Below are 144,179 nucleotides of genomic sequence, written 5' to 3' on the forward strand. Positions count from 1 at the left end.
CCGGAGCTGCGCCGCCGCCACTGGATCCGGGGCAGGCCGCCTGGGGAGCAGCGCCGCTGCCGTCGGACCCAGGGCAGGCCGCCGGAGGAGCAGCAGCGCCGCCACCGCCACTGGATCCCGGGCAGGCCGCCTGGGGAGCAGCGCCGCCACTACTGGACCCGGGGCTCGCCACCGGAGGGGCAGCAGTGCCGCCGCCACTGGAGCAGTGGCAGGCCCCCAGAACTGTTTTGCTGCTGCTACCGGACCCGTGGCCGTCCGCCGGAGCTGCGACAGCGCCGCCGCTACTGGACCCGGGGCCCGCCACCGGAGCTGCAACGTCGCCGCCATTGGCTTCGAGGTAGGCCCCCTGAACTCTTTTGTTGTGTTGATGGGCCGCCTGAGACTGTTTTGTGGCGTTTTTTCTTTTTGTTGCTCCGCTGCGGGATGCGCAGTCGGACTCTGGGACTGTGACCTTGGGGGGGGAGGGGGGGTTGTTTTCTTTGGTGGTTTTTTTGCTTGTTTTGGTTCTGGCCATCCGTCCTGGACCTCCCGCCGCCCGCCCTGGGTTGGTTGTGCTGTTTTGTTTCGTGTTTTTGGTTCGTCGGGTGCCGACCCTTAGAAGGGGGGTACTGTCAGGGTCCTGTGACTGGGCGACCCAGGACCCCTGGGCAGTCATGGACCTGTGTTATTATTATGTATTTTTGGTGTCGTTTCCCCTTTTCTGTGCATGTACATATGTGTGTGTCTTTCTGTGCTGTGTTAGTCTGTGTCCCACTCATATGTTTAGGCGAGGTATGGGTGTGTATGTCTGCGGGTGTGCCTGGAGGATGGAGCTCGGCCACCTGCAGGCCTGAGGGGTGTGGCCCTGCGGAGGGACTGGCCACACCCGAAGCCACACACCTGCTGCTGATCAGGCCTCGTCGGGGGAGCTAATTAGGAGAGAGTTGGAGCTCCCACCGACGCGGGATCATTTCCTTGAGACTCCACGTTAGTCGTCCCGTTGAATTGAGTTAGTGTGTGTAAGTGTATACCTGCCATTACTGAGTGTCCTGACGGCTGCGTCTATTGTTTCCCGCAGGAGGAGCGTGGAAGGCACGAAGAGCAGCGAGCACCGGGGGGTGCTGACACGGGAGCAGAGAGCACTAGGAGGACACGACACGGGAGTCTGGGAAAACACGGGGATTTATTGTTGCTTTTTTTCCACACTGTAAATAAATACACTGTTTGTACATCGAGCACCGCACCTGGGTCCTCCTTCCCCACTCCTTCCACGGTTTGCCATGCCATACTGTGACAAAAACAGAGCAATGTCTGAGCGTATACCAGGCCAGAAAAAGTACCGCTTAATGCAAGCATTGGTCACTGTTAGAGTTTGTATTGTTGATTGTCATTTATGCTTAGAAATATTTAACCATATATGCTAAGAGGTGTATAATCAATTGTGTAGTGATAAGTTGTGTGATCTTTAACAGGCTACAGTGGCTTGGTGTGCATTCCTGGAATGCACACCTGCATCTTGGGGGCATGGGAAAAGTTTGCATCTTGCCTTATAGTTTTATGGTAGGATTACCGTAGCTACGTTTGTTCTAGTCTAAGTGCTTTTCTGTTTAGATGAACTGCTGGACTTCCTCACCGGGGGGGTCTAGTCTACCCTCTTCCTGACCAAGGATGTTATATGACCCTTTGATCAGCAGTACCACACACACACACACACACACACACACACACACACACACACACACACATCCACCACACACACACAGGCAAGGTACTCTTTGTGTGTATGTAGACGTCACATGTTAGTGAACTTATGCATATTCATGTAACCTCAATAAAAGGGCAGTGGTACGGGAGGACGGACGAGAGCAACTGGGGTCAAGCGAAGGGACGGCGCTTTGTCCGGTTCTCTCCCGTGCACGAGTAACATGAAGAACTTGCCTACTTCGTGTCTTGCTTTGCGGTGTAATTATATTGTCTTCAACGTTCCAGCGAATAGGTTTATGCTACAAACCTAACATTAATTGGTCCTTCGATGCCGGATCCCTGGGATCGCATTCACCGAGGGGGGGAGAGGCACGCTGAAAGACTGACGTCAGCCAGGAAGTTCCTGTGGATTCGCTGTCTGTCCTTCTCCTCGATGAATGGCGATCGGCGGGATTCAGGCTGATATTACACGCTAAGCAACGCCAAGTAAGTTTAAAGAGGCCGACTCTATAACCGTGTCGTTGTGCAGTCTCCGCCATTTTGTGAGGAGTTGAGAAGTTCGCTGCTTTGTGGAGCAAAACCCGGGTTCCTTGCTACTGTGTGCAGCAAGAGGTTCCTTACCGCTTAGTGGGGTAAAATTACGTCTTCACCGCTCAGTGGGGTGTTGTCCGTGGCCGCTCAGTGGGGCTAAAATTCGCCGTCTAAATGGGGCGATGTACAATGCCGCTCAGTGGGGTTTTTTTGTACAGAAGCATTAAGTCGCAGAGCTGCGCAGTTCGAACTTTTTTGGTTCTCTGCCGCTTTGTGGGGTGTTGAGAGGTTCCGCGGGGTCCAGATTGTGCTGGACAGTAGGCCTATTTTGTGTTATTGTCATTTTCGTCGTCGTCTCGTTGTTGTTGTTGTGTGTGAGTGTGTGCGGAGCAGAACGCGTGGTGTGTGACGTCAGCAGTTGTTGTTGTTATTATCGGTTTCTAAGCAACCAAGAGTGAGTTAGAGGGAGAAAGACGTTTGTGCTGGACTTTGCTCCTGGCAGCACAAAGTATTTATGTATAAAAGAGAGAGAGCGAAGGCTCCACAGCTGCGTGGGTGCACGCGAATGCGGTCGCGCGGGTTTCACGCGGACCTGAGCCGTGCGGTTAATCGCAGGCTTATAAATGGATGTTACGGCTGTGACCGTAATTGTGTGTGGATTTGAGTGTCTAGGTGCTCCTCCGGGATTGACGATTTGGCGTTGGTAATGTGTTGTTTTTGCGTGACTGTTATGTGTTTCCTACTTTACTTTGAAAGTCTGTGTCATCTTAGTGTGTTCAGTTTACATTTTCCCTGTCTCGTCAGTTCTGATTTGCCCCAGCTGTGTTTCCCTCCTGTTGTCCATTCCCTGATTGTTCCCTCCATGTATTTAAGCCCTGTGTGTCAGTTGTCATGGTCGCGATCTTTTTCCCCCCCCGTTGTAAATAGTTTGGCGCCTTGCGTTGTAAATAAATATCATTTTGCTTTAAAGAAAATAGTGGTCGTTTTGGGATGATTTTTGTGGAAACCCGTATTAGTTTTTTCTCGTGTGTTTTTTTTACCTTATTTTTATTTTCCTTATTTTTATTTTCCTTATCTTTGTTTTTCTACGTTGCACCCCGGTTGCCTAGGCCGGGGTGTAACATATGGGGGCTCGTCCGGGATCGTAAAAAAAAAAAAAAAAAAAAAAACTAAAGCTCTCCACCAAAATCCCAAAACGAAAGTATCGACAAATCTATTTACAGCTATTTACAACAGACTATTTATTTACAACAAACACACCAAACTATTTACAACACGGGGGAGATCGCGACTATGACATACTGAAACACAAGGCTTAAATACATAGAAGGAGCAATCAGGGAATGGACCACAGGAGGGAAACACAGCTGGGGCAAATTAGAACTGACGAGACAGGGAAAACGTAAACTGAACACACTAAGATAACACACTTTCAAAGTAAAGCAGGAAATACATAACAGTCACGCAAAAACAAAACACTGACACACCGAAACGTAACATTTCCCCCTACCCAAAAATCAAACATGTAACCCCAAGTGAAATGTTTGATCAAAAGCGGACGAAGGCTGGTGGAGGCTGGAGCGGTCCCACGGACCCTCCAGCAGACGACGAAGGCTGGAGCGGTCCCCCGGACCCTCCAGCGAAGACGGATGAAGTCTGGAGCGGTCCCACGGACCCTCCAGCGAAGGCAGACGAAGGCTGGAGCGGTGCCTCGGACCCTCCAGCGAAGACAAACGAAGACTGAAGCGGTGCCTCGGACCCTCCAGCGAAGGCTGACGAAGGCTGGAGCGGTCCCACTGACCCTCCAGCAGACGACGAAGGCTGGAGCGGTCCCTCGGACCCTCCAGTGAAGACAAACGAAGGCTGACGAAGGCTGGAGCGGTCCCACTGACCCTCCAGCAGACGAAGGCCGGAGCGGTCCCTCGGACTCTCCAGCGAAGGCAGATGAAGGCTGGGGCGGTCCCTCGGACCCCCCAGCGAAGGCAAATGAAGGCTGAAGCGGTCCCACGGACCCTCCAGCGGAGGCAGATGAAACTGATGGAGGCTGGAGCGGTCCCCCTGACCCTCCAGCAGACGACGAAGGCTGGAGTGGTCCCACGGACCCTCCAGCGAAGGCGGATGAAGGCTGGAGCGGTCCCCGGGCCCTCCAGCGAAGACAGACGGAGGCTGAAGTGGACCTCCCTCGGACCCTCCAGCAACGGCGGACGGCTGAAGCGGCCCTCGGACCCTCCAGCGAAGACAGACGGCCGAAGCAGTCCCTCCCTCGGACCCTCCAGCGATCGGACGAGCCCCCATATGTTACACCCCGGCCTAGGCAACCGGGGTGCAACGTAGAAAAACAAAGATAAGAAAAAAGACACACGAGAAAAAAAACTAAAGCTCTCCACCAAAATCCCAAAACGAAAGTATCGACAAATCTATTTACAGCTATTTACAACAGACTATTTATTTACAACAAACACACCAAACTATTTACAACACGGGGGAGATCGCGACTATGACATACTGAAACACAAGGCTTAAATACATAGAAGGAGCAATCAGGGAATGGACCACAGGAGGGAAACACAGCTGGGGCAAATTAGAACTGACGAGACAGGGAAAACGTAAACTGAACACACTAAGATAACACACTTTCAAAGTAAAGCAGGAAATACATAACAGTCACGCAAAAACAAAACACTGACACACCGAAACGTAACAATGGAAGAGATTCAAATGTTAGAAGTTTTCAGAAAACACACCAGCCTTGAAGAGCCCACCAGCCCACATCAGCAGCTGTGCTCTGGTGGGTGGCTTTCCCCCCACCCCTTCCTGACACAAAATGTTAACAGCCTGTGTGCCAAACCATAGACGTAATTGAGGTGGATAGTTGTTAAAAGTAATCTACATTAAGCTTAGGGTTGCTTAAATTCAGTACAATGACATGTGAGGTGAAGTGATATAGGTAAATATTTAAACTAATGAAGTGCATATGAGGCACTTGACCTGTGTGAAAGACTGTCGTCTTATTATGAGCCATTGTTGAGATATACAGCACGCCTGTAAAAAAACAACTAAAATGCTGAACCCTGTATGAAACATCTAAAAATACATGATGGAGAAGCTGTGTTGAATATGAAAGTGTAAGACTTTGCCACTGTGGGCAGAGCATGCAACTACTGTGTGATGTCGCGTTGCAGTTCTTTTTTTTTTTTCTTTTTTCTGAGCTGATGAGCAAGCTACACATTATCAGATCGAGAGCTGTCTGAGAACTACTCAAAGAGAGGAAAACAGAGCTATGATAACTATGATAACTGGAGTGTGCGGCGTCTCCATGAGCAGTTTTCCTGCACCTTGACTCGTGTGTGTGTGTAGCATCAGCATCATGTTTTTGTTTATTTGTTTTGTTGGCTTGAAAATAATTAAATAAACGTGTGATCATATTTATGGATCACCATGGCACATATCTCCAGCCATATGGTTTATTTATGCAGATGAAAAAGTGAGTGTGACTGTGTCTGACATCACAATGTTTTTGTGCACTGTGCAAAAGTAATTGCCTCTGACTGTGAGTGAGAGCAGTGATTTTGCAGACCACCAGCTATTGTGAAGAAAAAAAAAAAAAAGAGTGAAAAAGAGACAAATTACATTGTAGACGAAGAAAAATAATCATAGGAAAAAGGTTTTGTGTTGATCAGCCGAAAAACAACTACAATGTCATTTTCTGCTTTTAAGAAAGGATTGTTCACACAAACACAGACAGAGAGAGATGTGTGATGATTAAGCAGTGATGATAATAATGAAAGTCTCTCAGTCTGTCGTTTACAGGTGGGGGACGGACCTGGATCAATCCTACACGGGTAGCAGTCGTAAGAAAATTATAGGTTGAAATCATTAGAAAAATTAGAAACACTCAGCCAGAATTTTTGGCTGAATTGTTTTGCAGCTTCCCGTCCTCATCCTGAACAAGCAAGCTCCAAGGAAACGAATCTCTCCCTGAAGACACCGAGTGCAGTTTCAGAAGCACGAGCATGAACATTTAACAGTGGACAGGAGTCCAAGAGACAATCTGAGCAGAGAGGTCCAGCAGCGCTGTGGGCAAACGGCATCAGAAAGAGAAGAACCACCATCTAGATTGGATGGATGGAGATGCGTTTCCAGCCAGCTGCAACCTCACTGTGTGTGAAGGACTTTTGAGAAGACTGTCTGAGTTTGACATTTGCCATGTTTGGAGTGAGATGGCAATGAAAGAGACACGGGACAAAGCTGGAAAAAAAGCTGACTGCCATTGGACTGAAAAGTGGGAGAGAAGGAGAGGAGCAGAAGAGGGCTGAGGCTGCTGTTTTAGTGTGGGCAATCAAATTAGGTTAAGGAATTCGGGGAGACAAGCGACTGCCTGGAAGTGGAGGATTGACATAGTGTCCAGACCACCACAAAAGGGGGAAGAGGACAAGCACTGAGGTATGCAAGTGTACTGTTAGAAAATGGAAAGGTGACACCACACATGCAGCTAATATCCACCAGAGATAACACAAGACCATACACAAAGTGTTACACATTAAAAGAGGGTATTTGTAGAAGGGGTTAACAACACACAGTGTGGTTGCCGATGGTAACCTGTTTCAGAAGAAAGGGGGAAGGTACATGAAAGGATACATAAAAACAGAACATATATTAACCCTACTAACAATTCCAAACACAAAATAGCTTATGAAGATTAGACAACATTTTAAGTGTGTGAGTCTGTTTATTATTTTGTCCAAGTCACCTCGTGTGATGTAAAGACCAGTGAAACTCATAGCACATTGCATGCTCTGCTGGATATACAGCTCCACACACATGCAATGAAAATTAGCTTGTTATCTTTCATCAGTGTAAAATAGTGTCAATTTAGCAGACACTTGTTATCAAATACTGAATTTATCCTAAAAAAAAAAATTGACTCTCCAAGTTGCAGGACAACAATTTAACTTTTGTGGGAAAAAAAAAATCCTGGTTTGATAAATCAGTGACCAGGCAATAAATTTAGTGTTAAAATGGTAAATTGGGAGAAGCTTCCTGCTTGATTAATGCAGCACAAGTAATTTACTGTATGAGGGAAATTGTCTTTTGTGATAATATTTTGAACATGCTTTCCTGTTGTCCTGTCAACTTAGTGGGTTAATAGCTGATATGCAAATTAGTTGATTGGTTTTAGATTAATGAAAGGTGACTGAATTCTAGCATGAGTGAATGAGATGCCGAAACACTGAGTTTCCCGTTTTGATGTGCGAGTGAATTCTGTATCTAGATACACAACTCTGAATACGTCAGAACAAACTTCTTTTGTGAAGTGCATGACAGCATGTCACATGTTTTATGATGAAGGGAAAAAGGAAAATTGAATAAAATAGATCTGTGATTTAGATTAGTGAAGAGCACAGACCTGGTGATTAAACTCATAGCTAATATGACATTAGGGTTAGACTGTTGTGTGTTGTGCAGCTGATGGTTGGTTTGGAGTGAATTTAGCTGATGATTTTTCTTTTGTTGTGAAGTCGAGCCTGCCGATTAGTATGATGGTATGATGAACCATGCTAATGGTATGATTTACCCTCCTGAGATGAGGAGCTTGTGTCATGACTTAACAAGGCCTTTTTATTTTGATACTTTTACAGTGCACTGAGAGTTTTGTTTGATAATCTCTGTTATTTTCCATTTTTATCTTTTGAACAGGCACTGATTTTGTTGTTTATTTCTTTTCTTTAAGCAGATCTGCACGTCGGGAATTGAAAGTGCTATACGACCGATCGAGAAAGCCACTCATTTGGGACAATTATTAAATGAAAGTCCCTGTCCAAAAAAGGATTCAGCGATGTAATCCGATCTAAAGTTCTTCTTTTTTTCTTTTTGAAATGACGTCATTTTGCTGAGAGTGGAAACTAAATGCGACGACAGGTTCCGCCATCAGCAAAGAAAGAAACAAAGAAAGAATGAATGAATGTAAGAGAGTGATATTATACCCCTTTCGTCAAAAAAAGTGACAGGTTACTTCCGGAGCTCATTAATTATTCATGAGCTCCGGAAGTCCGGAAGTAATTAAATTATTCATGAGCTCCGGAAATCCGGAAGTAATTAAATTATTCATGAGCTCCGGAAGTAGGAAGTAATTAAGTAATAAAAATATGATATTCATAAAAATATGATATTCATAAAAATATGATATTCATAAAAATATAATTGATTATTTAGAAAGTTTCTTATATATCAAAATAGCAATCTTTTATTTCTTTAAGCAATTAAATTTTTATTTTTATTTTTTTTATGCTCAAAAAATGCCATCTGGTGGCGGGTCAGTGTGTGTGCGCGCGCCCGCGCGCGCCCGAGGCTGTGTGTCTGGGCGCGCGGGGGCGCGCCCGTGTCTCCGGACCGTGCTCTCTCAGGCTCCGTGCTCATGTGTTTAAAAATTTATTAAACCATATTAAAATTGTTTAGTTAAACTTGTGCTTTTGTAACGTTCAGTATGGCCACAAACACATGCTGCATGCCTTGGGGGAAAACTTTATTTAGATTTATATGCATTTGTAGATTTAGAATAAAACTCATACTCAGAAAAAACTCGCGATCCCCTAACCCTAACCCTCCTTAGATACATAAGCAGGGAAAACTCCTTAAAAAAAACCTCCGCGATTTCTCCAAAACCCTACAATAACTTGTTAGGGTACCCCCTCTATTCCCAAAACCTTATATTCGATAACAGGGAAAATCCTGAAAAAATCCTTAGTCTTTTTTCTCAAATTCAGCGCCCCGCGGCTCCCTTCATGCTCAGCCAAACAAAGCCAAAACTCCTTTTAAAAATTTCTCCGCGATTTCTCCAAAGCCCCTAGAATAACTTGTTAGCTACCCCTCTATTCCCAAAAACCTTATATTCGATAACAGGGAAAATCCTTATTCTTTTTTCCTTCAAAAACTTCCCTCTTACTAGCAAGCTCTAAAATTCAACCCACACTCTAAGTTCTACCTCGCTCTTAATCTCCGATCCACAACTTCTTGCAGAGCACAATTTTTTCCTGCTTGTTCGCCCCCCGCTCAGACCCCGAATGCGCTGCTTACCTCGTTTGAAAATTCCCCCCTTAGACCAACTCCGCCTCACTGCGCCCCGCTGCCAATCACATAACCCTTGCACCGCTCCCTTCGCACCCCGGTTAGCCAATCCACTCCAGGCTCGATTTACCTTCTCAGCCATAGGTTAATTCACTTACTGGCATTCAGGATAAATAATCAAACATTTCAGCTTAAATTTAACTGTTTTTTTTTCTCTCTCAGAAAAAACAAGCAAGTTTTCTCTTTTTTCTCAAAGAAGCATGGCCGTGAGACCTACCAACCTAACGGTGCTTTCTCAAACTCCTGTAAACTGCTACAGAGCTTCCGCCACGGCGTCTGAACTCAGAAGACTACATCTCTGCAGAGTGCAGCCAACAGCAGCGGCCAACCGTTTGGAGCAAAGATTCAGCCTCAACAATGGCAGGTTTTGGGGTTATGCCTTAAGCCTACCACAGAGTGAAATCTTTTTCTATCAGCTCAAAGCCGGTGAAAGTTTTGGACCGCTAACACCGCGAATCGCTTTTACTAGCTCTGACTGGGCGGTTATTACACTCATTACCACCCCTGAAATAGAGAGAAGCGTGCGGGAAACCAGCTCTCAGCAACCGCGAACCAGAGACCAGCAAACACAGACGCATCGGGTTTTCAAAGAGGAATACTCGTTCCCTCCATTCACCCAAGAACACAAACGACTCCGGAATGAAAACACGGTGACCAAAACCGTCACATACAGCCAGTGGGAGACCAAGAGCACTCCATTTTGCAGATGGGTATGTAGAGTTAGTCGACAAACATGCGAGCAAGCTTGCACAGATGATTTTGTGATCGACCTTACAAACTCCCAGTCCGGGGTTTTCAGCACATTGCTTCGGATTCCGACTCAGCCTGATCCCTGCGAAACACCAGCTCTGCGTGGATTTTGACCGCGAGTGACCGGATGTTGTTTCCGGCCTGAGGTTGCCTGAAATGCCGTGAGGCTCGTTTGAAAGATTGCGCCCGAGACCAACTCCGCCTCCAAGGCATGCCTACCTTTAGCTGCCACCAGTGAGATATCAGAGCCGGGCTCCACATATCCAATCAGGAGCACGAGCAAGACAGCTTTTGCAGACTCTCCAGAAATATACAAGTCCTTACCAACTGCTCTGCAACCCAGTGTTTCTGGTCCCCTCACTAACATCGCTTTTTGAGATATTTTTTATGAACCACCAAAAAAGCAATTTTACCCCACAGACTGGGTCTGAGGGCAGCAGCGGGGACAAATGATTGTAATGAAGCGACGGACATTTCATGGCTGGTCTTGCATAATCGTGAGTTATTATGTCATATGGTGAGTACATAGTTTTGCAAGAGGCATACAAGCACTGTGGAAAAAGTAATCATAAAACTGTTTTTGTGAACACCCTACGTTATGCTTTAAAAAATGTGATACATGTAATGTGATCATCAAAGAACATGATTTAAAAAAAAAAAAACTTTTATTCTTATGCTTTTAAAGTATGTCAGATTATCTTAAAACACTTATTTGTATGTTATAATGTTTTTCTTACACCATGTGTAATTTTTATAGACACCTTATTCATTGTATCAATGTGTAATTATGTATCTTTTGATAAATAAATAAAATATTTAATCTTGTATTTGTGTACTTTCTGGTGATTCAATAAAAAATTTGTCACATATCGCTCTGATAAACACAGATGGCTGAAAGAAATGTTTGATGGAACAAAGGAAACAAGTGTCTTGCTGCTAAACTTTTAAGTCACCATGGTTTAAATGAGAAAGTCTGTATGTAAAACATGAAAAACTCCATATCAGTGATATCTACAAAGGTGTACTCATTTCTTTGTAATGGTACTTTACTGTTCCAATGAAACAAAAAGAAAATCTCATTTTTAAAGTACATTTTTCGGCCATCCTGACCTATTTTCAGGGGCAAGAATGTTGATGTTAGACTGTGTTTTAAATCAGGTTGTGATCTTAAACTAACTATCACAGCACTGATTTCAGTTGTAATCTCAATTAGAATCCCAATTTGGCTTTTCTCCAGTCAGTGTTATGGTGAAATTTAACTTGTTCTTTTGTGTAATTGCACATGGCCTAGCAAAGGACCCCTTAGTAAGCTGTACAGCATAAGTTTTCAATTCACTTTTGTCAGAAAACTTCACAGTATGAGAAGTTACAGCACAGTTTCTCCAAACGTGTGGTTCTTTTTCAGCCAGCGTGCTTTTAGAGCATCTACATTAGCTCATGTAGTAAAAGTACAATCAGTAAGTGTACTTTAACATTTGAGATTCCGAGTCACTCTTGCTTAGATCATGTGAACTATATCATGAACCTTTTTTTGTATAATGCATTAAACGTGTTCAAATCAGTTTAGTTAAAATAAATTGAAAATAATCTAGAGACAAGCAACTCCTTTTTAGCTTCTGTTATGTATTTACCTCTCACACCTTAATCTAGATGTTAGTGTTCTCAGAGTTAACATGTCTCATGTTGCCATGTTGTATTTCTAATACCCAGCCTCAGTGTTCGCCCTGTTGACCCTCAAATCCAAATACCAATGATCTAGATATTCACAACATTCATAAGGAGATTCTTAAGGTTTTAAGTTTTGTTGTTTTTATGTTTTACAAAAAAAAAACTTCACATTTTTTATATTTTTAAACGAAAGTGACATGCAAGGATATTTTTCTTTAGTGATGTTGCTTCAGCAATCTCAAATACTAATTATTCTGGGAATTTTTATGGTCAAACTATGTGATTTTCCAAATGTGTGTGTGTGGAGTAAAATGACCTTGTTCTTATGATGTTGTCACCGTGAATCATTTAGGATTAACAACACAAATTGTATCGATAGCAGAAACAGTCTTATAACTTATAATTCTCACACGTTACCGCTAGTTTTACAAACGCAGTCTTCTTCAGCTCTGTTTATGTAGCGTTTATGAAACTGATTTTCCATAGTACAAGTAGAATTTAATTTTTCTTTGCTCTCCAGTATAAATGCAATAATTTGCAGGCTTTTTACTGAAACTCTCACAATGCAACACTCAATGCTCAGAGCTTCATATATCAACAGCTCTGAAAATATCTTCTTTTTTAAAGTAATGTAGGACAGGATCTCTCACTCTCTGTGTCTCAAAAAAACCCAACTAAACTGGCAATCACCACTAAACAAATGAAAGTAGTTTATGGCTTTTTTATCAGCTGCATTTCTTTCATTTATGTATTGATCCCATTGTTTATTGGTAATGCTTTTAGGTCACTGTTTTAGCATGTCTGCCTCACACTCCATTTAAACAGTTTAACAGATAGTGGGGTCTGGTAAGGAAGTTGGGGGGAAGCAGACAACTCCACAGGAAGAGTCTTTTTGTCTTTTCTCCACTGTAAAAGATAGCAAGGCAGTGTGAAACTTTCTTTGCGGGAAAGACAAAACTGAGAGCCATGCTAGGCTCAGTGAGAGACTCTGCTCACCCTCTGCCCCAGCGATGGCAGTCCCTCACCAAGCTCGATTTCTGTTCTTTGTCTTGATTAAAGAATGTTAGCTACCGCTCATCGCTTGTCTGCAGGCTTTATTAAATGGAAAACTTCCACAACAACCTCTAAACAGTGGTTTATGGCTTTTTGTCACCTGCAACACCATGTAACACTTGGATGTTAGATTCTTTTACCAGTCAGTGTTGTTAGCCCCAACCCCCAGGCTCCGGCTGTCTGAGCTCTAACCCTGGCTGCCAAATGTCCCCCTGAGGCCTTTGTGCCTTTTACCACCAGACTAAGTTTGTAGTCCTTTCTACTAATATTATTTTATTTTTTTATTATAGCACAAGGTTCAGTTAGGTTACTACTTTGACTTCCTCAATTTGAGCACATTTCTGACCCGATACTTTATCAAGCTTTTACTCGAGTGTTTTTGACACTAGCAGCTGTACTTCTACTTAAGTGAAAATTGCCTGCAATTTTGCCACCTCAGTTGCCACTTTTCTGGAGTTTGTACACTTTTTATATTGAAACGTTCAACGTTTTACGTGTTATCCTTGATCACAGTTCTAAACAAGTTAACTTTCTTCACTTCAAAGTAACCCAAAAAAAGAAACTATATGTCCAGTTCTCTTTACTTCAAACCTGGTTTAAGGCTATGCTGTTGTTGTGATATGGCCATACAAATAATATTAAGTTTAATTAATCTTAAAAAAAAAATGGCTGCTTCATGGCTACCTGTTCAGAGAATTTGCAGACTTTTATGGAAACTGTCACAATGTAACACTCTCACTGTCAAAACATGGTTGATCCATGTTTCTATGAACACTGATTAATATATCAACAGCTCTGAAAATCCTTTTTTTTAAAGTAAAGCAGAACAGGATCTCTGTATCTCTAAAAATCCCAACAAAACTGGCAATCACCTCTAAACAAATGGAAGTAGTTTATGGATCTTTATCACCTGCAACACCATGTAACACCTAGATGTTAGACTCTTTTACCATCACATTTGCAAGGGTTTATGTGTTATCCTTGATCACAGTTCTAAATAAGTTAACTTTGCTTGACATAAAAGTAGCCCAAAGAAGACAAATATATGTCCAGTTCTTTTTTACTCCAAACCTACTGATCGGAAAACATTATGTGATGCTGGAAGTTTTCATCCTATCCATCTGCAAAACAAGTTTACCTGTAAGCCAACACATTAGACGTAAGCAAATTTGTGAAATTCCTGAACAATGTGCTTTGTGGAGTAGCAGTAGTACTAGAACTAGTACTAGTAGTCCTAGTATTCTGCAGCAACCAGGCTTCAAGAGTGATCACTCTTCTGGCTTTCAAATGGTGAAAACATGTCACAGTCTTAACCGCAAATCAGAAATGTTGGTAAATTTAAAAAGGAATTTAAACGTCAGCTTTGACATAGACACAGACTTTATTAATGCCACACTCAGGAAATTCACATGTTACACATGATTTAGCTCACCTGCTAAATCCCCAGAGCAATAACCCCATCAGCATCATTAGCCTGAGTGTTGATCCTCCAGGTGAGTGAGTGGAGTTGTGTGTGTGTGTGTGTGTGTGTGTGTGTGTGTGTGTGTGTGTGTGTGTGTGTGAGTGATCAGAGGTGAAGCTGCTTTCTGCAAAGTCTCATCAACAACATCTTTAGAAACAAACATCAACAACCAGGAAGAGTCTAAAAGCACTAAATATGAAACAGACCATTTACCATACCCAACACTGAGCTCCTGCACAGTCAGATGGAGTGAAACATAATGTCCCAGTGGTGTTCTGTTGGATTTAGCAGGTGAGCGTTGTTGCCAGTCAAAACCTTTTTGGAAACTCTTTACAAGAATCAATGTAATTATTTGTTTTACTTGAATCAAATGTATTGGTTTATATACCTGAAATAAAACTTTTTTGGAAACCCTGTACATGAAGTAAAAGGTTTTTGATCTTGTAAGTTCTGGCTTTAATATTTTCAGCTGATAAAGTGAACTTCATACAAACTCTGTGTTAGAAAAAGGGGATAGTTTACTACATGCTATAAAAACACAATCCTTAATCTTTTTTTTTGCAACTTTATCTTTCTGTTCTGGTTTTTAGAGTGATTGTTTTATTGACTCGTACTTTGGGAATCACCCTGTTGTGAGAAAAGGATAAGCTGGGAGAGAATATAGAATTATACAAGCAGAGTGTTTTAGCTGTATCCGTAGATCTAAGACATAAACCTGTTGTTAAAAAAGAATAGTTAACTGAAGTGCAGATTTAATTTTAAATTATTTCACGAACTGTCCAGGAATTACAGAGAGCTTTATACTGATATGGTAAAATTCTCTGAGTGTATTGGTTGTATATGACAAGTATTTGTAAATCATTAGTAGTTACTCTTGCATAGGTGTTTTGCTTGTTTTAAATTTGTGCACTATTTATTTTTATTTTTTGTATTTTGTAATGAATCTCTAATTCACTTTTTCTTGTTGGCCTTGTTGTGTGTACCTCACAAGTCAAATTATACATTGTGATGGAGCAGTCACAATACACCCGCACGAGACACAGTTTGATTTTTCTAACACAGAGTTTGTATGAAGTTCACTTTATCAGCTGAAAATATTAAAGCCAGAACTTACAAGATCAAAAACCTTTTACTTCATGTACAGGGTTTCCAAAAAAGTTTTATTTCAGGTATATAAACCATTACATTTGATTCAAGTAAAACAAATAATTACATTGATTCTTGTAAAGTTTTTCCAAGAAAGTTTTATTTGATGTAACGGGTTTCCAAAATTATTTAATTTGATGTAATGAAACCAATAGATTTGAATGGGGTAAAACAAATAACTCGGTTGATTCTTGCAATGCTTTTCCAAGAAAATTTTATTTGATGTAACGGGTTTCCAAAAAAAAGTTTTATTTCAGGTATATAAACCAATACATTTGATTCAAGTAAAACAAATAATTACATTGATTCTTGTAAAGAGTTTCCAAAAAGGTTTTGACTGGCAACAACGCTCACCTGCTAAATCCAACAGAACACCACTGGGACATTATGTTTCACTCCATCTGACTGTGCAGGAGCTCAGTGTTGGGTATGGTAAATGGTCTGTTTCATATTTAGTGCTTTTAGACTCTTCCTGGTTGTTGATGTTTGTTTCTAAAGATGTTGTTGATGAGACTTTGCAGAAAGCAGCTTCACCTCTGATCACTCACACACACACACACACACACACACACACACACACACACACAACTCCACTCACTCACCTGGAGGATCAACACTCAGGCTAATGATGCTGATGGGGTTATTGCTCTGGGGATTTAGCAGGTGAGCTAAATCATGTGTAACATGTGAATTTCCTGAGTGTGGCATTAATAAAGTCTGTGTCTATGTCAAAGCTGACGTTTAAATTCCTTTTTAAATTTACCAACATTTCTGATTTGCGGTTAAGACTGTGACATGTTTTCACCATTTGAAAGCCAGAAGAGTGATCACTCTTGAAGCCTGGTTGCTGCAGAATACTAGGACTACTAGTACTAGTTCTAGTACTACTGCTACTCCACAAAGCACATTGTTCAGGAATTTCACAAATTTGCTTACGTCTAATGTGTTGGCTTACAGGTAAACTTGTTTTGCAGATGGATAGGATGAAAACTTCCAGCATCACATAATGTTTTCCGATCAGTAGGTTTGGAGTAAAAAAGAACTGGACATATATTTGTCTTCTTTGGGCTACTTTTATGTCAAGCAAAGTTAACTTATTTAGAACTGTGATCAAGGATAACACATAAACCCTTGCAAATGTGATGGTAAAAGAGTCTAACATCTAGGTGTTACATGGTGTTGCAGGTGATAAAGATCCATAAACTACTTCCATTTGTTTAGAGGTGATTGCCAGTTTAGTTGGGTTTTTTTTTGAGACACAGAGAGTGAGAGATCCTGTCCTACATTACTTTAAAAAAAGAAGATATTTTCAGAGCTGTTGATATATGAAGCTCTGAGCATTGAGTGTTGCATTGTGAGAGTTTCAGTAAAAAGCCTGCAAATTATTGCATTTATACTGGAGAGCAAAGAAAAATTAAATTCTACTTGTACTATGGAAAATCAGTTTCATAAAAGCTACATAAACAGAGCTGAAGAAGACTGCGTTTGTAAAACTAGCGGTAACGTGTGAGAATTATAAGTTATAAGACTGTTTCTGCTATCGATACAATTTGTGTTGTTAATCCTAAATGATTCACGGTGACAACATCATAAGAACAAGGTCATTTTACTCCACACACACACAATTAGTATTTGAGATTGCTGAAGCAACATCACTAAAGAAAAATATCCTTGCATGTCACTTTCGTTTAAAAATATAAAAAATGTGAAGTTTTTTTTTTGTAAAACATAAAAACAACAAAACTTAAGACCTTAAGAATCTCCTTATGAATGTTGTGAATATCTAGATCATTGGTGTTTGGATTTGAGGGTCAACAGGGCGAACACTGAGGCTGGGTATTAGAAATACAACATGGCAACATGAGACATGTTAACTCTGAGAACACTAACATCTAGATTAAGGTGTGAGAGGTAAATACATAACAGAAGCTAAAAAGGAGTTGCTTGTCTCTAGATTATTTTCAATTTATTTTAACTAAACTGATTTGAACACGTTTAATGCATTATACAAAAAAAAGGTTCATGATATAGTTCACATGATCTAAGCAAGAGTGACTCGGAATCTCAAATGTTAAAGTACACTTACTGATTGTACTTTTACTACATGAGCTAATGTAGATGCTCTAAAAGCACGCTGGCTGAAAAAGAACCACACGTTTGGAGAAACTGTGCTGTAACTTCTCATACTGTGAAGTTTTCTGACAAAAGTGAATTGAAAACTTATGCTGTACAGTTTACTAAGGGGTCCTTTGCTGGGCCATGTGCAATTACACAAAAGAACAAGTTAAATTTCACCATAACACTGACTGGAGAAAAGCCAAATTGGGATTCTAATTGAGATTACAACTGAAATCAGTGCTGTGATAGTTAGTTTAAGATCACAACCTGATTTAAAACACAGTCTAACATCAACATTCTTGCCCCTGAAAATAGGTCAGGATGGCCGAAAAATGTACTTTAAAAATGAGATTTTCTTTTTGTTTCATTGGAACAGTAAAGTACCATTACAAAGAAATGAGTACACCTTTGTAGATATCACTGATATGGAGTTTTTCATGTTTTACATACAGACTTTCTCATTTAAACCATGGTGACTTAAAAGTTTAGCAGCAAGACACTTGTTTCCTTTGTTCCATCAAACATTTCTTTCAGCCATCTGTGTTTATCAGAGCGATATGTGACTAATTTATTATTGAATCACCAGAAAGTACACAAATACAAGATTAAATATTTTATTTATTTATCAAAGATACATAATTACACATTGATACAATGAATAAGGTGTCTATAAAAATTACACATGGTGTAAGAAAAACATTATAACATACAAATAAGTGTTTTAAGATAATCTGACATACTTTAAAAGCATAAGAATAAAAGTTTTTTTTTTTTTAAATCATGTTCTTTGATGATCACATTACATGTATCACATTTTTTAAAGCATAACGTAGGGTGTTCACAAAAACAGTTTTATGATTACTTTTTCCACAGTGCTTGTATGCCTCTTGCAAAACTATGTACTTATCACCATATGACATAATAACTCACGATTATGCAAGACCAGCCATGAAATGTCCGTCGCTTCATTACAATCATTTGTCCCCGCTGCTGCCCTCAGACCCAGTCTGTGGGGTAAAATTGCTTTTTTGGTGGTTCATAAAAAATATCTCAAAAAGCGATGTTAGTGAGGGGACCAGAAACACTGGGTTGCAGAGCAGTTGGTAAGGACTTGTATATTTCTGGAGAGTCTGCAAAAGCTGTCTTGCTCGTGCTCCTGATTGGATATGTGGAGCCCGGCTCTGATATCTCACTGGTGGCAGCTAAAGGTAGGCATGCCTTGGAGGCGGAGTTGGTCTCGGGCGCAATCTTTCAAACGAGCCTCACGGCATTTCAGGCAACCTCAGGCCGGAAACAACATCCGGTCACTCGCGGTCAAAATCCACGCAGAGCTGGTGTTTCGCAGGGATCAGGTTAACACATCTGGGTCTAAAAATATAAAGAAAAACAAAAAGAGTTTTAAAACACGCAAACTAGCAAAATATCAAAGGAGCATAACATAACAATAACAAGATGATATGAGATACCCGATGAGGCCATGATAGGTGATGTAGACATGTAATGTATAAACTTTTACGGGAGTTAAAAGTGGAGCGTATATATATTTTAAAGTGTATTGTACGTGGGATAGGCTCCAGCGCACCGCGCGAGCCTGAGAAAAGGATAAGTGGAGGCGAATGGATGGATGGATGGTGTATTGTACGTTACAAACCATTGTGATATTTATTTATTTTTTTAAATGAAAGGATTGACAGAATGGTAAAAAGGAAAATGCAAAAATGTAGTTAGAGAGGAAGATTAACACTTACCGAGTGATATGCACATAGGGCACGCGAAGGTAGTTGCTGTTGAAATCGGCCGCTCCCTAAGCGAACTCGCAAGCAGTCTGAGCGGCGCCAGTTGTTGATACGTCTGAAGTCAGATGTCTTCTGGGGGTTCGAAGATAGTCTTAACCTCAGCGGGAGATCGTAAAATCAGACCTGGAGCCGATTAGCTAACCGGGGTGCCAAGGGAGCCGTGCGATTTGTTATGTGATTGGCAGGGGGGCGAAGTGAGGGGGAGTTGGTCTCTGGGGGGAATTTTCAAACGAGGTAAGCAGCGCATTCGGGGTCTGAGCGCGGAGCGAACAAGCAGGACAAATTGTGCTCTGGAAGCTGTTGCGGGTCGGTGCGATTAAGAGCGAGGTAGAACTTAGAGTGTGGGTTGAATTTTAGAGCTTGCTAGTAAGAGGGAAGTTTTTGAAGGAAAAAAGAATAAGGATTTTCCCTGTTATCGAATATAAGGTTTTTGGGAATAGAGGGGTAGCTAACAAGTTATTCTAGGGGTTTTGGAGAAATCGCGGAGAAATTTTTAAAAGGAGTTTTGGCTTTGTTTGGCTGAGCATGAAGGGAGCCGCGGGGCGCTGAATTTGAGAAAAAAGACTAAGGATTTTTTCAGGATTTTCCCTGTTATCGAATATAAGGTTTTGGGAATAGAGGGGGTACCCTAACAAGTTATTGTAGGGTTTTGGAGAAATCGCGGAGGGTTTTTTTAAGGAGTTTTCCCTGCTTATGTATCTAAGGAGGGTTAGGGGATCGCGAGTTTTTTCTGAGTATGAGTTTTATTCTAAATCTACAAATGCATATAAATCTAAATAAAGTTTTCCCCCAAGGCATGCAGCATGTGTTTGTGGCCATACTGAACGTTACAAAAGCACAAGTTTAACTAAACAATTTTAATATGGTTTAATACATTTTTAAACACATGAGCACGGAGCCCGAGAGAGCACGGTCCGGAGACACGGGCGCGCCCCCGCGCGCCCAGACACACAGCCTCGGGCGCGCGCGGGCGCGCGCACACACTGACCCGCCACCAGATGGCGTTTTTTGAGCATAAAAAAAATAAAAATAAAAATTTAATTGCTTAAAGAAATAAAAGAATGCTATTTTGATATATAAGAAACTTTCTAAATAATCAATTATATTTTTATGAATATCATATTTTTATGAATATCATATTTTTATTACTTAATTACTTCCGGACTTCCGGAGCTCATGAATAATTTAATTACTTCCGGACTTCTGGAGCTCATGAATAATTAATGAGCTCCGGAAGTAACCTGTCACTTTTTTTGACGAAAGGGGTATAATATCACTCTCTAATGTATGAATGGAAATAAAGAACGAACTGACTGACTGGTGAAAGAAACTGTGAGAAATTGTATACATCTGCGCAGCGCTAACATTTGCATTTTCTTTTCTACAGCATTACAGTTCTTCATGTGGTTTGATCACATGATTTATACCAGGACAACTGGTTGATGTTTTTCCTACTACAGGATTTTTGGGTTTATGTGTGAGGAAAACTGTGTTTACAGGTTATGAGTGGTGATGCTGTTACATTGTGTTTTTGGGAAAATGTGACGTTACTTTGATGATATGAATAACATATTTTCCACAGCAATGGATGGTTGATTTTTATGGTGTTTTTATGGCACCTCTGGAACCTGTTGACCTGTGTCTGACCTCCGTCTGACCACAGTCAATGTGTATTACTAATGTTTGTTTCTCTGAGGATGCTGTGGAAGATTCAGCTGAAACGGACAAGTGACATGAGTAAAACAAATAAGAGATTACGGTGTTTATGGAAAAGTTTAATATGGGCTCTTAGCTGGCCACTTTGAACCCATAATAAATATATGAGTGGAGTGACTTTGCTTAGGAGAAGTCACCGATTACATTAATGTTAACTGAGCACATGGGATGATCCATGTTTGAGGCGAATTATGGTAATAATAGTGATTTAATGATTTGAGAAAACTTGCACATGACACTTGTCTTGCCCGTGCTGAATGCTTATTACTCGTTTGATATAATTGTTTATACGTGTGAAGTTTGATTTTATTCTGATTTGAGGTACTCTGCTACCTCACCTTCAGCAGTGGCATATATGTCCTCATTCTCTTCAAAGGAGAAGAACTCATCCTCTTTGCTAGAACCCGGGTGCTGTGTTGCGTTGGTGGCACTGGTACCTGGTTGTAGCGGATCTTGCTCAGGGAGAAGTTTTAAACACTCTACAAGCAGACGTGCCTTTGCGAGGTCCTTCTGCGCCTGGTCATGTAACCAACGAAGCTTAAATTCTGGTAGGGTCCCAGCAGCCAGCAAAGCATCTTCACTTCCAAGGACATGTGCAAACCTTCTTTTGACTGCCTGTAATAATGACACAGTAAAAGTGCAAAAAACATTTTTGCATGAGAAAGTATGCATTGTTTCAACATTGAATTAATTAAACATTAACAGCATGCTGCAGTTTTATATAGAATGTATTTTAATTTGTAAATAGTGTATTTTACTATGTTGTATTTATTTTATTTATTTATTGGGGTTAAGTATCTGTAACTGTAACAGCATTCACTTGCATGTGACACAACAGCACAGCAAAATATAAAAAGCAATTGAGTAATACATGTCATTAAAGATAAACACAAATGAAAATATCATCTCTTACCTGGACAACTGCATCTGGTAGCCCAACAAGAATTTGCAGACCATTTTTTTATAGCCAGAGTCTTGGTCATCAGTGATTCCAGTGTGGGTAGGAGTGTGCCATAAAAACAACGGTGTTCTCCTTGAAGAATGTCCAGTGCCACAGTAAGTGGTTTCATGACTGCACAGTACTCTCTGATACACTGATGCTCCCTCTCATTGAAACATTTCAACTGTAGTGTGGATGACTATTGTGTTCAGCTCCACCAAAGGTATCTTTGAAATTCTCTCCAGAGCATAATAGAACGAGTTCCACCTTGTTGTGCAAGGTACTTGTAGCTTCTTTGCAATAATGTCTTCCACAATCTCCCACTGTGGAACGACTGGCCTTGTTCCACAGCCCTGCACATTTTGTGGTGGCACTTCTGTAGATGGTTTTTGTTGCAGCTTCAGACAATAGCCACTTCTCCACATCAGTGCAAGAGATAAGATTCATTGTGTACGATGCACATCTCTGATGTGGCGGTAAAGAAATTGAATCATCAGCATCATCAGCACCATTCTGCAGCACATCCCCAATGGAAACAAAAGTCACCTCATCCTCCTCATATTCAGAGTCATCCGACTCAGGTGGTGGCTGGCACACTTTAAAAGCCTTGACAAAATTGGAGCCATGATCCGTTACAGTTGATGTGATTTTAAATGATATGCCCTGAGATGAGTTAATGTTGTCCAGCTCAGGTGCAATACTGTCATACGTATGTCGACCCATAAATGGCCTGCATGCCAGCGCTGCTTTCTCACATTTCACGTTTTGTGTATTTATCCAATGCGCGGTTACACCAAGAAAACTTTTATTATGCACAGTCCAAATGTATGCTGTTGTGGCGATATATTCTACCATGTCAAGTGTATTTTTGAGCTCTGACTCCATGTTGGCATATTCTTGGTCTAGGTAACTTGAAAATGTCTTTCTGGATGGTGCCTTCCCAGCTCTCCCTTGCACAGGTGTATGACTAATCTGTCTTAGTCTAAGTGCCTTTTTTACATATAGATGAACTGTTGGATTTTCCAGACCAGCAGGTTAAGGGAAGTCGTTTATGGGGTCACACTCTAACACACACACACACACACACACACACACACACACACACACACACACACACACACACACACACGTACACCTCCACATTCCAATGTAAGGAACAAATGCTCACTGAAGCATATAAATAAAGACCAGGGCAGTCTTCAGTGCGAGTCTCAGTTCTGGAGGCTGCCCTTGCTAGCAAGAAGTTCTGTGTGTTTCTCTTCTCTGAGTCTCTACTGAAGAAGTGTTTTAGAGTATATCTCTTAACATTATTTTGTCCTTCGTAGCCAGAGCAGAATATATCAGAACTGTTATCTGTGACTCTGTTCCAGGATCCAGCACTGATTCCTGACACCGTGGGGAGCCAGCACCGAAGCCTGTGCACAGCCCTCTTAGACGAGGAGAGAGCCCCAGGACGTGAATTCGGTTCTGGGCCGATGGCCTGGTCCAGGGAGCTGGAATTCAGTCTGATGATCCGAACCACCAGTGACATGTCGGAGAGTGAGAAACACTATTTTGGTATATAAAACGGCCGCAAAGGTTTAAAGAAACGTGATAAATTAGGTTGGGTTCGCCGATAGGAGCTGAATTACACTTAAGTTTTAGAGGTAGCTGAAATTACTTCGTGATAAATTAAAATATGTTTAGGCAAATGAAAACACGTTGAGACAGAGAAATTAAAATAGGTTGGGTTCGCCGGAAGGAGCTGAATTAGACTTAGGTTTTAGAGGTAGCCGAAATTACTTCGTGACAAATTAGCGCGCAAACGTCTATGTGTGTGTGTGTCTGGAAGTAAGTTGATTTTACAGCACAATACGCTGCTGAACTACTTCCATTTTTGTTGTGTTTGCTGAGGCTCACGTGCTGGTGACAAAGGAGAACGGTTGAGTTTCATCTCATAAAACTGATACCGCTTCACTGTTAGGGTGAAGTTGAAGGCCGTATCAGTAAACCACTCTGAAGTCAAGCATGCCAGCGACGGCCCAGCAAAATCTTTGAAAATGGGGAATAAACAAGTAAAATTAACACCTGATGAGAAATGTTTAGAAAAACAGCAAGCCAGAGCAGGACTAATCCAAAAGAAAGAGAGAGGAATGCATAGTGGAAGAGCAAGAGGTAGAGGCAGAGCTACACACACACCAAACAGTGGCTTTAGCACTACATGCTGGAAGTGTGGAAAAGAGGGACATTTTGTACGTGACTGTAAGAAACAAAGAAGACAGTAACTCAGAATAGGATAGCAGCTCAGGTGAAGAGAGCAGTTCAGACTAGGAAGAACATACCGTAATTGTCGGGCTATAAGCCACTACTTTTTGCACAAGCTTTGAACCCTGTGGGTTTTAGTCAGGTGCGGCTTTTCTATGGATTGTCCATGAGCGGATTTGTTTTGTTTGTTCCGCTGTTGTACGGCACTACGTTGCCTGGCGGAAGGATCGGGGTTCAAGAGTGGTATGTTGGTCACATGTCCATCCGCCAGGCAACGTAGTGCCGTACGAAGTAGCCCGAAAAACGAATTTCAAAGTAGCGCTACGCGTTCAGCTGGAGGCATGGATGATGAGCGGCGATAAACTTGCGAAAAGCAAGTTATGCCCAACTCCACCATTGGATTCTGACAGCGTGGAAAAGTGTGAAAACATCCACGATCACCAACGGATTTCGAAGGGCTGGACTGCTGCATGATGGAGAGGAGGACACCGCCACGACCATTCTGAGGGTGTTCGACTCTGACTCTGACAACGAGGATTTGTTTGGTTTTGAAAGTGACAACGAAGGAGAGAAGCGGAGAGTGGATGACGAAGCCATCCTGAGCCTGTTCGTTTCCGACACTGGAGAAGAGGACTTTGGTGGTTTTATTGCGCAGGAAGAAGAGAAAGATGGTGAATGACTGACTTTTCTTCTTGTTAAAGCTGTGTCACTGCACCTGAGCCTAAAAGGTAGGCCGAATCAATTGTTCTGGTGTGCTGTAGGTTATTGTTATATACTACATTTGTTACTCATTTATGAAGCACAGTTCATGTTTTGTACTTGTAATTACCGGTACTTGTACATATACCTAAAAAGTTATGCAAATATGTACCCATAACTTGTTTTTCAAAATATTAATAAAAGTGATGTGCCTCCAAACAGCCATCTCTTTCCTGACAATTCCCTTTGTGCATATTCTCTTACATATGATAAGTCAACATTGAAACACCTGCGGCTTTTAGTCAGGTGCGGCTAATGTAGCCTATGTACAAAACAGGATTTTCCCCTGATTTTAGCTTGTGCGGCTAATATTTGGGTGCGCTCTGTAGTCCGGGAAATACGGTAATAATCCCTCACCAAGTGAAAATTAGAGATCAAAGTAGTTTAAAGTAGTTTAAAAAGGGTTGGAAACAGACCCGACTGAATAGATATAAATACAAGAGGAATAAAGTAAAATAAACAAAAGGCTAAATTACAACTTAATTTTAATGTATTCAAACTAATAATAGCAAGGATAACAACCTATAAACTGGTATTAATAATGAAACATAGTTGGGATTAAGATCATGCCCAGAATAGAATGAATGAAAGCATATAATTCACACAAACACATATTAAATGAAATAGAGAGATGCATAAGGTATGCATAAGGTTGTGTCATTGTTCAGCCAAGGAAAGTGTGTGAAAAGGAAAATGTTTCCAGCTTGAGAAAGGGTGAAACTGCAGATCACACACAGCCCTTGGTGGATACAAAGTAAAATATAAATAACATATTGTAATATACCATTGCTGTTATATAAAAAATAATAGCATTAATGATGAAATAATATTAATATGAAGAGGCACCTCAGTCAGTTATGATGTGAGGTGGATAATTGTTGAAAGTAACCTGCATTAAGCTTAGGGTTGCTCAAATTAAGTACATATGAGATGGAGTGAAATAGGTAAATATTTTAACTAATTATGTGTATAGAGGCACTTGACCTGTTTGAAAAACTGTCATCCTAATATGAGCCATTGTTGAGATATAGAGCACACCTATGAAAACAACTAATATGCTGAACCCTGTATGAAACAGCTGAAAACTACATGATGGAGAAGCTGAATTGAATATGAAAGTGCAAGTCTTTGCCACTGTGTGGGGAAAAGCACGCAACCACTGTGAGGTTGCATTGCGGTCTCTTCTGAGCTGATGAGCAAGCTACACATTATTAGATGGAGATCTGGCTGAGCGCTCATAAAAGAGAGGGAAACGAAACTATGCTCCACACAAGATCTCATCCCGTGGGGTCAAAATGATCATGAGAACGGTGAGCAAAGATCCCAGAACCACACGGGGGGACCTGGTGAATGACCTGCAGAGAGCTGGGACCAAAGTAACAAAGGTCACCATCAGTAACACACTACAACGGCAGGGAATCAAATCCCGCAGTGCCAGACGTGTTCCGCTGCTGAAGCCAGTGCATGTCCAGGCCCGTCTGAAGTTTGCCAGAGAGCACATGGATGATACAGCAGAGGATTGGGAGAATGTCATGTGGTCAGATGAAACCAAAGTAGAACTTTTTGGTATAAACTCAACTCGTCGTGTTTGGAGGAAGAAGAATACTGAGTTGCATCCCAAGAACACCATACCTACTGTGAAGCATGGGGGTGGAAACATCATGCTATGGGGCTGTTTTTCTGCCAAGGGGACAGGACGACTGATCCGTGTTAAGGACAGAATGAATGGGGCCATGTATCGTGAGATTTTGAGCCAAAACCTCCTTCCATCAGTGAGAACTTTGAAGATGAAACGAGGCTGGGTCTTCCAACATGACAATGATCCAAAACACACCGCCCGGGCAACAAAGGAGTGGCTCCGTAAGAAGCATTTGAAAGTCCTGGAGTGGCCTAGCCAGTCTCCAGACCTCAACCCCATAGAAAATCTGTGGCGGGAGTTGAAAGTCCGTGTTGCTTGGCAACAGCCCCAAAACATCACTGCTCTCGAGAAGATCTGCATGGAGGAATGGGCCAAAATACCAGCTACTGTGTGTGCAAACCTGGTAAAGACCTATAGTAAACGTTTGACCTCTGTTATTGCCAACAAAGGTTATGTTACAAAGTATTGAGTTGTATTTTTGTTATTGACCAAATACTTATTTTCCACCCTGATTTACGAATAAATTCTTTACAAATCCTACCATGTGAATTCATGGATTTTTTTTTCACATTCTGTCTCTCACAGTTGAAGTGTACCTCTGGTGCAAATTACTGACCTCTGTCATCATTTTAAGTGGGGGAACTTGCACAATTGGTGGCTGACTAAATGCTTTTTTGCCCCACTGTATGTTGATGATGAAATTACACTGTTTTGTTGAGAGAATGTTGGAGAAAATGTGAATGTTACAGGGGAGAAATTAATACAATTTGAGACATACTGTGATGAGGCCCCTCTGGAACCTGGATGGCCACCACCTGACAACCAGGATGAACCGTGTGTTTGGCTAATGTTGTTTTTCTTTAAGAGTGCTTGTAAAGGATTCAGCACAGACAGACAAGTGACAATTGAACAGATGTGTAGTGTTTATGGAATAGTTTAATATGGAGCTCATTAGCTGGCCACTTTTGAGCTCATAGTGATTGATGAGTTGAGTGACTTTGCTTAAGAGAAGTCACCGATTACATTGATGTTGACTGAGTACATGTCTGAGGCAAATTATGGAAATAATTGTAGTTTACTGATTTGAGAAAACCTGCACATGACACTTGTCTTGTTAGTGCTGAATACTTATTACTCTTATGATACAATTGTTTATAAGTGTGAAGTTTGATTTCACGTCCAGGGCCCTGTTTCAGGAAGCCGGTTTAGTGGAAAAACTGAGTAAGTATACCCTGAGTTAACGAAAACTCTGGGTTTTCGGTTTCACAAAGCGAGTTCAGCTGCAGCCTGAGTGAGTCACTATGACGACACACGCCGTGAAGGTAACCTGCCCCCTAGCAGGTTTACCACAACTAACCCTGACTGTCTCCGCCCCTTTGTCGGAAACCTGACAGTAGGAAGTCTCAGACATGGCGTGTCCCTTCCTTGAAGAGCCGGTAGATATCGAAGCCCAAATTCTCCGCAGAGCTCTCCGCCGGGAGAGAGTGATTCGAGCGCGTCTGGACATTTTACCTGATGATTTCCTGTGCGAACGTTACCGTTTCTCAGCACAATCTATAATTTATTTGAATAACATCCTCAGGCCATATATTACGCATATGACACATCGCGGACATGCTCTCAGTTCTGTACATATTATTTGTATTGCACTTCGGTTTTTTGCAAACGGGAGCTTTCTGTATAATATTGGTTACGCTGAGCACGTTTCCAAGGCTACCGTCTGTCGGGCAGTCAGGAATGTTACAGTTGCACTGAAACGTCTCCTGTACTCGTGTGTGGTGTTCCCCGGTCATAGACCCACAAGATTCATCAAAGAGGGATGCCACAAAATTGCAGGTATCAGGATGAACAAAACTTAATTTATGATGTGGTGATACTTGAACTACTACTTAAATTTTACATTTATTTTCAGGGTTCCCAGGCGTGATTGGCTGTATAGATGGTACTCACATTCCAATTATTGCTCCTTCAGTAAATGAAGGAGACTATGTGAACAGGAAGTCTTTCCACAGCATTAATGTACAGGTACATAGTTCCCTGTAGCATTTCAAACTAACAAATTATTTCATCATAGTAATGGATGCTAATTTGTGTTCTCTGCACTGTGAAGATCATATATGATGCTGCCAACATTATCACAAATGTGGAAGCCAAGTGGCCAGGCTCTGTCCATGACTCACAAATATTCCGTGAATGTACACTGAGCACAAAATTTGGACATGGTGAGTTGAAAATACTTTAAAATATATAAAGACCAATTGCTTCAGGGACATTTGAACTGAAGTGTATCCTTCTGTCTTAGGAGAGTTCACTGGCTACTTGCTTGGTGATAGGGGGTATCCATGTTTACCCTATTTGCTTACCCCTTACTCTGACCCTGAACCGGGCCCACAGCAGCGATATAATCTGGCTAATTGCAGGACAAGAGCCAGAGTTGAAATGACTATCGGAATGCTTAAGGCCCGGTTCCAGTGCCTGCAAAGACTCAGGGTCACCCCAGAAAGGGCATGTGACATTATTGTGGCATGTGTGATTCTTCACAACATTGCCACAATTAGAGGAGAACACTGTCCTTCTGAACCAAACATCAGCAGTGATCCAAACCATGAACATCCTGACCCTCCCACGGACATACAAGATGGAAGAGCAGTCAGAGACACCATATGTCACAATCATTTCTTTTGACCCATCACCTCAACATGTTGAAAGAAGAATAAACAGATTTGTTGTTCAACTGGCTTTATTGGTCGCCTGTATTTCCTGTACACAAAGTATTAAAAGATGTAAACCTCATAAAGTGTCTCTGTTGCTTCCTCCTCTGTAACAGCTGTCAATGTTTCTTCATTATTTTCCTGTAGTAAAGAAATAAACAACATTGCTGTTCTACTGTAAACTCATATAATCTGTGGAGTATTACTCACAACTGCATGTTGGTCTGGCTCAACAGGAGGCTGCACCAGATGCAGTACACCATCAACTGATAGAATATGAGGTTTATACAGGTCACTTATAACTTACAAGGGACCAAATGGCAATTAACAAACATACCAAGCACCTTACACTTCATTTTCATTATGCTCTCAAAGACAACCAAGACTGAGGGAAGGCAAAATCAGTAGGAAAATAACTTCACTACAAAATAATCCATTATGGTAAAGAGTTTATCAAATGAATGAGTAGCACTGCGAAGGTGACTGTGAAGAAAGGATGTATGCACATCATGTATTATTTTGAATTTACCCCCTATGTAGGCACTTGTGTCTTGCGGGGTTATTGACTCAGAGGATGTCCCCGCAGAGATGCCTTCGGCCACAGGGCGCCCACTGTTTTGGCTGAGGGCCAACTGCTCAGCCTCTGTGAGTGGTGGTGGTGGAGGACCCCCACCTGTTTTTCGGGCCTCCGCTTTTTTTCTGTTGGCTATAACGGGTCACATTTGAGCATACAGAGTAAGCAAATATGTACTTGTAATGTGCTCAGATAATTTCAATAAGTGCTTACAGACAGAAAATTAATGTAGCCTCTAACTGCAATTGATTTACATCGGACAAACAGACCAAGCACTATGGCTCATAATACAATTACACCTTACCTGTTTGGACTATATTTTTATATTTCATTTTTACTTGCTGCCAGGAACGTTTGGGGCCTGTTGGGTTGCACCTGCGCTCACATCACGTCACAAAATAAAATGTATAAAATAACAAATAAAATAACATATGATAAAATAACGTGTTAAATGGGTGGAAATCCCTAGATCAATGTTTAAATTAACACTCACGCATTGACTCTGTCGGCTATGTTTTGCCATGCATGCTCACTTTCTTTTGCAGCTGTCGCTGTGTTACTTTTTTCCGCGGAATTTGCATGTTATCGGCATATGCTGCCATCAGAATTTCGGCCTCAAGCGCTGTAAAATACATTGACCGCGCCTTCTTTCCCTCCGTCTCCATGGTGACTCGCTTAATCTGTGCTCCGCTTATCAGGGCTTTATGTATCCTTGTCCGCGCGCTTCACTTGGGGTTAAAGCAACTCCGCCTTGATTGAACTAATTGTTATCAGCCTTTCTGAAACGGAATATTCCGAGTTGGACAGTTCGGGGTTACTCAACCGTGAGTGTCGTTTTTCACTCTGAGTTTTCCAAACCGGCTTCCTGAAACAGGGCCCAGATCTTGTTTTACAGGCCATGATGGTGTGTATGCAGGCTCCTGGCAGAGCCAGTTTTTAAGCAAATTTAATATGCAAAACACACTAACATCTTTTATTGCAGGATTATAGGTCCAGGGTGGTGCTGCTCCAGAGGAGAAGATGCCCTGATGTTGCCTGGGACATGGTCTAGCTAACCTTTTTCTTTAAGACAGGAATCTGGTTTTGATGAGTTGACTCATGGGAGTCCATGTGTCAAGAGGAGGGGTCCAGGATTAACATGAAACAATGAATTTGTCACGGTCCTGGGTCTCCTGACCCAGCGTTTTTAGTTCTTTGTGATTTTTGTATTATTGTACTTGTGTGTGTGATTTATTCTATGGCTTCTAGTTTTGATCCCTTGCCCTTCATGTCTCCCTGTGTGCCCCTCTGTGTATCTGTGAGCCCTCGTCTCTCCTTATGTTTTATTCCATGCTTCCCCTGCCCATTATGTCTAAGTTCTCCCCGTGCTCTCTCTTCCCCCTGTGTGCCCTCTATGTATTTATGAGCCCTCGCCCCCTTTCGTGTTTATTCCGTGTCTCCCCTGCCTGTTACGTTGGTGTTCTACTCGTGCTCTCTCTCCTCCTGTACTTCCTGTTTCACCTCTCCCGTCGGTGTTCAGTTCACCCCGCCCTGTCTCGTTATGATTATCAGTGTCACCTGTGTTCCCCGTGTGTTCCCACTTCCCTCGTTAACCCTCTGTGTATTTCTGTCTGCGTCTCCCTCTGTTCAGTGTGACGTCGTCCCTCATGTTGTGTGGATCTCCCTGTGTCTCTCTGCGTATGTTGGTTTACTTTTCCCAGTTTAGTTTTGTATTTCCTATGTTCTGCCATTCCAGCATTAAAGCTGTGATTTTGAGTTCATCCCCGTGTCTGTGAGTTTTGCGTTTGGGTCCTCCTCCTGCCTGCCACACAGCGAGTCATGACAGAATTAACATTAAATTATGTTTTATATGATTTTTGCAGCGATTTGTGTGATTAACAGTTCATTTATGGGTATTAAACCTATGCAAGTGGTGCATCCATGTTCAGATGAGGCTTTGATGGCCTATAAGTGAAGTTCACTGAACAAAAGAATGTGGTTTGCTGATTGTTGAAATGCTCTCCAAATAGAAGTTTTTCCCCCTAGCAAGGAAATACAGGTGCAGCAGTAATCTCCTGAGAAATCTTCAGAGGCCCAGTGAGAAGCAAGAACCATTCCAGGCATAGCTGACAGCCCAGGCAGTGGTTGAGGTCAAAGGTCGAGCGGTTTGGGGCCCATCATGAGATCAGATTTTGGAGCCACAGCAAGGACCACGAAGCTGCGTTAGAATGAGAGCAGAGGCCAACAGAGGAGATTCTCTTCTTTGGCAACTCCCAGGGATCAATAGCTGTGTCCCAATTCAGGGTCTGCACGCTTGAAGTACGCGCACTACGCGTACTACGTACGGTGCGTACTATAAGTACGAGAAGTGCGGAAGTGAGAGGCTTGTGAAATAGGACGGTATACGCTTTGTCGTGCTGTTCAGGTTGCCTAGCAACCATGATACTAACCGCGAGACACGTTACATACAGCTTTGTTTGACAGAAATGAAGGAGAAAAATGTTTTGTTGGTCATTCATTTTTGTCATGACATCACTTTGATTAGTTGAGTATCTGAGGCTGAGACCACAGGACTGTAAAACATGATAGTTGGGCTTCACTTCTGTGCTGAACAGTCATTTAAGATTAGTTAGTAAATAACAATTAGTTAATGTTGTTCATGAGACCAAAGTCATCTCACTGTGGCAATGTAAATATAATATGGCCAATATTATAGTATTGTCAGATTATTATGATATATATATATATATATATATATATATATATATATACATATATATATATATATATATATATATATATATACACACACACACACACACACACACACACACACACGCACACACACACACACACATATATATATCACTGACTTTCAGCTTGTTGTGTTTGTGGATATATGACTGACTTTAATTATTAAACATTCGCACATAAATAAGTGACGTCATATTCAGTACTTTTGACAGTTCACTCTTCGGCCGCTCCATCTTATTAGGGAAATTCCATATACATAAATGTAAATTTCAAAACTCAACCCCATCATTTAATTTGTTTTTGATTGTAATTGAATATTACTTAAACTCTCTTAAATTAACTTCCAATAAAAAACGTTTATCATTGATTGAAATTCATTCAGAAATGTTTAACGAATGAGCTGTCACAACTTTCAAGTACAAAGTTGTTATGAAGTCTGTCACATTCCCCCCCCTTTTTTTTCTTTTTTTCTTTTCTATCCTTTATTTATTTATCCTTCTTATTTCATTGTACTGTATGTTGTTACTCTTATTTGCCTTGTATGTCTGCTATACAAACTGAACTGGAATGACTGACTGTTCGCTTTATAAGTTCAATAAAGTTTGGAAAAAAAAAACCTCTTTGGCCGCTCCCTTCTGCCGTCGTCGCGTGGCGGTGACGTAACCGCACTTGGAATGCGTACTTCAAGCGTGCAGACCCTGAATTGGGACAGAGCCATAGTAGGTAAGAACCTGGTTAAAAAAAACAAAGATTAGGTACAAACCAAACCAACTTTTTACAACAATGTGAATGTACTATTGCTGTGTACATTTATTACTATTACTGAAGGTCCGCGACTCCGAACTGTAGTAAAGGGACCTCTGACTAATACGGGGGGGTCCCTGTCGGCTCGTAGCCGAAAAATAGCTTTACTTTGTTGTGTGGGTCAACTTTTCTTGCGAGAGACAGAGAGAGGCGTTGAAAGACTGCTCCAACGGAACTTATTGTTTTCGGAGGAAAACACGAACACAGCGTACAGTCGAGTCTTAATAGCTTACTTACAACTGGGCTCGTCAGGCACTCTTCTTGGCTGAAGTGGTTATTATTATATTTACATGCTTCCAGCTCCCGTTTTTTTTTTTTTTTTTTTTTTTAAGTGACATCAGAAACAGCAGCATGTGACATCACGTGATGGCGGAGCTTCAGTTCATCCTTTGTCATCTTTTTTTTTTTTTTTTTTTTTTAATAGGACAGGGGGAAAGAATGAAAGAAAGAGGGGGAGAGAAAGAAAGAAAACCAAAGGGGAGAAGAGACGGTGAGAAGGGGGGGAAGAGAGAAAAAAAAACAAACAACAAAAGAAACAAACTTCTGGGTCACCTGTATGGAGAAAAAAAAAACAAACAAACAGAGGAGACAGCAAACAACAAAGAGCAACATAATAATAGAAAGAAAAAAAAGCACCATCACAAACTACCTACACTGTAAAAAAAAAAACGTTGCTAAAACTTAAAAACTCAAGGCAACCGACTGCATTTACGTTTTTAGGTTCTGATGGATAACTTATAATTTCAAGTTTAGGAGATAAGTTGCTTTAGCTAATGTTTTTGTGTTGACAAAATTAATAATTGTCCTTTTTCTCAACTCATATTTTATTGTTTTTGCAACGTATTTCCTAAAGTTTACACAAGGTATTAGTTTTAGTTTCGGCAACGTATTTCCTAAAGTTTACACAAGGTATTAGTTTTAGTTTCGGCAACGTATTTCCTAAAGTTTACACAAGGTATTAGTTTTAGTTTCGGCAACGTATTTCCTAAAGTTTACACAAGGTATTAGTTTTAGTTTCGGCAACGTATTTCCTAAAGTTTACACAACATATTTTTTTTTGTTTTGCCAATCAATTTCCTAAAGTTTAGAAAAAGTATCTTTCATAGTTTTCATGAGGTGCTCCCTGTTGTACCAATGAATGTTTACACAGTTGATTTTCAAATAACTTTGTGTTCAAACACAACTGCACCACTGACAATGTTGACTTTTGAGATCAGCCATTTTTAACATACTGACAACATTCAGCCACAAATAAAGTCCTTCCAAAAACACAAAAAAAGTCAAATTTTTGTAACAAATGTTACTCATCCAATTTTAAAGGTGGTGTTGTCAGACAGAATATCAAACCTATCTTGATAGATAGTCACTAACAAACGGATTCAAAACATCAGATGGCAGGATGTGAACAACTTCTATCTGGTTTCCATACAGCAAACAACTTTCAAACAAATTTTTCCACCACTTGTCTTTTAATAGTAATCAACACTCCAATTTCCTGTGAAGTTCAGTATCGCGCCACATTTGTTATAAAACTAGTACAAATGTACCTAAAACCAGATTATAAAAATTGTTTAAAACAGCTCAAGTTAGAATAAAACCTTTCAACATTTTATAATAACATGTTATACATGAAATCTGCAATCAGTCATGCAAGCCACATTAAGTAAAGTTAGAACAGAAGACATTGATTCAGAACTTTCTGCACCTTACAGTTTTCTTAAAGACAGAAATGAACTTTTTTCAGAGCAACTTGCCACGAAACCCAAAAACTGTAAATCAAAACAAATTGCCATTCTGTTTTACACAAGTTGTATTTGAGTTGAACATGTTGTAAAATAGGTTAGACTTTGGTTAAGAGCTTGGTTTTGAAGCTTCTTATCCTCTGGGAACAGGTAGATGTCAACTCCATAAAAATGTGTTGCACAGCTTCAAATGTGTACTTGAGTTCTTTGGGAAACTCCATGTTGAGCCCATAAAGTAGGCCAAACAAGTAGGCAAAGGCAGTGGGAAGGTCTGGCAGATCATCAAGAATAATGTCCTCTTCCAAAACAATGGCAGTGTTGACCACTGTGGACTGCGAGTTGGGTCCCACGTAGTCCTCCAGAACAGTGAGGATGCCCACCGTAACACCTCGGGTTGCCCTCTCAACTGGATCTGTATCCTATGCAAAATAAAAAACAACAGTACATATAAGTCTCTGAAAACCAAAACTGAAGATTGAGTAGATTTGCATACTCACCAGACATGTTAAGAAGAGTTTGGTCTCGTCGTCGCGAACAAATATCGGTAACCCTTCCAAACTGATGGTTCGTCGATGCTGGACTATGTTTGAGACCTAAAACAAGGAAATCAAATAAGACTCAGTCTCATTTATAAACCTACCATTTTGTTTTTAAAACACATTAAGTGTTGTTGCTCAAAATACAGCCTTAAGAAATAAGATGTTGAAATGAGTTATTACAGATAATTGGTCATGTTTTTGTCAGATTTTTTTTATTTATTTATTTTTTAAGTAATTTTGATGTGCAACAAATGTAGCACACTTATTACAACATTTATAACAAAAAGTGCCATGAGTGGGATGAGAGTTGAACTGTCTGTCATTACCTGCAATCTGCCAAACACAGCGCTGCTTGTTAGCTTATAATCCCATTCAGGACACACTTTTTGAAAACTAACAATTTTTACATCAATTTAGTAAATATTTAATAAAGTATCTTTCGTTACAGTGGGAACTTCAGGTTCCTCATAAACCAGACACAAATACATTTTTATATATTACCTGTTCATCAAACTTCTGCAACAGGGAATCCATGTCATTGCGGAAAGCAGCTTTTCTAATTCGATACAGCTTAATCAGCCGAAGTGAGTAAGTGTCGAGGGCAGTCAAGAAGGTCCCCATGAGATCCTTGGTGGTAATGCGTGAGAATTCCGCACAAATCTACAAAGCAACAAAAAAAATATAGAAGAAAACTTTTAAAGGTACATTATATAAAAATCACATTGTTTTCAAATTTGGTTAAAAGAGCTTAATTTCAAAACATTTAGTCTCGGTTGATCTATTGGTCAGGCCTTGATTGGATTTTTTTTTTTCCTTTAGTGGTAGTGGTGGTACAAATTATAACTGACGTATTAAAAAAAACAAAAAAAAAAACCCCAAGAAAAATCTGATCGGCAGATCTTACAGTAAGTCTATAGAATACCTAATCAAATGTTGATAAGACAAAATAATGGTTTCAATTGTTACAGGATTCATTGCAGAAAAGAAATAAATCAATAAATTGTATTTTAAATTCATTGAAAAAATTCCATTAATTTTATAGTTATGTAGTAATGAAGTAAGAATAACATCCTGTGGTCAAATTTGTATACTTTCATAACACGTAAGTGACTTTCTCAATCCTGTTCTGTGAGTTTCATGGCTGTTGCCTGCTAAGGGTCAGCACCAAAAGATTCTAGATGCCCAGTGAAGACAAGTCATTGCGGCGACCGTGGTTCAGGGGGTTGGGAAGCTCATCTGTAACCGGAAGGATGCTGGTTCTATCCCCAGCTCTCTCTGTCCTGGTCGTTGTGTCCTTGGGCAAGACCCTTTACCCTACCGCTTACTGGTGTTGGCCAGAGGCGCGATATGGCAGCGTCACTTCTGTCAGTCTACCCCAGGGCAGCTGTGGCTACAACTGTGGTTTCCCTGCACCGATGTGTGAATGTGAGAGTGAGTGAGTAGTGGAATTGTAAAGCGCTTTGGGTGCCCAGAGAAGAGCGAAATAAAAGCAATCCGTTATTATACACAGCAAGTTGACAAGTAAATAGATTTCACTTCAATAGTTGTTGGTAATACCAAAATTAGCTTCATATTTTTAGAGCCAAGTATTTTTTTTATATTTTACCACTAGCATTGTTAGCTCATCGCGAGCCTTCAACCTTTTCTACAAGATATTGGAGTGATACAAACAGATGCTTTTAAAGGTCCTATATCATGTAAAATCAACTTTTTGGAGCTTTTAAACACATTTTAATGTTATTTCCTTAGATTAAAAACCCTCCAGAGTGGTTTTTGGCTTAATTCAGGCATTTCTTAGTTGTCTCAGTGAATCCTTTCCCCATAACCTTGGCTCAGCTCTCTCTTGCAAAACGACTGACTCGTAACATTGGGATTAAAATTTCTTTCTAACAACTCCAAATGCCTTGAAATTTTTCTGGGTGAATAAATGAACGTTTTCCATTTTAGAAATAAGACCACACTGGGGAAAAAGGGAAGAAGAAAAAAAAAAACGGAAGTTTTCCTTTAAATATTTAAGAGATTATCTTACCTGTTCTTTCAAGAAGAGAGCTGGCCATCTGAGCTGCATTTCCTTAACCAAGGGCTGCATCTCCACAACTTCTTTCCTCCTGAGAGAGAATGTGATGTCCATCTTTTGGGTGATGAGTGCCATGTTCTTATCCCTCTTCTTCATTTCATCTTCCAAAATGCATCTTTCATTTTCAAGAGACTCATCATTGTAGTTTTCTGGGCCATCAGGGATAAAGTTGACTTCACCTCGCTTTGGTTTCTTTAAGGAAAATCTATTTGAGCCACTGTCATCTTCTTCCCCTCTTCTTTTTCGATTGACTGCAACTTCACTACATCCAGCTTTACTTAGCTTGGAACGGTAGTTGCCAAGCTTGAACTTAATGCTTGTTGCCCAACCATCATATCCTGTGCCATTGCCAGGCTCTTTGAGGCAGGGATGTTTGGAAACTAGCTCCTGTGCAACAGATGTTATTTCATTCTTGTCAGGGTACGCTTTGATTGCAAACATTTCTTGTGCCAACTTGTCTAGAATTTCCATCTTGATGTCTCTTGTTACACTTAAATTTGCCCCTGCTTTCTCATATACCTCATTGCCCTTGCGAAGTTTTAACGCTACATCATAGGAAAAGGTTGGGATAGGAAATGGATTTGGCCACTGTGAAGTGCTACGCATGTAGGTCTTTGTGGATGAGGATGGGCTGAAAGAAGATGCTGAACTCACACTGGCTGTATCAATAGATGAGATAGCGCTATGATCAGATGGAGTCTGTGGTGGCGAGGCTGATGCATTTTCCTCCCAAATGAGGTGCAACACTGCCCGTCCAGCAGGTAGCTCCTTAATATCCATCAGGTTGCAAAGTGCGTTCCCAAAATCTGGGTCTTCATATTGTATTGCAAAGTCACCTTCAAGTCCAAGCTTTGCTTGTAGTTCATCTTGAAGCTGCTTCACAGATTCTGGAACAGTGGACAGTTGGATTTTTCTGATAAGTTTTGGACTGACGTGGACTCGCAGTAACAGGGCCTGTGAAGACAAACCAAAAAAAAAGGGCGCAATTCTAAATAATTGACAAATTCAAAGTAATCAACTGAAAACTATTTATGAATAATACATACCATCACTTTCAATGCAGGAGGCACGTAACAGGTGTCACCATCAGTTGTCCATCTACGCAGTATTCAGCTAAAGGGTGGTAATCATTCAAATCTTCTGGGTCAAGTATTTCCAGATCTTTGTAGCTGCTGTCAAGCCGATATGATCTGTAGTGTTCCATAAACCAAGAGGAGAGCTTTGTAGCAACAAATGACACTTTCCCAGAGTCTACCAAAATGTTCAGTATCTTGTAGAATTCAGGTAGTCCACTCAGTTGTCCTGATGAAATGATCATGCCTTTAACATACTGGGTCCCATACAGATAAACACATTTAGCAAATGACACAGCTTTTACCTGTGGATATTTCAGTTTCAAGCACTTCTGAAGATTTTCATTCAAGAAACAGATGTCAACTGTGTCAATATTATCAACATGCAGACTTGGTTTAAAAAGACTGTGACCATCTAACAAGTATGCCATCATTTGTTGATGCTTTGAAGAAAGTGTTAGTAGTATATTCTTAAAACATTGGACATCATGCACAGTTTTCTTGAAAAAGTTGTGCTTAGATTCAAATTGAATAGTCCACAAATCAACTAAGGGACCAAAACAACGCACAAGATGACTATAATGTTCAATATAGTGGTGTTTTGGCTTCAAATTAAAATCAGGAAAAGTCTCTATCAGTAATCGTCGATGATCCAATATTTTGGTGTCCAAGTATGACAATATTTCTTCTGATAGAGTTGTCGAGACAACAATTTCAACAAGCTCCTTAAGGTCCATCAATACTTCCCATGATGGCTCATGTTCTGGTATACGGGTCCCAATGATAAAAGGCAGCAAACGCAAAAGTGTCCAGTTTTCATGTCCATTGCCACTCACTCTTCCTGTTCCAAAACTGGCTTTTGTAATTTGTTGTGGCTTGTTGAGATTATCAGAGAATTTATATGGAAATGATTTTATACGTTTGTTTAATCCTTCAAATGTAATAAAACCCTTTCTGATTAAATCTTGAAGACACAAACACAATTCCACAGGGACAACACCTTCAAAGAAATCATGTAATATATCTGGAGGAAATCCAGTGACTGGATGAAAATAGGACAACGCACTTAAGGCACAGGAACCTTTGACACCACACACACTTTGTCTTTGACCATCCTCAAGCTCTTCTAGAAAAATGTTATGCTGTTCCACAGTTCTTAATGGAAATTCTGTAGGATCAAGAGCTGCAATCTGATGTTTATCAATACTACAAAATCGACAAAATTTGTCGACATTAAAGGACTCCAAAAAGCCTGCAAGGCTGTGAGCCCCAAGGTTATCTGCACAGACACAAAATACAGTTCCCTTTAAAAAAACTATTTAAAGATTCAACATACACCCCTGTGCTTTCAAGACATTTTAAATCCTCAATGAGTGGATAAAGAAAAGCATCATACCCAAACTGTTTAACGTCTACACTTTTACCAAGAAGAGCAAGCTGTATTGAGTGTAATGTAGAACGAAACCTTGCAGATAAGTTGAGTACAACCCAATAGACAGCAGTTATTTTATGAATTTTTCGAGATGTTCCTAAAGGGTTGCATATTTCAAAGTCGTCAATATACAAAGCTAAACTAATGCAAGTATCTTGCAATCCTAAAAGCTTGTTGTTTTTGAAATACTGCCCATCTCTAAATGATCTGTAACCTTCACTAATTTCTTTATCAAATGCTAACTTTTCAAAGAAACTTTTCTCTTTCAATAAGTTCTCCAAGACCTGGTTTACTAAGACATAAACAAATGTATTTCTAGTTCTCGCTTTGTAGATGTACTCTGTAGGCTCAATTACATGAAAATTATTCTTGAAATAAATATTTCTCTTGTAATCAGTAGATAATGCACCTTTTGGTTCTGTTGAGATAATTAATGGGTTGGTTTTGAAAAGTGCATCATTTATATTTTTAATTACATCATCATCTGCCTCAATGTTCTGTTCAGCAAGCACCTGTTTGATTCTTTGAAATGAATGAACCTGAGAAAATTTTAAAATGTCACTAATTTCCTCAATAATTCTCTGCAAAGCACTTTTAGAAACATGTAACAATGTTTGCATGCATAGAAAAAGTCTAGCTATTTTATGTTCAAGACATTGGTAATCTACAAACTCATTGTCCTCTTTATCACTTGATGCTACACCTGAACCACTTGGTAATGTCTCTGGCTCCTGAGAGGTATTTAAGGATTTATCAGGGGAGCTACTTTCACTAGGACATGCATTTGCATGAGAAATCAGTCTAATACAGTTTTTTATATCTTTTGAGTTTTTGTGCTTTCTGCTTGTGTGTGACGTAAAGGTTGTTAAATTGTTGGTAGCATAGTCACATTTTTGGAAAGGACAGGATACAGTCTGATTTTTTTTTAAGTGCCTTAAAATATGTGAAATAAATGTATGCTGTGAGCAGTTTTCCTTAAATTCACAAAAATCACAAAAAAATGTTGAGATCTCCTGCCTTTTCTTAGCCCTGTTGTGTGATCTGCTGAGGTGAGACTTCAATGCCCCTCGTGTCCTGAACGAACAGACGCAGTCACTGTAAACACAGGGCAAATGAAATCCTCTTCTATGTCATAGCTGGTGATGTCTTAAGAGTACTTCTTGGCTTGAACAGACAAAAGAGCAGAACTGGCACTGCATACAAAAGCTATAATGAGAAGAGAGGAGAGGACAGTGTCAACAATTCAAAAGAAACCTGAATTAATCTCAAATTACCAAAGTTACATTACCTGATAATGCGTTTGGGGCGGGGGGCAGGCACTCCTGTTCTGATTCCTCTCCTTACCAACTCCTCATCAGTCCCTCATAAATCAGGACAAGCAGTGGTCTGGAGTTGGCTTTTAATTCTCTAAATAAATAAAAATAGCAATTAGTTTTAAAATAAAATACCAGCTTCCTGACATTACTTAAGAATTTTTTTCTCCTGTCCTAATTTTTTTGGCTCACTAAAGTGAGCTGATTCTGCCTTGTAAAATGCCATGTGAAACACAGTAAAACAAATAATTTACAAAACATACATTACATCAAATGTTTAATTTATTTAATTTATTATTAACAAATTGTATTCTACATGGAATGCACCAACAGTATACTGGGATGTATTATGTAAGCCAAGGATAATTTTGTGTGATTGGTTTTACAACTTAGAATGACAAACATTGGATTGAGAGTATGAGTGGGATAAAACTCCTGAAGCATCTGTTTAAATTATCAGTGCATTTATTAATGGTGCTCCATAAATAAACCAAAACAATGTTGTTTTGTGCATAACAAAAAGCTCACAATTGTGCAGTCAAAATGTAAAATAAAAGATGCTGAGCATAATAACAAAGACAGATTTTGCAGCTGCTCTGTTTCCAAGTTCTACTGCGCAACTGACAGCCTGGAGTTTGAAATCCTCTTTGTAACCGTGTCTCTTACAGGCGCCATTTATGGTCCTTACACGCATAATATGGTAATATTACGTTGAAGCAGAGTACGTATCACTCTGCGAGGCTCCTCGGTAGCCGTAATGCTCCAACAATCCATCAAGCAGTGCTGCTTCATAGCTTACCAAAGTCGTACCAAAACATTTTTTGACATATTTTTTTAAGCTGTGTACCACATAAAATTGGTTCGAGGTCAGTAAGCACAACCAGAATTCATACATAAGGCAGACTGTCGATTTTTGAGATGAAAGGATTTTAGGCCGTGCGTCAACGCGTTAGCCCGGTTAGCTCACTAACGCCACCCAGCCCCACGCACGGGGTGATCTGCGGTAACTAGTTAACGGAGATTTGCCCCGTTAATGCAGTTATGGCATTAACTTTACGCTGACAGTACTAAAATAGTAATCTTCAAATGTTTTCTTTTTACCGACCAGCTCCTCTTTGATAGCTGCCGTGTCCATCTTGTCGTTGCCTGCAGGTGAAGCGATGGGGGAGGGGGAGTTGTGTTCAGTGAAGGAGAGAGGCGGAGTAACACAGCGTAGAGACAAAAGTGGACGAAAGAGAGGCAAACTTGCGGCTCCACGAGTATAATGATAATGTAGACTATATCGATATAAACTATATTGTCACATCTCATATTTCATTTAGTTCATTTAGTGGAGCTCGCTGGCCATGAGGACTCCACCACCCCGTTCACACAGAAACTAAAGCACACATTTTATTGGCTAGATGTGATTCGAACAAATTAAACGACATGGCAGCAGGCGCCCCCGAACTTTATTTTATTTTATTTAAATAGCGGTGGGGGGGTTGCTGCCGTTGGTCATGAGTGAGCCAGCCTATTTTGTTTCGTTCGGTGGTATGGCGGCCACAGACTGCACTTCATGAAATACGCATAGGGGGTGTCGCGGAGGCTTGTCAGATATGAGCGCGCCTCTTTAGTAGCGAAGTTTGTCGGATTTTCATTGTTTTGTGACATGGCACGTAGTTTGTGACATGGAATCTTAAATGATATAGTAAACACATACCCATAAGCCACAAGGCTTCTTAGCCAAGAAAGTAATACTATGCTAAGTTTCGGAAAAATACGAAGAACTTCAGTTGTGATATTTCTAACAGACAAATTGAGACTGTTCAAACATATACTGTCTGATATAATAAAAGAAACATTACTTGCCTTTAGAAACTTGAGATGAACGATCTATCCAGCTCCTAGCCTCACGTTCTCATTAAGGCAGACGGGCAGGTGGCTTTCAGTCCTTGCAAAAGCGCAAAGTAGACCCCGTAGCATCCAAAAATATGAGATGCGCATGCGTACTCAGGCACAGAAAGGCGCCAACAGTTTCAACTCATGTAAAACTTGAATTCATTCATTTTGCCAGCAATAAATTTCATCTGAGACCAACTTTTGCTCCAAAACGTTAAATGATTAGTTGAAACCCTTAATGTATTTGAGTTTATGGGCCAACTGAACTTTTATTGTTGAATTGTGAAAGAAATGACTGTAAGCTCAACAACTGCAAGTTTGATTTTTTACAGTGTAGTCATAAATATCAATAGTTACTAAATAATAGACGATATTGTTCAGCACGCAAGATAGACAGCGCACAGTGTGCTTTGAGCCTCCTCTGCATCCAGGTGACATACCCCTACTCCAAGGCCCTGCATGTGTGGGTGGTTGTGGTGGAGCGGGAGGAGGGAGGCAGCTGGAGATGGGGAGGAAAGGAAGGGAGGGGCAGTGACCCCTCCCTGGGGCCAGCTCCCCCGCTGACCCCAGTAGGCACTCCCACACTCCGTGACCCGCCAGGGAAAAGGGGGCCCAGGCCCATCCAGACCGGGGCCCAGCGCGGCAGCGCCCCCCGGCCCCACAGAGCCCGGGACAGTCCACCCAACCCCACCACAGAGAAAACTGCACCCACCCCACCATCCACTCGTCTTCCAGACTACATGAGACAATAGACGCCCAGGCTGAGATCTTCCTCCACCTCTCCTGTATCTCCCCCTCCTGCAGAGAGTTCCTGAGGGGAGGAAAGCTCCTGCAAGGTGTAACAATCTCCCCCACCGGTTGAAGAGCCCCACAGGCGATTCGACACACCGGCGGCACCCTGCGCCAGGGATGGGCTCCCATGCACACACCCGCCCACAACCCCGGCAACACACAAACCAGGACCCAAGGCCCCGAGGCCCAGCCAGGGCCCCGGCCCAGAGATGGAGCGCCCCCAGACCCTCACGCCCATCCCGGACCAACCCAGGGGCAGACAGGCTACCAGGTCAGTAACCCACGTCCATCACCACAGACCCTCCCCTAGCCCCGCTGCACGCAGCCACGAGGAAATGGTCAGAAAAGAGCCCCCAACCGGACATGACCGCTACCCCGGGTTGAGCCCCCCAAGGAAGATGCCTCCGGGGAATCCCCCGACGCCCTAAGCCTGTCCCTACCCCCACACCAATCACAACATTGAAGGCGGGACCAAACTATGACCCCCCACCCCCACTAGGTGATGGAGCCGATCAAAGGAGCCCAGAGCAATTGATCTGATGTGGTGGCCGAGGCTGTATCAAAACTAGTGTAATCTAATAGATAATTTCTATATTGGTTAGAATTAAGATTGTTTTTAATTTCCCAGTTCATGAGGACAGTTTTCTTGGCTATGCATAGGGCAGTGAAAACCATATGGGCTATATTGTTTTCTGAAGTGACATTATCTAAGCTGCCCAACAAACACACTAAGGGGGAAGTTGGAATGTTACATTTCAGACACTTTGATAAGTCTTCACATATCTCGTGCCAAAACTTCTGCACTGGTGGACAGAACCAAAGAGCGTGAATGTAATTGTCTGGTGTATTGTTTTGACAGTGTGAGCAGTTGTTGGAAGATGTAAAGCCCATCTTGAACATCCGATGACCTGTATAGTGCACTCTATGTAGTATTTTGTATTGTATTAATTGCAGACTGGGATTTTTAATCAATTTAAAAGTTTTTAAGCATACCTGAGACCAGAAGTTTTGGTCTAAACTGACTGATAAATCTGCTTCCCACTTTGCAATAGGAAGGGATATTGATTCATCTAATTTAGAAAGTGTTCTATATATTTTAGATAATAATTTGGGGGATTTAAGAGTAAGGAAATGTGCCGCACTTGGTGGTGTTTGTAATTCAACTTGACTGAGGTTAAATTTCTTTTTTATAATGGATTTAATTTGTTGATATTCTAAAAAAATTTTCTTGTTGATCCCATATTGTGCAACTAGTCTGTCAAATGGGATCAATTCTGTTCCCTCCAATATATGTTCTAAGTATTTAATTCCTTTACAACTCCATTCTGGGAAGTTAATCATATTATTGTTTTGTAATATGTCAGGGTTGTTCCAGATAGGAGTACGTTTGCATGGGATTAGTGAAGACTCCGTTATTTTTAGAAACTCCCACCATGCTGTCAGAGAGGAGCTGATGTTGATACTTTTAAAACATTCATGTCTTTTGATGTTTGAGCTAATAAATGGTAGGTCTGAAATCTCTAGAGCCTTGCATAGTGCCTGTTCAACATCTAGCCAGGGCTCATCTAGGAAGGTATGTTTTGACCATTCTGAGATGAACTGAAGCCTGTTGGCTAAGAAGTATTGGTGAAAATTAGGCAGATCTAATCCTCCTCTATCCTTGGTTCTTTGTAGCGTTTTTAAGCTGATACGCGGGGGTTTATCTTTCCAAAGGAATTTGGAAATATATGAATCCAGAGATCTGAACCAATCTTGAGATGGGTTGTTAGGGATCATCAAAAATAAGTAATTTATTTTTGGCAAGATCATCATTTTTATAGTGGCGACCCTTCCCATGAGTGATATGGGTAAAGATTTCCATCTAGTCAGATCGCCTTTTACTTTCTTTAGAAGTGGGATGTGATTTAATTTAGTTAAGTCTGAAAGCTTAGGAGAAACATTAATACCTAAATATTTAATATTTCCTGATTGCAATGGGGCAGAGGAAGAATTATGGAAGAAGCAGTTAATGGGGAGAACTGTAGATTTTGGCCAGTTAATTGAATAATCTGAAACTCTTGAAAACCAGTTTATTAGAGTAATTACCTCAGAGAGGTTGGTTTGTGTGTTTTGCAGAAAAAGCAACACATCATCCGCATACACTCAAAAAAATGAAACGTTGACTTTAATTAAAATTATTTTGTCAACAGGTTCCACGAAATTGAATTATGTTAGTTTAAAGCAAAAATCTTTAGTTCATCTAATTTAAAAAAACTACTTAAGATTAACAAGACATATTTAAGACTAACTAAATCAAGTTATGTTGTATGAACATAGATGATATATTTTCAGGTTAGATAGTTTAGATTAGTTACTTCAACACATTTCTTATTTGTGGCAGTAAAATGTTAAATTTAAGTTAGATTAATTCAAATATTATATTTTCAGCCACCTTGTGCTTTATTAATTAGTTTTACATAAATCTATTTTGTCAACAGGTTCCACACAAATGAATTAAGTACATCCAACTTATTTTTTAAAATTTATTTTATTGCCAACACATTCAGTGAGCATTTGTGTAAACCCAGTCCAAAATAAAACACAACAGCTCATTAGGGTTAGTAATTAACAGTATGTAGACAGATGCAACATCAAGACTTTAAATTAAATGTCTGTATCTACCAGAAATAGAAGAGAAAAAAAAACGCATTGAAGATCACATAACACATTGATAAGATGACACTTGAGTTATGCACATGTGATGCTAGTAAGGTCTGTGAGTGTTTTTTTTCTTTTAGTGTCTAAAATGGATAGCAAAGTTGCTATTTGCAATGATTGCTTAGGGTCAGTCCAGTAACACAATGCCAATGAAGTGCTTTCCTTTAACAATGCAAAGTGAAGTGTCCACCTCAACAGCCACAATTTAAAAAAAAAAAAAAAAAAAAATGTAACAACAACAACAACAACAACAACAACAACAATAATAATAATAATAAATAGTCCACTGATATTAGCAATTAAAGAAAATTACATCACCATCCCAAATAAAACTTTAACAAAACATGCCAACATTATGGTCTAACAATAAAACAGTTTGTCAGCGTTCAGTTTTTTTGCAACAGCACAGCAGTAACCATTTAACACTCGCCACTGTCAACATTTATTTTACCAGTGTTTGGGCAAAAAACTTCAGATGTAAACATTTTAACATGGAAACAATTGTTCGTCTTTAAAAGTCCACAAAATATACATTCATCCTGCATTCCCAACTTGGATGATCTGATATCCTCGTGTTGGTGTTGTTCCCAGACCATCATGAAAATGTTGTTCCAGGTTCAACATTGCAAGTGACCAATCACATTGTTGTGACGTTATTCTATTCCAAGCCATTCGTGCATTTATGAAATTCCAATGTTGCAAGGACAATATCAATTCTGCTTACTGTTTATTAAAGGGTTACGGTTAGGGTCAGGGTCAGTTGATCGGCGGACAGAGGCGGTTTCACGCAGCTTAAGTACAGTTTTTTGTTTTACGCCGGTTTTTCCCGAAGTCGCAAAAGTATGACGTCACAACATTCTGATTGGTCACTTGCAATGTTGATCCTGGAACAACATTTAGTATGATGATCTGGGAACAACACCAACACGAGGATATCAGATCAACCTCCTAACTTACCCTTATTTTTAGTATGTATTGCAATTACCTTTACAATGCACACAATGTAACACAAACTGAATATGAACATATTTCCACCTCATAACAATATGCCTTGAACGCTAATATACACACCACCCTTCAACATTTCTGGTGCAGTATCATCTCTCAATTAAATCCTTTAAATCTCAATACTTTTGATTGTCTCTTAGCTTTCAGTCTTGAGGTTAACTGAGATTCAGTGCATATATCCTACCCATTAAGAGTGCACATGCAGAGGCCAGGTCTTCCAGGTCATGCAGGACACACTAGATGGTTATACCCACATCGGCTGGAGGAGTGCTGGCATCAGCTCTTTCGATGGTAAAGATAGCAAGGGTAATTTGTTCCAGCTCCCTCTGAACAGCTGTAGCTTAGACACAAAAACATAGAAAAATGGCATCCAGTTTTAAAAAAAGAAAGAAAAAGGGCCAAAGCTACCCTTTAATGACGTAAACACAATATTAGGAACATGCACCCCAGTGCGCCACTATTTTAGACTACAGATTCAACGATAAATATAAATAGTTTGGGTATACAAGAAGATTTCCCAAAACATTTAAACAGGTTCCATGCAAATTACAACAACAACAACATTACAACATGCAACAACATTAGTTATTCAAAATTTGGTTTAATACAGATAAAAAACTAAACTAAAATTACCAACCAATTATTCTTTGAAGAGGATGCTTGGGTCTTCATTCAGGTAAAAAGGTAGTGCCCTGAGGACACACTCCCTCCCCTTTTCAATGGTTTCCTTCTGTAGAGAGTGGCAGAGATACAGGAAGAGAAAACAGATATACTTTAGGATGACAGAAACTCACATTATACGCAAAATGAATGACATATCCACTGCACAGATAGACATGTACACAAGACCAACTAATCATCACATGGACATGAATAGTTAACCTGTTGGGCAGGGTTTCCACCACATTATATATGTCCATAATGGAGGTAAAGACAAACTAATACATCATCTTTTTTGCATTCAAAACATAACATAAAAACATTCACTTCTGGTTTAACCTAAATCAAGGGATCAGATTTTACATATGTTTAGGTAATTTAAATTTTCCAACGTTTTGAGTACCAAACTTTGTCTTGCTTAATATAAATGTAAGTGCACTGTGCAGCTACCATACACTAGCTGTTTAAATTTGAAAATGATCTTATTAGCCATAATATTTTGCTACCAACAGAATAACGCACCTGTGTGGCTGGGGCCAAAGTTTGTCTAATTTTCTTCCCTGCAACGCCTCCTTTTTTCTTGAAGACTTTTATGAGCTGGTCAGTGTATTGGTCAAGTTGTGTAAAAAGCCTTGGAACATGTGCAGCAGTAGTAATCCTCACATATTCTGCTTCCACCTGAAAATATGTCAACAAACACAACATACTGTACTGTAAATATACATACTATATGTACACATATACAAACTAAAACTAATGTAGTAAGACCTCATTAAAGCTATAATTTTAACACAAACATTTACACAAAATGCTAATGGAGCCATTACAGCTTTTATTGTTATTTATCAAGTTCCAAAAAATATTGATCACAGCTGATCTGAAAAGAATTTCATGCCTCAGGCCCTTGAACTGCAACCTTTACCATGGTTCAGATGTGGAGAAGAAATAACAGGGGCATGGGATGGGTCACAAAAGAAAACTTAACTTATAAAACAGTTTTGTTTTTAAAAGTATAACAGTTCACATACCACATACAAGCTCAGCAATACCACATACACCACATCAGTATAGGAGGGAGCAGGTAAAGGCAGGATCTGAGATTTATAAAGAAAAAAAAAATTAATTCCTTAATTTCAAGAAGCAAATTATTGTTTGAATTACAACTAAATAAAATACTACTCAGAAGAAAAGCAAGAGATTGACACTGCCATGTGCTAACTTTCTATAGAAGCAATTATCACCAGGTCTGTCGACCTCCATTGTCTGTCCACTCATATGTCTTGAATAATTTTATTAAAAAAATTAAGTGTGTGCTTTCACAAACTGTAATTTATAACTACATTGATATGTATAACTCCGCTAGGAAACATGCTGTATTTACAGACCATTTTTACATAATACAGATTACTGATAGAGCAGAACAATGGTGTCACAGTGGCTTTCGCCCTTGACTTTTTGGATTTTAAATGTCACTTTATGCTATCCTTGCTATCCTATTCGATATTTCCGACTCTCGGATTACAGAAAAGGAATCCCAAGAAACCAAATGGAAAAATAACCCCTTGAAAGAATAACCCCATGAACCCCTGTAGCTAATCCCTTAATAAAACAAAAAACAATAAAAATGTTTCTTACACAGTCCACAAAATAAGCATGTCCAGGACCCAGTAAAACTAATGTAAAACAAGCACACGCAAACGATATAACATGTCTTGTAAGACAAACGCAAAATATAACCATGCTGGACATATAGATACTACACAACATAGTCAAAGAAAAAAAGTGGTCTTACCTCTCAAAGAAACAGCAGCTTGGCGCCAAAACAGCCTTTTTCAGTTAAATTTGAAGTCTTGCGCATGAGCAGGCACAAGCCGTGAAACCTTCTTGTTCTGCGCGGTTTCATTACAACTGTTTTTGCATTACTGCCACCTTGTGGATATACAAGGTATATCGATCCTAATTGACTTAACTTAAATGTTATGCGATCAAGTAACACATTAGTATTATGTACGTTGAATAATAGACACAATTACGTAGACTTGATTAGAAAAACATATGTTAACTTAACAAAAACATATATTTTAAGTAAAATGAAAATAAATAATTAATATACACTGAACAATCCACCTCATTCATTTTTTTGAGTGTAGAGACTGATTTTATGTTCTATGTTCTTACATTTTATGCCCTTAATTGTTGTAGCCTGTCTAAATGCTGCTGCTAGAGGTTCGATAAAAATTGCAAAAAGTGAAGGGGAGAGTGGGCATCCCTGCCTGGTGCCCCTCAGGAGACAGAAGCTGGAGGATGTCTGGTCATTTGTTCTGATACGAGCTGTTGGGGAATTGTATAATATTCTTATCCAGTTTATGAAAGAGTTTCCAAAACCAAATTTGTGTAAAGTTGCGAATAAAAATTTCCAGTTAACTCTGTCAAATGCTTTTTCTGCATCTAGAGATAATATTATGGTTTCAATGTTTTTATCGTATGAGTAGTCTATTAAATTAAGTAATCTACGAGTGTTTGTTGAGGAGTGCCGACCTTTTATGAAACCAGTTTGGTCAGGGTGAATTAAGAGGGGGGTTATTTTCTCTAATCTCTTTGAGAGAGCTTTGCAGATTATTTTAAGGTCTTCATTTAAAAGAGAAATTGGACGATAGCTTGAGGGAAATAAAGGGTCTTTGCCTGGTTTTAGCAGGAGACTAATGTTGGCAGAGTTCATATTTGGTGGTAGTCTGCCATTTTCCTCGATTTCCTGCAACATTCCGTGGAATACTGGTGCCAGAATTGTCCAGAATTCTTTGTAGAATTCTGCAGGGAAGCCGTCTGGACCTGGAGCCTTATTATTGGGCATACTTATCAGGGCTTCCTGGAATTCACTTGGTGTCAGTGGCGAATCCAGTTCCATTGCTTGACTGTCTAGTAATTTTGGGAGATTTACGTTGTCAAGAAACCGATTAATTTCATTTTTAGATGGGTTTATTTGTGGTAAGTATAAAGTTTCATAGAAATCCCTAAAAATGTTGTTTATTCTTCCAGGGTCATATATTGTGTTCCCCGATAAATCTTTAGCAGCACATATAGTTGTTTTTTCTTTATTTATTTTTAACTGGTTAGCTAGATATCGACCTGATTTGTTACTGTGTTCAAAATTCTGCAAGCTAAGTCTTTGTATAAGGAATTGTGTTTTTTTATTAATAGTTTCATTTAATTCTAGTTTTGTCTTGCATATTTTGTTCAATGTTTCCTGATCTTGGTTGCACGCGTAGGCTTCTTCTAGTGATTTGATGGTTTTTTCTAATTCCTGAATGTTTTTGTTTTCTTCTTTCTTTTTGTGTGATGAGAAAGAAATTATTTTACCTCTCATCACAGCTTTTCCTGCTTCCCATAGAACAGACGCAGATATTCCGGGAGTGTCATTAAAGTCTAAGTATGAAGTCCATTCCTTTTTAAAATATTTAATAAAGTCTTCATCTTTAAGCAGTGATGTATTAAATCTCCAGTTTTTACTTGGCGTAGTATTATTCCTGTGCATTAGTTTTAAAGATACAGGAGCATGATCACTGACAGCTATAGGATGAATCTCAGTGTCTGAAATGTCACCCAGCTCCCGTTTTTCCTCGATGACAGCTTGTACCTTTCCACTCCCCTTTTTCTCCCTCCTCGCGCTCACAGACCCATAGTGTATGGCAGTCCATTCTCCCTGCAACACGGACTACACTGCCCATGATGCTACATTCTTTAGAGCTATGCTTGTTGCATTCTGCCTGTTAGCTTAGCACAACAACAATGAAAAGGCGCTCTCTCACACAGTCGCAGAGAGAGAGAGAGAGAGCGTTGCCCTGTAACCATGGCAACCGTAACGCTGCCGCCTGGATGAACAGAACGTAGCTGTCAAACAAAACCCAAACAGTCCTGACCCGCGGCAAAATGAAACAGGAAAGTACCGCAGTGTAATCCATTTATTTCAACAAAGTAACTGTATTCTGAATACCACCTTTTTAAACGGTAACTGTAACGGAATACAGTTACTCATATTTTGTATTTTAAATACGTAACGGCGGTACATGTATTCCGTTACTCCCCAACACTGGATACATTGTATGGGAAAAATCTTAGTGGAGTTTTGTTATCTAAACTCCCCCACCTACCTGCACATTTTAAACCATTAATGGTGTCTCTACTGCTAAAGACGGAGCAGCACTTCAAAATAAGAATCAATAATGATAACTTCTCTTACCTCATCAGAAAGCCACCCTGACCCAAGCAGTGTTCGAAAAGAGGAATCATATAGCTTGTATGGTCCAAGAACTGCCTCTAAGCGCCCAGTATCCTTGCCAGCCCATAGCCTCTTTACTAAAAGAAAAATATGATAAGTCAGCTCAGGCATGAGAATTTTAGTGGGAAACCTGGGTAAAGGCCAACGGGCCACAACAGGAAAAAAAGTCAACACAATAAACATGCAGTTTCACACAGAGAAATAGGACAGGTACAGGGGATGGACAAAATAGAAAATTACTGTCAGACAGGTCCATTGCCAGACTTCCACAAACTCTGTACATTGTATGTTGCATTACATCCAATTTGAGTTGAAGACAGCATATATACAGATGCCTAGGTATTTAGATCTCTGTTTTTATACCAGATCTTTACTTTTTAGGAAGCTGGCATCAGGAAGCACTTAGAGATAAAGCGTTACATTTTTGTTTGACAGTGAAGTTGGGAGGAAATGATCAGACATGTCCACTCTCTGTAAACCAGACAGCTAAACTGACCAACAGATCAAGAGAAGACGACAAAATGAATTTTAAACTTTTAACAGCAAACATGCAAACAAAGTCATACAACAGTGAATCAAGTTGGAACGCCAAACTGGCAACAAATGACTAACTGGTCAAAAAGAGATGTTGACTATGCCACCTTCATTTTCTATGCTTTGTTTCAGCGCCTTGTAGAAGATACAAAGTTACTGTAACTTCACAGAAGGATGGAGGACAGCTAAAATTTTCAAATTTTAATTAACAATTAAAATCACAAAGGTAAATAATGCATGTGAAACATGAACTGAAAAACTAACAATAATAACTAATGTTTAAAACGAATTATACTATTATAAAGCTTTGAGCACAAAATGCCTCAAAGATAGACTCCTATCATTTTTTTATTATTATTAACACTTTTTACTCTTGATACACTTGCACAGGTGAACACATTATACTGAAAGGTCTTCTCACCATTGATAACTTTGCAGAAAGACACAAATACAAATAAGTAGTTAGTCACTTACTTTATCTGTAAAATGTGTCTTGAATTTAGAAATTAAGCAGAAAAGATTAAATCTGCAGGCAGTATCGATATGCACGCTTTCTAACAACAGAATTCTTTAAAGACTTACCGGGACTTAAACAGGAACTTCAGAAGATCCGTTGCTTCTCTCCCACACATTAAATATTTGTTTGTGGTGTGGACCTTAGACCTCAAAGAAAACAGTGTGGCATCCAGATACATATTCCAGTCATTCTGTTAACTGTTGACTAATTTTCTGAGGGCTCTACATGTAGACATAAAAAAATAAACACAATAGTGACAGTGTCTTAAAAGCTATTGAAAATTTACATACAAATAAAGCATACTTTTTTATGTTGTCATTTGTCTTTTCATCAAGGCCATTTGTCTGCGGGTGATATGCTGCTGTGACAATCAATCTATTTTAATTAAGCTGCAAAGACTCGAGCTTCAAAGACAAAAGAAAAAAGTTTCTCAAACACAATCACACAAAACCTTTGGCCTGGCAGCTACCTTTAAGTATGGAAAAGTACACTTAGCACTTACTTCGTTAACAAATTCTCTTCCTTGGTCAGATAAAATTCTTTTTGGGCAGCCATGTCCATATATGACTAAGCACAACTGATGAGTTACCACTGCAGCACATTTGCTTTTTAACGGAAAAACCTCAACCCATTTTGAAAAATAGTCTGTTGCAGTTAGAATGTATTGATGTCACTCGAGGTTTTTGGAGGAGGTCCAGTTAGATCGATTCCAATTAGCTGCCAGACATCTGACACCTGTCAATGATGAAAGAATCACATTTTTAATATGTACATTATAACATTACTATTTTATACTAAAATGCTGCTAATATTTACCTTGGTATACTGTAGTGATTGCACAGCAGCCAAAGGTTTTCCTATTTTTTGGCGCTGGTCACAAGCCAAGATACATAATTACAAGTATTCTATAACAAAGACTCATTCTAGCTACAGTGTTAATTACTGCACATCATCCTGAAATGTGGGACAGATCTTCAGGATAACTATGCATTATTTTTGTGTATTGTCAACATACCTTACTTTTTTTTTATAAATGAAAACTTCAAAAACACATACCCAATTCCCAATGTCATCTGACATGCCATACCAGTAAAATCTGGAACACATTGCAGAGTCTTGCCAGTGTGTCCACCAATAGAACTTGAATGAAACTCCTGAAATGGTCCCATCGCTTTTGTCTTTTACATTTAAGAAATGTAAATTAATTGTTAACGCTGTATGCCAGTTTACAGAAGTGTAGAAGTACTAAATCAAGACTTGAAATATGACTTCAACTGGAGTATTTTTGCACAAAAAATAAAATGCATGTTAGCTTGAAAAGTTAACAAATTGACAACAGCATAAGGAAAACAAGTATCAACTGTAATAAAGAAGTAAAACATATAATACTAACCTTTTTTCATACGCACGAGATTGGAGAGGATCAAATAATAGGCGTATACTATTAACACCGAAAACATGGACACTTTGAGGTAGGACAGTTTGATAGGGTGTTTTGTCAGAACACTGGCTCTGTTTTAGAAGAAATTACATGTAAAAACTCTTAACATAAAAAAAATAACAGAGGACTTGATATTTTTTAAGTAATCAGATCATTTTATGCACCCTTATGAGCAACACTTCCATCATAGCTAAATGAACCCTCGTTAATTTGATCATGTTTGACTCATTTCCTGGGATCCATCTATTCCTGGGATAGATGACAGTGTGAAGGAATTCCCAAACCTGGGTGCATGACTTAACTTGAATCACAAACAAAAAGCATGTGCTTCAGTATTTACCAGAGTTTGAACACATTTTACATTGTAGGCGACATACAGCCCAATTTTCTCTTAATTGGGTCAGACCAGTGAAACTCCCCTTTCAGTAAATGGAAAACAAACTTTTCTGTCATTTAATTGTTTATTGCTTAATTAATTTGTATAGTATTATTAGCCATAAGGTTAAAAATATAGTTAAATATCCCAAAATGTATGCTTGTGCTTATTTGTGGTGAGGAGCCAATCAAAGAGTTATGATTTATAAATGGCTTCAAGTGCACATCTAACATTTCAATCAGCAGTGTTATCAATTTCATTGGAATCTGTTGTTATTATGCAAATGTTGCTCTATTTTATAACCACTGGATAAGTCTTCATCGTTTATTGAACAACTCTTTTGTACATTCATGTGAAGAACACTTTAAAATGACACACTTTTAAAGCTTGTTTTAACCAGTTTGAGGTGATTAAGCTTTGTGACATGGCATTAGTTGGATAATGGAAAGATGGGAACACTGTGGGCATAAAGGGATGGACATGGTTAGGTATAATACTCAGGTAGACTGTGGTGTTTAAATAATGCTCAGTTAGTAATAAGGAGCCCCAAGTGTGCCAAGAAAATATCCCCGATATAATCTTGCCACAAACAGCCTGAACCATTGTTAAAAGTCAGGATAGATCAGTGCCTTTGTTTAATCTGTGCAAACGGTAGCCTCACTTATAGTTTGCAAGGTTTGACAGGTTGTGTATTTAGAGATGCTCTTCTGCATACTTTTTTAAAAGTTATATTTGCTGTTCTATCAGCTCAGTCACACTGGCCATTCTCCTGTGAACTGCTGCTCAATGGATATTTTCTCTTTTTCAGACCCTTCCAGGTAAACTCAACAGGTGTTTGTGTGAAACTCAGCAGTTTGTAAAATACTCGGACCAGTCCGTCTGGCACCAAGAACTGTGCCACGATCACTCTCATCTTCAACATGTCTGCATGTCTAAAACATTTGAGCAGCTGACATATGATTGAATCATTACATAATTGCATTAAATATCATTTGAACAGGTAGGTGGCCTCTGAGAGTATATAAGACCACAGTTCACATGCCAAATGAAGTGCTTTATATTCGTTAACACATGAACTATTTGATCTTAAACCCTAAGTTTATTGTTTACTTACAGTTGAAATACTTTAAACACATATTTTTTTAATATACTTATATAAGTCAAATTCAAATGTGATTTTTGGTGTACAGGGTGAATCACTCTTGGAGTGAAGGCCCAGCCCCACAAGTGAACTTAATAGACTTCATGTATTCTGTAATTTGAGTCCAAATCTAGTTTAACTACTTTTGATTTATTATTATATTTGCTGTAAATTTTGATTTTAAAGCATCATTATGTGTTTGAAGTGTCTAACCAACACAAACCTTAGGAAATGTAGGATTTATCCCAGCGGTCCCCAAACATTTTCGTGCCACGGATCGGTTTATGTCCAACAATATTTTCACCAGAGGAGGAGCCAGACATTTGAAACACCCGGGGCTTAGCCCTAAAGGGTAGTATGCATGTGGGATTTTTTTTTTTTTTGAGGGGGGGGTGTAGAAATGACTGAAAGATTAATAGGCTCTGTTTTGAGTTTTGTTCAAAAAAGAATGACTTCATATAGGGAAATATATATATCACACATGCAGGACACCTTAAACTAGTTTTTTAATTGAGCAGCAAGACAGAACGAAGTCGGGGCTGTATCAAGACACAGGGACTAAACCCCAATTCAACCAGACCCAGAACTGATCCAGAATTAAAACAGGACTACAACAGTTCAAAAGCAGGATTACTGAGGACTTAACCAAGACATAACCACAATCAGAACTAGATGATAGTAGCACTAAAAATCATCATAGACCTGCACTACACTTATTTATTTAATTCTACCAAAGTACAATATTTAGATTGAGAAAAGTTCATATAATTATTTAGCCTTGTTGTGCAAACAAGCCTGCAGAACTTAATAAATATAGAATTTGAAAAATAGCAAACCTAAAAAGAAACACTAGGTACGAGATACATGAGTACCTATGATACAGTGATACTTTTAGTAAGCAACCATTTGACTAACATGTGTGTCTCACCTGCTCTTGTTCATCTCTGTTCTGTCCTCATTCTCCATCTCAATCTCTGCTCCTCTCTCTCCCTCTTTGTGCTGACAATCATCAAATATACAGTTGAAACCAGATATTTACAAACTCTTCAGATCAAAACACAAACACTTTTTTAATTGTAACATCAAATCAGACTAAATGTTTATTTTTTTAGATTGATAAATATAAAAACATATTTGTTAACTTTTAGAGTAAAGAGAGAAACTGTCTGTGTTTTTTAATTGCAAATGGCACCAAATTGTATTCAAACTGAGCCACACTTATGGAGCTCCACATTTCTTTTCCTGGTGTTTTGGTTGACATCTCTTGATTTTCCCATGTCAAAGAAACAGGCTCTGTGTTTTGCCTTATATGCATCCACAGCTGTGCCACCAATTTACTCACATGGACTCTACTAACCTATCAGAAGCTTCTTCAGCTCAGAATGGAATCGTCTGGAGTTTTCTTATTAATTAACAATAAACTTAGTGTACATGTACTCCTAAATTTAATGAAAGTGATAAAAAATAGACAGCTCTGTCTCTCTTTATTCTGACATTTAACTAATTCAAAAGATATTTCAATATTTATCTAAAACAAAAGTTTACTCTAAATTGATGTTGTACAGTAAAAATGTTTTATGTTTTCTCCCTAAAGTGTATGTAAATATCTGGTTACAAATGTGAATATCCTGCTGTGTACTGAAATCCCTCTTGTTTTGCATAGAAATATACTGAACAACATACAAAGCACAATATATAAAATAACATTTACCTGAGTTTTTTCTTTGAAAGAACCCTCTAATGTCCATTCTTATATTTCAGTACATAACTGAAACCGAATTAGTCGGGGAGGGTAAGAACTGAAAATATGAAATAAACACACGTAAGCTAAGACTCTCTAAAAAATAGCATTTGTTCGGCTTTTCATTTCGCCATTTGTTGATTCACTTGAAGAGCAAGTAAAATAATATTGGTCAAGTGATCAGTTTCATATCAATCTTTCGTGATGCACCGTCATATTTACATTATTTGTACGGTACGAATGATTTGCTTTGGTACCTGGTCAAACTTAAGCTCTCCTTAGTATGGCTGGCTCCGTCTCTCCAACAGTGCACTCACGGGCAGCAGTTCCCCCCGCCCCCTCGCTCAGTCGCTTAGTGCCTGAGCTTGGATCATACCAATATCAGGGGGGGATTCACGCACAGTCGTAAATTCCCACAGTGTGCACTATGTGCTTCGAATATTGTGTGTACTTTTTGTTTTATACAGTTGTCAGCCAGGCATCTAACTATGAAAAAATTACACTCCAAAATACCCCGGGCTTCTGACAAAACAACCCGGGCTTAAGCCCCGTAAGCCACCCCCACGCTCCGCCCCTGATTTTCACGGACTGGCCTTTAAGGTGTCATGGATAAATACAACAAAATAAAACCAGTACTGGGACCAAAAAGAAAAGAAGATTTATTCATAACACACGGGAAAAGACCCAGGGAAATGGAGTTAAACAACAGTGAAGTAACATCTGACAGCTGTTTCCTTTAAAGAAAAATCATGGACCTGCTCACAAAATTGCTCAAAGCAGAAAACAAGCATTAACATTTCTGAGGATTGTTGTGTGTCTGTGTTTATAATTTGGTTATTAAAGGGATACGGAGTCTGACTCCCCTCTGAACCTTGTGGCTGTTTTTATGTGTCTGTTAACTTGAACACAAAATGTAGAAAGTTTGAATTCTTGAGATTTTGTGTGATGGAGCAGTGAACTAAGTGATTGACATCCTGTTAAAAACTAATTTAATTACATTTTGAGTACAGATTGCAGTGGTGCTATCAGAGAAATGTACTTTAAAATATAAATATCTGCAGTATTTGAATAAATCTGTGAGCTTTACACAGTACACTGTTGGTACAGATTCATCAAACTTTGTGATGATTTCACTTCTAACTATACATCATATATTCAATTATCACAGGAAACCATGTAAACCCTGAAGCTGCAGAATAACTTGATCCCACTACTGTTGCAATGTTTCTCTCTGCAGTATAGTTCAGCTTAATCAGATATTAAATCACAGAAGTCAGTATTTTAATGTTGTAACTGGCTGAGCTGAAGCTGATCTAAAAGTATAGGAAATATGTTGAATTAAATCAAATTACAAGTTCTCATGTACCTTGTTAATGGTATTAAATATTATATATTTGATAAAGATTGCAGATTCTTGAATATACACTCAACAAAAATATAAACGCAACACTGTTGTTTTTGCTCCCATTCCCCATGGGAGCAAAAACTATTTCTATTTCTTCCTTGACGTCCATTTCACTGACAGAGTTGGTTCATGAAGAATGATAAAGTGATTCTGTCTGTGATCCATTTGCCCAGTTATACATAATATAATAAACAGGTTTCAATTGACGATCGTACTGTATATACACTCAACAAAAATATAAACGCAACACCTTTGTTACTGCTCCCATTCCCCATGGGATGGACGTAGAGACCTAAAATTCATTCCAGATACACAATATAACCATCCCTCCCAAACAGTGGTCACAAATCAGTCCAAATGTGTGGTAGTGGGCACACCTGCTATACTGAGATAATCCATCCCACCTCACTGGTGTGCCACATCAGGATGCTGATCTGACATCATGAGTAGTGCACAGGTGTACCTCAGACTGCCCACAACAAAAGGCCACCCTGGAATGTGCAGTTTTTTGCGCTATTGGGGGTCTGGGGACCCAGAACCGGTCAGTATCTGGTGTGACCACCATTTGCCTCATGCAGTGCAACACATCGTCGCATGGAGTCTATCAGATTGTCAATTGTAGCCTGTGGAATGTTGGTCCACTCCACTTCAATGGCTGTGCGAGGTTGTTGGATATTCGTGGGAACTGGTACACGCTGTCGTATACGCCGGTCAAGCACATCCCGAACATGCTCAATGGGTGACATGTCCGGTGAGTATGCTGGCCATGCAAGAACTGGGACATTCTCAGCTGCCATCTTCTCTGAACAATGTGAACCATGATTCATCCATGAAGCGCACACCTCTCCAACGTGCCAGACGCCATCGAATGTGAGCATTTGCCCACACAAGTCTGTTACGGCGACGAGCTGGAGTCAGGTCAAGACCCCGATGAGGACGACGGGCATGCAGTTGAGCGTCCCTGAGACGGTTTCTGACAGTTTGTGCAGAAATTGTTTGGTTGTGCAAACCAATTGTTCCAGCAGCTGTCTGGGTGGCTGGTCTCAGACGATCTTGGAGGTGAACCTGCTGGATGTGGAGGTCCTGGGCTGGTGTGGTTACACAAGGTCTGCGGTTGTGAGGCCGGTTGGATGTGCTGCCATATTCTCTGAAACACCTGTGGAGACGGCTTATGGTTGAGAAATGAACATTCAATGCACGGGCGACAGATCTGGTTGACATTCCTGCTGTCAGCATGCCAATTGCACGCTCCCTCATTGCTTGTGGCATCTGTGGCATTTTGCTGTGAGACAAAACTGCACATTCCAGGGTGGCCTTTTGTTGTGGGCAGTCTGAGGTACACCTGTGCACTACTCATGATGTCAGATCAGCATCCTGATGTGGCACACCAGTGAGGTGGGATGGATTATCTCAGTATAGCAGGTGTGCCCACTACCACACATTTGGACTGATTTGTGACCACTGTTTGGGAGGGATGGTTATATTGTGTATCTGGAATGAATTTTAGGTCTCTACGTCCATCCCATGGGGAATGGGAGCAGTAACAAAGGTGTTGCGTTTATATTTTTGTTGAGTGTATATACAGTACGATCGTCAATTGAAACCTGTTTATTATATTATGTATAACTGGGCAAATGGATCACAGACAGAATCACTTTATCATTCTTCATGAACCAACTCTGTCAGTGAAATGGACGTCAAGGAAGAAATAGAACAAATAGTATGGTTCACCGTTATATATGTGAATATAACAGTGTTATATTCACATATAACACCGTTGCTTATACAGTTACATTGGCTTCCTGTCGAATTTAGAGTCCATTTTAAGATTTTGGTTTTAACTTTTAAGGCTCTTCAACAACAAGCACCACCATATATTATTGAACTTTTACAGCCCTATGCCCCTAGTAGGTCTCTGAGGTCGAATAGTCAGGGCCTACTTGTCATTCAGTATACGAGACTGAAAACTAGGGGTGATAGAGCTTTTGCTACTGTGGCCGCCAGACTGTGGAATTCCCTTCCTCAGGACTTACGATCCGCTGATTCATTGATTACTTTTAAAAAACAGCTAAAAACACATCTTTTTAAAACTGCTTTTTGCTAACTTTGTTTGTATTTTGTCTTTTTAATCTGTTATATCTTGTAAAGCACTTTGTGATCTCTATCTAGAAATGTGCTATATAAATAAAATTTTGTTGTGCTGGGTCCTCAGTTTTATGTGGAAGTAATCAGTGTTTTTGATTATATGTATATACATAATAATATGTATTACGTATTTAAAATACACAAATATGAGTAACTGTATTTCATGATAGTTACCTTTTGAATAGATGATTATTAGAATACAGTTACTTTGTTGAAATAAATGGATTACACAACAGTGATTTCCGGTTTCATATGTTTCGGCTATCCCCTCTCCAATTTTGGTAATTAAACTCATTAAAACCCAAACAAAGCACACAATAAGAGCCTCTAATGTAAGCATCTTGTTAATGTTGGTGGCTGCAGTTACACAATGGACCCGGAGCCAGCACAACAAAGCCAGCAGTCCATGGGCAGGAATGCATTTCTTACTTTCAAATTCCATCACCACTTCACATTTAAAGAAGAAAGGGATGGGCAGAACCTGACCGTTTAATGCAAACTCTGTTTGCCAGCAACCAAGCTGCTCTCAGTGTCAAAAGACTCCACCTCCAACCTACAGAAACATCTGGAAGTAAGTTCTTTTTCAAAAACTAACATTAGTCTACAACTCCTTTGTGGCTTGTGAGGTGGCTATAGCTCAGGAGGTGGAGCAGGTAACCTACTAATCCACTAACTGAAGGTTAGCATGTCATGTATCCTTGGGCAAGATACTAACCCCAAGTTGCTCTCCGATGCATCCATCGGAATGTGTATGTGTATGAATGTAGCACTCAGTTTAGAGAAAGTGATTAGGTGAAAGTGGCATGCTGCATAGAGAGAGTAGAAAAGCGCTACATAAGAATCAGTCCATTTACTGTTTGTTTTAGTTGTGGTAGCTACCTGCCACTTCAGTATCTTCTATGTACTATTGCTGTGTGATTTATTACTATTACTGAAGGCTACTCACCACCAAGCTAACAGCTTATCTTATGTTAACATCACATGTTAACTTACAGTGGCTTGCAAAAGTATTCGGCCCCCTTGAACTTTTCCATTTTGTCACATTACAGCCACAAACAGGAATCAATTTTATTGGAATTCCACGTGAAAGACCAATACAAAGTGGTGTACATGGTGTACAATCATACATGATTCCAAACATTTTTTACAAATAAATAACTGCAAAGTGGGGTGTGCGTAATTATTCAGCCCCCTGAGTCAATACTTTGTAGAACCACCTTTTGCTGCAGTCACAGCTGCCAGTCTTTTAGGGTATGTCTCTACCAGCTTTACACATCTAGAGACTGAAATCCTTGCCCATTCTTCTTTGCAAAACAGCTCCAGCTCAGTCAGATTAGATGGACAGCGTTTGTGAACAGCAGTTTTCAGATCTTGCCACATATTCTTGGAAGGACACCAGGAAAAGTATTGTAGACCTGCACCAGACTGGGAAGAGTGAATCTACAATAGGCAAGCAGCTTGGTGTGAAAAAATCAACTGTGGGAGCAATCATCAGAAAATGGAAGACATACAAGACCACTGATAATCTCCCTCGATCTGGGGCTCCACACAAGATCTCATCCCGTGGGGTCAAAATGATCATGAGAACGGTGAGCAAAGATCCCAGAACCACACGGGGGGACCTGGTGAATGACCTGCAGAGAGCTGGGACCAAAGTAACAAAGGTCACCATCAGTAACACACTACAACGGCAGGGAATCAAATCCTGCAGTGCCAGACGTGTTCCGCTGCTGAAGCCAGTGCATCTCCAGGCCCGTCTGAAGTTTGCCAGAGAGCACATGGATGATACAGCAGAGGATTGGGAGAATGTCATGTGGTCAGATGAAACCAAAGTAGAACTTTTTGGTACAAACTCAACTCGTCGTGTTTGGAGGACGAAGAATACTGAGTTGCATCCCAAGAACACCATACCTACTGTGAAGCATGGGGGTGGAAACATCATGCTATGGGGCTGTTTTTCTGCCAAGGGAACAGGACGACTGATCCGTGTTAAGGACAGAATGAATGGGGCCATGTATCGTGAGATTTTGAGCCAAAACCTCCTTCCATCAGTGAGAACTTTGAAGATGAAACGAGGCTGGGTCTTCCAACATGACAATGATCCAAAACACACCGCCCGGGCAACAAAGGAGTGGCTCCGTAAGAAGCATTTGAAAGTCCTGGAGTGGCCTAGCCAGTCTCCAGACCTCAACCCCATAGAAAATCTGTGGCGGGGAGTTGAAAGTCCGTGTGGATTTTTTTTTTCACATTCTGTCTCTCACAGTTGAAGTGTACCTCTGGTGCAAATTACTGACCTCTGTCATCATTTTAAGTGGGGGAACTTGCACAATCGGTGGCTGACTAAATACTTTTTTGCCCCACTGTAGTTACATATATTACTTCGTTAGAGTTACTTGATACTATGTCTTGCACTATCCTATTGTATATTACTGTATACTACTATTCTTATTGTATATATTGTATATCTCATGTCTTATTCATCTGTTCCTCTGTCTCTCCTGCTGCTTTGATTATGTACATGACAAAAGAATTTCCCTCGGGATAAATAAAGTTATTCTTATTCTTTTTAAACCATTCCCTTGTTGCCCTGGCTTTATGTTTAGGGTCGTTGTCCTGCTGGAAGGTGAACCTCCGCCCCAGTCTCAAGTCTTTTGCAGACTCCAAGAGGTTTTCTTCCAAGATTGCCCTGTATTTGGCTCCATCCATCTTCCCATCAACTCTGACCAGCTTCCCTGTCCCTGCTGAAGAGAAGCACCCCCAGAGCATGATGCTGCCACCACCATATTTGACAGTGGGGATGGTGTGTTCAGAGTGATGTGCAGTGTTAGTTTCCGCCACACATAGCGTTTTGCATTTTGGCCAAAAAGTTCCATTTTGGTCTCGTCTGACCAGAGCACCTTCTTCCACGTGTTTGCTGTGTCCCCCACATGGCTTGTGGAAAACTGCAAACAGGACTTCTTATGGTTTTCTGTTAACAATGGCTTTCTTCTTGCCACTCTTCCATAAAGGCCAACTTTGTGCAGTGCACGACTAATAGTTGTCCTATGGACAGATTCCCCCACCTGAGCTGTAGATCTCTGCAGCTCGTCCAGAGTCACCATGGGCCTCTTGGCTGCATTTCTGATCAGCGCTCTCCTTGTTCGGCCTGTGAGTTTAGGTAGATGGCCTTGTCTTGGTAGGTTTACAGTTGTGCCATACTCCTTCCATTTCTGAATGATCGCTTGAACAGTGCTCCGCGGGATGTTCAAGGCTTGGGAAATCTTTTTGTAGCCTAAGCCTGCTTTAAATTTCTCAATAACTTTATCCCTGACCTGTCTGGTGTGTTCTTTGGACTTCATGGTGTTGTTGCTCCCAATATTCTCTTAGACAACCTCTGAGGCCGTCACAGAGCAGCTGTATTTGTACTGACATTAAATTACACACAGGTGCACTCTATTTAGTCATTGGCACTCATCAGGCAATGTCTATGGGCAACTGACTGCACTCAGACCAAAGGGGGCTGAATAATTACGCACACCCCACTTTGCAGTTATTTATTTGTAAAAATTGTTTGGAATCATGTATGATTTTCATTTCACTTCTCACGTGTACACCACTTTGTGCTGGTCTTTCACATGGAATTCCAATAAAATTGATTCATGTTTGTGGCTGTAATGTGACAAAATGTGGGAAAGTTTAAGGGGGCCGAATACTTTTGCAAGCCACTGTATGTTAGTATAAGTTCCTGCTCCTCTACAGTAAATATATTGTCTATTCAGGGAGACTTGGGCTTAACAGCCAATTGGTAAAGAAAACAAACAAGAATTTGCAGGATGTGACTGATACATTCATGTAGTTGTCAGCACCATGAAAATATATTGAGTAATCCAAAGTCAGAACACGTTACTCACATTGAGTAACTTAATGGAATACGTGCCAAACTACATTTTGGGGCATGTATTCTGTAATCTGTAGTGGAATATATTTTAAAAGTAACCTTTCAACACTGGAAGTAATTTTGACATGAACCACCATGGACCACCGCTCAAGCACACTGGTAAACACACGAGTATTCAAAGTCACACTATATCTTCCTTGGCTGCTGCCTCAAAGCATACCATGCATTGTCGGTCTTAAGTGCTGCTCAGTAACATTCAATATGTATTATTTACTGTTACTTATATTTATCTAGGGTCTGTGGTCTTATTACTGCGTTGTTCTATTTTTGCTTGTTTTGTTTTCTTTTTTTTCTTCCAGCAGGGGATCCTGCGGATAGTGTCTTTTCTCATTGTCCCTTTTCCCTTTGTTTTTCTTTCCTTCTCCTTTTCTTAAATGTCTCTTGTCTATGTCTTTCCCTTTCCTATCCCCCAGTCATGTCTGTTTCGTTTGTAATAATATTTTAAAAGTTTAAAATAAAATAAAATAAAATGGTACCACTTTACAATAAGTCTCCCCTTATAGATGCTAATAAATAGTTTATAGCTATATTATTAATTAATCTGTAAATGCTTTATAAACCATTATTAATGGTTAATTATGCATTAGTTAAGGGTGAGAAAAAGAAAAAAAACTGACCGGTTTCTTGCCAAATAGTGAGCCAAATGGGTTCACCTATATATTTAATCTAGAGTTGCTATATTAAACATTTCAGACTAAGTTACTATCCTGTAAGCACAATCAGCATTTGTAAACATATTTTTTATCATATAAAATTGTACTTCATAAATGCATTATAAATATCCACAACTATCAATCAGAGCTTTGTTGTAAAGTGTAAAGCATAAAACCATTTATTAATGAATAATAAATATTTATAAATGCCACATGGGAGCCTTATTGTAAAGTGTAAAGCATAAAACGCATTTATTAATGACAAATAAACATTTATAAATGCCAAATGGGAGCCTTATTGTAAAGTGTAAAGCATAAAACCATTTATTAATGACAAATAAACATTTATAAATGCCACATGGGAGCCTTATTGTAAAGTGTAAAGCATAACACCATTTATTAATGACAAATAAACATTTATAAATGCCAAATGGGAGCCTTATTGTAAAGTGTAAAGCATAACACCATTTATTAATCACTAATAAACATTTAATTGCCAAAAGTGAGTCTTAAATGTATAATGTCACCATTTATAACACTTAGACCTAAATTACAATCAGTGCTTGAAATAACATTTAACTACTGTCAAAAATGGCAATGTATTGTAAGAGTAACACATGTAACATTAAATGTGTTTTTTAAAACACCAAACAGTCACCCACTCCAAAAAAAGTTCATGCCAGACTGGTTCAAACTGGAAATATTTTTTGTATGTCCTTAAATAAGCGTCCCAGTGGTCCATCAGGGTGTTGCGAACCAAGCCAAGATGACCACTCAAGAACCATCAGGTGTTCCTCCAGCAACTTCTCAGTGCGATTTCCTCTTAGTCTACGGACATGTCCTTTGATGGTCATCCAAGCCCTTTCGATATGCTGTGTATGACTGCCAGATTGAGGATCTACAAACCACCTGCTGTGATTTACAGTGTAATGTCTGTACCCTATGTTTGTCAAAACATTCTTGTAGGCTCTCCACTCATCACTGATAATGGCACTACCCAACTTAACATGCTGTCTGATCAGAGGAACAAGGTGGCGCCTTGATCGTTTTTCAACAAGTTTTAACACGAGCCTTCGCCTTTTGTCTTTAATTCCCATCATTCCAAATACCCATTTCTTCCTTTTCCATGCATTTCCAAAGCGTCCACGTGCATACTGAAAACAAAAAGAATAAAATTAAACAGAATATCTACAAAGAAACATTCAAAAAGATGGTTGCTTCTACTATTTTTTTTTACTTATGGTAAAGGTTTCCATGTTTAGAGGACACATTCAGATCTGCATTGATTCTAACAAACCTGTCTGAGAGTTTACCAACCTTTCGCTGATGACGGAGACAGCTTTCATCTATAACCACAAATTCTCTGTCACCACCAGGACGGTGTCCATTGTTTATTCTGTGTCTTTTAATTGCACGTATACAAACATGTCGAATGTGTCTTGCCATGCTACTTAGTGTTCTGGAGCTGCCAGCCACTTCATCATCCATCATATCTATTTGTCTGAGCCTGAGCCCTTGTGAAAATCTGTGATAGAAATTGAGGCAATTATTACTAATTTTATTTCACAAGTCTCGTATTGGTGTTCAATTATGAAAGGTGCATTGCTATTAATGTCTACATCTACATATACCTGTAAATGAACTTCATCCAACTGAAAAGAGATGTTTTTGATTTCTCAAAGAGGGAGCCAGTTCTAATTGTTCTGGAAACTTTCCTATGACTTGCTCTTTTGCAGCACCTGAGAACATACCAATGAGTTAAGTAAAGAAATGGACCCTTAAACAAGAGCATTAATTGAAAAGATAATCACAAAATTAAATATGAAGAAAATAATAATGAAAAGAGGTTAATACTCCCTCTTGCATTGATAACCGAAATATTTTGTTATATTTACTACATGCACTACATTATCATGCATTATACGTACCACATATATTGGTCTTTCTTCACCACGGAAATCATTTTCATCTTATGGTGACAAACAGGACATCTAAGGTTCTTTTTTAGCAGGTGTTTCTTCTGCAGCCATTTAATGAGCCTTAGTGCCTTATATTTAGTTTGTTTTCCTTCTATTCTGGCGCGCAATCTCATTCCCAGAGACATTCTGGTGGAAAAAAAATGAGTAATTTATTTTATTATCACCTCGAAACACTGTAAAATACTCTATGGGAGTCTAGTGCAAATCGGTTCAGAGTTAAAGAACTTCACATGCTATATAAAACAAGCCCTATAATGAAAAATAGTCCCAAGCAAAAAAGAGGATTGTCTCACCTGTTATAATGTATCTCCGACTTTGTTATGTAGACCTAACCCGCTGGATTCATGCTAAAGAAATACGTTCTGCCGCCAAAGGGAGGGAAAACAAATTTAATTTAAACGAAGAGGAGCTTATATTATGGAAGAAATATAGTATCATCAGAATTCAAGTATTTTTAGACATTGAATTTATGACACTGAATTTTTATCCTCCAAATTTCCCTGCAAAAATATTCACCTGCAAAAATTCACCTGCAAAAAATTCACCTGCAAAAAATTCACCTGCAAAAATTCACCTGAAAAAAATTCACCTGCAAAAATTCACCTGAAAAAAATTCGCCTGAAAAAAATTCACCTGCAAAAATTCGCCTGCAAAAATTCAACTGCAAAAGTGATGAACTTTAATGACCCAAGCCAGAGCAATCAGCACCAGATAGAGTCGAGTGGCTCTCAGCCAATTAAATTACGCTGTTTGATCACATGACACCGTTAGCCAGCAGTGTGTCTCCTAAAAGAGAGCTGTTTAAAGGTGAGTGATTAAGTTTTTCTCCTAAATAGAGATCATTACAGAATGCCTAGTCCTACTTAAAATCCCATTTATTTTTATTTTTTTTTATCATCTACTCGAACTGAGGAAAACGTTTGACTAACTCAAAGACAATTTCCACGCCTCCCCTGCCTGACTGCAGAGGCAGTTTTGAATTTAGGAGCAGCAAGATGGAAGCGGCAAACCCTGGCGATTCTCCGGTAAGTATATTGTTATTTATCTTCAAGTTTGTCTTTTGAAACGTTAATGTTATTTAAATCTGTTGCTCACGTATAAAGTACACAGACGGGGTCTTTGCTCAACTCGTCTGAGGCGTGTCTCACTAAGCGCTACATGCTAGCATCCTGCTAACCGAGCTACCCTTTACATGCTGTGCTTTAGAAAATAGGATACTCGTTAAAAAAATACTCCGCAGATATTGATAGACGAACACTGCAAATATAATGTTGTAAACGAGAACGGCCTTTGGTGAAGGGGTAAAATACACCATGAATAAAGCCATAGAGTGAATTGGCTGCCATGGTTGCAGAACGGCCGGATTTAATGACAAGAATGGGGAAGAGTGAGGTGAAGTGAACCAAAGCCACAAAACACGGTCAGACAAGGCGGCAAAAGGGCAGTGATCTGTTCGTCAGTATGAAGTTGGTGTGTGCTTTGGTGAACAAAAACTCCAGACCGGTAGCAGGAAGATGGGAGACTCGTGTTTCACTGGAAGAGTGGTGAATTAAAACATCCTTTGTTGGGGACATTTCGGTGTAAATGCATCCATACAGGTGAGACAGAGGCAGACCAGACAGTGAAGAAAACAAGGCAAACATTAGAAATATTAAAACGGAAATATAGGATTAATATAACATACAATTTGGGAAAATGTAAGGAACGCAATGTAAATGATATTGTAAAGTCATTAAAACAGCATACTCTGATTAAAAGAAACATGTAATTGGGTAGGATAATAATGTTAAAAAACATGTACAAGATGGGTATGTATACTTGTAGACAGAATTTAACAACTATAAAGTTGTAGCATGTCAGTACCTTACCCCATCCATTATATCCACACTTTCAGAAAAGGATATGGTCAATATCTTTACAAATACTATCTAAACTTAAACGGGATATTCTCTCTGCTTCTTCTGCTTCTCGTATACACCCTCAGGGTTTGTGATCAGCCAGCGGCTGATATGATCATTAATCCTGTAAAATAATATTCTTTCGGTTTATGAATCTGTTTGCATGGATTTCTTAATCCGTTTCCACTGTTAGCAGAAGTTGTGCATGCAGTTTTGGTGTGCTGCTCTCCAAGACTACAAGCTGCGTTAAAGTTGGAAGTAACTGGCCGATGTTCCACTGTTGAAGATCAGCTGTGCCCATTTGTTGCACATTGTGGGTATGGAGAAGTTGAGGCCCTTGCAGGCTACCCACAATTTCCCCAAACTGAGCGATTATACATCTTGCTTCCATATTTGTATCTTGTGTCACTAAAAATATATTTTATTTTAGTTTTATACTTTGATTAATGACCTGCAGAATCTCCTTATCATATTAAGTGATTCATAATTGTCACTTTATGCTTTCTCCATCTTGAAAGTGATGACATCCTTGCATTACATCCTTTAGGTTCATTTTCTGCAGGCAGGTTTCTGACAGAACAGGCAGATTTACACTATAACCTGCAGCAATGGACACATAAAGAAATGAAAAATTACATGTATGTGCTAACTTTCTAAACACTGTTACATCAATGATTAAGTAGATAAAACATTTATGTCAGCCTTGGCTCATAGTTCATTTAAAGACAAGAACTTTGTGTGTGTTTCAGGTGCTGCACTCTCAAAGACTGAATGAACCAGCATTGCAGCCATGGGTCACTGTGAGCATCACAGGGAAGGTTGAAGCCGCCCGCTGCAGCTGTAAGGCCGGAGTCACGGAGACCTGCACCCACGTCACTGCTCTTCTGTTTAAAGTAGAAGCAACAGTGTTGATCCGTGGCACAAGGACTGTTACAGATGAACCTGCATACTGGGTTTTGCTGGGTAATATGACCAAGATACAGCCAGAGGTTGGCCATAACATAGACTTCTCCTCTTCAGCTGCCCAAAAAAAGGCTCTTGATCAAAACATGCAAACGGACTTGTGGAGGTTGGGAAGGCGTCCGGAGCATCACAACAAAAAGGTGAAACAAAAACACACACAAGCAGAGAAATCTGAGAGAAAGGCTCCTTTTAAGGTAACGCCTAGTTTGAGAAAAGATAAAATTAACCTGCTTTTATACAAATGCACATACACGCAATGAAGAAACAGCTTACACTCATGAACACGTGAAGATTTTCCAGCAAGGTTAAAGAAAAATTAACATACTTAAATGATGAAGTCTATACATTACTGACAAAGAAACCCTCTGGGTTGCAGGACAATAATTTAACTAAAAAAAAAAAAAAAAAAAAAAAGGAACACTGGTCTAACCAACCAGGCAAGACACAACAAATTTAGTGGTTAAAAGATTCAAATTGTGACATGTTTTCTGTTGATTGATTAATAAAAGTGATTACTGAATGAAAGAAAGTTCCTTTTTTGGGCTTTTAAACATGATCTTAAGAATTTTAACATATACCGGTGTTGTCCTGTCAACTTGGTGGGTTAGGAGTTGATTATATCGGGAGACAAAAAACAAAAAAAGGGGGAGAGAAGGCTGACACAGGGCCTGGCCCCATTGTCTCCCCTCTGAATAACACAGCCAACACAACAACATTTTCCTGTTCGTTTGTTTTTGTTTTTTGTTTGTTTTTGTTTTGTTTTGTTTTTGTTTTTTCTATACATATTTAATTACAGGCTGCTTTGCCGGCCCTGAAAGCCGAGGCTGACTGGACTCCTGCTCTCCCCCATACGTGACACTGACCAAATGCTGCAACAGCTGGACCCACAACAACGACCTGAGAATGTCAACAGACCTGCAGGAATGTGATCTCATGCAGCCGAGACGGAGAGCACTAAACCTAAGGCCCGTTTCACTACACGGGGGAAAATTCCCAGACTGCGTCAGCTGACAGAGCTGTGACGAGACGCCCGCCAAGCCCGAATGAAAAGTAAGGCCGAGCGAAAGAATGCTGACCTTGATAACTTTGCATTCACACTGTGCAGGACAGTGATGGACCAACACGGATGATCGGGTGGCGAAAAAGGGCGTGACCGAGACAAGAGGAGTAACTGAGGACAGAAAGCACCTCAGAATGGACAAAAACACAGAAGAAGATGCAGGTTTCACCTGCGGTGAACATCGACACTGGAGAAAGGACTGCCCCAATTGGGGTCAGAACCAGGACGGACTGAATTTTGAGCAGCAGCAGCAGCAGCAATGGTCGCAAACAAACTGAAAAAGGAGGGGGGCAGGACCCCAGGGCATGCTTCAGGCCGTGGTTTACCCAGAACACCAGAACAGGAAAGTGATGAACACAAACACCCACACAAACACACACATCTACATGCACTGACTCAGAATGAAGAGAAACACACACACACACACACACACACACGTCTCCAAACACACAGATTCAGAATGAAGTGAAATACACACATGAACACGTGCACTCGTTGAGTGAGTGAGAAATGACACACACACACACACACACACACACGGGAATGTTGATTCACTGAGAAGTGATGCACACACATACACATGCACACGCTTGTGCAATGAAGAGTGATCCACACGCACACACACATACACGCTGATGCAATGAAGAATGCTTTGCTTATGCTGATATGCAAAATGCTGCACACAAACATCCCAATGCATAATTTTTATGAGGAGCCATTGATTACTTAGAATGTGTTATATGTCACCTAGAAGGCATTTATGTAGATTTTAGGAATAAGCTCTAAAACGGTTTGGTTATGAAAACAATGTCTGTGCGTGATGTCTGTTTATGGCTCAAGGCCTTGACTGAATTCTTTGCTGTGCTTCACACAGCCCTGATGAGGAACAGTGGCACAGAGTGAAAATGATGAAGTAATAGTGTAAGTTTAGGTTGGAGTACGGCATTTTCTGTGATTGAGTTTTAATTCAAGGAGGAACAAAAGGTGTTACGGCACCTGAGGTTCTCATTCCCACACAATATTGTCCCGGCAGGAAGCAAAATGTTCCTGTGAATTTCTGGTTGATTGTTTGGTTTTGTTTAGCGCTAGTTTGATGTTATCAGTGAGCTTTGGCTTGTGTTCTTTCTCGTAAGCGAGAGAGGGATAGTTTTATGCTTGGACATGTCTGCAACGGGCCCTAGTTTGTGTTATTTTAGTAGTATTTTGTTGGTTATGTCTGTTTTCGTTTTTGTTACAGTGCACTGAGATAAGAAAATCTGAGAGGTGTGATCCACCGGTGGTGATATGTTGATATTTTGTGAGTTCATGATTTAACAATCAGCTCTTTAAACAAGGCCTGAAAGATTGAAATTTAAAGCGCTATAAAATATTATTACTGTAAACAGTTGCAAAGTGTGCTTCTCCATGATTGTAATTGGCTTGGGAGAAATTCACTTATAGGGAACACTGAGAAAGGATTGCACCGAGTCAATCCGGCCCAAAAAAAAAAAAAAAAAAAAAAAAAAAAAACAAAAAAAACAACAAGGAATTGTTTTCCTTTAAAATGATGACGTCATCTTGCTGGTGATGGATGCTCGAATAGGTTGCGCGTGAGACTCCATTATCAGCAACATCTGGTATGAATGTGTATGGAGGTATGCATGCGAATGGACTGTGATGGACTGACGACTAAAAGCTTTGACTGACTTGATACTGAGACAATGACTGCACCCACTTTAGGATTAGTAAATGCCAATAAACAATTCACCCAGCCGACAAGAGAAGGGTGGATGCTTCGCTTTGTTTTGTTTTGTTTTTTCAGGAGCAGGAGGATAAGAGAGACTGGAGGAGGAGACTCTAGCTTCACATAAGTATGAACTGCAGACTTAACACTGTGGTTGCTGATTTTGAGTTACTGATGTTTGCATTAAGAAAACTGTGCTATATTAGCTGTGTTTTGAGTAAGGTATCATGTTATATTATTGGGAATGCCAAATGCTACAGTGGAGATAACTATTGATATCACTCATGACTGGAATATGTTATTATTAACCATAGCAGGCCACTGTAAAAAGTCAATTAAATTTTATAGAGGAAAATCGCCAAAATTGAACAATACCTATGAATGACTGGCCACATTCAGAATAGAGATATGCAATAATAAACATTGGTCCACGTGATTTAGGTTCTCACTTGAAATAGTAAGTTATTAAATGTAGAATATAATCGACAGGGACATTTGATAGGATGTGGTACTGCAAAAGAACAAGAGCAAAGTAAATAAAGACAATATTGTGTTTAGTTTGGATAAATTCAAATTAAAATGTACCATTACACTCAGAGGATCAATATGGAATAAAACATATGCAAAATTTGTAGGAAGTACATGACTGGTAACTGTTCTGTCCTGAGCGTTTGTTTCCAGAGCACCCACTTGACCACACCAACAGTTTCTCGCCACCGAGGGGGGGTACTTGCAAAAAGAATAAGCAAAAACTAAAATGTGTACTACAGTGTGCAAAAATGAAATACTGGGTCATCAGGGGGTCATGAGGGACATTTATAAAACTAAAAGTCCCACTAACCTTAAAGTGCACTTGAAAAGCCCACACAAGAAGGTTAACCTAGCTTACCTAGAAGACCTCATCAGGGGGAGCACACTCCCCCTCCTTGAAGAGCTCACCCACTCAACCCGCATCCCCAGAAAACAGCTAACCCCAGATAAGGCAGCGTGATGTATCCCGAGACAACAGGACTGGGACATCTAAATAAAGGTGTGAAACAATCGCCTTCAAAAGGTTATCAATTCACTTGAACCAAAATTAGGACCACTCGGTGCGGCAAGAGTTAATAGTTATTAGTCTCAACACCCAAGGATAACCAGAAGAGCATGACTGATATGATGGAACTGGGATTTTGTTACACTTAATTTTTGCAAAACACAAATAAAACTAAATTGAAACTAAGGATTTTCAGAAAATAAAAACTACACTAAACTAGCAAAGAATTGGTAAAAACTAATTAAAACTGATATAAAATTGAAAATCTGAAGTCGAAGCTAAATAAAAATAAAAACTGATGAAAATTGCAAAACTATTACAACCCTGGTGCAGAGATTGGCAAATCTGACCAGGAAACGTTATAAAATGGATTGTCAGGATAGTCAGCGTTAAAGCCACTTTTGACAGTCCATACTAGGATGGCATTGGACATCTTCGGGGCAGAAAAGGGTTGGTGTGACCAAGGTGTGGTTTGGCTTGTTGTATGTACATTTCAAAATGTTACAGCTCTGGATGGACCAGTTACCAGGGCATGGAAGGATGACAGACTTTATTACATGAGGAGAAGGGACATTTTCGGGATCGAAGATCCTCAGGGATGACAAGGCTGGAGCAACGGTACTCGAGAGAAGAATTTCTGATACTTTCTGAGATATGATGTCACCAACCTTCTCTTTTAATTGTCTAGCTCCAATGAATTGACACATGGGAGTGTGTCAAAAAGGGGGAGTTGAGTCCGAACATCAAACAATGGTTTTATGAACATCTTATGACGTTATTTCTGTGTTTAATAATTTAGCTATGGTAAAACTTAAGCTTATAATGTGTTAGACTTAGAAAGGGTTCACTAATTTTTGATTTCTTTTACACACACATAGATTATGATTAGAATAGGTCCTGAACATAATATTTTAAACCAAATTTGAATCATTAGAACAACAATGGATAACAATATTAGATTATCAAGGCTAGGGAGAGAGGTGTTTTGGTTTTCTGTCTCTTGCAGAGAAAGGAAGAGACACCAGACGGGGACACGGAGATGTGAGGACCCTTCACAGCAGAGACAGATGTAGGGACAGCCGAGACAGCAACTGGGGTCAAGTGTCATGACGTTTGGGCTCCTGGAGAAGATGGATCCCACAAACACAGCAATAACCATGAAGGGGTTGGCGAAAACCAGGAACACCAGACCAACGAGGTTCGAGAGGCTCTTGGCAAAAAGGGGGACACGCCGGTGAACCCAAAACACACAGATCTTTGTTTGAAATCGGGGCAGAATAATCCCCAGAACTGTGCAATGACTAAAGGGTGGTCTAACCCCGGAGGTCGAAGAAAGAAGCTGAGAATCACCCAACTGGAAGACACTGGTAGCTGCAGCAATAAAAATAAAGGTTAAAAGCTCCTTAGACAGAGGTTCTAGTCTAAGTACATTTGAAAGGTATAAGGGGGCATTAAAATGGGAGTGGAAAACTGGAGCACCAAAATAAAGCTGTGGGAAAATGGGGAGTGATGGGAGTGTCATCTGTAACTGCTGTTATGGTTGTAAATCTAACTTTGCTTGCATCTGAACTGCGTGAACACAGAGGTCATCCCCCATATGGTCCACCCGTTAAAGGGGGACAGAGGGCCTCAGGATCAAGAAGAACTGGACCTTGCAACGCTGAAGTGCTTGTTATTAGTGATCTCTTTAATGAGAGATCAAAAGAGGGTATTGTGATATTATTCTGTTATTATATGTTACCTTATATATGTAATCAAAGTAGTTGAATTAGAATACTGCTGTAGATCATATTATACCCTTTAAAATAGAGTGTGTGATCTGTATGTAGTTTAGTTCTCATTATACTTTTGAGTTAACAGAACATATTCACATATTAGTTCATTAGATAAATGTGCATCACTCTGTATCCTTGATCTGCTGGGAATGTGTTACACTGTTTTCTTGACATGCTTAATTGTTGAATCATGAAGAGAAGGTTGTAAGCAGGAGACTCTGTGTCTAAGACAGGGGAGATAGATAGACCACATTCCACACCCCCACCTTACAGAAAGCAGAGAAACAACTGCCGAGGTCATAACTTAGGCGCTGTAACAGAGAAAAAATGTGATGTTTTGGCTTTTACGACTAGCTGGGGGCCACTAGAGACTATAAAAAGCTGAGCAACCCGTCACCATTTTGAGACATGTGCCTGACCCTCTGGTAGCATCTCTCCCGTCCGGACGTTGTAATGCTCTTATTGTTGAATTGTATGGAAATAAATGATTGTTGATTGAGCATTGATACACCGAGTATTGTCCTTCCTTCAGCCCAAAGATTCAAAGAACTGCATGTTTTCAACATTGTAATTCAAGCCCTGAGTGTAGAGCAGGTAAGATATAAAGTTGCATCCTAAATTCCATGCTCATGCAGAGTGTTTAGTTTATGACTTTTTCACCTGGTCATTTCTTGATGAACAGATGGTCTTTTAGGGTTGACCAAGCTGGTACCTTGACTCTGTTCTCTGCAAGATGTTGCAAAAAACAAAATCATATGGAGACAATATTGGACACAAAAAATATATAACAATTTAGTTAAATGTAGCATTAACTCATAGGTCTTGCTAAAGTAAACCTTGTATTCTGATTCATCACAGCAGCAGTTAAGTTGGATGATGTCAGCAACTGCAGCAAGTGTCTTGCTGACTGAATAATTTCATCTTGCATAATCTGAAACAAACACAAAGACCGAAACAATTTATAAATTAACGTTAGATAAAAATCTAAGAATTAATCATTTATTAGATACCAATATGAATATGTCTACCATAAAACTTGTGTGGAGCGAAGTTACATTCAATCAAGATGGTCTGGCATGTTACAACTTTATAGTTGTTAAATTCTGTCTACAAGTATACATACCCATCTTGTACATGTTTTTTAACATTATTATCCTACCCAATTACATGTTTCTTTTAATCAGAGTATGCTGTTTTAATGACTTTACAATATCATTTACATTGCGTTCCTTACATTTTCCCAAATTGTATGTTATATTAATCCTATATTTCCGTTTTAATATTTCTAATGTTTGCCTTGTTTTCTTCACTGTCTGGTCTGCCTCTGTCTCACCTGTATGGATGCATTTACACCGAAATGTCCCCAACAAAGGATGTTTTAATTCACCACTATTCCAGTGAAACACGAGTCTCCCATCTTCCTGCTACCGGTCTGGAGTTTTTGTTCACCAAAGCACACACCAACTTCATACTGACGAACAGATCACTGCCCTTTTGCCGCCTTGTCTGACCGTGTTTTGTGGCTTTGGTTCACTTCACCTCACTCTTCCCCATTCTTGTCATTAAATCCGGCCGTTCTGCAACCATGGCAGCCAATTCACTCTATGGCTTTATTCATGGTGTATTTTACCCCTTCACCAAAGGCCGTTCTCGTTTACAACATTATATTTGCAGTGTTCGTCTATCAATATCTGCGGAGTATTTTTTTAACGAGTATCCTATTTTCTAAAGCACAGCATGTAAAGGGTAGCTCGGTTAGCAGGATGCTAGCATGTAGCGCTTAGTGAGACACGCCTCAGACGAGTTGAGCAAAGACCCCGTCTGTGTACTTTATACGTGAGCAACAGATTTAAATAACATTAACGTTTCAAAAGACAAACTTGAAGATAAATAACAATATACTTACCGGAGAATCGCCAGGGTTTGCCGCTTCCATCTTGCTGCTCCTAAATTCAAAACTGCCTCTGCAGTCAGGCAGGGGAGGCGTGGAAATTGTCTTTGAGTTAGTCAAACGTTTTCCTCAGTTCGAGTAGATGATAAAAAAAAATAAAAATAAATGGGATTTTAAGTAGGACTAGGCATTCTGTAATGATCTCTATTTAGGAGAAAAACTTAATCACTCACCTTTAAACAGCTCTCTTTTAGGAGACACACTGCTGGCTAACGGTGTCATGTGATCAAACAGCGTAATTTAATTGGCTGAGAGCCACTCGACTCTATCTGGTGCTGATTGCTCTGGCTTGGGTCATTAAAGTTCATCACTTTTGCAGTTGAATTTTTGCAGGCGAATTTTTGCAGGTGAATTTTTTTCAGGTGAATTTTTGCAGATGAATTTTTTTCAGGTGAATTTTTTTCAGGTGAATTTTTGCAGGTGAATTTTTTTCAGGTGAATTTTTGCAGGTGAATTTTTTGCAGGTGAATATTTTTGCAGGGAAATTTGGAGGATAAAAATTCAGTGTCATAAATTCAATGTCTAAAAATACTTGAATTATGATGATACTATATTTCTTCCATATTATACAACCATCCAATCACAGTTAACTTAAGGAAAGCCCCTCCTCTCTGAGCGTGACAGGCAGTGGAGCACTCTGGAAGGTCAAGCCAAAGGGGCACAAACAGACACACTCGTTCAAGTTGCTGCGCCATGGATGGAGCAGAAGATAAAAATTTGTGTGCGTCTGCGACTTACACAGTTAGCACACGTTCGAAGAGATACAAAAAGCAGAGACTGGATGATCTAGATTGCACTAAGCCAACGACGTCAGCAGTTAGACATGAAGGTGAGTATAATGCTAGCTAGCTAGCTACCGAGCCATTTGGCTGCTAGCTACAGTGGCTAACTAACATCACATAACATGTGAATAGCTCTATTACTATTGGTTATTCCAAACGATTTATATCACTTAGTTGTATATTTTTAGTTTTGTTTATGTGCATCATTAAATTTATATTAAACACCCTGGTAAGGCAGTACACATAAGAATTATTTGCCTTGTTTTAGAAATGCCTGAACCACCACAGCTGTATATAACATAATTTTTACAAAGTGGCTTTTTATAAATTCAAGTTGTAACCGTTTTTAATCAATATTTTATTTGGGTTTCCCAAGTTTAGATTATAAATTATTTTAGTATTGTAATTTAATAATTGTTTGTTCTTTAGATTCTTCTTCTAATCCTGCCCCTACTGCAACTGCCCTTCTTAACAAGGAGCGAGAGAAACTGACTTTTCTTAAGGAGAAACTGGAGTGGCAAAATAAGAGAATTGAAGAACTGGAAGGAGAGAGAGATTTTCTCCGAAGTCAGCTATCATCCCTTACAAGTATGAAACTAGACTTGTTCCATGAACATTGTTTTTATTTTACAGTCTTCAAATAAACATTAGATAATTTATCAATCCCAGTGAAGTTCCCTTATTGTCATTGTGTTGATTAAAAGATTTTAGTCAGTTAACTTTAAGTGTTGTGCTAGTTCATTCCTAAAGAGATCTGGTTCCAAATTCAGTTCAGCCAGGTCTAACTTGATTGATTCAATTTCATAGTTCATAAGATCATAACTCCAACTTGAACTAGTAATAACAATCAGAATTAATATAGTTATATATATATATATTAGGGGTGCAACGATATTCGTATCGATATTGAATCGTTCGATACAGTGCTTTCGGTTCGGTACGCATATGTATCGAACAATACAAAATTTGTAATTAATTTTATCAACTTTCCTTCTGACAATGCTGTCTGTGTTGAGCGCTCGGTGAATCTGCGTTCGACTACTCCGCCTAGGCTCGAGAGTGCAGCCTAGGCGGAGAAGTCGAACACAGATTCACTGAGCGCTCAACACAGACAGCATCGTCAGAAGGAAGAGCCAGGGCAAGCTAGCGAGACAGAAGTGGACCTCCCCCACCCTCATTCAGATCTGGCGTTTGGAATTATTTTGGTTTTCATGTGACGTATGACCCTGAAGGTAAGCGAGTCATGGACTAAAGTAAAACAGTATGTTGGATGTGCCATGCAATGCTCAATTACATGGGTGGGAGCTAGTGTGTTAGCACAGTTAGCTCGTTAACGTGTTGGCCGTCTAGCCCCATGCACGGGGCAATCGGCTTTAGCTCGTTAACGGAGATTTGCCGTGTTGTGGCGTTAAGGTCATTTCAACGAGATTAACCTGAAAGCACTAGTGGGAACACAACGAATATGACTGCACAAGCAGACAAAAACAACAAGCACGCATGCTACAAACTTTAGCCGAGTCATTTAAACAGCTGTTAGCACAGGATTCTCCTTATGGAGACCTGATATGTTTAATATGCTGCTGAGAATATAGCCCAGTAGAAGCGGATAGTATAGCTTTTATTTTGGAAAGAGACATTTCTCTGTAATAAACTCTCTTTTCCAAAGATGAGTGATTCCTCAATCAGATACAGGGCTCGCAATATCGCTAGCCCGACTTCCCGGGGCTAGCGATTTTTTCAGTCGGGCTACCAAAATCTATCTCTGCCCTGCCCGTCGGGCTATTGTAGGAAGGAAAATATATGTCAATGCTTTTGCATTCTTTCAGAAATGTAGCTGGGTAATTATGTCATTGGCATCGGCGAGCCACTGTCAATTAGTGATGGGACGTTCGCGAACGAAATGGCTCTTAGAGCCGGCTCTTTGACGTGAACGACGAGAGCCGGCTCCGGGTTTTTTTTTTTTTTTGGTTTTTTTTCTCTCACCCTCTGTCTCGCACTTTTTTTCCGCTTCACTCTGCACGCGAGCCTTGTGCTTTACGCTGGGCAGAGGGGGGAGGGGCGGTAGTTACACTCAGTAGCACAGGAACAGATCCAGAGGGGGAGAGAGAGAAAGAGAGCCAGGGACAACAACTTCACATTAGAAAGGTATAGTAATCATCCACAACTATTTTCGGTTGCAGATGATAAAGGATTCATAAAGTGCGGATTCATGCGGGCCCATATGACAGAGAATGTGCATGTTCTTTTTGTTTTCATATTATAATTTATATTTAATTGTGTTTTGCAGTGTTTTGTGTTGTTTTCACTTTAAATTTGTAAAAGGAAACAGCTGAAAATTTAAATAGTTAAAAGTTGAAATGTGAATAGTTGATTTTTGTATTATATGATTTATTTATTACATTTTATGTGGCGTGAATAAATAAAAGTATATTTACAGTGGTCCCTAGAGACAAAGCACATACAAACTTCAAATCACGTACGAACTCTGAAGCATGTACAAACTCCAAAACATGTAAAAACACATACAAACTCCAAAACACGTAAAAACTCCAAAACACGTACAAACTCCAAAACACGTAAAAACACGTACAAACTCCAAAACACGTAAAAACTCAGAAGCACATAAAAACTCAAAACACTTACAAAAGACAACAGAAGTGCTCCAGGATGCTGGGCGCAGTGTTGAGCTTTTGTTATCTTGTGGCTACACAATCCAGCAAGTACCAACGACCGGATTTGGTGTGTGATAGTAACAGGTAGATGAACTTTTTTTTTTTAATTATTTGAATATATTTGAGTGCCTGTGTATAAATACACAAACAATACACACATGCTTTCAATTGTGTAATTTAAGTGATCTAGTAGCTCTGCTTTGGAAGTTCAGTTCATGCTAGAAATGTGTTTTGGAGTTTGTACGTGTTTTGTCTCTAGGGGCCACCGCATATATTTATATATAAACATATATAAATAAAACCACTTTTTTACGTTAGTAATTCCTTTTGTGCATAATTTTATATTATTGTGAATAATAAATTAATTAAAGCAACAAAACAACCTGAAGAGCCGGTTCGGAGCCAAAAGAGCCGGCTCTTTTTAGTGAGCCGAGCCGAAAGAGCCGGATCTCTAAAAAGAGCCGGAAATCCCATCACTACTGTCAATATGTGACATATTGAAATCGCGTTTGAATTTGCGCTTGTTTTTTTTGCTTTCACTTTGCAATCGCGCGAACTGTGTATAGAGAGCGACAGCACTGATCTGTGAGTGATGATAATTTGTGCACCAATTCCTCTGACATCGTCTTATTAATTGTTAGCTTACTATGCAAACATGACAAGTGAAATCTCCCGCAGCAAGTTCAAACATGTGAGAGGTTGATCGCGCAGAGAATCGCTGAGCTTATGTGAGTGCGTGTGTAAAAGCAGCAGGATATATATTTTAGTTCTGCTGAGCCAAATAAGACAGGTCAGGGTGAAGAAGTGACAGCCAAAGAAAAGCTTACCACAAAACGGAGAAGTTATGACAAATCAGACTATAAGGCAAAAAGAAAGTGCAGCTTTATGGTTAGCGAGCTAGCGATATTGCGAGCCCTGTATCTGATTGAGGAATCACTCATCTTGGAAAAGAGAGTTTATTACAGAGAAATGTCTCTTTCCAAAATAAAAGCTATACTATCCACTTCTTCTGGGCTATATTCTCAGCAGCATATTAAACATATCAGGTCTCCATAAGGAGAATCCTGTGCTAACAGCTGTCTAAATGACTCGGCTAAAGTTTGTAGCATGTGTGCTTGTTGTTTTTGTATAAGCAGCCTTTCAACGCCTCTCTCTGTCTCTCGCTAGCAAACTTGACCCAGACAACAAAGTAAAGCTAGTTTTCAGCTACGAGCCCGACACGAACCCGACGTATTAGCCAGAGGTCCCTTTACTACGGTTCGGAGCCGCTGACCTGTTTTATATACGCGCTGAATAGTTTTCTACACGAGATCGCTGCAAAAAGTGCAGCCTTACCTAATGACCACCTACTGTTACTCATTTATATTAAGATTTTAACATCTAGTTGGTATTGGTATGGCGAGTAGCCTTCAGTAATAGTAATAAATCACACAGCAATAGTACATTCATGTAGTTGTAAAGTATTCAGAATACATTGCTTCTATAATCTTTGGTGGAATACATTTTAAAGTTAACCTTCCCAACACTGTCAACAGGTTAGCACCTCATACCACAGTGCAGCAAAGCAGTCTCATGAGCGCTGGGAAGGACGAGCCCAGAGCCCAAAACAGACAGTGCAGGAGATGACAAGGTTAGTAATTGAATGGTGAAAATTATACTTTATCTTGATTGGCAAAAAAAAAGTAAATACAAAATCTGCTTCTCACTTTTAGGGCATTTCCAAGATTTTTTTTTTTTCAAAACTTCTTCAATTTCTTTCATTACAGCTGTCCTGTGCCAGAAGTTCTGTTGACCCACAGTGAGAGGCATCATTTCAGAAACACCAGGAAGACTGAAACTCGTCGCCAGGATCAAGCAGGACTTGTGATCTTCAGCTCCCTCACAAGAAGGATAAACCCAGCATTTCATGAACACTGATGGACACCTTTGCTTTGTGTAATGTTAGAAGTACTCAGATAATCCTCAGAGGGTCTGGACTTTTACATAATATCATAGAATAGAATAGAATTCAACTTTGTTGTCATTGCACATGCACAGGTACAGGGCAATGAAATGCAGTTTGCATCCATCCAGAAGTGCTTTAGCCATGATATAGATATATTACAATATATATAAGCAATAATATAGATATGTAAGTATATTACAGAAATGGGTCTATTATGGTATGTTATAATGTACACGGTATGAAGTATGTTAAGAATATTCTATAACTATAAGTATGTACAGGCTGTAGTGAGTACAAACTATGTACAGGCTATGAACAGGATATAAATATGAAAAACTATACAGAAATCTGAGATATACAGTTATACAGAAATGTGAACTATGCAAGTTATAAACAGTTGTAGGATTAAAAATTATCATATGTACAGAATGATTATTTACACAGAACTATACAGTAGTGCAGGTAAGTAATAGCTGTGGCTATAAGCTATAGTAATGGCTTTAAGTCCTGTAGAAAGTTAAATATATGTTGTGCTCACTGGTTACTCTAGTATGAATGACTCTGAATTACTTTATGATAAATAACACACTATTGTCAAAAAACAGTGAAAGAATTCCAGATCACAAGTTTTTAGTTCAAATTCAAATACAATACCTTTGACTTTAATCAGGTTTTATTTAATTGTGTCAGAGAAAACATCATGTGCTCTTCATGTAGCTGAGTACATTCAGTGTTTAAAACAGAAGTTGTGCAGGTCTGAGATCAGCAGTTTTCTGAAACACCAAACTGAGGTACTGTTAATGCTGATGTATAGTGACACAGTTACAGGGGTGATTAATCCTTTTGACGTTTTGTCTTTAAATTTATCAATAAAACAGCTGCAGCTTTCACTGACAGCACATGTGGTACTTTAACCTTTGTACTGTTTTCTTCAGTTAATTTTGGAGTTACTACAAAGATTGAAGATATAGGATGATCTGTCTGCTGTCACTGGGTGGTGCTGAGGTCTGAATCTGAGGACGGCTCCTGTAATCACAAACAGAACAGAATCATCACAAACTGAAATATAAAGTTTATCTAAAATCTGAAATAGATCCTTCTCCGTCCTCACACACTTGGGATCTGAAGTTGTTCAGTCCTACAGTTCTGCCAACAGCTTTTTATTTTTTTATTTGTTTTAAAGGCCTTACTAACACATTTTCTAATATCATGTTTACCTTTGAGTTGTTGATGCTTTATAAATGGACATCTGCAAAGATGAGATGATGGAGCAGGTTTCAGTCGAGGTTCAGTCTGCTGCTGCATCCTGGTCACAACATACAGAGGTGTTATCAGCTCAGTATTGAACAAGAAATATTAATGTTTCAAATTATTTGTCCTAAAGGATGCAAGCTGTACAGAGTACTGCACATGTGACTTTGTGAACATAATTCATTTGGACAGTTTTTTAACCTGAATATTTGTAACAAACTCAGTAAAAAAATATATAATCAGGGGAAAAATGTAACATTTTAACTTAAGCTGACAAGCGGAAGTAGTTGGTTTCAGTACATAAGTATCGGGCTTTGCTATTTAATCCGTAGCTATTGACTAATGAGGGGAATTTAAAAGTTGGCGTTAATTTCCTTCTGTCATGAACCGAAGTTCCGTGTGCAAGCTGGACCCAGAAGCAGAACACACACACCAGGGTAGGAGAGAATAAAGAAAGCAAGTTTTATTATAACTAAAGGTGTCCCGTGAGGGTAGCCGGAAAAAACAACGTGTGGAACCAGAAAAAACCGAGGGACTGGGGAGGTGAACCGCGCAGGGAACGCCGAGAGCGGGGCTGTGAGAGGCTGCAAAACAAAAAGAGAAACAGATTACTGGGGTGCAGAAAAAAGGCAGCATACGAGGGAAGGTGGAGTATGCGTCTTACGGTGATAGCCGGGCTGAGTGAACCAGAGGGGGGGAGCTCCAAAGGGGTCGAGACGGCGAGGCTGATAGTGATCCGAATCTCAGGCGGACAGGTGGACAGGCAGGTGGCTCGCAAAAATGCCGAGTTGTGATCTGAGTACACAGGACAAAACAGTGTTAGTTCCGATGGATAATTTGTCACAAGGGCTTTTCCCGCAGGTGTACGTTACCGCTGAGAGGCGACTACGGACTGGCGTGGAGCAGCAGGTAGGGCAGGATTAAATAGTCCACCTGGTGATCGCCTGGGATGGGATGCAGGTGTGGGGTTAGCAGCCACGCCCGTGGGCGTGGGCATCCCAACAGCACCCCGGACGCCGGGCCGCGGACCATGACACCTTCCACATGTGGAAAGCGACAGAAAACATGCTGCTGTTTGCACATATTTAATAATCAGCTCTGCACAGGAGCAGAAGCAGAGTCCAGCCTGTTGCTCTTACAGTATAATACTCATAATAAAAATACAGTAACCGTGGTTAATCACTGCGTTTCTCTTGATTTCTTTAGTCAGGGTAAATTCATTCACCTGCACGGGTTAGCTAAACGAACTTTACAAAACAAGTTTCCCCGACAGCCGAGTGCTCATTTTAGCTAGCTAGGTCCTTAGGTAGCTAGCTAAGGACCTAAATTACGGATTAGCTTACAAACACATTTAACTTACCAAAAATAATGCGGTGGGGCCTCAGGTCCTCCTGTCCGGTAGTCCAATTTACTGAAGAACACCTCAGGCTGTCACTTTGAAGTAGCCGGTAATGTAAACGCTGGACCTCTCGGCATCTCCCATTCCCGAACAGACACGTGCGAGTTTGTCCGTGACCGCAGCCGCGTCTTCAGTGTTTTCTCCAGTCATTGGTCAGCAATATAATATATGCAAATCCCCGACCCCCAGCGTGCCCTCGCACACCAAAACAGTGCCAGCAGATTGAAACTGAAAAATGGTTTGAAACCGAAAAAAATGGATTGAAACCGAAAAATGGATTGAAACCGAAAAAAATGGATTGAAACCGAAAAAAAAAATTGTAAGTGAAAACAAAAAAAATTACAGTTTCAATTAATTCGGAAAGGAAATCAGTGGTATCGCACATCACTAATACTTCCTGCAACTGACTACTTTTCAAAATGGGTTGAAGCTTTCCCATTAAAAACAAAATCTGCACCTGAGGTAGCCCAGCACTTGTGCTCCATTATATGTAGACATGGCTGCCCCAAAAGGATTTTGTCAGATCAAGGCAGAGAGTTTGTGAATGAAGTAAGTGTTAAATAATTTTCAGTTACATTTTTTAACTTTACTTCACTGGGGTCAAAGATTTTTTTCTTGTGTGCTTGTATAAGAAGTATAAGAACCTTGTCCTTATCTGTTGAAGCTCAACTCTGATCTTTGCAAGTTATTGCAAATTGAAAGCAGTGTCACAGCAGCATACCATCCACAGACCAATGGTCTAGATGAAAAGACCAATGACAACATAAAAAGGTATGCCTAATTTTTATCTGTTTTTAATAACATTACTTATGTTTTTCAAACTTAATTGTTACTTAATAATTTATTAATTTCTTTACTTCTAATTAAACTTTCATTACTGTCTTTACATATTTCTATGCCTGCATTTAGAGCCCCCCTGAAAACTGATGAATAACCAGCAGAATAACTGGGATCTGTATCTAGAGCCCACCCTGTTTTCACTTCGGTCAAAAGTACACGTCACAACAAAATACACACCTTTTTTTCTGATGTATGGAAGAGAGGCAGTATTTCCATCAGAAGTGCCTGCTCAAGTGCCGGTGAGTGTTTGTCAAATTCTATGTTAGAACAAAGAATTGAAACCATTTAAGAAAAAAACCCAGTAATGTCTTTATGAATATGATATCATCTTGTTTTAATTGCTAATATCTACAAAATTTTAGATTCCAACATCATTCTGCCAGATGACAAAAGGTACAGTGACTATGTACAGTCTGAAAGTGAAGCACAACATGCAGTTAAAGAAACTGCACAAGAAAACATTGCGAAGTCACAAGACAAGCAAGAGGTTGCATACGCCAAGCGGGCCCTGAAAATGTACAAAAATGTTGTGTACAATGTAGGGGATCAAATTCTGCTTCTAAATATGAGGTAACATGGGTGAAAAGGAGGAAGACTTGAACCGGATTTTTCAGGTCCCTACACAATTGATGACTTCAGTGGAAAATGTGTTAGACTGAAAAATGCTGAGGGAAATACTTTAAAAAGTCTATACAGTATTGACCACATTAAACCCTATAGAAGAAGCCACCCTGTCCAAGTCTCAACTCCAACTGAACCTGTTGAGAGTAGCCCATCTTCTGAGATGTGGCCTTGCAGTCCTCAGCATCATCATGAAGCGCTGCAAAATAACAGATCCTCTGTCATTCAGTTTGCACCAAAAATAGCTCAGGTAAAATCAGTCCAAGCACCAGAAGAGCTTGTACCAGTGACCCCCCAGAAACCCAGCACACAGGAAAAAGGTGGCATAGCTAAAAATCTCATTCTGACCGGTTGGTCAATTGTTGCCAGTTTGGCTAGTCAAATGGATACTCCCCGTTGGCCCTTGACCGTGATTTTTCAAATGGCAACTGTTATTACTAAAGAAACTTATCATATTTTGTTTTTTAGTGAAGTGGCTTTGGGCTGCAAAAGACACCGGGCGTGTGGAGGCAGTCGTTGGGCCATACAAATTGTCTGACTCTTCTTTTCGCACACTGGAGGACAGTGGGTGGCTTTCTGATGGGGTAAGTCAAATAATCATTTTTGGTCCTAGTGGTGGTCTGTAAAAATATTCTTTTAATCCAAACAGGTCATTGATGCATACCTGCACTGCCTCATTAGGAAACAAAAGGCAAGTAAGAACGTATGCCGGTTATTTCACAAAGTATTTTATACAATTTTGTAATCTTTTAAAAAAAGAAAAACTTGCATTTGTCAGAAACCCGTGTATCAGTTGTCTTGCGTTGTTGCAACCTCTCTGTTTTCTGGGAAGTTTAAATGTGTCAGCAAGGTAATGTGGATGTTATATTGGTTATATAGTGTATGTAAATAAATCTAAACCTTTATAAAATTAAAAATATTCCACAGATGTTTCTGTTTCCAGCTGAGGACATTTGGTTGTGCCCACTGAACTCTGGTGCACACTGGATCCTTGTGGTACATGTTCACACCTCATGTGTTTTTTCTCTTTTTTGTTTTACTGTTCTTTATAGCAGCATATTCTTATTTTGAAAATGCTTACAATTGGTTATGTTTACTAAAGTGAGTGTAATACACATATTCTACTAAATACAAATAGGTTGTCAAAATCTCCTCACAATCTGTACTGCTGTTAGACCGTCTTGGAAATGAAGGTTGTTATGAAAGGAAAGTTATGCGTAACTGGAGGTATTCATCCATTAATTATCTGTTTTGGGTTGTTTGGTTTGTGGGTTTTTTTTTTCTTTTTATTTAGAGCAAAATGCTGGCTACATTTTAAAAACTTGTTTTGTTTTTATTGGGAATGTTCTGAAGATGAAAGGAAAGGAAGAGTCGCGAGTGGATTGGAAAATGGAGACTCTGCCACACAACAAGCAGATGGACTCCAGCAGTTGTGGAGTTTTAGTGTTGAAGGTATTTAATAAGCAATTGTATTTAATGTATTTAACTAGAATTAAGTTAATCAATTGTAATTACTGTAACATATTTTACAGTTTGCCGAACACTACCTTCTGAGTGGAGAGGTTACTAGGGTGCTGTCCACTCCAGAAGCCATTGGGCTGCACTGCACTGAAATTGCTTGCGAACTGCTAGAACATCAAAGTAAGTTGAGTCATGTGCTTTTGTATTGCAATAGCACTTTCAGTTTTGTTTAAAACTGTTAGGTTGGATGTCAGTGTGTTTATAGGTAATGCTGATGACTACTGTGTGGTTTGTTCCATGCTGGAAGCCGATCCTGACTCCAGTATGATTGAAATGGTAAAACAAATAAACCACAAATGCAATATACAGTGGCTTGCAATAGTATTCGGCCCCCTTGAACTTTTCCACATTTTGTCACATTATAGCCACAAACACAAATCAATTTTAATTGGAATTCCACATGAAAGACCAATACAAAGTGGTGTACACGTGAGAAGTGGAACGAAAATCATACATGATTCCAAACAATTTTTACAAATGAATAACTGAAAAGTGGGGTGTGCGTAATTATTCAGCCCCCTGAGTCAATACTGTAGAACCACTTTTATCTGCAATTACAGCTGCCAGTCTTTTAGGGTATGGTCTTTCATTGTCAAAGTTTATATAGTCAGGTGTTCCAATCACTTCAATGGTGACAGCCGCGGGATAAGTCGGTGGTGCCCGGGCCAAGGGAGTCCGCGCCACCGAAGCCCGAGGTTAGCGGGGTGAGCAGAGCGGCCTCACCTCCACCAGAGGCTGGTACCTGCCGGACATCTGCCCAGCCGCCTGCGAGCCGGGGCGCACGACCGTACCGACCGCGCCGCGTCCACCTGCCACGTGGCCAGCCTCCGGACCAGCTTCGCCGACGCTGCTGGGTTCGCGGGCGGCCACCTGAACTCACAACTCCCCGTCGCTTGGCCAGGGCCCGGGGGCGCCGACGCTGATCCCCTCTCCCGCTCGCGGTGGGGGGAGTACGCTCGGCCGGATGGTTCCCCGGCCTCAGTCGGGCGATGGGGGTATGTGGTGGGGCGTGGCCTGCGGTGCCGTGCAGAGGAGGTGGACGCACCTGCACGGCATCCGCAATCACGCCCCGCCGAATTAAATATTGTACTGGGTCCTGTGGTTGTGTTGTTGTGACAGTGTTGAGCGGGCAGTGGGAGAGCTGCAGCTCTGTGTGTTGTGGACAGCAACCGTCAAAGCTTTAATAAAAAGCATCAAAATGCCACTGCGTCTGCCGTGTATGTTTACAGTCTCTTTGCCCACTCTTGGTATATAAAACTTGTTGGGGGGGAAAAAAAGACAAAACAAACAAACATGTAAAACAGTAATATAGAGGGACCTTTATTGAAATATGAAGCTTTTTAATTCTCAATGATTTGCTGACAGGATATTGTTATCAAGTAACAAAGTATGAAAATAAAACTTATCAGTAAAGAAATAGAGAAGACTTCCATTTAAGATTTCTGTCAAATGTCTTCTCCAGATGATGTGATTAAAAAGTTCTAGAAGGTTGTAAAATTTATTCTAAGCAGGAAAACACAAATGTGACCTCATCACAGCAGGAGGAAACTGTATAATCTATAAAATGATTATAAAGTAATTAAAATTGATAGTTGTAGCGATTGGGATTGTAATTGTACCTGTTAATGTGACTGTAATAGGAAGCTGCTTTAGCTGTAATAACACTGAATGTAATAATGAAAATCAGGATTGCAGTGGTAACTATGATTGTGGCAGCAATGTTGAGATTGCGAGCAGTGGAGCCATAACTTCGTGCACCATCCATATCTCCAACCATCTTCCTGTCTCTGGCCTGGAAGGATGAAAGTATGGATGAAAGTATTTTATACACTTTAAAAACTGGAGTCCAACACATGTTCAATTCCAGAGAGACTCAGAACATCAGATGTTAAACATAATCCTTTCATAGTCCCAGAAAATATTAAGATTCTTATTTGCAAGCACAGATATTTTTTAAACATGCAAAATGCAAAAGACGGTAGCTTATATAGTTTTACAGTTACAGTAAATCAGCTGTTCTGTGTTTATAGTTTACTTTGTCCTGTACTGTCTCAGCAAAGCCATTTCATTGCACTGTCCACTACACTCTCTTACACTCAGACATTTTAATGTCATCTGATATCTTCCGTGTTGCTTTTACTACTTTTGGTAAGACGATTGTTTGATTTATTGCTTAAATAAATTCAGGTGGTTAATTTCATGAAGACAGAATATTAATTTCCTTTTGTTGTTTTTTATTGAATGTTTTTTGTTTTTCCACTTTATTTTAAGATTTTATCATACTGAGCTCTTTCCGGTATCATATTCTTTGTTTTTCATGTAATGGTCTATTAAATTTTATTTTGATTTTTTTTTTTAACTGTGTATGCATATTTTTTATACTCTTATTTCATTTAACTGAACTCCTTTCTTTTGTGTAATTTTAACCTTTTACCATATTGCATGTTAATTTATTGAAAACATATATATTTGTCTTTGTTTATATATTTTTTTATTCCACAATGTCTTTAAGGTTCTGGCTTCTGTAACACATCAATTTCCCCATATTTTGGATAACTTTATCTTCTTTTATCACATAGAGCAAGCACATAAAGGGTGTGATTTCTAACAAAGTAAAATGTGTCACAATATACTCACCTTGATGGAATTAATGAGAGCTGCAAGTCCAAGGCAAAAAGGGTTTGAGTAGAAAAAGCAGCAGAGCGACCAGATGATATAGTCTTTGGGGGGCTCTGTGATGACTCGTTGTCCTGCGGTGATGTTCACAGCAGTGTGCTGGACCACTCCAGGCTGACCAGGGAGTCCACCATAATTCGCAGCCTGCAATGGAACGGCTTCAGTTGGGTAACCTTGAGGATGCATCGCTCAAACTGTTCTCAGCTGCAATTTAGAGAGGAGAAAGGTGTAAACAAGAACAAGAGAGTCACCACAATTGTGGCTTTTAAAGCTTTTTGGGGGGGGCGGGTGGCAGGAAGCCCATGAAAACCTGACCTACAACATTCATCACTACAAAATAAAGCACGATACAAAGAATGTATCAAACTGTCACATCTAAATATGAACCTGCAAAGAAAGCACTACCAGTCATGAAACCTTTTACATACATAGCATTGCCATTTATAGTTGGAGAAATAACCTTTATTGACTGGATTTAAATGTTATTTTGACATTGTGTTCCTGATATGATGAAATTATCTTTTCTTATTATTGCACAGGGCAAATCGGTTTTCACAGCTGTACTTCACTGTACAGGGCTCTAGAGTGCGACCAATTTGGTCGCAAATGCGACCAAATTTTTCAGTGGTGCGACTAAAAAAAATATTGGGTTGCACCTGTGCGACCAAATGTTTGGGTAGCAAAAAAAAAAAAAAAAAATCTGCAACCTTCCCTGTGGTCAACAACAGACACACATTGGTCGTGTCCAAATTCATGGGCTGCATCCTCCTGAGGCCGCATTTGTAGACCGATTACGTCACAGCGACGCGCCAAAGGCGGTCCAAATTCGTAGACTCCTCCGAATGCAGCCGACAAATGCGTTCTCCTTTTCCCCGAATTTGAAGGATGGGTCGGATGTGTCCCTCGTGGCCTACCATATCCCAGAATTCATAGCGCAGCCCAGCCAAACTCCAGTTTCCAACAATGGTGGCCGCTACTAAGTTTTAAAATTACTCATACTAATCTTTCTGGGTCACAAAATAAACTTTTAACACATTTTCAGGCGAGAAAGTAGCTGTGTAAACATCAAATATCTGCTCGGTTTATCAATTCAATTCAATTTTATTTATATAGCGCCAAATCACAACAAAAGTCGCCTCAAGGCGCTTCATAGATACAGAGAAAAACCCAACAATCAAATGACCCCCTATGAGCAAGCACTTTGGCGACAGTGGGAAGGAAAAACTCCCTTTTAACAGGAAGAAACCTCCGGCAGAACCAGGCTCAGGGAGGCCAGGCCATCTGCTGCGACCGGTTGGGGTGAGAGATAGCGCATATTTGCAAGAGTGCTTCGACGTTTTCGGAGGCGTCTGCTACCCACCAGCTCGATAGCTAGCCGGGAGCTCGATGCGGCCGAGAACGGCACAACTCCCGGCACATCATTTTCAGATCACCGCGGACTTTCCCTGCTCGGGTTAAACGTAATATATAAGTGACTTAGACAACCTAAAAGTGTTATTGTTGGGCTTTTTTCAGTGTTTTGTTTGTTCGTGAGTAAATCGGTTTGGCTGAGATTAAAGTTATTAGATTAGATTAGATAAAATAATGTGGGAGTGCCTACTGGGGTCAGCGGGGGGAGCTGGCCCCAGGGAGGGGTCACCTGCCCCTCCCTTCCTTCCCTCCCCATCTCCAGCTGCCTCCCTCCTCCCGCTCCACCACAACCACCCACACATGCAGGGCCTTGGAGTAGGGGTATGTCACCAGGGTCCCCTTCTGGCTGCCTCTGCCTCAATTTTATCCCACAACTTAGACATTCACATTACTCACACCCTCATTACACATACATATAGGATCTTGGGGGTGGGCACAATACACGGAGTCCAAGTTACCATCAGGGTGTACACCTCACCCCTGGCATCGTTGCCCACCTCTCAATTTTAAATACACTTAGTCATTGAGGGCTAACAGGAGGGACTATGCGCTTACCTGCTGCTCTCTGGCAGGTAGCTCCATGCCCTCCTGGGTTTTAATTGCACCTTAGAACACACATGCATCAACACTACAATGAGCGGGTGGAGGGAGGTTTGGAGTCTTCTCTCACCCCCGTTCTCTGCGGCCTGCTGGAGCGGGGGGGCTAGTAGGAGGAGTTGGCCGTCCGACTGCGGTCTGGGGTGTGGGGCCTCCCTGCTGCTGCGGATTCGGGGCGGTCTGCCTCTCCCCAACACAGGGAAAATGGTAACACCACCTGGGTCTGGGTGCGGTTCCCCCCTCCAGGGGCGGGGGTACCTAGACCCGGTTTGTAGAGTACGCTTGGGGAGTGTGATCGTGTATACAGCGTCTCTTTATGTCTGTCTCCACGTCGGTTGAGTGTGAAGTGCACATGAGAGCATGAGGGTGGGAATGGATGTTTGTGTCTGTGTGTGCCTGTATGTTTGTGTCTATATGTCAGGTTGGGTACCAGACGCCACCTCTCTGGGGACATCTCGGGCCTTCCAAGGTTTGGAGGTCTATCTCCACCCACCACCACTTTCCCCTGCCGGTGGCGGACTCCCTCAGGTGTCGGTGCGTTGGTGGTTCTTTGTATCTGGGGGTGGGCGTCCGGGTACACACCGGCTCACTCCTTGGCGGCCGCTTATTGGGGCTCGCTCGGGCCATTTCGGAGGTGGGGTGCCCCCGGCCTCTCGGCCTGGGGCTCGGTCACTCAGGCACAGCTGGCTGCCGGCGGAGCTCACGGGCGCGTCACTGCAACTCCCCCTGGCTTCTGCTCCGCGGCTGCTGAATGAGCCCTCATCTGGGACTCTCCTTAGCTCTTACTGGGACAGTGGCGCAGCTGCCCCTCTGTGGGTCTTCCTTGGTCTCTTGTGTTCTGGGGGCCTCTGGATGTCTGGAGTTTTGATCTCCTCCATACCTGCTTGATACCATAAAGGACAGGGCTGTGGCTCCCCACACTCCCTAGCAGATCATTACATGGAGAAACCTTTGGAATGCAAGCATGCTGATCCACACAGGTATGCACACAGGTGTACACATGGGTATTCACAGACGCGGACTACAGCTTTCTTGGCTGCTGCCTCAAAGCACACTGTGCGCTGTCTATCTTGCGTGCTGCACAATATCGTTTATTATTTAGTAACTATTGATATCTATGACTAGCTAGTTTATTGTGATGGTGCTTTTTTTCTATTATTATGTTGCTCTTTGTTGTTTGCTGTCTCCTCTGTTCTTTTTTTTCTCCATACAGGTGACCCAGGAGTTTTTTTTGTTGTTTGTTTTTTTTTCTCTCTTCCCCCCCTTCTCACCGTCTCTTCTCCCCTTTTCTTTCTTTCTCTCCCCCTCTTTCTTTCATTCTTTCCCCCTGTCCTATCCCACAGTTATGTCTGTCCCGTTTGCAACTGAAAATAAAATAAATTCATAATTATAATAAAGGTCAACCAAACGGACCAATATGGCAAGGCCATGATGATCCACTTGGTAAAATAAATCCGCTTGGCATCTTTCTTGGCCTCAAGACAACAATTCTGATGGCTATAGATCCAAACGGGACAAAAAAAAAAAAAAAAGATTAGATAAAATAAAACTTTATTAATCCCCCGGGTGGGTTCCTCCTTGGTTTTTACACAGCTGACTAAACGTCAAACAAAACTGATTAAACAGAAGTATGAGACAGTCGAGAATTTACGCCAGTGTCCCGTTATATTTTTGTCATGGTCCTGGGCCATGTGGGCCCAGTATTCTTAGTTCCTTGTATTTTTGCATTTCGTTCCTTATTTAGGCCATGTTTTCTGAGTTGCCCTGTTGTGTTGTTCCTTAAGTGTTTTCCCTTCATGGCTTTTACCCCCTGTGTGCCCCTCTGTGTATCTGTGAGCCCTCGTCTCTCCTTATGTTTTATTCCATGTTTCCCCTGCCCTTTATGTCTAAGTTCTCCCCGTGCTCTCTCTCCCCCCTGTGTGCTGTGTGCCCTCTATGTATTTATGAGCCCTCGTCTCCCTTTGTGGTTGTTTCATGTTTCCCCAGCCCGTTATGTCTGTGTTTTCCCCGTGCTCTCTCTCCTCCTGTCTGAACCTCTGTGCCTGTACATGTCATGTTCAGTTCACCCCGCCCTGTCTCGTTATGATTATCAGTATCACCTGTGTTCCCCGTGTGTGCCCACTTTCCTCGTTTACCCTCTGTGTATTTCTGTCTGAGTCTCCCTCTGTTCGGCGTCGCGTTCTCCCTCATGTTGTGTGTTATTCTCCCCGTGGTTCGGTTCCTTGTACATCTCATGCTTTAGTTTTCCCAGTTTTAGTTTATTTTGTATTGCTTCTCGTGGCCAGCAATAAAGCTGTGTTTTTGAGTTTATCCCCGTGTCTGTGAATCTGCATCTTGGGTCCTTCTCCTGCCTGCCACACAACGTATCATGACAATTTTAGATAGCAAGGAGCAGACAGCTGAGTTTATTAAACTCCACCGAGACAGCGGTGACGCTAATCAGAAGGCTAGACCGTCCAATTTCACGGCCGTTTACTTCCGGCCTACCCGACCTTCTGAGGACCCGGCCCACGTAGACCGCGAAGGCCAGGTCCTCAGGAGGATGCAGCCCATGAATTTGGACACGACCAGTATGCCCCTATCGTGGACTAAACCAATTAGAGATAGTAAGGGGCGGGACCTCTCTGATTGGCCGTGGTCCAGTTGAAAGTGCAGGTGGAAGTGGGAGGTGAGTAGCTTGAATAAAGCGATATCAATTCATTAAATCCTGAATCGACTTTTAAATATAACTGTGTTTTGCCAGAAACACCAGATTCTCAGATTAAAGCTCACAAAACCATTTCAACAACAAACAGCAAATGAGAGCAGGTACACGCATTCCACACAAAGACGTAAACACAGAGCGGAACCGACGCATCAGAATCAGCTTTGTCTTTCTCGGCTTTCTCACCCGACAGCCCGTAGACGGACACGCTGTCGGAGCTTAGCGATCCTGATACGTCCGGTCCGCGCTGTGTTTATGTCTTTTTGCCATGATTCTGAGCTGCAGGTTTTGTCTCTCTCCAACCAAAATTCGCCAAGCCAGCAGCAAAAGAAGCAGCAAACTGCGCTTCACATTTGATCAATCTCGTCATGAATTTTGCTGTTTTGCTTCCACGACTATTAAAATCACACTTCATTCACAGCTAGCTCTCTCTCTATCTCTCTCTGTACTTCAAGAACAGTTTCCCGTCTCCAATCTCTGTTTTCTGTATTATTCATTCGCTTATTACTGTCACGGTCCTGAGTCTGTGGACTCAGTGTTTTTCTGTTTGTATTAGTTAGCTTTGATTTCATGATGTGTTTTGATTCTCTTGGGTTTGATTTCTGTCGCTAGTGTTCCTAACTCTCTAGGTCCTGGGCATTTCTTGTGTTCTCCTTCTTAGGTCGTGGTTCTGTGTTCTGTTAGTATACAGTCGTCTCTGTCAGTGTGTCTCTTGTTCTGTCACCGTATCTGTCACGGTCTGGCTGGCAGACCGTGGGGAGATGGGGAAATAGGACCCAAACGCCGGACTCTTCAGTGCAACAGTGTTTATTTACAAGGTGGTGAAAATAAACAACAATAAATCCCCAGTTTCCCAGACTCCCGTGTAGTGTCTTCTTCCCAAAAGTCCCCGTGTAGTGCTCTCTGCCCCAGTGTCCCTGCACTCCCCGTGCTCACTGCTCCTTCTCGTCCCACACTCCTCCTGAGGGGAAAACAATAGAGGCAGCCGTTAACACTTATCCCAGCAGGCATACACTCACACTTGACTAGTTTGAAGACTGACGTGTAGTCAAACGCAATAATCCAGCGTCGGTGGAAGCTCCATCGCTCATCTAAATAACTCCCCCGACGAGCCCAGATGAGGAGCAGGTGTGCGGCCAGGACTTCGGGTGTGGCCAGCCCTCAAGGTAGACCACGCCCCCAGAGCTGAAGGTTCCTGTAACTTGGCCACAGCAGAAAGGAAAAACACACACACACACACACACACACACACACGCCTACATACAGATGTGCACAGGGGCAGTGCAGACAACACACCAAATAATAATAATAATAACAACAATAACAATAACAGTCAGAGTCCCCACTGCCCACGGACCCCGAGTCCCCAGAGCCGGGTCCGTGACAGTACCCCCCCTCTAAGGGTCGGCTCCCGACGACCCAAAACACAACAAAAACCACAACCCAACCACCCCAGGGCGGGCGGCGGGGGGGAAACAGGACGGAGGGCCAGAAAACCCCAGTTCAAAAGTCCAACCACTGCCATGGTGGCAGCAACAGTTCTTGCGGCCGACCCAGTGGACCGCAAGCAGGCAAAACCCGCTATGGGTCAGGCAGTGGTGGGGAAACAGTTCGGGCGGCCCACCTCCAACCCCGTGATGGAAACGCAGCAGCTCCGGCGGGCGGCCATGGGTCCGGCAGCCGCAGCGGAACGGTTCTGGTGGCCTGCCACGGGTCCGGTGGCGGCGGCGCTGCTCCTCCGGCGGCCTGCCACGGGTCCGGTGGCGGCGGCGTTGCTGCTCCGGCGGGCGGCCACGCCTCAGCACTACCCACGATTCCCGATGTACCGGCCGGGCTGCAGGACGTGGCGGCCGGGCTGCAGGACGTGGCGGCCGGGCTGCAGGACGTGGCGGCCGGGCTCCAGCTCTGGCTCAGCGGATCCCTCCGGACCTCCAAGCTCCTCCGGTGGCAGCGCGGGCTCACCAGGCTCGCTGAGCTCCTCTGCTGGCAACGCCGGTCCCTCCGGCTCGTTGAGGTCCGTCAGCAGCAGTGCGGGCTTCTCAGTGGGTGGCTCGCTGGGCTGCTCCGGCTTACGGTGCTCCTCCGGCGTTAGCTCGCTGAGCTCCTCCAGTATTAGCTCGCCGAGCCCCTCCGGCACGCCGACCTCCAGCTCTGGCTCAGCAGATCCCTCCGGACCTCCGAGTTCCCGCTCGGGCATGCTGAGCTCCTCTGGCTCGCCGTGCTCCACGGCTGGCGACGCGGGCTCCTCCCGCTCGCTGAGCTCCTGCTCGTTGAGCTCCTCCAGCAGCGGCGCTGGCCTCCCAGCTGGCTCTCCGAGCTCCTCCGGCTCGCTGAGCTCCTCCGGCTGCTGCGCAGGATCCCCCTGCACGCTGAACCGGTCACCTGGCGGTGACGATGGCGACATGGCAGCAGCAGGCGGTGGATGTGGCGGCAGAGCAGTGGATGTGGAAGGTGGAACAGATGATGACTGACCGACTAGCTGGGCAGCTAATTGAAGTGAGGGTGATATGTTCAACATGAAGGGTGGAGAGGAAAACAATGTTACCGCTGGCTCAGCAATTTCCAGGGGGCCAGAGGCAACTGAGGCCTCCAGTTCAGCCTCTGGGGAAGCCCTGGGGAGAATCTCAGCCTCCCGATTGTCTGCAGTGGCAGGCTCATGTTCTAGCACCGGGTCCGCGGCTCCTCGTGCGATCAGTCCAGAGTCAGCTGGTTCTTCCCAAACCACAGGAGTGAAGTGAGTTTCGGTTTGGCGAGGATGACGCCGGCGCCGTCTCTTTCGTGTTGGCGGGGCAAAGGGACCTGTCCCCTGTTCATCTGTGACTGGATTAGTTAAAATGACAGGGTCCGGTTTACTCACTGTGGTGACCAGCACTGTCGGTCTTTGGTCTGCTGACACAGAGGTCATTGAAGAAGTGAGAGGAGATGGAGTAGGGCGCCGTCCTCCTTGCAGTGGAGGGTCCAATAGGTGAGCAGCAAGCGGCGGTGGGAAAACCTTCCGCCCATTAAGAAAAAACCAGGCAGCGAGGGCTGCCAGGGAGGCAGCCGCATCCTCCTTGCCCGGACAGCCTAAACCAAACAGTTCAAAGCTAGAGCTAGCCCTCAACACAGTTACAATTTGAATTAGCTTTGCAATGTCCAGAAAACTCATAGAACAGGTGGTTGAAGAAAGGAAGGCATCGAAAAATACGACCTGCATGTGTCTCAGATGTGGATCTGCCGCCTGGATAATGCTCCGACAGTATTTCCAGAGCTGGGCGAGCAATTCCCCCTGTGAGACAGTCCTTGAGTCCGCTGGGCCCATAATGGCTGGATTATTCTGTCACGGTCTGGCTGGCAGACCGTGGGGAGATGGGGAAATAGGACCCAAACGCCGGACTCTTCAGTGCAACAGTGTTTATTTACAAGGTGGTGAAAATAAACAACAATAAATCCCCAGTTTCCCAGACTCCCGTGTAGTGTCTTCTTCCCAAAAGTCCCCGTGTAGTGCTCTCTGCCCCAGTGTCCCTGCACTCCCCGTGCTCACTGCTCCTTCTCGTCCCACACTCCTCCTGAGGGGAAAACAATAGAGGCAGCCGTTAACACTTATCCCAGCAGGCATACACTCACACTTGACTAGTTTGAAGACTGACGTGTAGTCAAACGCAATAATCCAGCGTCGGTGGAAGCTCCATCGCTCATCTAAATAACTCCCCCGACGAGCCCAGATGAGGAGCAGGTGTGCGGCCAGGACTTCGGGTGTGGCCAGCCCTCAAGGTAGACCACGCCCCCAGAGCTGAAGGTGCCTGTAACTTGGCCACAGCAGAAAGGAAAAACACACACACACACGCCTACATACAGATGTGCACAGGGGCAGTGCAGACAACACACCAAATAATAATAACAACAATAACAATAACAGTCAGAGTCCCCACTGCCCACGGACCTGGAGTCCCCAGAGCCGGGTCCGTGACAGTATCCCCTAGTTTAGTCCACGTCTGTTCAGTTTCCTGTTTTACTTTGAAAGTCTGTGTACTATGTCAATGTGTTGAGTTTTGCCTCGTCATGTCTGATGAGTCCCAGCTGTGCTCTCCTCCTGTTTCACATTCCCTAATCACCTCAGTATGTATTTAAGCCTTGTGTGTTTCCCTGCCAGTTGTCGCGTCGTACCCTCAGAATTATGCCTGTGTGTTCAGTTCTCAGTGTCATTGTTCAGTTCACGTTGTCGTTTATCACCAGCAATAAAGCTAAGGTTCTCAGTTCCAATTCAGTCTCAGAGTCTCGCATTTGGATCCTCCTCTCCATCCGCCTGCACACAGAGCCCTGACAATTACCCACCAGTCTACCGTTGTTTACAGCGCTGTGGCTGCTGTCTTTTTCTTTTCTTTTTTTCACTTAAATGACCTCGGACAAGAAAGCCTATTTTTTTCTGTTGTTCAATACTGAAGAAATTTAAACTTTATGTGCAGAACATTGTAGAATATTGTAACGATGTTTAAGTGTTATTGGACAGTGACATGTTAGTTATCTCTGCACACTGTTGTTGTTCCTTTAAGATTCATGTTTGGTTGGGCTGCAGGAAGTAGTGAGGGTGGTGTACAGGAAGGGGTGGGGGGACCTGGTTGTTCTGTGTGTGTGCCAGGCTGAAGAGAGGTGTAATACGAGGGCGCTCTCCCCTGAGTTAGCAACCCGCCTGCTTATGTGCCGAATAAACGGACAAACTGAGACCCCAACCGTCTGGTTCTTGTGAATGTTACAATATTTTTAAGGTTATCTGCTATAAAAAGCCAGACCAGGAAAATCTCCTTCATGTTTTTCTGTGTTTTATTCTCAGTTACTTTCACACAAAGGCATCTGCTGTGATGTTCACAATTCTGATGAAGTCAGTACTGATAAATGATCAGAATTATAATATTTCTGACTGTCTGAGGCTAAGTTGAATCGAATCGGGACTTTGAAAACCAGAATCGAATGGATTATAGAAATCAGTGATGATACCCAGCCCTAGTGAGCAGCCTAGGCACGACAGAAGTGGATGTAGCTGTAATAGGAAAAGAACTATTGCTAACTTTTCTGTTAAGTTAAGGCCTGATCCTTCTGAAATTCATAGCCAGTGCTCTGACACGGTGTCATCAATCTTTGAATGCTGAAAAAGCACAGTGTGTCCAGAAAAACACATTATATTATATCAATTATTATAAAATTTGTGTGCGCCTAACTTTTGTGCCGGTACGCCTAACTTTTTAAAGTTAGGTGTACCGGTATGCCCATGGCAAAAAGTTAGTCTAGAGCCCTGCTGTACTTGCACTTTCTTAAATCATCAACTTTGCACAACAGATGGAAGACATGAGGAAATATTTGCATGCAAGCCATACAAGAGTGGGTGGAACTCTCTAAATCAATTCGTTAACACTGGACATTAGCAAGGAAGAGATAATGCAATTTCATATTCTAAAGCAACACGTGGAATCATTCTGTTCAAAAAAAACTAATGATCAAGAAAAATACCATTTGCAAAGCTCATGTAAATGAAGATTTTTTTTAAAAAAATGCATTATCAAGAGCTTTGCTGCATTCAAATGGTGGGAGTGAATTCAAGGTTTCTGTTTGCATTAGTTATGTTCTGAGTAGTGCTGGACTTAAGATTATAATTAAATGATTGCTCATGTCTGACATGACGCTCACATTTTGAGCTTACTATTTACTATTACGTTACTATTGAAGACACTGGAAGGAGGCTAGAAATCTGGAGGGTGCGTTATGTATTATTGAAAAATGCAAAACTGTCATGTCCGTAGGAGCAGTTGTGCAGGAGAGTGTTTCTGGATGGCTCTTTGGCTACGCCCTCAGGCAGGGCCACCAGCGTCACACCTGAATTCCATCACAGGTAATCACAGGAGTACTACTTCAGCCAGCACAGTCTGCTGCTACACGCCAGTCTGTTCAGTCACTGTTAGTGGTAACTAGGCTCGCCTATGGTCTGTATCTGCTTTAGTCTTTTGGCAACAAAAGTGATGGTTTGGTGTGGTATATGGGGTACAATGATAGTGGGTCCATTCTTCATCAATGGAAACCTCAAGGCCACTGGATCTTTGAAATTGCTACATGATGATGTGTTTCCCTCTTTATGCACTGAAGCTGGCACATTCCCTGAGTTTTTCCAGCAAGATGGTGCATTATGGGTGCCAGGTCCGAGCATTCCTAGATGAACAGTTGGATCTGGAAAGTGGATTGGTCATTGTGGGCCAGTTGACTGGCCCCCAAGGTCTCCCGATCTGACCCCCTTAGGCTTTTGTCTTTGGGGTCATCTGAAGGCAATTGTCTATGGTGTGAAGATATGAGATGTGCAGTACCTGAAACTACAGATACTGGATGCCTGTGCTGGCATTTCTCCTGCGGTGTTGCTATCAGTGTGTGAAGAGTGGGAGAAGAGGGTTGCATTGACAATCCAACACAATGGGCAGCACTGTGGGCAATGGGCAGTACACAATGGGCAGTGCTTTTATAAGTGGTCAGAAACTTGTAAATAACTCATGAAAGAATAAAGTTGCATTGAAACAAAGCACACCATTGTTTTTCTTATGACATTACCAATAAGTTTGATGTGTCACATGGCCCTCTTCCTATTGACAAAAACAAAAGTTGTATCCAAGATGGCCGACTTCTAAATGGCCACCATTGTCACCATCCATCTTGACTTGTTTGCCCCCTCACATATACTAATGTGCCACAAACAGGACTTTAATATCACAAACCATTCCCATGTTATTACGGTGTATCCATATAAATGGCCCACCCTGTACATGTGTATAATCTGTATATCATGTGCATTTGCAGTCTGTAGCGCATGCAGCCAGTTACTCTGCGGTTAGCACAGTCACCACAGTAGAAAATGTAACAGTTTGTACTCTCGTACTTCCGCTGGTTTTACCAACACACAGGAACTTTGCAAGTTATGCGCTTGTTGCAATTTGTGCGACCTGTTTTTCTTCAGTTTCCAACCACAATGGAAATGAAATCTCACCATGAACCTTCATACTTTTTTTTTTTTTTTTTCCGCTGTAGTTTGATGGCTAAGTAGTGATGTTTGAGTGGATGCACAAAGCACAAACACGTTTACTAAAACATGAAATACTGAAAGAGCTTCTTTCTACTGCACAGAATTCCAAGAACTAGACTTTATCAACCCCTTTTTATTAGGGGTACAACGATACACAAAATTCACGGTTCGATATTTTTTCGATACAAAAAATGTTCATGCTTTTTTAATTTGTCATTTATTAAAATTATAAATATATTAACTAAAATGTACAGTTTTTAAATTTAATGTTGCTGAAACAACAAAGGGATAAAATAATAAATCTATCTGATTGAGAAATCACTCATCTTTGGAAAAGTTTATTACAGAGAAATGACTTTCCAAAATAAAATCTATACTATACGCTTCTTCTGGGCTATATTCTCATCAGCATATTAAACATATCAGGTCCCCATAAGGAGAATCATGTGCTAACGGCTGTCTAAATGACTCGGGTAAAGTTTGTAGCATGGTGCTTTTCGTTTTTGTCTGCTTCCACTTGTCTTTGCACTAGGATGATGTCGGCGTAAATGTGCAGTCATATTCATTTTCTTCCCACAAGTGCTGTCAGCGTTAATCTGAAATGACGGTAACGCCACAACACGGCAAATCTCCGTTGACGAGCTACTGCAGATCGCCCCGTGCATGGGGCTGTTTGTAAGGTGTGAGACATACACATAATGTGCACCACAGCCATTGGTGCAACCATGTTAGTGGCATTATCTGTGACAAAATACTCAACAAAAATTTCACTCCAACACTATCTTGCCATTGTTTCACAGCGGCCTGGAGGTGAGGTAGAATGTTGGCTTCTGTGTGATCTCCATTAAGAACTTCCATCTTGAGAAGTGCTGTCACACGTTTATCTTCATCTATTCATAGGGGACTCTGTTTGCTTTCTATCCAGTGGCCATTGAGAGAAAGATATGAATTTGTGGAAAATTTGCTCATCCAGAACTCAGACGTGCAGTGCACAAATTTCCCTTCAGATTTTGAGAGAGCTTCTTTTACTTTTGTTTTCGCTTCTTGGTAAAGTTGTGGTATAACTGTGCGAGAGAAATGGCAAGGAGATTGGTATTGAGGTGCAACCACATTGAGAAGTTTGTGAAAATCTTTATCCTCCACTACTGAGTAGGGCATCACATGAAGGCAAATCATTTCTCCCACTGTGTTTGTTATTTGCTTTGCAGTGAGGTGGATAGGTGGATAAGCCTTTTTGCATTAAATGCAGCTAATATAGGTGATGGAAACTGACTTGCAGGGGCAGACAACGGCTGTGATGATGAATTGCTGCTGGTGGGGGGATTGGTGCATGTGGGGGGGGGGGGGGGGATTGGTGCATGTGGGGGGGGGGGGGGGGTTTGGTGCATGTGGGGGGTTTGGTGCATGTGGGGGGATTGGCAGACAGAAGAGGATGCTTTAACTTCTATGCATGTGATTATGCATCGCAGGTGTTGACAGATGGTTGATATCTGCCTCTGCTGATTTGAATTTTGTACAAATTACACATCACTTTGGTTTTATCTGCAGGACTGACTAGGGATGGGTATCGTTTAGGTTTTATCCGACACTGGTGCCAAACTGGTGCTTAAAGAATGGAGAACACAAAATTGGTCCAAAAACCTCTCATGTTAAGCTGTTTTTTTTTGTTTTGTTTTGTTTTTGTAAAAAGATAACAATGTTAGTCTTTTCTGCAGCTATAAAAAAAATTTGCTCATCCAGATCTCAGACGTGCAGTGCACAAATTTCTCTTCAGATTTTGAGAGAGCTTCTTTTACTTTTGTTTTCGCTTCTTGGTAAAGTTGTGGTATAACTGTGCGAGAGAAATGGCAATGAGATTGGTATCGAGGTGCAACCACATTGAGCAGTTTGTGAAAATCTTTATCCTCCACTACTGAGTAGGGCATCACATGAAGGCAAATCATTTCTCCCACTGTGTTTGTTATTTGCTTTGCAGTGAGGTGGATAGGTGGACAAGCCTTTTTGCATTAAATGCAGCTAATATAGGTGATGGAAACTGACTTGCAGGGGCAGACAACGGCTGTGATGATGAATTGCTGCTGGTGGGGGATTGGTGCATGTGGGGGGGTTGGCAGACAGAAGAGGATGCTTTAAGTGCATGTGATTATGCATAGCAGATGTTGTCAGATGTTTGATATCTGCCTCTGCTAATTTGAATTTTGTACAAGTTACATATCACTTTGGTTTTATCTGCAGCACTGACTGTGAAATGCTTCCACACAGAACTTGAGCAAGTTTTTTAGGGCCAGTGGAGGACCAAGAGATGGCTCAGCAGAAGCCACACTCTTTTCTATTTGGTTGAATAGGTTAAATAGCTTATAACCTACATCTTGGTGTCTGCAAAAGCCAGAATAACTTAAACGTACCATGCCTGTGAAGGTTAAACGTACTATATATCGCCCACAACTGCATCCAATTTGAAACAACTACACAAGCATTGTTTTAACCTTTTTAACCGAACGTTAACGTTACTCTGTCAGCAGCAATGACTGTTTTCTACAGTCATTGGTCAGCAGCCTATTGTCTAAAGCTAACACAGCTACATAAACAGAGCGAACATGAGAGCACACGAGTGAGAACCCGGTTAAGGTACAAAAATCAATTCAACAAAACTAGTGATGCAGTTCATTCTTTTTTCGCTCAGCAAAGCCTTCTCTGTTGCTGAGTGCAGCAGCGTGTGTCAGTTACGTCTTTACACGTCACTCACTCGCTCAGTCATCGGGCATGCACTGTGGTCTCATGAGGAAACGCAGCTTTTGATATAAAGTTTCTCTTGTTCGCGAATATAAATATCTTTAAAATATTTGTTCGAATTAAGTATTCGTAAAAAAAAAAAAAAAAAAAAAATCAAAAGAAAAAGAAAAAGAAAAAGAAAAAAAACACGTTATTTGCGCCTTTCCGAATACCGTAGCTATTCAGGTTCGGCTCCATACCTCCTATTTGTCACTTTTTTAATTTTTAAATTCATTTTAAGTTCCTGTGTGAAATATGTTACACAAGACGTTGACAAGACACTCTGCTGTTGATCTTCAATGACACAACTTTTTATTATCGTTGTTGTGAGAAATAGTTTTGGCTGATGTGTTTCTTTGTTGCTGAAAATGGCATGTAGAGAACCAAAACAAAGCTGTAAGAAGATAAACAGAAATGCTTAAAAGAAAAGTTTTAATATGCTATAAAGTGAAGCGAATATAAGATGAGTGGAAGAAACGGTAAATTTGGAACTGCAAAAGATTAGTAACGACAAAGTGAGGACAAGTATGAAGTGGATGAAGAGTGAAATGGCAGTGGGTCTAGTTAACATACCTGTGACGGTACGCAGATGTACAGACGAGAAAGCAGTAGACTTTATACCACATTGTTTAAAACAATCTCAGCGAGTGAGAGTAATGGAGGAGAAGTGGTGTGCAGAGCTGCAGAAACTACAGAAGGATGAAGTTGACGCTGAAGCTAGATTAAGAAACAATAGTTTAATGCTCAGAAAGAGGACAGCATATGCAATGTTTGCATTAAGAATGTTGATTGAGAAATACAGAGAAGGACTGGTAGAGTTACATTGTGTTGTTTTGGATCTAAATCATTGAAAGAAAATGTTTAATTTTGCCCTTTATAGAGGGTCAGGGGTGCCAAAATAAATAAATAATGTAATTAAATAATTAATTAAATGTTTCATCAATTAATCAAATTGGCATTAATTAAATACATAAGTATAAAAATAATTAAATGTCAATTAATTTGACTTAAAACATGGTTTCTCATGACATTGAAATACATTCTAAAGGGGAAGGACACTCTCACCCACTCACAGTTTGTAGCTCTCGACCACATGCTTACAAATCCTGTTAAATCACTGTTACCTGTGTGAGACTGTCTTCATCTGAGCTGTTGTAAGGAGCAGCATCTGGAAACACTTTGAACTTGAACTGAAGCTGGGTCTGTGGGGCACTGACGCTGTTGGGATCATTTGTTTGGAGTGCCACCTGGTGGTCAAGCAGATGAAATACCAGTGAGATGGAGAAGAAGGAAAAACAGCGTTGTTGAGGCTTGAGTTTTGCAAGACAAAATACTTAGTAGGGTAGGTCTGATCAATAAATACAGTAAATACAGTAATGACATAATTAATTACCTAACAAACGCAGCTGCCACTTAACACACTGTACATTATGTTAAGTTTTCAAATTAATGATTTATTCATAGTTTTCAGTGGACAATGTAAAATACTGTGGTTTAGGGCAGTGGTCCCCAACCTTTTGTGCACCACGGACCGGTTTACGTCCATCAATATTTTCACGGATCGGCCTTTAAGGTGTGGCGGATAAATACAACAAAATAAAACCAGTACCGGTACCAAAAAAGAAAATTTATTCATAACACACAGGGAAAGACCCAGGAAAACTGATAAAAAATAATGATAAAAACTGATACGAACCCTGAAAACCATAAATTTCACACCCGAGTCTCAACCAAAGTCGGTCTGTGAGTTGGTACCAAACGGCTCACAGACTGGTACCATGGGGAGCACTGGGTTAGGGGATGTAATGCACCTCTTATCATAAATGGCCAAATCTAATCTCATAATAAAAATTTTTAACTTAAGAAGTTAATTTAATAAAGGTTCATTGTGTCATAATATTTATACAGACCAAATGCTGACATCTCCTGGCCATCAGTTACTATTAAATTTCAGTGGAGGGAAGAACTTAACACAAAATTCTTATGTTGAGAAGATTCACTGCTGACATTTTGTTTAGTAAAGCTAATAACAGGCAAACTGAACATTTATACACAATGATCACAATGATACAACAATCTCCATATGAGTAAGAACTTAATAAGAAGTCAGAAATAAGAACTGAGTATTAAATCAGTACTACCTGAAATGCAATACTGCATGGATTTAGATTAAAGGATTGTTTTCTGAGCTACAGTAACTAGACTGGGCAGCATGGTGTCACAGTGGTTGACACTGCCTCAAAGCTAAGTTCGATTCCACCCTTTCTGCTTTGATTTTGCATGCTCTCCCCATGTTTGCGTGGGTTCTCTCTGGGAACGCCAGCTTTAAAGTCACCTAAAAAAAACTTCAAGAGAAAATCTGCCATGCAGCATCGTGTCAAGACTGGGCTCGATGCCAAGTGACAAGCTGGTGGAGTTGAGGGCCAGCTGCTCCACCTCTACAAAGTAGTTAAAGCAGATTCTGATGTACACAATTTTATCAACTGGCATCACTGGGTATTCTTATTCTGAAAAAAACTGGACCATGCACAATGCAGTCAGACAAATACCGTTCCCCTGGCAACCACCAAACCCAGAAACGTGATTCGTCACTCCACAGAAAACGTCTCCAGTGTTCTAGAGTCCAGTGGCGACATGCTTTACACCACTTCATTTAACGCTTTGCATTGCATTTAGTGATGTAAGGTGCAGATGCAGCTGCCCAGCTGAAACTGAGACTGCAGAAAGCTGCCAACCTCTGCGCTCTATGCACCTTGGCATCTGCTAACCCCGCCCTGTGATTTTATTTGGTTTACCACTTTGTGGCTGAGTTACTGTCATTCCCAGTCACTTCCACTTTGTTTTGATTCCACTAACAGCTGACTGTGGAATATTTAGTAGCAAGGACATTTCACAACTGGACTTGTTGCACAGGTGTCATCCTATCACAGTACCATGCTGGAATTCAATTCACTTCATTTTTTCAAAAACGTTTTTTGAAGCGGTCTGCATGCCAGCTGTTTGATTTTATACACCTCTGACCATGGAGGTGATTGGAACACCTGAATCCAATGATTTGAATGGTTGCCTGAATACTTTTGCCAATATATGTGCAGGTATAACATTCCTGTTTTTTAAAAAATCAGACTCTTTCATGATAACTCTTAAAAGGGGTGCTACTACACCTCTATAACCTGCTCATCTAGTAATGATTTTCAAGCAGGGCAATGAAAACAAAAGCTGTTAAAAGCTAATCTTTTTGATTTCAGGTAACTTTTTGTGACTCTGGACAGAATGCTGTTTTTTACTGATATGAACAGCCTGCATCTTTGTAAATAGATCATAGATCATACTGCAATTGCAATATCACAATAATTGGACTCACTTAGTAAATCTGCCCCATAGTGTATAAAAATGAATCCTGAAAACTGTAGTACAACAGAAAGATTTTACTAAAGAACAGTGATTACAGAGAAGTTTAAGCACACTTTGATCAGTCAGTGTAGATCAAAATCTTGAGCTTACATAGCATACTGCATTCTTCATGCAAAGCAACTCAACAGCAAGTATTTATTTAACAAACAGTTATTATAAACGCTGAAATATACCAGGAGTTCATGAAATGAAAAGAAAAATGTTACAACGAACATTCACACGATCTGTGCAACTTTGTTTATTATGTCCATTGTTTTCATGAATGGCCGGATGGTCTGTTGCAATGACTTATGGGATGCCTTTTTCTTCTTCATTTTCATAAAGGATGCTCCAGTGTATCCTATGCTAAAGGAAGCAATAAAGGAAGCACCAAAGCACTTTTGCTTAGTAATTGGGTAACTGGAACAGCTTTTATTACTACTGCCACAGTTCCTAACTGAGAGACTAAGCAAAATGAACTATTGGAGCACACCTTTAGTTTTTAAATTAAACAGTGGGTCTGAAGCTGTGTTTTTTCTTGTACCAAATATGGTAAATGGCCTGTATTTATATAGCGCTTTACTAGTCCCTAAGGACCCCAAAGCGCTTTACATATCCAGTCATCCACCCATTCACACACTGGTGATGGCAAGCTACATTGTAGCCACAGCCACCCTGGGGCGCACTGACAGAGGCGAGGCTGCCTGACACTGGCGCCACCGGGCCCTCTGACCACCACCAGTAGGCAACGGGTGAAGTGTCTTGCCCAAGGACACAACGACCGAGACTGTCCAAGCCGGGGCTCGAACCGGCAACCTTCCGATTACAAGGCGACCTCCCAACTCTTGAGCCACGATCGCCCCAATATGAGGCTTAATAACAAGTCACAGAAGCAAGCAACTTAATCTCTGTTAAAATGATAATAGTATGGTTCTCTGTGAGCATAAGCAGGTGCATTTGCAAACAAAGCACTGATTATAATAAAGAAAATCGTGAGTACAATGACAAACAGGACTGTGGCAGCAATGTTAAGCCCACGGGCAATGAACCCATGATGTTGTGCACCCTCCAGATCTCCGGCCACCTTCCGGTCTCTGGCCTAGAAGGACAGAAACATATAGTTTGTAATGGTGTAATTATAATGTAATTATCTTTATCCCATTGTAAACTGAAACTGCAAATGTTAAGCATAGCCCAAGTTTCATTATTTGACAAAGTTAAGCTTCATGTTTTTAGTAAATGCAAACAATTATAATAATAATCCCAGGTGCTCTTTCACTGGTGGGGTTTTTTTGTGCCCATATATTTTCTTTGTTACTATCAGTGTAGGAAATGATGTAAACTGTATAACAAATGTAAGATATTTCTTTCAGTGTTGTAGTTTTTAAAAAAGAAATTTGCACTTCAGCTTTGGTTGTGTTCGATGCCATGATCATGTAGCTTGATTTATATGGTAAGATATGATAGGCAGGTAGGTACAATGTATATATTCACACACACACCTTGATAGAATAAATGAGAGCTGCAAGTCCAAGACAACAAGGGTTTAAGTAGGCAAAGCAGAGGAGGGACCAGATAATATGGTCCTTTGGAGGCTCAGTGACGATGTTCACACTGGTGTGCTGAACCAATACAGATCCTCCAGGCTGTCCAGAGGGCCCATCATAGGTCCTCACCTGCATTGGAACATAAGCTGGAGGTTTCATTGCTCTCACTAGTCTGAGCTCCGCTGCAGTTTGGAGAGAGGAAAGATATTGAAAAGAGTTACTGACATTGATCATTTCATTTTTGAAGTCTTTGGGCAAAGCAGTTGTCTCTGTTAGAAACTGAACAGTAACAGCTGTGTCTTTGGGGTCCAGGTATTTCCAAAATGTTGCATTGTCCTTGCAACGGAATTTTTCTAAATCTGTGAATCCTGAAATCTGACTTCACTAAATAAATTAACAAATAAATAATGTAAATAATATGACTGTGAATAAATGTTTTGGGACAAAGCACACGTTTTTTTGAGGATTTTGTACTCACAGTTGGTGACACAAACTAAGTTAGCATGCAGTGACATCAAAAATTTCCTTAAGCACAGTGATAAAATCTCTCTTCTGCTTTTTACATGAAGTCATTAAACAGATCCCCCCCCCCCCCCCAACCCTAACATCTTGATTGTTTTTCTATAAGTGAGCACAGAACAAATGCAGAAGTCTTCTTCTGAAAACTGTACAAAAAACAAAAAAAAATGAAAACTGTACTAACCTGTACTAACCTTACCAATACTGCACCACCAATTACATTAATTACAACCAAAGAGAAACATAAAGATTCTTATGTCACAACTTCAATATATGGAAGAGAAACTTCAAGAAAAAGTCTTTCACAAGATTCCCCCATTGTGCAACAGCCTCATCATGAAAACAGACAGCATTGCTACACACACACAGCTACACAGACACAAAAGGAAATGGAAATTAAAAAGTTTTCCTACTTTGAAGTTCATCATGCCTCTCCTCAGACTCTACTAAGACAACCCGATCTTCAGTTCCAGTATCACGAAACATGTCGGTCATTGGACTCAGCCGTCTGTAATTATGTGAAGTTAACAGCGTGCTCAGCATACAGGAGTTGAAAGCAGACGTTGGTGGTTTAGTTTCACATTTGTGTTGTGCTGTGTGGGTTCAGGAATTTGCGTCATTGGCATGATCAAACAGGATAAGGAAGGAAGTTCAACACAGCCTTTGTTGTTACAGTGACAATCAGATACAGAAGGTAAAACAAATATTGAACACTTTTCTAAGTAAATATATTTTGAAAGGTGGTATTGACATGAAATTCTCACCAGATGTGAGTACCAATCCATCCAGTAGATGTCCATAAATTATGTGCTCTAATGAGAAACACTACAGGGAAAGAATTTTGAACACATGAGGAAATGGAGATCTGGAATCAGCATGGAAAATTGTTTCAAAGAAAATAAGTAATGAGGTAAAGCATCTTGAAGAACATTTAAACTTTACTGAGCAACATTTAGACAAGCCTGTAAAATACTCTGAGGATATTGTCTGGTCAGATGAGACCAGATGAGATGCTTGTCATGAACTGGCTGTGCACAGGCAGGTGAGGACCCAAACGCAAAACTCATGGAAACAGAATTGAACTCAAAAATCACTGCTTTATTGCAGGCTTAACAATGATACAAAACTAGACTGGGAATGCTAAACTGAGGACCGAGGAAACACAGGGAAAAATCACACAGCTTCAGGGATGAGACATTGACGACGCGACACAGAACTGAGGGAGACGTGGACATAAATTCACAGACGGTTAACGGGGAACACAGGTGACAGTGATAATCATAGCGAGACATGGCAGGAGCAAACACAACACTGACGCACACTGACGGGAGACTATCAAAGTAAAACAGGAAGTATACAGAGACGCAGACCAGAGAGGGGGAGAGAACACAGACACAGAGAGGGGGAGAGAACACAGACACAGCGGGCTGAGGAAAACATGAAATAAAACACAAGGAGGAGAAACGAGACTCACAGATACACAGAGGGGGCACACAGGGGGTAAAGTAACGAGGGGAAATCTAATAAGCAACATCTTAACAGAACAACTTAGAAACCATGGAATAAATAAAGAACAAAATACAAAAACACAAGAAAACTAAGAACGCTGGGTCAAAATGAGCCAGGACCATGACAATGCTACAATACACACCGTGTTTTGGAGGTCAGAAGGCACTGCATATCATCCCAAAAATACCAGACCAACAGTGAAGTCTGGAGGTACGAACATGATGGTGTGGGGATGTTCTTCAACAAATGGGACCAACATGCTTCGTATAATTGAAACTACAAAGAAAAGGTTAATAGTGTCACTTTATTTGTAGGCTCCAAATGGCATCATCCTCTGATCAACACTGACTGTATTTTAGAATAGAATAGAATAGAATAGAATAGAATAGAATAGAATGCCTTTATTGTCACTATACAGATGTACAATGAGATACAGAGCATCTCAAACTCAGTGCTAACATGTGGGAGAAGAAATGGGGGCGAGGTGCACAGTTTCTGCAGCACTATATACATATGAACAGTATTTAGAAAAAAAAATATATATATATATACATAAAATCCACAAAATAAACAAATCCGGGAAAAAGGAAACAAATATGTAAATAAATAGTCTTGTGCATATACAGTTTGGGTTATTACTCTGTGGTGGTTTATAGAGGGAAGTCTTGAAATAGGCGGTGGAACTGTGTTATTGGTGCATGTGTGAGTTCAGGGTGGTTATGGCTTCTGTTCTTGAGTCTGTGGGTCTTTGTGCTGATGCACCTGTAGTGCTTCGCTGAGGGAAGCAGGTTGAACAGGTCAAAGCCAGGGTGGGGAAATGTTGTTGATTATGTTCATTGCCTGCTGAGACAGCGGGAGGAATAAATGTCCATCAGGGAGGGGAGAGGGCAGCCGATGATCTTCTGAGCTAACTTGACTACTCAACTGAAGCCTCACTCTATACCCCTTAGTGCAGCTGCCATACCTTACTGTGATGCAGTATGTTAGCAGGCTCTTAATGGAGGTGTGGTAGAGGGTCAGCAGCAGGTTGGAGTCTGTTTTGTACTTCTTGAGGACTCTCAGGAAGTTCAGCCGCTGCTGGCCTTCTTGACGGCCGCTGTGATGTTGTCTGTCCAGGAGATCTCAGCAGAGATGAGGATGACAAGAAACCAGAAGTTGTTGTGGACCCTTTCCACAAAGGGGGGGGCCAAGTCAGTGCTGTGCCTTCTGAAGATGAAAATGATCTCTTTGGTTTTCTTGGTGTTCACATTTTGATGGAGGGGGAAATTTAGGAGCAGAAAAAGATTTAAATACTGTCATTGCTGGCATTTTATTCAGTAAGGCTCATTCTACAAAAACTATACATTTCTATATAAAGTGCACAGCTCCGCTTTCTCAGGAGATAACGCAGAGCTGTACTACAGCAGAGTGACAATCACATACCTTAATATTTAAAACTTTTTGATGCGCATGGAGTCAAAGCATTTGTCAAAGGACTTGTTGAAACACTATTCTATTTCATTACAAAGAAAATTAAGACGTCAAGTAATAATACTGCAAAAATGCATGGATGAAAACTATATTTTTATTATATTTATATTTTTATACCAGGTTAATTTCAGGTACCAGACCTGAATGACGTCTCACCTGACGTATCACGCTGGTCAGACGTCCTCATCCCAAAATATAACATACCGACGCTACGTGACAAATCGCCAGTATGTTACACTTGTGGAAACATGAGAACCATTTGGAATTAATCTACACATGTGCATTTATTTTACTTTCTCATCATGAATCACTTTGGAAAACCCTATCTAATATGATTAAAGTTGTGGTTAAGGTTAAGAATAAGGTTATGAACTGAGGACTGAGCCTGTCATCAGCCGGGAGACAAGAAGGGCACTGCCCGTCCCCCAACAGCGTGCCCCGTGTGACCCCGGAAAATTCCTGGGAAGTGTTCTTCTATGGGCTCAAATTGTGGTCATAAATTTTTTGTACTTGTAAATCAGTTTTGTACTTGTAAATCAGGATTTGTATGTCTAAAAAGAATTTTTTTTGTGTGTGTAAAAAAGATTTGTGTGAGGACTTAGCCAAAAAATACATGTGAAACTCTGCACTCAAGTTTCAAGTTACAAGTATGAATTTTGACCCTATTTTTCTTCCTTTCATCTGATTGGCCAATGTCATGTCAATTAGAAATTTAACAATCCAATCAGAGAACAGATGGGTTTGGCTATTGGAGGGCAGTGTTGCCACTTTAGCGACTTTGTCGCTATATTTAGCGAGTTTTCAGACCCCCTTAGCGACTTTTTTTCTAAAAAGCGACTAGTGACAAATCTGGCGACTTTTTCTGGTGTTATTGGAGACTTATTTATGATGACTTTTTGACCTGAAAGCGGGTATCGCTTTTACTCTCAACAAGCAGCAGGTGCTGCCGTGGGCACCTCGCCCGTTCCAAAGCGCTCACGGGCGGAGGATAGTCCTCCCCCAGCTGCTATCAGAGCAGAAGATGTTCACACCTACGCATCCGAACTGCAAATGAACCGCGCATGAGCGAAGCCGCTGCTCCCGCACTGTAACGCAGTAAATTCTTCTTTTACTGTTATGCTGTTTTGTAGATCACGAGGTTTAAAACTACTTATAAACACACACACACACACACAAAGTAAGTCCACCAGAGTGCCTATTTCGGGTCACTTTTGCCGGTCCAAGCCCGGATAAAGGAGCAGGGTTGGAATTGTGACATTAAAAAAAACAATAATTGCTACAATAAATTTAATTTGTAGTTCTAAATAAATTCTAAATGCATTTAGGACGTTTTTACTCACTTTATGTCTCTTCCACGATGCTATTTCTCTCTCCAACAACGTAGGTTACAATTATATTAGCATGACCAATTATATGCAAATTACGCAATGACGTCATTCAGTGTTTGACTCCTAACCTCTCTGTCCATGCTCCTCCCCTTCCCTCTCATACAGGGTTTCATGCTACTATTGCACTTACATACTTAAAGTGAGAGGTACCCCCTTTTAGGTTCCAATCCCAAAACAGTGACTTAAAATTACTTTATGTAAACACATATATTTTCACATTTATTAATACTGAAAAGATGACTTATGTAATGAATCTATGAATTATAAAACAAACATGAACTCAATCGTAAATAAAAATATAAAGCAGACGTCTGGCGCTTACAAGTAGTTTTAAACCTTGTGATCCACAAAGCAGCATAAGAGTAAAATAAGAACTGACTGTGTTACAGTCAGTGCGGGAGCAGCGGCTTTGCTCATGCGCGATTCATTTGCAGTTTCGACGCAGGGGTGTGAACATCTCCTGCCCTGATAGCAGCTGGGGGAGGACTATCCTCCGTCTGTAAGCGCTTTGGTATGGGTCAAGTTCCCAACGGCAGCACCGCTGCTTGTTGAGAGTAATAATAATAATAATATACAATGTAGCTTGCCATCGCCAGTGTGTGAATGTGTGTGTGAATGGGTGAATGACTGAATGTAGTGTGAAGCGCTTTGGGGTCCTTAGGGACTAGAAAAGTGCTATACAAATGCAGGCCATTTACCATTTTTACTTGTATTCACACTATTCACACGTATTTTTTGGCAAAGTCCTCACAAAAATCTTTTTTACGCACACACAAATTCTTTTTACACATACAAATCCTGATTTACAAGTACAAAATATTTATGAGCCCTGGTTTTTTCGTGAGATTTCGTCCTGTGTTGTTTATTATTTGTGTGTACTTTGTGTCCCCTGTTTGCTTTGTTATTCTAAGTAAATAAAATGAAATTTAATCTGTTATGTTATTTAATAAATGTATTTTTATGTGTTTATATGAAAATAAAACTTTATTTATATATTTATTAATGAACAAAAATGAAATAGAAAAAACTGAAATGAAAAAAAAATACATTAAAACTCCTCAAATAAAATAATCAATGATGCGTGTGCTTGTACTGCCATGTTTTGGCCAAGATTTGGCTTTCCTCAGGTGAGAAGCACATGAAAAGAGAAAAAAAAGTGAAGTTGTGGCTGTTGAAGGGCTCTCAATAGAGATGTGCACTGTCTGAAGGTCTGAGACAGAGTTAGGAATAAGATTATGGGTAGGGTTAAGTTAGGATTAAGGTTAGGGTTAGGGCTGGAATACATGGCTGGAATGTGTGTTACCACCAGGAGTATCATTCTATTGGATTCCATCCAAAATACGGTGCATATCATAGGGGCTTCATAAGTAAATAGGAAGACCACAGAAAAGATTCAAGGGTATAGTGTATAGAGGGTTGGTGTAACAGAGGAGGATGCAAGGGATGGGGTGAGATGGAGAAAACAACAATTCCTCAGAAGTAGACTATTTCCATTCTAAGATATTAAACTACAATATTCATTTCTAAAAAGGAAGAAGGAATTGCTATCGAGGCTACAAGAGCTCCTGGAAATCAATGGAATCTAAAAAACAAACAAAAAACCCAACCCTAGGAAATACATTTTTAATGAGTTACAGTCCAACACCATTTAACCCTTTAAGACCTACCATAGAACCAAGTCCGCCAGAGCTTATATTATATTTTTACATGCTGTGGAGCCATTTTTGGGAGCATTTCAAGTTGCTATACATCAATACAACCATTATAGCCCAAACTTTAATAATATGTCTGCATTAAGTGCATAGTAATTACATAAATTGCCAAAAAGTGCAATAAACTACAAAAAAATTGAAAATTGTTTTTGTTTTTTTAACATATATTTCTAGTTAGAGAAATTTAAGAGGCTTATCCCTCAAAACTGTAAATACAAAAAAGTTGCACAAACTAGTTTCCCATCACAGAAGATTAATTTTAAGTGTCTTCATAGTTTTATTTTTGAAATACACCAATTTTCATATATTGCAGGAAAAACGAAAATAAATATTATAATGCAAATTTGCAAAATAACAGCATATGCATCAAAATAAACTATTTCCAGCAGTGCAATATGAGTCCTAAGCATCCCAGAAATGACACAGAAAGTCATAAAGTCAAACATAACTTTTAAAAACACAAGTATAGGCTCATAAGTCCCCGATGGTAAAAAAAAAAACTACATTGGCGCAAAATGACGTCACTTCCGGTTTCGGGCAGGTCATGGCGGACATGCGACAGTTCACGCTGATGGACGTAGGAAGTGTTACAAACAGCTGATCGGATCGGCAAAGCGTTTTTCTGGAATAGTATGTTTTTGTTGCTGCAAGTGCTTTTTATGCAGTTTTTGCAAAGCTATATGTGGAAGGAAACTGTGACCGAGGACAAGCTGATGGCATAAGATGTAAGTACAACTCCTCCGGTTTCATATGCAAAAAAAATTATTGCGCTAGCTTACGTGGTTGCAGTGCTACTGGGATTTAAAAATAGTTACGCAAAATGGAGCGTGTCCGCTCCGACCGGCTTTAAAGGGTTAAATCTCAAAGATTATATTTATTATAACATAGCATACAAATCAACTCTTAATTCTCTAAATCGAACAAATTCTAAGGGGATGAAATGTCCACACTGTTTCTGTGGAATATTAGTGAGTGGAAAATGAAACATCTCAATAAAAAGATTTTCCTGCCATGAATGAGCTGAGATCCCTGTCAGTGAATATGCAGCATGATCCACAGCTACAGAAAAAAGGTTTTTGTGAACAAAGAAGAATTCCGTATACTGTCATTCATTGTTCCGTATGTAATTTAGCAGACGCCAAATGCAGTGTGCTTATTTTTCACCTGGGTGTAGATAGATAGGCACAAACATTAATTTAATTGGCTAAAAATCATCTTTATATGCATTTACCTTCACTGAAATATGAAAAAACAATATATATGAAATGTGATCTTTTCCAAACAAAAGACTTGCCAACAGAGACAAATCATAGTCAAAATCTCATAATGAAGACTGATAATAAAATTGATGTTAATATTTATCATCCAAATCCAAAGTCACAGCAGCAAGCAATGCACTGCAATCTGTTAAAAGGAAGCGTTTTGTCAGGGTTTGTTACTTTGAGAGTTTAATGATATACCCCTTCCAATACAACTATCATCGTAATGATGAAAAACAGGAGTCCAAGGGCAACCAGGATTGTGGAGGTGACGTTAAGCTGGCGAGCAGTGGCCCCATAATGCCGTGCACCCTCCAAATCTCCAACCACCTTCCGGTCTCTGGCCTAAAAGGACAGAAACATATAGATTGTAAAAGTGTAGTTGGAGTTCATGGATATTAACTTGATCTATATGGTCAAATCAATATAATGTAGGTCATAGTAAGCAGACAGTTAAAAACTGATATATTTATTCATGCACACAAATGCACACACAGACACAAACACTCAGAAGAATAACAGATGCTCAAAAAACTGATTTAATTAACCTCACCTTGATAGAATAAATGAGAGCTGCAAGTCCAAGACAACAGGGGTTTGAGTAGGCAAAGCAGAGGAGGGACCAGATAATATGGTCCTTTGGAGGCTCAGTGACGATGTTCACACTGGTGTGCTGAACCAATACAGATCCTCCAGGCTGTCCAGAGGGCCCATCATAGGTCCTCACCTGCATTGGAACATAAGCTGGAGGTTTCATTGCTCTCACTGGTCTGAGCTCAGCTGCAGTTTGGAGAGAGGAAAGATATTGAAAAGAGTTACTGACATTGATCATTTCATTTTTGAAGTCTTTGGGCAGTGAGAGAGTTAAAGCAGTTGTCTCTGTTAGAAACTGAACAGTAACAGTTGTGTCTTTGGGGTCCAGGCTTTTCCAAAAGGTTGTTGTGTCCTCGCAACTGAATTTTTCTTAAATCTTTGAATTATGAATGAAAAATCTGCTTACGCACAGTGATAAAATCTCTCTTCTGCTTTTTACATTTAACAGGTCTGACATGCTGGATGAAATATGCTGAGTGTCAGAGGGCTTGAGCACATAAACATCACCTACCACCCCTCCCCCAATTCTGAAGCCTACATTTAACACAGAACAAATGCAGATGTCGTCTTCTGAAAACTGTACTAACCACCACAGCCACAAAAATTCAATTTTGATTACAACCAAAGAGAAACATAAAGATTCTTATGTCACAACTTCAATATATGGAAGAGAAACTTCAAGAAAAAGTCTTTCACAAGATTCCCCCATTGTGCAACAGCCTCATCATGAAAACAGACAGCATTGCTACACAGACACAGCTACACAGACACAAAAGGAAATGGAAATTAAAAAGTTTTCCTACTTTGAAGTTCATCGTGCCTCTCCTCAGACTCTACTAAGACAACCCGATCTTCGTTTCCAGTATCACGAAACATGTCGGTCATTGCTCTCAGCCGTCTGTAATTATGTGAGCGTAACAGTGTGCTCAGCATACAGGAATTGAAAGCAGACGTTGGTTTCGTTTTACATTTGTGTTGTGCTGTGTGGGTTCAGGAATTTGCGTCATTGGCATGATCAAACAGGATAAGGAAGGAAGTTCAACACAGCCTTTGTTGTTACAGTGATGGTCAGAGATACAGAAGGTAAAACAAACATTGAACACTTTTCTAAGTAAATATATTTTGAAAGGTGGTATTGACATGAAATTCTCAGCAGATGTGAGTACCAATCCATCCAGTAGATGTCCATAAATTATGTGTTCTAATGAGAAACAGTACAGGGAAAGAATTTTGAACACACGATGAAATGGAGATGCAAAAAAGGCAAGTAAAATCATGACACTGGAGGTCAGGACACAGAGGAGTGAAAAGAATTACCAGAAGAGTTATCCAGTTGCCAAGAAAGTAGTGCACCTGTGGAGCACTACAGAAAGATCTGGAATCAGCATGGAAAATTGTTTCAAAGACAATAAGTAATGAGGTCAACCACTGTGACCTTTATGCACCTGCAATGGAATGCATAGATTCCATTGCTGAAGAAAAAGCAAGTTGAAGAGCGTTTAAACTTTGCTAAACAACATTTAGACAAGCCTGTGAAATACTCTGAGAATATAATCTGGTCAGATGAGACCAGATGAGATGCTACAATACACACCATGTTTGGAGGTCAAAAGGCACTGCATATCACTCCACAAACACCAGACCAAGTGGAATCTGGAGGTTAGAATATGATGGTGTAGGGATGTTTTTCAGCAAGCGGGACTGACAGGCTTCGTATAATTGAAGGAAGGATGAAAGTAAAAATATACAAAGACTATCTTGATAAAAATCTGCTCACTTTCAGCTTTTTTTAGAGAAAGAAAATAAAGCCAAAGTCACTTGACCTGAATCCAGCTGAAAGTCTGTGGAAAGAGCTAAAGCTACATTTTTCAATGCCTCTGCAAAATGGGTTAAAAAACATAAACAACTGTGGGATACTGTTTGTCCATGATTTGAACCGGGGGAACAAATTGTGGCAGGATGAGCGCGATATCATTTGTATCCCACTGTAACTTTACTGTATAAAGAGCTAACAGCTCCAAAACGTCAGGAGTAGTTAGTTATTACAAGAAGTGCTTGTGAACTAAAAATCAAGAATGTGGGATACTGTTTGTCCGTGATTTGGAGAGCCCATGCTCCCGACGCAGGGAAACCCAATTCTGCAGGGGAGACCTACCTTGGCACTTGTGCAGGTGAAGCCAGAGGGAAGATATGCTTCACCATATTTTCTAGTCTTTGGCTTGGAAGGAAGTTGGTTCGGAAACATATTTGGCGATGCTTCATCTCCTGCTTTGCGTTTGTGTGTGTCCATGATGCTAGCAGTGTCCAAGCGTTCTTTTTTTTTTTTTTTTTTTTTTTTTTCATACAGCCCCCCCCCCCCCCCTCTCTCTCTCTCTCTCTCAATGGCTCTGCGGGGCGGGCCCCACACTTTGGGAACCTCTGCCTTAGAGTTAAAGTGGGGTTTGGCTGGTGGGAGCACCCTAAGATTGGACATATAGGGAATATAATTGCATAGAAATAAGTGATCATGATAATTTGTACTGTCAGCTAAACTGTGCTGATGCTGCTCTGTGTTTCTTTGCCCTTTGTGAACTTAGCCAGCTCAACTCAATAAGATCTAACTCAGTGTTAGCCCCGTGATTTATTATCTTTCCAGGATATACCAGGCCTTTTGCCCTGTACAAGTTCATGTGTCAGACATGATTTTTCCCTGGGAAATACAGTAATGTACATTTTCATTTAAAGCACTAAAAAGGTTCGTTTGTTGATATTTTTGAGCTGTTGAAATGATCTGCCAACTCACCAAATATCACCAAACACCATTTTTCTTTATTGTTATATTTTCTAACTAATTTTGTAGTTTATAACTCCATGAGTTTATAATTAATGTAATAATATCAAATGGACATTTTAGAAGTGAATCTTTAGACCAGACTGTTTAACGCAATCTTAGAGAGTGCGAGTTTGGCCACTTGGTGGTGAAACAGATAGAATACAAATGAGATGGAGAAGAAGCAAAATACAGTTGTTGAGGCCTGACTTTTGCAAGACAAAACACTCATAGTAGGGTAGGTGTGATCAATAAATACAATAAAGACATAATTAATTACCAAACAAACACAACTGCCACTTAACACACTGTGTTGTTATGTTAAGTTTGTAGTTTTCAGGGGACAATGTTAAATACTGTGGTTTAAGGTAGAGATGGTCTGATACCACGTTTTTATGTCCGATACTGATATCATAAATTTGGATATCTGTCGATACCAATATGAAGCCGATATAGTGTATTTTTTAATCAATAAAACTGTTTTTAATATCTTGCTGCATTTTGTATAAGTTCATACTTAAGCTTTAAAAAACAAAACACTGAAGCTATTCTGTTATATCTGTATTCAAAAACACACTGCACCCAAAATATTTCATAGTTCAGTAATGCTGATCAATCTAATAAACTTAAACCTACACCATCCTCCCTATTCTGGTATTTTAAAGAGTACTTAGCAGAACTATTAAACAACCTAACTGATAGCGTTGCCAACTCCCTGCAAAAAAAAAAATAGGGAACCACCCCCCACCCTCCGCCTCGTGATGACATAATCAACTTTAATTTAATGTACCTGTAAAAAAGAAATGCACAGAAATCAATTATTTTCTACAATATTTAAATAGATTCAACATCTTTCTTTAACAGAATTGCAGACTGCACAGATGGTACCTTCCCAAAGGAAAAAGTACTATAGCTTACTAGGGTATATAGAATTAGAATAGAATAGAATAGAATTCAACTTTGTCATTGCACATGCACAGGTACAGGGCAACGAAATGCAGTTTGCATCCATCCAGAAGTGCTTTAGTGATATAGATATATTACAATATATATTAGCAATAATATAGATATGTGAGTATATTACAGAAATGGGTCTATTATGATAACTATAAGTATGTACAGGCTGTAGTGAGTACAAGCTATGTACAGGATATGAACAGGATATAAATATGAAAAACTATACAGAATATGAAATAAATAACTTTACAGAATCTGGGATATACAGCTATACAGAAATGGGAACTATGCAAGTTGTAAACAGTTGTAGGATTAAAGATTATCGAATGTACAGAATGATTATTTACACAGAGCTATACAGTAGTGCAGTTAAGATAAGTGAGGGTGTAGATAGTTTCTACAGAGGCTATATAAAGTGCTAGTGGTTGTGAGTGGTGGTTCAGTCCATGTTATTATTGTGTTTGAGGGTACAGTTGTCCATTGTGGGTATGTGTATGTTCAGTCCATGAGTTTAACGTGGGTCAGATGTCAGGAGGCAGAGTTCAGGAGTCTGACAGCTGTGGGGAAGAAGCTGTTCCGGTACCTGGTGGTCTTAGTCCGGAGGCTCCTGTGGCGCCTCCCAGAGGGCAGGAGGGTGAAGAGTCCATGTGATGGGTGACTGGGGTCTTTGATGATTTTCCCAGCCCTTTTCAGACACCGCTTCCTGTAGATGTCTTTTATGGCAGGAAGTGGTGCTCCGGCGATGCGCTGGGCAGTTTTCACGACCCTCTGCAACGCCTTCCGGTCCGAGGCAGAGCAGTTCCCGTACCAGACTGTTATACAGTTGGTCAGGATGCTCTCGATGGTGCAGCAATAGAAGTTCACCAGGATGTCTGAGGACAGGTGGTTCTTCCTCAGAGTCCTCAAGAAGAAGAGGCGCTGGTGAGCCTTCTTGACCAGCTTGGAGCAGTTGGTCGTCCAGGTGAGATCCTCGGAGATGTGGACTCCCAGGAACTTGAAGCTGCTCACACGCTCCACAGCCGTCCCCTTAATGTGGATGGGTGGATGTGGGTCAGCATTCCTCCTGTAGTCCACGATGAGCTCCTTGGTCTTCTCGGTGTTAAGCAGCAGGTTGTTTGTGTCGCACCACTCAGCCAGACGATCCACCTCCTCCCTGTAGGCGGCTTCATCGTTGTCACTGATGAGGCCAATCACCGTGGTGTCATCTGCAAACTTAATGATGGTGTTGGAACCATCAGCAGGTCTGCAGTCGTGGGTGAAGAGGGAGTAGAGGAAAGGGCTCATCACACAGCCTTGTGGTACACCGGTGTTCATTGTGATGGTAGATGAGCAGCGGTTATCCAGCCGGACATGTTGGGGGCGGTTGGTCAGGAAGTCCAGTAACCATTTGCAGATGAGGGAACTGATACCCAGGTCTGTCAGTTTCCTGATGAGTTGTGAGGGGTGGATTGTATTGAATGCTGAACTGAAGTCTATAAACAGCATTCTGGCGTAGGTGTTGTTGTTGTCCAGGTGTGAGAGGACAGAGTGCATTGCGATGGAGACTGCATCCTCTGTGCTCCTGTTCCGGCGGTATGCTAATTGGTGGGGGTCCAGGGTGGGGGGGAGACAGGATTTGAAGTGTGCTAGGACCAGTCGCTCTAAGCACTTAGTGATGATGGGGGTGAGTGCTACTGGGCGGTAATCATTGAGGCAAGATGGGTTGGAGTTTTTGGGTATCGGGACGATGGAGGTGGATTTGAAGCAGGCCGGTACCACAGCGTGGGCCAAGGACAGATTGAATATGTCTGTCAGCACTCCTGCAAGCTCCCCAGAACACGCTCTGAGAACACGCCCGTGGATGCCATCAGGGCCTGCAGCCTTGTGGACATTGATCCTGCTCAGCACCGCTCCTACATCGGTGGGGGAGAGAGTCATAGGTTGGTGGTCTGGCGTCATGTCTGCTTTGGTTGTGGTTGTGGGGTTCCCTCGCTCAAAACGAGTGTGGCGAGACGAGGATGGGATATAAAGTAGATACTCTTTGCAGTTTTAAAAAGACAACGCCACCCTGGGAATTTCACCCAGAGAATACTGAAAGTAACACTAAATCACCAGAAAGGCACTTAGGTTCGCTATACTCAGTCCAGAGACGAGGTTCAATGATCAACAAATTCACAATTTATTAATAATTATTTAAAACACCATATAAAAGCACAATCATAAATATTCAAATATGCTTAAAAAGGTATTCAGAGCTGAGGCTTACCAGTGGAGGGGCAGGGATGCCACACACAAACTAAAGAAAGAAAACACACCCAAAACACAAGTGCAGCACACTATCACACACACACTCACACTAATAAACTAAACAAGGCAGGTGTGTACACTCAAGGGATCCCACCACCAAGGCACCCTAGTCTCCTCCACGTCGGCACTCCGCATCTGAATAAAAGAAACAAAGAAAATGTTAATATATTACAACAAACTAATGTGTAGCACCGGGGGATAACCCAACTGCAGGACCACACTGGTGATCCACAGCTAGAAGAAGGGCCTCCCACCAGTGGTGTAACAAAAATCCAAACTACAAATCAAAAGCAATAAAACAACATACAATCTGAATAAAACTCTAAAATCTGGAGCAAACGGAATCGCCGTACTGCTCCAACTTGCCGTCCACACGACGATAAGTTAACAGTCAATCAATATGCACGCCAGCTGACTCCGATAACCGGCATGCATATGGCCGTTGTCCACGCCGACGTCCACTGTAAAAGCTGACAGCAGCAGGGAAGAATTCTCACAACGGGAACAGACGGTAAAAGCACAGCAAGGCAAAACAGCAGCACTTCAGTTCACGTAACTTGGCGCAAAACTAAGGCCCACACTTCCTGCGAAACATAATAAATAATTACTATAAAAGAACAATAGAAGGCAGAGAGCGTAACAAAAGTTGATTACGTACCAAGTAAGCCGGGTCACAGAACGTAAGCAGAATAGCTCAGAGGAGGCTTCTATAGCTACGACCAGCCGCGATGGAGACTTTAGAGGAGTAACCCACAAACGATCTCTACCACCCCGAGGAAGTCAGGTGACCAAAAAGGAGATCACAGGCAAGCAATGCAGAGACACTCAAATGGCCACTATTTATACCAGCGCCCCCTAATGGGCCAGGCTGAAAGTGGGTTGGACCGAGGGATAACATTCATCCTGCCACATTCTACCCCTCCTTCTTGCATCGTCGCCCCGACGATGAATTACAAAGACACCCAGATTAGTCCCAAGGCCTAAAAAATGCAGAGACAGCATGTACCCTAGGCTCAGAAATAGAGTTAGCAGCCCCTTGTGCCACCTCCCCTGTTGGTCTTGGGAGACGATGGATGTTTGAATGCTGGCCAGCTGTGGACCGGGTTGTTTTTCGCACCACCACATTTCTTGTATCAGAACTCGTAGAGGGAGCAGGAAGAGAGCTAGATGGAACTGGTGCTACACTCGGAGTAACTGTACAAGTGGCTGGAACATCGGAAGTTCGGTCTTCTGGTGGGAGCAACAACTCAGGGCTACTTGGAATCACTGCCACTGGGCTGTAAGATGGTGAAACATTTACTTGAGGAGCTCCTATGCTCAGGAATAACAGGTCACTGTCACATGATGAGTCATGTCCTGGTTCTGGGGAGGATATTTCTGGGCCATGTGAGCTACTGCTTGGAGCAGGCCCTTCTGATGGTGTAGCTGCCGTTACCACAGCCTTCAACAAGGTACGATGAACATGCTTCACACTGCTGGGATCATCTGCAGGTGCAATGGTATATACTGCCCCACCTCCTTTAGGTGCCTTCAGGATTCTATATACCACGGGTTTCCATCGATCTTGGATTTTACATCTCCCTCTTCCACTCAGATCGCGCAGGAACACCAACTGGCCGTCGTTCAATGGTGCCTCTTTCACCTTTTTGTCATGGTGCCTCTTTCTGCGGTCGGCAGCCAATTGCAATCGTTCCTTGGCTCCTTCGTGTACAACCTGTAGCCGGGCTTGATGCTCCTGAATCCACTCGTGCACATCTCCACTGATGGGGTCCGGTACTCTGCCCAACAGAAAGTCCACTGGCAACCTGGGTTCTTGCCCAAACATCAATAAGAATGGGGTTTCCCCAGTAGCCTGATGGGGAGTGGTATTATAACAGTAGAGTAACTGGGGCAAACATACATTCCAGTCTCTTTTTCTGGATACTGGCAGGGTCCGCAACAAATTGTGCAAAGTCCTATTAAAACGTTCACACTGACCATTTCCAGCCGGATGATAAGGAGTAGTGTGGGACTTCTCGATACCATAAAACCTGCAGAGCTGCTGGATCAGGGAGCTTTCAAAGTTACGACCCTGATCAGAATGGATACGCGCTGGTACACCAAACTTCGAAAACCACTCAGTCACGAGAACCTGGGCCACTGTAGCCGCACATTGGTCACGAGTGGGGACAGCCAATGTATACTTGCTGAAAACATCAGTCATCACCAAAACGTTCTCCAGCCCATTCCGGGAAGGTTCGAGCAAGGTGTAATCAATGGCCAAGATTTCATTTGGTCGAGAAGCCAACAAATGTCCCATGAAACTTTGAGCTGCTGGTTGGGTGTCTTTTGCAACTTGGCAACGTTCGCATCTCTGACACCAACGAGCTACCTCAGCAGACATACCTGGCCAGTAGCACCGTGAGCGGAGAAGCGCTAGGGTCCTTTCCACACCTTGATGGCCATGCTCCTGATGAACATGAGTCAACACCTGCTCAATTAGTGCACTAGGCAGCAAAAGCTGAAGTACCACCTCGGCACCGTCAGGGCGATGAACCTGACGATACAGAACTCCTTCCCTTTCAATCAGACGATCCCATTGTCGTAGCAGCACCAGAGCAAGTGGAGCAAGCTGCTGCCGCTCCTCAAAGCTGGGTCGCTGCTTCCGTCTCCAGAACACCAAGATCTCTTTTATCACTGGGTCGACCTGTTGGAGGGTATGAAGATCAGGAGTAGTGAGATGGGGCAAAACTGTAATGGCAGCTTGTGATACCTCAGCTGGTCCCAGCCGCAAGGCTTGTTGAAGAGGTCCAGGCAAGGCTGTACCAGGAACCATGGCTTTAATCTCCTGAGGATCAGGTGGATGCTGGCGAGATAAAGCGTCTGCATTCTTATTACTCCTTCCTGACCTGTACTTTAAGTCAAAGTCAAACGAAGCGAGCTGAGCTGCCCAGCGCTGTTCAGTAGCCCCAAGTTTAGCAGAAGACAAGTGACTAAGAGGATTGTTGTCGGTGTAAACAATACACTTGTGGCCCAACAAGTACTCTCTAAATTTCTCAGTCATGGCCCACTTAAGTGCCAAAAACTCCAGCTTCATGGAGCTATAATTTAGCATATTGCGCTCAGGGGGCCTCAAACCCCGACTGGCATAGGCTATTGGCCTCACTTTACCTCCCTGCTCCTGGGAAAGCACTGCCCCTAGGCCGGCATGGCTGGCATCCACTTCTAAAATAAAAGGCAAAGAGAAATCTGCATAAGCGAGCACTGGTGCTGTTGTCAGTTTAGTTTTTAATGCCTCAAAACTTTGAGCACACTCTACAGTCCAGTTCTCCACGATACCATGCTCTGACCTCTTCTTTGATTTTCTGCCTCCCCACTCTGCCACCAGTCTATGCAGAGGTGCCGCCAACTTGGCAAAACCCTCCACAAAACGGCGATAATAGCTGGCAAACCCAAGGAAGGAGCGTAGTTCCGAAACAGTCTTAGGAGGCTGCCAGTTAGCCACCACTTCCACCTTGCTAGGGTCCGTAGAGACACCTTGATCGGAGATGACATGGCCTAGGTAGCGAACCTCCTGCTGGAAAAAGGCACATTTGGCAAGCTTGGCTTTTAAACCTTCCTGCTGAAGCCGACCTAGCACCACATCCAGCCGCTCAAGATGTTGCGATACTGTTGATGAAAAGATTACAATGTCATCAAGATAGAGAAGCAGAGACTGGCACTGTTGATCACCGAAAAGGCGTTGCATTAGTCTCTGGAAGGTGCTAGGGGCATTACAGAGCCCAAATGGCATTCGGTTCCACTCAAATAGGCCGAAAGGAGTACAGAAGGCAGTCTTGGGCCTATCCTCTTCCGTAACTGGGACCTGATTATAGCCACTTGCTAAATCCATGGTGGAAAACCAACGGGCACCAGTCAGCGCATCTAAGGATTCTTCAATGCGCGGCAGGGGGAATGCATCTTTCCTTGTCTTGTTGTTCAGTTGCCGATAATCAACACACATGCGCGGGCTGCCATCCTTCTTCTTAACGAGCACAATGGGAGAAGCATAGGGGCTGCTACTCTCTCTAATCACCTCGGCCCCTAACAACTGGTTAATATGCTCTTTCACAACCTCGTACTCTGAAGGGGGGATGCGCCTATAACGCTGCCGCACGGGGATATCGTCTAAGACTGGAATGTCATGGGAGATCAAGTTAGTGCAACCCAAATCAGTGTCATGAGCAGAAAAGACAGAGCTGTATTTCTTAAGGAGAGACCTCACCTGTCCCTGTTCCTCTGCTGACAGTTTAGACAAATCAATCCCTTCCATCTGATCCTGCACAGTAGGAGTGGCGGTGTGAGATGCCATTGTGGCTACGTTAGGGAGTACTTCTGTCACACCAGCGGGCAAACTGACCACATGAACATCTTCCAGGGTCCCTATAACGGTCCTAGGGTAAAGCAAGACCGCCGTAGTCCCTACATTAACAACTGGTATGTATGCAGTACCTCGAACCACTCGAACCAATGCAGGGGACGCTAAAAGTCCAGCCGGCAAGTTAACATCAGTAGGTTCAAATAACACAGTGGCACCTGAATATTGCTCAGAACAGGTGGCGGCCACTACTTTCATTACACCACCCGGAATGCAACATGCTCGCTTACCCCTCACTCTCACATGGCCAGACAAATCCAGTGGGGCTCTTATACTAACATCATGGCACTTTTGCAGCGCCTGCACAAGGGGTTTAGGGGCCTCTGTGACAAAGCCCAAACTAAACAATGCTTCACCGTGTTGCCCAAAAAGCTCGTGGTAACACTTCCGAATGACATTCATCCCCAATACACCCGGAACCGTGGAAGGTCCTGCACCTGGAGGATCTTTAACGACCAACACGCCACACTGTGGAAGAAACTTGTCACAGAGCTCTACACTTAACTCGATATAGCCAAGGTAAGGAATTGACAACCCATTAGCCGCTTTAAGCTGCAACCAATGACAAGCTTGGAGACGCTCTTGACCCCAGGACTCAAAATGCTGGCGGAAAAAACTTTCAGTAATGGTAGAGACCATGGACCCTGTATCAACCAAACAAGGTACTTTTATACCGCCCATGTCCACATCTATATGAGGACAGGATGAAATTAATTTCGAGACTGCCTCTGGACCATTAGAAACAACCCTTGAGCCAATAGACACCCCACCCGAACTGTGGCTCGGCAATACGGAGGGTGCTAGTTTTCCGAAGCCGTATTTAAAGGAGAGTGCCTGCGATTATGCAGAGGGGCCTGCGAAGGAGGCCGGGAATGAGGAACGCGTTCCCCATCACACTCCCGAGCAAAATGTCCAGGTTGCTGACAACGACGGCATATAATGGAGTCGCCCCGTCCTGAGCAAGGCATTCGATGGGGGCCCTGCAATCGAGCAATGCTCTGAGTGAGCTGATTAAGTTGCTCCTGCTGGCACTTTAACAATTCCTTCATCTCGCTCATCTCAGACAAATGGGTAGACTGGGCTATTCCTGAGGGACCGCTATGGACCCCATACTGAATGCCATAAACAGAAGGGACAGAACTGCTTCTATGCCTAACGCCACTAGGCAACCCTTCACGTTCCCACCTAATAGCTTCCCCTCTAATCTCCAGCAAGGTCAGTGTTGGCTGCCTCCTTACTAGCTGCTTTAACTCCCGCCGCAAGGTACTATCTAAGACCTGTTCAACAAATTGATCTCTTAATAAAACGTCAGCATTGGGCATGCCATTGGGGGCACTCGATTTAACTTTCTCCATAAGACCCAAGAGAGCGAGGGAAAACTCTTGCAGCGTCTCACTTTCCTGCTGTTTTCTAGAGAAGAAAGCTTCCTGCAATGCTACATAGGAGTCCGAACAGCCATAAAGTTCTTGCAATATAGTAATTATCTTAGCAGGATCAGTCCTCTCTGCACTAGAGCGATATTTAATCTCCTCACGTGCTTCTCCTTCTAGGTGGTCAAACAGGAAAAATGCTTTATCAGCCAAAGACAAATGACGTGCTCTAGCACAACCTTCTATTTCCTCCAACCATTCATTCAACCCTATACCTGATTTTCCTCTAAACATAGGGCACTTTCTGTCACGGGGCACAAAAACTAGTCTCTCTGCTACAGAGACACCAGCCGTTGTGGGGTTAACAGATGATGCAGTTGAAGTAGAAGGTGTAGCACTAGTACCTGACCCAACAGCCCTCTCCTGACGCAGCCTCTCATTGTCTGCTTTCAGCTGCGCGATCAAGTCCCTGAGTTCCTGTAACTCTTCCTCCATCTCTGTAACACAGCTGTGAAATCCCACACCAAAGTAGCTGCTGCTTTGCCTTTATTCTGTACAAAATAATATAAAAAAACAATTTACGTTACACCAAACAAAAAAAAGAAGAACACACGTCTCTGTTTTAAAGAGTATATCCTGTCGACAACAACGCCAAGTTTGTGGCGAGACGAGGATGGGATATAAAGTAGATACTCTTTGCAGTTTTAAAAAGACAACGCCACCCTGGGAATTTCACCCAGAGAATACTGAAAGTAACACTAAATCACCAGAAAGGCACTTAGGTTCGCTATACTCAGTCCAGAGACGAGGTTCAATGATCAACAAATTCACAATTTATTAATAATTATTTAAAACACCATATAAAAGCACAATCATAAATATTCAAATATGCTTAAAAAGGTATTCAGAGCTGAGGCTTACCAGTGGAGGGGCAGGGATGCCACACACAAACTAAAGAAAGAAAACACACCCAAAACACAAGTGCAGCACACTATCACACACACACTCACACTAATAAACTAAACAAGGCAGGTGTGTACACTCAAGGGATCCCACCACCAAGGCACCCTAGTCTCCTCCACGTCGGCACTCCGCATCTGAATAAAAGAAACAAAGAAAATGTTAATATATTACAACAAACTAATGTGTAGCACCGGGGGATAACCCAACTGCAGGACCACACTGGTGATCCACAGCTAGAAGAAGGGCCTCCCACCAGTGGTGTAACAAAAATCCAAACTACAAATCAAAAGCAATAAAACAACATACAATCTGAATAAAACTCTAAAATCTGGAGCAAACGGAATCGCCGTACTGCTCCAACTTGCCGTCCACACGACGATAAGTTAACAGTCAATCAATATGCACGCCAGCTGACTCCGATAACCGGCATGCATATGGCCGTTGTCCACGCCGACGTCCACTGTAAAAGCTGACAGCAGCAGGGAAGAATTCTCACAACGGGAACAGACGGTAAAAGCACAGCAAGGCAAAACAGCAGCACTTCAGTTCACGTAACTTGGCGCAAAACTAAGGCCCACACTTCCTGCGAAACATAATAAATAATTACTATAAAAGAACAATAGAAGGCAGAGAGCGTAACAAAAGTTGATTACGTACCAAGTAAGCCGGGTCACAGAACGTAAGCAGAATAGCTCAGAGGAGGCTTCTATAGCTACGACCAGCCGCGATGGAGACTTTAGAGGAGTAACCCACAAACGATCTCTACCACCCCGAGGAAGTCAGGTGACCAAAAAGGAGATCACAGGCAAGCAATGCAGAGACACTCAAATGGTCACTATTTATACCAGCGCCCCCTAATGGGCCAGGCTGAAAGTGGGTTGGACCGAGGGATAACATTCATCCTGCCACACGAGCATAAAAGTTGTTGAGCTCGTTTAGGAAGGAGACATCAGAGGATGCGGGAGAGGGTTTGGTGGTCCTGTAGTCTGTGATGGTCTGGAGTCCTTGCCACATGCGTCGGGGGTTGGAGTTGGAGAAGTGTTCTTCTACCTTCTTTTTGTAATGGTGTTTGGCTTTTTTGATGCCCTTCTTTAGATTAGCCCTGGCTGTACTGTAGGCGCGTGCATCTCCTGACCTAAAGGCAGTGTTGCGGGCCTTCAGGAGGAGACGAACATCCCGGTTCATCCAAGGCTTCTGGTTGGGGTACATGGTGATCCGTTTCTGGGTGGTGACACTGTCTGTGGTTTTGGAGATGTAATCCAGTACAGATGAGGCGTACTGGTCCAGGTCTGTGTGGGTGAACATATTCCAGTCTGTGTTTTTAAATCTGTCCTGGAGCACTGCGTCTGTCCCCTCTGGCCACACTTTAATTGTCCTCACAGCAGGTTTCACACGTTGGATGAGTGGTGAATACCGAGGTGTGAGGAACAGGGAGAGATGGTCCGATTGTCCAATGTGGGGGAGGGGTGTGGCTTTGTAGGCTCCAGCCAGGTTGGAATACACATGGTCTAAAGTCTTGTCTCCTCTGGTGTGGCAGGAGACATGTTGGTGGAATCTGGGGAGGACTGTCTTTAAGTTGGTGTGGTTGAAGTCGCCAGCAACAATAAAAGCAGCCTCGGGGTGTTTATTCTGGTGTTTGTTAATGGCTGCAGAAAGTTCTTTCATGGCCAACCTAGCATTAGCGTCGGGGGGTATAGACACGGCAGTGAGTATGATCGAAGTGAATTCTCTGGGGAGATAATAAGGTCTGCATTTGACCATTAAAAACTCCGCATTAGGTGAGCAGTGACTCTCAGTAGTAGTGGAGTTCATGCACCAAGCATTGTTAATATAAATGCACAAACCTCCACCTCTGGTCTTGCCGGAGTCATCTGCTAGCCTGTCGGCTCGGTGTGTGTGGCGTCCTGCTAACTCGATAGCATTGTCCGGGCAGCTGTTGTTCAGCCATGTTTCGGTGAAAAACATGACATTTGAGTCCATAATCCGTCTGTTGTTAGTGATGGAGAGCCGTATCTCATCCATTTTGTTTGCCAGAGAACGGACATTGGCGAGAAAAATACTGGGTAAAGGCAGCCGGTGTGGTGTTAGCTTTAGCTTAGCCCGTAGCCCTCCGCGCCTACCTCGCCTTTGTTTACGATCTCGGCGCCGTCTGCGTGCACTTCCGCCCAGCCGGGGAGAGTGGGCAGCCTCCGGTGTTCTGGAGATCTCTGGGGTGAGTCGGAGATCGGCGATAAAACTGTTGGAGTTGTGAGTCCAGATGTCCAGAAGCTCTTGTCTGCTGTAGGTCAGCAACGCACAGCAATTCTGGACGAATAATCCGGTTAAAAGTAGATAAAAAAAAACCGCTAAATAGCAGATTCTGGAGAGACACTGAGCCTCGCGTTGTTCACGCGCCGCCATCTTGGTTAAAAATATTAGACTTAATAGTTAATATATACAGTAATAGACTTCTATACATTTTACATCAGATTAAAACTTTGGGTGTAATATTCAGATAATACTCCTCCACATACTCCTCCGACAAGCTAAGGTTATGAGCTGAGTTACGCCATGTCGCAAGTTTTGTGAGGTGCTTTTGTGATATTTAATAGATCGGATTACAGTTCTTTATTTCCCTCCGATATACGATGTAGTAATTTAGGTCAGTATCGATACTGATACCGATACGCAATATCGGATCGGTCCATCCCTAGTTTAGGGTATGTAATGAACCTCTTACCATAAATGGCCAAATCTAATCTCATAATAAAACTTTTTTTAACTTAAGAAATTGATCTGATAAAGGTTCATTGTGTCATAATATTTATACAGACCAAATGCTGACATCCCCTGGCCATCAGTTACTATTAAATCTAAGTGGAGGGAAGAATGTAAGCAAGCAAGAAATTTATTAATATATCACTTTCGGAACAGCTCCCAGCTGAAAACAAAGTGATGTACATTTGATATGCCAAAAACTATACAATGAATAAAGATAAGCAAGAAGTCACATGTAAAATGATGGTTAGAATTAATTTTAAAATAATAAAATCAGCACAAATAGCAAAAATAAAATAGTATAAAATGATAATTAGAACTGCATTCAAGACAATAAAATCAGCACATTAGATTACACTAAAACAACAAACTCAGGGTCATACTGTGTCATACGCCAACAAGTAAAAATTGGTTTTAAGACGTGTTTTAAAAGAGCACAATGAAGGGGCCTCTCTAATGTGCTGGGGCAGATTGTTCCAGAGATTAGGAGACCCAGGGGGTGATTAAGGACGAAGAAGCTCAGAGAGGTAAGGTGGGGCAAGACTGTTTAAACATTTAAAAAGAAATATTAGAATTTTACAATGAACTCTAAGATGTACAGGCAGCCAGTGGAGTGAAGCGAAGATGGGAGTTATGTGCTCTCTTTTGCGAGTTCTGTTAAAAGTAGTGCAACAGGCTTTGAACCACCTGCAGATGAGAGAGAAGAAACTAACTCCAAAATACAGTGCATTAGAGTAATCTAAACGAGATGAAATAAAAGCATGGATTACTGTTTCAAAATCCGGCCTGGATAAAGCGCCTTAAATGATAAAAACTGTACTTGACAGTAGCCCTAATTTGAGTGTTCAATTTAAAATTACTGTCCATCATAAAACCCAGGTTAGTAACAACAGGTTTAAAATACTCTGCCAGGGGTCCCAAATCAATAGTGGTCCGATAGAACCAAACATAGTCAAATCTATAAGAGTGGTGACTTAGTGCTATGGAGGTTTTTAAAACCTTTTTGGGACACATCTAAAATACCATTCTCATTTTTAAAAAATCCATCAATTGGCAATAAACAATTTTCTCTAAGATTTGGAGACAGGATCACTTGGAGAACCACTGGTGGCCGACCACATTTACATGATCTGCGCAACTTTGTTTATTATATTCATTGTTTTCATGAATGGCCAAATGGTCTGTTGCAATGAATTATGGGATGCCTTTTTCCCCTCCCTTTTTATAAAGGATGCTCCAGTGCTAACGGAAGCAACAAAGGAAGCACCGAAGCACCTTTCCTTAGTATTTGGATAATCGGAGCAGCTTTTATAATGACCGCCACAGTTCCTAACTGAGAGACTAAGCAAAATGAACTATTAGAACACACCCCTATTTCTGAAATTAAACAATGGGTCTGAAGCTGTGTTTTTCTTTACAGAATTTGAGGCTTAATAACAAGTCAAAGAAGCAACTAACTTAATCTCGGTGTAAATGATAATAGTACGGTTCTCTGTGAGCATAATCAGATAGATTTGCAGTCACAGAACCTTAATTAAGATTAAAATCACAAATCCAATGACAAACAGGACGGTGGCGGCAATGTTAAGCCCACGGGCAGTGAGCCCATGACGTCGTGCACCCTCCAGATCTCCGGCCACCTTCCGGTCTCTGGCCTAGAAGGACAGAAACATATACACTGTAATAGTGTAATCATCTTTATCCCAATGTAAATTGAAACTGAAAATGTTAAGCATAGCCTAAGTTTCATTTTCTGGAAAAGTTACGCTTCCTGTTTTTAGTAAACACAAGCAATTATAATAATAATCCCAGTTGCCCGTTTTTTGTGCCCATATAGTTTCCTTGTTACTATCAGTGTAGGAAATAATGCAAACTGTATAACATATTTAAGATATTTCTTTCATCAAATCATTTATCTCTATTTTTATCTTTATTGTGCTGTGTACATTGTTGTGCTTCAGCCCAAACTGTTCTTATGACTCTTGCAATGGTCTTAGTTAGGACTGAGTTTTCCTTGTAAAGTATTAGAACACACTTTTCCATTGATTTAGTCAGTTTTTTGCACTTCAGTTTTGGTGTTTGTTGTGTTAGATGCCATGATCATGTAGCTTGATTTATATGGTAAATCAATGTATATTAAGATATGGTAGGCAGGCAGGTATATATTCGCATACAAACACACCTTGATAGAATAAATGAGAGCTGCAAGTCCAAGACAACAACAAGGGTGTGAGTGGAGAAAGCAGAGGAGGGACCAGATAAAATGGTCCTTTGGAGGCTCAGTGACGATGTTCACACTGGTGTGCTGAACCAATACAGATCCTCCAGGCTGTCCAGAGGGCCCATCATAGGTCCTCACCTGCATTGGAACATAAGCTGGAGGTTTCATTGCTCTCACTGGTCTGAGCTCAGCTGCAGTTTGGAGAGAGGAAAGATATTGAAAAGAGTTACTGACATTGATCATTTCATTTTTGAAGTCTTTGGGCAGTGAGGGAGTTAAAGCAGTTGTCTCTGTTAGAAACTGAACAGTAACAGCTGTGTCTTTGGGGTCCAGGGGTCCAACTTTCCAAAAAGGTTGCTATGTCCTCTCACCTGATTTTTTTTTTTTTAAATCTTTGAATTGTGAAATCTGAATTCAATGAATAAATTGATAAATATAAATAAATAATGTAAATGATATGAATATGAAACATGTTTTGGGACAGAACACACGATTTTCTGAGGATTCTGCACTCACAGTCGGTGATACAAACTAAGTTAGCATGCAGTGACATTAAAAATTTGCTTACGCACAGTGATAAAATCTCTCTTCTGCTTTTTACATGAAGCCATTCTGCAGGGGAGGTAGGTCTCCCCTGCAGAATGGTCTGACTTAGTGGATGAATCTGCTGAGTGTCAGTGGGCTTGAGCACATAAACATCACCTATCGCCCTTCCCCCAATTCTGAAGCCTACATTTACTATCTTGATTGCTTTTCTGTGAGTGAGCACAGAACAAATGCAGATTACTTCTTCTGAAAACTGTACTACCCTCACCAATACTGCACTACCAATTACACCAATTACAACCAAAGACAAACAAAGAAGATTCTTATGTCACAACTTCAATATATGGCAGAGAAACTTCAAGAAACAGTCTTTCACAAGATTCCTCCATTGTGCAACAGCCTCATCGTGAAAACAGACAGCATTGCTACACACACACAGCTACACAGACACAAAATGAAATGGAAATTAAAAAGTTTTCCTACTTTGAAGTTCATCGTGCCTCTCCTCAGACTCTACTAAAACAACTGAATCTTCAGTTCCAGTATCACGAAACATGTCGGTCATTGCCCTCAGCTGTCTGTAATTATGTGAGGTCCGTACTCAAATTCCATTAACAGCCAAGTTCCCAGTATACAGGAGTTGAAAGCAGACGTTGGTGGTTAGTTTCACATTTGTGCTGTGCTGTGCTTGGTTCAGCTATTTGCGTCATTCACATAATCAAAAGAAGGAAGTTTGATAAAAAATAAATATTGAACGCTTTACCAATTTTCTAAGTAAATATATTTTGAACGGTGGTATTGACATCAAATTCTCACCAGATGTAGGCAACTATCCAGCCAGTAGATGTCCATAAGTTTTATGTTATAATGAAAAACAGTATAGTGAAAAAATCTGAGCCTATGAGAAACTGGAGATGCAAAAAAGGCAAGCAAAATCAAGACACTGGAGGTCAGGACACAGAGGAGTGAAAAGAAATATCAGAAGAGTTTAAGAACTTTTAAGCTTTGCTGAACAAGATATAGACAAATCTGTGAAATACTCTGAGAATATAATCTGGTCAGATGAGACCAGATGAGATGTGTTGTGGAAGTTTTCCATTTAATAAGGCCTGCAGACAAGCGGTGAGCGGTAGCTAACATTCTTTAATCAAAACAAGAACAGGTGAGGGACTGCATCATCACGGGGCAGACGATCAGCAGAGTCCCGCCCAGAGCCTAGTATGGCTCTTTGTTAAATACCCTTACAGGAACAAAAAGCAGTAGACAGCTGTTTCACACCTTTGATTTTTCCCCCCAAAGAAAGTTTCACCTCTTACAGTGGAGAAAGAGACAAAAGACCTCGTAACCAGTTTCCCTCATTCTCCTTCTTATCTCGATAGTCCCACAAGAGATGCTCAAGGGTCTCATCTTCATCACAATTTACCAGAAGACGCCCGAGAGATGAGCCACACCACATCCCTCATATTCTCAGCAATGATCTTATCTTGAATATTTTTAACTATCAATAAATTTTCTCCCATTTCTGCATGTCTATATTGAATTATACCTTCATTTTTAATATCATTAATTGTATTATACTTTTCCTTTGTACTAATCTTCAAAATATCGAGATTATGTTGGCCTTGGTTCATTAAAGTCCTTGTCTTTAAATTAACTTTGTCTGTGTGTGTTTCAGGTACTGCACTCTCAAAGACTGAATGAACCAGCATTGCAGTCAAGGGGCCTTGTGAGCATCACATGGAAGGTTGAAGCCGCCCACTGCAGCTGTATGGCCGGAGTCGTGGAGACCTGCACCCATGTCACTGCTCTTCTGTTTAAAGTAGAAGCAACAGTGCGGATCTGTGGCACAAGGACTGTTACAGATGAACCTGCATACTGGGTTTTGCCTGGTAATATGACCAAGATACAGCCAGAGGTCGGCCATAAGATAGACTTCTCTTCTTCAGCTGCCCAAAAAAAGGCTCTCAATCAAAACATAAACAGACCATCCGTATTGAAAGGTAAAAGGAGCCGTCCTCAAAAAAGAAAAATCCCACCTGCTACTGTGGAGGAGTTGTCACCGCCATTGGATACTTTGCTGGAACACAGTAAAGCTGTGGGTTGTGGGAATGACCCATAATGTTTTATCTAGGGGTCTGGATTTATGCATGAAGTGCACTGCCATGTAAATAATTTGCATTTACTGAACATGTACTGACTGAGTACCACTGTTCAAAAGATGAATGAAGAAACAAACTGATTTTTGCCCCTTTTTTTTAATTAAAACCACTATATAGAACATAACATCAGTAACAATGTAGAATCCATGTCATTCATAGTTTACAAATGACAAAATGTTTACATAAAAATCATGACAGCGTTTATATGATATCACCCACTACTAACATTACTTAATTTACTGTATCGTTTTAAAAATTACATTAATTATACAGCACAAGACTTATAATATATATTATATATTAATATTTAATATTAATATTATATATCAATATTTAACAAGAACAAGTTTCATTGTCCCTGGTTTTACTACCACACCATTCACCAAAATGCAGCAAACCTTCACCATTTTTATCCAGAAGGGTCACCTCTTCACCCTCACATGGAAGAAGTAATCTGATTGGCATGGTGGTATGTTTGAAGCAGGAATTTCGGAGTGCCCCTTGCTGGAACCCAGTCACGATGTGTTTCATCAATTGCTATGACCTCAGAGTGCATCGAAAATAAAACTAATAGGCTATATGAACATATTTAGAACTTAGCGGAATGAAAATGTCTGGAGCACCAACAGATATTTGGAGATGGAAGAGAACTGAATACCAGCTCGTCTCACAGCTGCTATCCAGACTAGTGATGGGAATTCCGGCTGAAGCCTTGGTCAGTGGATCTGCACTTCTCTGGCAGGGGCTCATCAATGTAGGATCTTACTTCCAGTATTGCATCTGCTGAGGGATTCCTTCTAGTAGTGTTTCTAGTTGCTCATTCTTCAAAGAACACTATTAAGCATTAGTTATTCATCTGTTAAGCATTAGTTAATGGTTACTTAATTATCTCTACAGCATCTACAAAGTATTTCTCATAATCAGTTAATAGTTTACAAGCACTGCTTTAAACACTTTATTCGTGATGAATAAGCTAATGTATAACACTCCTTATTAATTATTTTTTCTTGTTCTAAAACTCATTGATTAATCATTTATAAACACTACTCTGCATCAGTTACAAACCTGTCATTTCAGGATGTTCAATGGTATACAAAATCATTGGTAAAAGGTAAGTAGATGGTTAGCATATATAACCCAGAGTAAAATCTGTTTTACTAGAATTTAGTAATTTCCTGCCATTGAACGCATCACAAATACATGACTCCAACCACATGACTTTGCTCAGCCGATCGGCTAATTGGCTGCTGCCAGTCCAAACAATTTGATTTTGATTTTTGATTTGACCGATAGTTGTTGAATAACAAATGTTGTGAAGCTATATAATATGTATTTAGCAGTTGAAATGTTTTAGTTAAATCCTTATTGGTTAAATATACTGTTTGTTTATTTATTTATAAATTGTGTACACAGGAACAAGAATGACTTAATGTATTTAGCTTAACTGGCTGACATTTTTGTATTATTCTTGTGATTTCTTATTGGCCTTGTTTATTTAATGCAGGCCAGGTGAACCTTTTTGGGTATGGAAAAGGATGGCGAGCCAATGAACGGCTATAGGAGCAGGAATCATTCTGCATTGAAGCTTCCACTGGTTGGGTAAGAAGCTATCAAAGACGACGCTCTGTCCCCATTTTCCGAATACACTGATTTCCACAATCATACACACCATTCCCCCCGTTTATGGACAATAGCACTTGGACATCTCTCATGGACATTCAGATAAAACTCATTGACTTCAGTGTGGATCAGTGTTTTTGATGTTAACATGTGTTATTTATGGGGAACTTTTTTTGAGAATCTATATTGCTTGGTATAAGCCAGAAGAATTTGCTTAGTTGTCTTTGTGCACCCCCACTGGGTTTTTTGATTAATTGAATAGCTGCAGCAGGAGTGATTATTTAAGTTTTCCTTTTCTTTTCTTGTTATTTTTCTTTGCTTTCGGTTAAATACATGGCATGGTACCTGCAAAAGCATTTTGTGTTGTGTGTATTTATTAATTACTGCCCATCAGCTCCAGTAGCATTCCTAAATCTTCTGATTAATAATAACCTAATATTTCACTCAATACCTAGCCTGTGTTAATTCATTAGCGCTTCATCAGTGTTACATTTCTTGGCGAGCCAGCCAGGAGCTGATTTGGTTAATAATTAATATATATTCAAACTGACTGGTTTGTAACTGATGCAGAGTAGTGTTTATAAATGATTAATCAATGAGTTTTAGAACATGAAAACATAATTAATAAGGAGTGTTATACATTAGCTTATTCATCATGAATAAAGTGTTTAAAGCAGTGCTTGTAAACTATTAACTGATTATGAGAAATACTTTGTAGATGCTGTAGAGATAATTAAGCAACCATTAACTAATGCTTAACAGATGATTAACTAATGGTTAATAGGGCTTTGGAGTTGACGTCACACCGCAATGCATTGTGGGAGCGCGGCACCATTTTCGGGGTCTATGAATCAAAACAAACACACTGTGTTGGAACGACGATTACAAGATGCTTAAAAGCAGCTCAAAAGAGAATGGACTGTATAGAGACTGATTGCGTCCAGAGGCGAAGCGGCGGTACTTGCAGAAAATAGCGTGCATTGGAAATGTGGACCCGTATGAAATACGGCCGTGGAGTAGAAACCCTGAAGACCAACCGCTACTGACGTAGCCTGATATATTTTCGTACCTTATCTGTGGAATCAGCGCGTACAAGTCGTCATTCAAACAAAGGGAAGTCAGCTCGAGTACTGCGTGTGAAATGCGTTTGATTTCCCTGCAAACATTCACATTAGTGCAGCATAAATTCATTCATGAGGGGAAATTACAGTGAGAACATGTGGAGGCTGTTAGGTGGATAACATAGTGAGTTCAGTGCATT

The 144,179-nt window shown here is 41.0% G+C and overlaps 2 protein-coding genes and 6 long non-coding RNA genes across 13 annotated transcripts; 3 read left to right on the forward strand and 5 right to left on the reverse strand.

Moving 5' to 3' along the window:
* The first annotated feature begins 28,288 nt into the window (after positions 1 to 28,288).
* Positions 28,289 to 29,683, forward strand: LOC143419419 (uncharacterized). The gene is made up of 3 exons (XR_013099374.1): positions 28,289 to 28,466; positions 28,543 to 28,655; positions 28,741 to 29,683. It is a non-coding gene; the product is annotated as an uncharacterized LOC143419419 (long non-coding RNA).
* Positions 29,684 to 35,291: 5,608 nt separating this feature from the next.
* On the reverse strand, positions 35,292 to 43,614 carry LOC143419420 (uncharacterized). Of its 3 annotated transcripts, none has more exons than XM_076886053.1 (8): positions 43,480 to 43,614; positions 41,604 to 41,722; positions 41,333 to 41,521; positions 38,857 to 39,000; positions 37,763 to 38,764; positions 36,235 to 36,393; positions 35,692 to 35,787; positions 35,292 to 35,613 (listed from the first exon to the last, which is right to left on the reverse strand). In XM_076886053.1, exons 4-8 carry the CDS (start codon positions 38,857 to 38,859, stop codon positions 35,293 to 35,295), a joined length of 1,581 nt encoding a protein of 526 aa, XP_076742168.1. In that variant the 5' UTR covers positions 38,860 to 39,000; positions 41,333 to 41,521; positions 41,604 to 41,722; positions 43,480 to 43,614; the 3' UTR covers position 35,292. The 3 variants fall into 3 exon arrangements, with proteins under 3 accessions (XP_076742168.1, XP_076742169.1, XP_076742170.1); XM_076886054.1 differs by lacking the exon at positions 43,480 to 43,614 and adding an exon at positions 42,734 to 42,932; XM_076886055.1 differs by lacking the exon at positions 43,480 to 43,614 and having other exon boundaries at positions 41,604 to 42,386.
* A 3,195-nt stretch (positions 43,615 to 46,809) lies between these two features.
* Positions 46,810 to 50,796, reverse strand: LOC112431069 (uncharacterized). 2 transcript variants are annotated; one of them, XR_003022330.2, is made up of 5 exons: positions 50,459 to 50,796; positions 49,695 to 49,760; positions 49,189 to 49,344; positions 48,644 to 48,736; positions 46,810 to 48,346 (listed from the first exon to the last, which is right to left on the reverse strand). It is a non-coding gene; the product is annotated as an uncharacterized LOC112431069 (long non-coding RNA). The 2 variants fall into 2 exon arrangements; XR_013099375.1 differs by lacking the exon at positions 50,459 to 50,796 and adding an exon at positions 50,302 to 50,437.
* Positions 50,797 to 67,329: 16,533 nt separating this feature from the next.
* On the reverse strand, positions 67,330 to 68,828 carry LOC143419656 (uncharacterized). Of its 2 annotated transcripts, none has more exons than XR_013099668.1 (3): positions 68,761 to 68,828; positions 68,464 to 68,571; positions 67,330 to 67,986 (listed from the first exon to the last, which is right to left on the reverse strand). It is a non-coding gene; the product is annotated as an uncharacterized LOC143419656 (long non-coding RNA). The 2 variants fall into 2 exon arrangements; XR_013099669.1 differs by lacking the exon at positions 67,330 to 67,986 and adding an exon at positions 68,332 to 68,357.
* A 732-nt stretch (positions 68,829 to 69,560) lies between these two features.
* On the forward strand, positions 69,561 to 71,039 carry LOC112431065 (uncharacterized). Its single transcript, XR_003022326.2, has 3 exons — positions 69,561 to 69,618; positions 69,779 to 69,836; positions 70,903 to 71,039. It is a non-coding gene; the product is annotated as an uncharacterized LOC112431065 (long non-coding RNA).
* A 19,062-nt stretch (positions 71,040 to 90,101) lies between these two features.
* Positions 90,102 to 90,533, forward strand: LOC143419657 (uncharacterized). The gene is made up of 3 exons (XR_013099670.1): positions 90,102 to 90,179; positions 90,260 to 90,368; positions 90,454 to 90,533. It is a non-coding gene; the product is annotated as an uncharacterized LOC143419657 (long non-coding RNA).
* A 20,323-nt stretch (positions 90,534 to 110,856) lies between these two features.
* LOC101473676 (uncharacterized) lies at positions 110,857 to 113,484 on the reverse strand. Its single transcript, XR_013099378.1, has 3 exons — positions 113,316 to 113,484; positions 112,339 to 112,565; positions 110,857 to 111,935 (listed from the first exon to the last, which is right to left on the reverse strand). It is a non-coding gene; the product is annotated as an uncharacterized LOC101473676 (long non-coding RNA).
* Positions 113,485 to 119,835: 6,351 nt separating this feature from the next.
* LOC106675835 (dispanin subfamily A member 2b) lies at positions 119,836 to 121,876 on the reverse strand. 2 transcript variants are annotated; one of them, XM_076886057.1, is made up of 3 exons: positions 121,638 to 121,805; positions 120,794 to 120,967; positions 119,836 to 120,585 (listed from the first exon to the last, which is right to left on the reverse strand). In XM_076886057.1, exons 1-3 carry the CDS (start codon positions 121,647 to 121,649, stop codon positions 120,430 to 120,432), a joined length of 342 nt encoding a protein of 113 aa, XP_076742172.1. In that variant the 5' UTR covers positions 121,650 to 121,805; the 3' UTR covers positions 119,836 to 120,429. The 2 variants fall into 2 exon arrangements, 1 of the variants encoding a protein (XP_076742172.1); XR_013099377.1 differs by lacking the exon at positions 119,836 to 120,585 and having other exon boundaries at positions 120,882 to 121,020; positions 121,638 to 121,876.
* Positions 121,877 to 144,179: the final 22,303 nt, after the last annotated feature.

This window comes from Maylandia zebra, linkage group LG7 (assembly GCF_041146795.1).
Source record: "Maylandia zebra isolate NMK-2024a linkage group LG7, Mzebra_GT3a, whole genome shotgun sequence".
In the NCBI taxonomy this organism is placed as follows: domain Eukaryota; kingdom Metazoa; phylum Chordata; class Actinopteri; order Cichliformes; family Cichlidae; genus Maylandia; species Maylandia zebra.

Excerpts from the sequence above, each read along its gene's own strand:
- LOC143419420 (XM_076886053.1), bottom strand. Across the intron at positions 36,394-37,762 it reads CTCTCTTCTTGAAAGAACAG|ATTTGTGCGGAATTCTCACG; the intron begins GTAAGATAATCT and ends GTTGCTTTGTAG. Across the intron at positions 35,788-36,234 it reads TGCAGAAGTTTGATGAACAG|GTCTCAAACATAGTCCAGCA; the intron begins GTAATATATAAA and ends TCCTTGTTTTAG.
- LOC106675835 (XM_076886057.1), bottom strand. Across the intron at positions 120,586-120,793 it reads CTCTCATTTATTCTATCAAG|GCCAGAGACCGGAAGGTGGT; the intron begins GTGAGGTTAATT and ends CTGTCCTTTTAG.